Source organism: Emydura macquarii, unplaced genomic scaffold, assembly GCF_026122565.2.
Source record: "Emydura macquarii macquarii isolate MOO-44397 ecotype Brisbane River unplaced genomic scaffold, CSIRO-AGI_Emac_v2 contig_3390, whole genome shotgun sequence".
NCBI classification, from domain to species: Eukaryota; Metazoa; Chordata; order Testudines; family Chelidae; genus Emydura; species Emydura macquarii.
The window spans coordinates 100,341-242,702 of record NW_027133527.1 but is presented as its reverse complement, the minus strand read 5'-3'; the positions used below and the strand labels follow the sequence as shown (position 1 = coordinate 242,702).

The following is a 142,362-nucleotide window of genomic DNA, read 5'->3' as shown; positions in this document are numbered from 1 at the left end:
GCCCATAATAACAAACCGCTGAGGAAAGGAGAGAGCAGTCTGGTCTCGCTGAGTAAGCAGCTTAGCAGAGTTCATTTGTGCCTCAGTTTTGGCTCAAGGGCAAACAAAGCATCATCATACTATACAATGTGTCCTCTCTGGGGAGCATGCCCTGCCCTGGCAGGGAGATGGACTCACACATCCAATAGGTCCTTTCTATCTCTAACAGAAGTCTTGGACCCATTGGTGCTGCATAGTCACCGTGTAACTACCCTGCACGCACTGATACAATGCACAAGGAATTACAAAAATCGTCGACCAGTGGGCGATGCCCGTGAGTGCAGGAGACAGAACTTTCCCAGGAGTCGCTAGACCATGAAACTCAACCCTGCAAGAGATAAGAATGACGTCAGGCCTCACTGAGCTTACAGCTAAATGTAAAACTTGTTTCCCTGACTTGGCTTTCACTCAGTAATTTCAACACACACACAAAGAAACGAACTAAAATCTATGAAATAGCTACTTCTACCGACAGGAAAAGATGAAGGAGAGAAAGGGTGGCATCGTTTTATTTTGTAATTCTTGCAAGGTGTTCATCTATAACAGTGAAGGGGTGTCACATAAGGACCTAGATGGATAGATAACAAGGCGATCACAATGTGGATCAGAGTCTGAGTGATGGCGGGGAACTTGGTACAAGAAACACATGGTGCAACCCAGAATTTGTGTTTTAACAGTCAAATGGAACTTGAACTTTAAAAGTGTCACGTTCTGCTCAAAATCTAGAACCTGCTATTTCCGAGTGCGACACAGTGTGAGATTCCCCTGATTAAAAAAATTGGCATGCTCTCCATCAGATTGCAGAAGTTAATTAGCAAAGATGGGCTGGAACCAAACCTTAGATCCAAGCACACGAACGTCAGGAAAGTTTGGATCCAGGGCTACATCCAGCTCCACCGTTTGCTGCTCAGGCTCATCTCTGGAAATTAAAGGATTTTATGCCTGGACAGACAGAGAGGATTAGATGGAGAAATGAGATGTAAATAGTTATCTTCATGTTTGCCTGGCTAGGCTGCTTTGCCCTCTCTTGTAAAGCACATTGGCTGAAAAAACCCTAGCATTAGAGATGGTCAAATTGTTTGTTACCAACACCATGCCAAAGCACAGCCCCTCCCACTGGTTTCCAAACCAATTGCGATCTTTGAATATTTTTGCTGTTCATAATGTTCGCTGAATAATCTGGATAGTTTATGATTATTTTTTGTATTGCAGTAGCATTTAGAAACCCCAGCTGAGATCAGAGCCCCGTTGTTCTAAACATTGTGCGTATGTATAAGGAGGCAGACTCAACCCAAAGAGCTTATTATTTCAGCTAGAGAGGGGAAGGGACTTGTCCAAGGTCAGATGGTACATCATCATCAGCAGGAGCAGCAGCACCAGGACTAGAACCTAGCTCACCTGACTGCTAAGTCAAGGCCCTAGCCACTAGGTCACACTGCCTCCCACAAACTATTCATCTCAGCTATACACCAAAGCAGCCTTTTTGTCAGATGAGCAGCTACATGGAGCGTCTGACAGCTAAAGAGAATGGCTTGTTCTCACCCAGGGACTCTGAAACAGATGCTGTAGCCTGGGGGTGCTTTGCAGAGTTTTGTGGATCCATTAACAGCCTGGATCGAGAGGGTTAAACAGGACAAGATGTTTGTTACATCTTTTATTGAGGTGATGGGCCAGATTTTCTGGGCCAGAAGAGCTGTGCTCTCTGCATAAACATAGCGGTGAGGAGTAGAGGGATGTTCCTGTCATCTTTGTAATTCCTATATCCTGTGGCTAGCTCGGACCAGTTCCTGATATTAGAGCACCCCAAAGACTGCTCTAACTTATTCCCAGTACCCCATGACTCCAGGAGCCATTCCAGCAGCCAGTGATTGTCAGCATACAGGGATGCTCCAGCTCTATCCCCCTTTCTCATGTCGTGTCCTTCAGGGTTGCCAACCTTGCATTTTAGTTTTTACTGACAAGAAGATCTAAAGTTGATTTTTTTTTACTGACATGGTAAAATTTTTCCTGACATCACTAAAAATACCATAAACAATACAATAATATCGCAAAAGTGTGTACTCGCTCATGATATTCTGCACACAGGGATTTGGAATTATGCAATTGTTTTAGCTGCAGTTAATTGATCAATAGGGTTCTTTGGACGTGTGCAATAAGAGAAAGCAAGACATTGATAAAGTCATGATCAGTGTAGTTTTATGATACAAGAAGTGATTCTGAACGACGACAATCAGTGTCAAAATACAATATGTTTTATTTCTACCCAATTTTACGGACATTTACGTTTATTTACAGATTTACTGTCAGTGTTAAAATTGTACATTTGTTTACAGCCTGTCCATAAACTTATGGACGGTTGGCAACCCTGTGACCTTCATGCCAGAAACTGCAATGAGAGTAGCACAAAGCCGTTAGGCTAGCACTTTGCCATGTCAGGATTCCCTTAGGGTAGCCAGCTAAGATGGCTTTGCAGCTGTCTTGGGTTGCCAAAAAAGCACAGAACAACTAGAAGAGTGGCCACAATTTGTCCCGGTAACTACTTCTACAATACTACCTTAGTTTCAAGTATCTGGGCACATAATATTGTATCTGCTCCTTGACTGGTTGACCAAAGCATTTAAAACAAACAAATAACAAATCATCCACATCAGGCGCATTTTTGCTAAAATTTGCAAAACACTGCGGTTTGGCAAGCATTTTTGTGAATAAGCAACTGTTGTCAGAAAGCTTACAACTAGTGACTGAAATGAGCAGCAATTTAATCTCTGAACACATTCACCAATCCATTGCTTTAAAAAATGGTTTGCTATTACCCCAATATCATGAACTGCCATGTAAGAGTTTGAGTTACCATATAAATAAACGCTATAAAATGTGCTGGAAAAAATATACATCTGCATATATGGTAAGGATCTTCAGAGGCACGTTACTAGGCAGGTAGGTATTAGCTAGTGAATTTCAGAAGGATTAGGGTACCTACCCACTCACTACATCTCAGCCTCATATAGATTTGTGTGTGTGTACATTGTATGTGGCGTGTCTATATTGTTGCTCCCTGTCCCTGAGCTGTTAGCCATTATTCACGGCCTTGCAGGGTTGTTTCTGTTAGGATGAAAAATCAGTTCTGTGACTCAGGTGTACTTTTGGTTTATGATTTTGTTTATTTACAAAGAATATACACAAAGTCCTATTTCCCTGAACACAGTCGAAACAAATGAGAGCTGCAGTAATTTCCTTGCTCAGAAATCCCCCCATGTGCCACTCCAGCGAACTCTGTTCCCCAGGAGGTGCTTCCTTTCAGGGTCACAGTCACATCATTCCTCTTGGCTTGCTCTCTCTCTCTGAGAGGTACTGCCTAAAACCAACCACGTAGTCCCTGAATGTGCAACAAGGGAAACCCCTCAATCCACACAGTTTAGTCTGATTTATGAGGAGAGGCTGAGGGAACTAGGCTTGTTTAGTCTGCAGAAGAGAAGAATGAGGGGAGATTTGATAGCAGCCTTTAACTACCTGAAAGGGGCTTCCAGGGATGATGGAGCTAGGCTGTTCTCAGTGGTGGCAGATGACAGAACGAGGAGCAACGGTCTCAAACTGCAGCGGGGGAGATCTAGGTTGGACATTAGGAAAACGTTTTTCACTAGGAGGATGGTAAAGCACTGGAATGGGTTACCTAGAGAGGTGGTGGAATCTCCATCTTTAGAGGTTTTTAAACTGCGTCTTGACAAAACCCTCGCTGGGATGATTTAGCCGAGGTTAGTCCTGCTTTGAGCAGGGGGTTGGACTAGATGACCTCCTGAGGTCCCTTCCAACTCTGTGATTCTATGACTCCTCTTACGGCCTAGTCTATGGGCCGTAGCCTCTGCTGGTTTTACTCTAGAGGGCTTGAGCAGCTCCCATGGAGCCTGAGAAAGTGTTTGGTGCACCCATGGGCTTTAAAAAGTCTATGGTTGTCTTTGAACCCTGCTGGCAGATATTAGCACCTTTTCCCACAAATATACAGTGTGTGTGTGATGAGATTATATATCTTTTATTATTGTGTTGTTGTTTAACATTTATATTGTGATAGCACCCAGATGCCCCTGTCCATTGGGATCCCATTATGTTAAGCACATGAAAATACACGGCCCCACCCCTGAAGCATGTGCCATCTAGGAAAACAAGTGATCTAGATAATGAGACTTTTTCATATTTCCACTTTTTGGACTCATTTTGCTCCCTCCAGAAGTTGTCAGTCCCTTTTGTTACACTAAAACAGCGCTGAGAGAGACTGCTCTGCTCACTCGTCCCCACCTTCCCAACACAAGCCCACCCTGTCCTCTTGCATGATGCTTCCATCAGAAATGCATGCTGGAATCAGTCCAAAGAGGAAAGTGGGTAGCAGGTTGAATTCCACTGAGGGGAAAGGGGATTGTAAAACCAGCAGATTTTGTGTCTTTTTTCCTCCCAGCATGGGGGGCAAAGGAGGAAGGAAGTTGTATTTAAAGTGTAGGACACACAAGGCTGAACTTCTTGAACCTGGAGTGCCATATGTGTGCGTAGGAGCTGGGACAGGAGCACACAGATGCAGAGAAGCGGGCAAAGAATCAGAGGCACATGATCTTTTTAAAGTGAGCACAATGTGTACATATGTAGGCATATGTGGGTGTTTTTGCAGATGGCAGCACTATGGGGGGTTAGGATTACAGTTTGCATTTGTAACTTTCAGTGGAAAAATCTTTCCCTGTTGCCTGGTAAGAAGGAAAACCAGGTATTTTAGAGTTTTTATAGTACAGTAATTTGGTTTGTGCAAAACATGTTATTGTTACTGCAGAGCATGGGGTCTTGAACTAGGGGTCACAAACAGGTATCGGGGGGGGGGGGGTCACACCCACCATTCCCTTCCCATGTTTCCAAATGGGAGGCAATTTTAGCTAGAGGGAAGAGGGGGTCCCAGCATGGAAAATCTTGAGCACCATTGCTGTAGAATTGCCAAGGTCTGAAGTTGCCCACCCATGGAGGGCATCTAACTCAGTGGGTTTGGCCAGCCACATTGGTCAGTGACACATTGGTCATTGGCAGTGTTGCTTTGTAATGATGTGCTAAACTGTCAGGATGCAGCCTAATTATCAGCTAGGGAGGAGAATGAGGACCAAATCATATTACCAAGTCCTGCAGCTGGATCATTATGAGGTTATAGGTCAAAAGCGTGGAGTGGGGCCGGCCACGGCTTACAGGAATTCACACAGCAGGCAAACACAATGGCTCCAACACACACAAACAATGCTCAGAACACAGCCTGGGATTTTGTTCCTGGGACTCCCACGTGTTAGCACAGGACATATGGTCTTGATCGTTGCTTAGGAGAGAGCTGGGGCCGAGGGGATGACTTGCTGTAGATAGGGGAGATGGGGAGGGGCAGTGGGCAGGTTGCCAACACTGTGTTTCAAAAATAAGGGACCGTTTTTTTAGTGCCCACATCCCACCTCTCCTCCGTATTTTATTATAGTTATTTTTATTAATAAGCACTACTCACCTACTTCACCAGGAGTATTCTTGCTGCTTTCTGCAGCACTCAGTAACTCCCGATCTTGTTCTACAGAGATGGAAAAAGTAAAGGATGTTGCTTGTAATAAGGGACTGTTGGCAACCCTAGTTTACTGGCATTAGGGAGATCATCTGTCAGACGCCATTACTTCCTCTGTCTCTTTACCAATTCCATGATGATTTCTAGAGCGATGTATGATCATCAGGGAAGAGGCTAAAAAATAACCCTCTTTATCTGTTCTGAAAACCCTGGAAGGCTGTTAAGTGTTGGCAGGTGAAGGCCAGTCAGTACAAGTTGGCTCTGTCTGCAAGCTCAGGGGATGAAATTAAAGATGGACCAAAACTGGAGCTTCAATTTCAAGCCCCTGAATAGCTCGGGACGGCGGAGAGGCGGACGGCAGACGTGAATCCCCAATTCTGATTCTGAACCCACCCTATGATTTTTGGTTCTGGGTCAGATCCAAGACCAAAAGGGGCCATTTCCTAGCCCAAATCTCCTGGGAAAAGCCAGACTGGCACCATTTTGGTTTGAAATGCCATTGGAGCAGCTCATGAAATTTCATCACCCTCTCACTTGAACCTGACCGCCAGCCCTGATTCAACCTCAAACTCATACGCCAGCCTTGCCATGCAGCTCGGGATCTGAACGCCGCCTCCTTGGCTCGGCTCGGCTCTCTGTAGAATCTGGATGTTCACCCACCAGTTTGAAGTGTTTGCCTTTGGGGTCCTTGCCAAATAGCAGCTTCCCACTTATGTGGCTTTTCCAGACCTCTCTGTCCCCCCGCATTGTGATGTTCAGCAATCACTCCCCGCCAAGGAGTCCGACAGAGGTCTGTTTCTTTCCGTGTCTGAGTTTGAACTGGTCACCACTGCTTAGCATGAGTCTCTGAGTAACATAACAACTCGTTTTCACCAGAGCCTCTTAAGGGTACAGTTCCCCACATACATGATGGCTGCCACACAAATATATGGAGCAACAATTCTCCTCATACCCAGACCCGCCGATCAGCACCTGCACCAAATTCATGGCTAGTGTGAAGGGAAACAACTCCATTTAAATCATGGGAGTTACATCAGGGCTCAGACTGGCACCGAAAGCAGCATGCATTCAGACAGAGACACAGACACGTGCAAAAGCCAGTATCCCAATACACAGACAGACAGGTCACCACTCCTGCATACGGACAGACGGAGGGAAGAGTACACGTGCCAACACCCATCTCTTCTTTTAGAACTGTGCCAGGTTGTTTGTAGCCTTACCTGGCCTTTCTGCATGTGAACAGGTTCATTAAGGGCCTTGAAGATGGCTGTAACGGGGTAGTCTGCCCCTTAAGGGCAGTGTTGCCTACTGGTCAGTGCACCCCACCATGGCTCTTCAAGAGTTGAAAGTCCGATTATAGATACAAGGACTGGGAGATATTGGGATAGAGGAAGCAGCACCCGGGAGTGAGAAGGATTTAGGAGGAAACCCTGTTTACTTTAAGGGTCCAGGACCAAAACTCTTGCAAAGAGGACAGGGCAAGACTCCCCCCTCTCCCCACCAATTGAGGATGAGCAGAGAAAAGGGGACCAACGTAAGTGCTGCCCCTAGATGCCTGCAGACAGTGAAGGGGGTAAGGAAACTCCTGTGTTCGAAAGGAGCAGACATGGAGGAAAAGTTCGCCAAATCCTCTGAGCCTGTGGGCTAAATGGAGCCAGATGAGGGATAATAATTGCTTCAGTTACCCCGCTCCAGGAGAAGGGCTGGGACTCCTGCCATAAGCAGAAGATGAATGGCAACCCAGCGGAGAGGTGGGGACTCTAATGGATAGACGGTAATTGCTCGAGTGACCTCACTCCAGAAAGAGGGTGGGGCTCCTGCCATAAGGAGAGACGTAAAGACTGAGAGAGAAGTGTGAGGGAACTGGGAACAGAGCTTAGAGGGCAGGCGTCAGAGGAACCCTGAAAGCCAGAAGTACCATTTTTTTATTTGGGACTTTTTGTTATGACCCATTTCTTAGTAGATTTTGTAATAAACAAGCCCTAAGGAGGGTATTATTGAGTCAAGCATCAAAAGTGCCACAAGAGAAGGTAAACTGAGGCAGGGAGAATGTGCAGTATCACACTTACTCAGCTGGGGGTGCTACTGGGCAGGCACATCCTATGCTGCATCCCCAACCCTAGCTGAAGTCAATGGGAAATCAAGTCTGCAAACTAGGCCCTAGGAGGCCAGGCAAGCTGGGGCACCGCTCTTTGAATTTCTCTCCACGGCACTACCAGAGCAGCCTGAGAGCTGTTCCCCATCCCCCTTGCAAAGGAAGAGCTGGAAGTCAGGAGAGTCGGCGTTGTTTCGTGGCTCTGCCCTAGGTTTGCTGTATCCTGTGGGCAGATTTCTTCATGTCCTGCCTCCCAGGGGAATGGTGATTTTAATTCCCCAGTTATGCTCTTGGACAGACCATGGCTCTCCACATCTACCAGCCTCCTAGGGGCATTATGAGGCTTAATTAATGTTTGTAAGGAGCACAGAGATCCTCGGGTGGAAGGCATTAGACAGAGAAGCAGATGGTTCCACTATTATTTCCCCCAGGACACGTAGGACCCCAGTTTAAATCCCTCCTAGGGCCATGCTTTCCCTGCAGACCACAAAGCTGGCAAACCCTGCTGAACGGCACTGGTGAAAAGGGGGAGTTTAAGGGCCAGGTCCAAAGCCTCTTGGACATGATGGAAAGATTCTCATTGACTTCAGTGAGCTTTGGATCAGGCCCTTAATGCCCATCTCTCTCCTTGCCTTGCAACTGATGAACACTGCCTCAGTTTCCCCAGTACCACTTTCCATGAAAATCTGTGACCGGCCCTGTGCCAACAGCTTCTTCCTGCCCCACCTTCAGCTGGGAGAGGGAGTGCTGACACCTTCTTGCAGCCTTCCCTGAACCCAGCTTGGGACTTGTCTACACTGCAGGTGTGCTAGAGCCAGGAGGTTCACCAGCACTAGCCACGTAGCAGAGACAGCACTTGACTTCATCCCACTCATGGGGCTAGCGCCTTGGACAGCCCAAGGTTTTATCAAGGGCACAGTTAGGTCCCATCCATACTACAAAATGTTCTCCAGGTTGTAAACAGGTCAGGGGCCTGCTCTGCTTAAGCAGATCCTCTGATTTGCTCTGTTTGTAACATAGATGGGGCCTAGGAGTCGGGACATGCCCCCTTACTGAGTGTTTAAGCCTCTAAGCGCTTCAGTTATGCCTGCTTTAGCAAAGAGCTGAGAATTCCCGAGAGGAGGGTTTCCCTGACAACTCCTTCCACTGACAGGTGTCTGAATATTCACAGCCTGTCTTCTCCAGGGGATTCCCCTATTTCAGTCTCCAGCAAGCTGTTAGTTGTAGCTTTGTGTCATGGTGACTTCTTTTTTAATGTGAGAGCTGCAGGGGACGTGGACCGTAGTGTAACTCATGGAAAGTCGGGGGGTCAGGGGGAGGAGCCGATGAGTCACACTTCAGATGTCCTGCTGCTGTTTTAGAACCCAACATCTGGCACACCAGGGGTTAAGAGCTTGTGACCAGGAAGGGTAACTCGAGGGAAGAATCTTCATCTTTGTATGTGTTGAGCTTTCAGTGACTGGTCACAAGGCCATTAGCTGAGGTCTGTCCATCAGCTTGGTGGTGTAGGATGCTCTTAGCCCACAGTTTAGGGGCTGTGCAATTATATGCCCCATTGGGAATGAAGACAAGGGATGTCTTGGTGCACCCTCTTTGACGTATCATTCATTGCTAAACAGATACAGGGAGCACTGAATAGTGCATGGTACTTTAGGGAACAATGCATGACTGGTCCCTGCCTCTAAGATGTTACAATCATGCCATTACGCCATGCATATTCCGTGGGGTTCCACTTACCATTGGTGCAGTTTAATGCCTGACCACATGGGGTTAGGATTTCACAACAAGAAGTATTTGTCCTCCCGGCAAGTGCTCTGGTTCCATCTCCTGCCAAGAGATTTTTCTAGGACCCCTCCAAGTCTAATGCCAAAATGCCCGTATCTCTGTGGATTCTATTTCTGACCATGCTCACCCACTGCACCCAAAGTCTAAAATCTGGTTTTAAACCTCTCGCCTCTCTACCCTGCACAAAGTGAGAGACAGGTCTACATGCTGCTCAGTGTCTGATCTTCATTCTTGGATGACAGTGAGTAAAACCGCAGAGGCAGAGGGGGGAGGAACATGGGAAATTGGCTCTGCACTTTCTTTGATTCTGAGAGACAATAGTCTCTTTGTTTTGGAGTCCAGAGTTGTGGGCATGCGGTTTTTTGTAGCTTGCTCTCTGGGAAGCGGGGCCAGGATAAGACAGGCATGAAGGAGGGCAGTAGGAAACCCTTTGGCAGCAGTTAACAACCTGTGCATATTAATTTTGGCAAAGGCGGCCATTCTCTCATTTAAGACTGACAGCTCCACAAAACTCAGCTCACTGTCTGCCAGAAGCAGCCACTGGAGAGAAAAAGGGGAGCTCTCTTGTTCAGTTGCCGATGGCTACCATCTGTAATGGGCTGCAGCACGGGAGGAAACAGATTCTTCATGGTGACTTTACTAACTCCCTTGCCTGAGACAAGGAGTGCGCATCACACTGAGCTCCTTCCAGATGCTCCTGCTGGGGCCTGCGTGCTTTCTTCTTCCTTGTGGGAACAGAAGCTACTGCAGGGAATCGCGTGAGAGCCCATCCCACTACTCCACTCCCAGCCTCTGTCAGCAGGAGTCACTGGATGGATAGCGTAGGAGCAGTTTTGAGGGGGGGAGCTCACAGTTACTCCAGCCCCAGATTCCCTGGGCAGGAGCAGCCGTGGGGATCTTGATGTAACTTTCTACTGAGTTGTCTGACAATTTCCCTGTCTAGTTCCTTTCTCCTTTACAAGACACCATCTAACTGGGTGTCGCTGGCAGATTGTTCCGGCGCTGCCGTTTGGAGGACCTGTGCAGGGAAGAGGGTGGAGTCCCTGACATGAAGGTATATCCATTGCCCCATTCTAGAGTCCTAGGGCAGAAGACGTCCCTCGCCAAGAACAAATGAAAGCAGTTCCTTGCATCATCTCCCAAAGTTGGCCTCCATCATGGAAGCATGGGGTGAGCAGCTGGCCTATCTCCTCACCCGTGCAGCTCCCCTAAAGGTGTCTAGCCTTTCCCTTTCTTGTGTCTCCATTAGGTTGGGCGTCATGCTTTCTGATAAATATATCAGCTGGTGTCTTATTGAATATTTTAAAAGGGGGTTAGCAGATTGTTCAAGCCTTCAGATGTATCTTCTGTTCCTTTGTCTGTATCCATGGATGGATGGATGGAATTGTGTGTCTATACTGCTGTAACCCATCTGCCAGGCAGAGTCGGCAAGAACAAGGGCCAGGTTCAATAGCTAGGGGTTCTTTTTCAACAATACAACACAGAACTGGTTCGAGCCCCACCCAGTAACCTGGGAAAATTACACACCACCTCCCAGGTGCCTCTAAAAGGCCATCCTGCCCCTCTCTCAAGCACAGAGTCAGAGTGCAGAAAAGAAGCTTTGAATAAAAAGAAGGAAAATAACTCAGCAATCACTTGGAAAAACGCTGCCAACAGGATTCATAAGCATAAAACCATGAGCAAAACACCCTCCTCTCTCCTGCCCCCCCCCCCACCCCAGAGTATGCTAGGCAGTGTCTTTTGCCTTGGGTTTTTAAATCCAACAACCAAAAGTTCCTTTAACGTGCTTCTCCCTTCACCGCACCCCCGTCACGGTTGTTGTCCTTGGTCAGTGAAGACTCCGAGTTCAAATGATGGGAGAAGGCACTTGGGATGGGGGAAGGCACCTTGCTCTCTCCTCTGTCTGGGTGCTTGCTTTGGTGTCACCTGCTCTGCTGGCTGCTCCCCACCCTGCACCCTCTAGGATGTCCTGAGGGCCTGCCACTTACCACAGCTCTCCGTGATTTCAGCTGTGAGTGGGTGAGCCTCACTGCTAGTGCAGGCTGGGCAGTCTCTTGCATCAGTGACACTGTCTCAAAGCAGGGCTAATGCTTAGACCTGGTTATCAGTGATTTCAGCTCTATTGGTCTGCAACAAAAGATGCTCAATTGAGTCTGAATCAGCTCTGTTATTACCCAGTGGAGAAAGGCAGAGTCAAATTGTTTCTGGGACCGTTAGGCAGAGCTCACATCACCAGCACCTGCACAAGCACCTGTCCCCACCCTCTCTCATCACTACTAGGCTTTGGCACCCTTACCCCTGCTTAGCAAGTTTTAAAATTGCTAAGGTCTTTGGATTTTGCTTTTTATATAGTAAAGTCTTTAAAAAAATCCTCTAGTATTACGGTTTGGAATGTGACCACTTGCATGTGGCCTAATGTGATCATCAGGTATGTCAGAAAACTGCATTGCTAATGTTGCAATTTTGGGTTTGTTTGCAAATAAAATGAATCCAGAATTAGGTAAAGTGTGACTTTTTTAACGCAGATTAACTATTCCTGATTAACTCCATGTGTGGATGCTCTGGTTTTGGAATAAGAGCACCTTATTCCGATTCAACTTAATCTATTAAACTAATTTGCCATAAGGCACTCTTATTCTGGAATTAGAGCATGTACACATGGAGTTAATCAGGAACAGCTATTCTGGAATAACTGCCTGTGTAGACAAGCCATTAGACTTGGCAGAGTTCATGTGAAGTGTCACGAGCCCAGAGCCAAAGGATTAGGGAAAGTTAATTTGGGGACCTCAGCAGGCAGATATTGTCTCTTTAAACACCAGGAAAACTGGTCAGTTCTTTAATAGTGTAAATATATTTTCTATCTATATCCCTGCGTATTTGTGCAACCCGTTTCAGAGAACTCAGAGCAAACAAAGGGCAACGTATATTCGCTTCCGAAATGAGCCAGTCCCACAGCCAAGAGCCTTGTCTTTGAGAGTGAATGCTAACCTGGCCCACAGCTCCCAGCAGGCAGAACTTTTCCTCTTCTTGATATTTACTTATGCTGAAAAACTCCAAGAGCCGTTTGCCCACAGGCAGTTCATCTCATCAGCCATTTGTTCAGGGCTCATGCTGAGAAATATGTAGCAGAGCCTCTCTGGGTTCTTGGCTGATCTGAGCTCCCATCAAGTAATTAAGTGTTATTAAAGTCTCAGGTGCCCTCTTCTAACGGGACTGTCTGAAGACAAGTATTTAATCCAGACAGCAGCTCGGGTGTAAGGGTCTGCTGGCTATATTTTGACTGGAGTTGGCAATGCTCCAGTACTGTAGGAAATAGTAGAGGGAGGGTGTAGTGCGGCGCTCAGAGAGTTGAGGCTCATTCAGCTAAAATTGTCAGACTTGAGGGAAGTTGTTGTGGGAGAGGTAGAGACACAGTGAAATCAGGCTTAGACAATGGATTTTGCCCCATTTGGCAGCAGGGTCCATGAGGAAAAGACTGGAGCGGAGAGGGCACTGTAAGCTCTTTGGGGGCAGGGACCATCTCTTTCTTGTGTACAGCACCTGGCACAATACGGTTGGGTGTGGTCCATGACCGAGGTTGCTCGATGCTACTGCATTGCAACTAATGATGATGGCATGAAAGGCAAGAGATGGAGGTGACAGGCTGCTGGGTGGCCTCTCTTTTATTTTGTTTTCACCGGGGGAGCGACATTGGAAGATAAAGTACACGAGTATCTGCTGGCCCCTAGCGGTGGAAAGCCCACGGCGGGGGAGGCTGCATTGGTGCAGAGTATCAGCAACCTCCCCTGTACTAGGTCACCCGCAGGTATCCAGGGCAGACCAAAATGTGGTTGGTGCTGGCTGGGGTCCAGCCGTGACTACTGTGGCTGAGAGAAGCACCCATCTATCGCAGCCCCTTTGCATCCCGGTGGAAATTAAAGGTGCTCCCCCAGGGAGCCATACCATCATTTGCCCTGCCCTGGGGAACAGCAGGCCCGTCCATCACAGGGGCATGTGCATTATCAGCAAGTGCCCTTTGCAGGATCAAGCTCTCAGTACAAAGAGGAGCTGGATCAGAAGATAGGGTTTGTGAGCACTATGTAGCCTGAGCAGGACACAGTACACTGGGAACAGCCTATTCTCACTTGAACAGGCATATTCAGGTGCTGCATGTTCTGATCATCTAGATACCACTAATTGCACTTGGTCATACGGTGCTTCGCTTCATCCGATCAATGCACCCAGCCCATCTGCTGCTAGGAAGTACATTCCGAATGCCCCATGGAGCATGCACCAGAAGGCATTTGGGGAGTGGGTGCTTGGGAAGCTGCGATTTACTGCTGCAGAGCCCGGGATACATCGTCTCTGTTCCTTGGCGCTTCTGGCAGGGAAGCTGCAGGCATGGGTTTGCGTGGGGTCTGTAAGAGGAGATGGACCTTCCTGATTTGTTGGGGCTGAGGAGAGAGACAGTGTGGGGTTTGGGAGTGAGGGAGAACAACCCAGGAGACCTAGGGACCCTGACAGCACATGGTTGCTTTGAAACTGCAGTGAAACCAAACTGGCCCTGGATCAAAACGGATGAATCCCCAGGACTTGAAAGCTCAGTCTGTCGGCACTCCAGTGTGCATCAACATATGGCCAGAGCAAATGGGGAATCATTTACATGCTCCAAACTCCAGCCTTCCAGCTTGCTAACTTTAAACTGTGAAGAAGCTCACTGTGGGTCAGATGTTCAAAGGCACAATTTTGTGCATGCTCAGCTCCCAGAGAGCTTTGAAAAGCTGCCTGTCTCCTCGATTCTCCTTCGAACACAGCCTTGAAAAAGGGCTGTGAAAATGTACCAGCCCATTGTCTCTCCCTTCCCAGGATGCTAATGGGGTCTTATTTATAGCGTAGGTTTGCCTGGAGCATTGCCGACAAATCCTTGGCCCAAAGAGTTCAGTCTGCAATCTTATTTCAATTTACCATGGAAAGGGTAATGAAGGGAGTGAGAGGGGATGAGAGTGGTAAAATCTAATTATAAGTCAAAAATGGTTATCCCAGGCAAGTGAACGTGTAGAATTTTATAAGGCTACATAATCCTCCTCTAGGAAACACTAGTTGGCTGCAATGCCCATCATCTGAAAGTGAGTCGTTCCGCATTGGCCCTTGGTTTCTGGGTCCAAGGTGACACATGGTATGAGATACTCCTACACAGGGGCAGTTGTGAGTGCCCTTCCCAAGGCAGAGTTCCTCAAGCCCGGGCCTGTACTGTGACTATAAACGAGGGAGCTGGTTGATGTTGCCTGTCCATGTGGAACTGGACTGAGACTACCAGCTCAGCGTCTGAAAGCAACCTGGACGCTTGAGCTAACAGCCCTGCATTTCCACATGAGTGGGCTGGAACGTGTTCAGCAGAGGCTCCGTGCTTGGTCTGACAGAGCCTATGGCTCCAGGCTGCTTTGGAAGAGGCGGGTTGAGTTCAAACGGTTTTTAATCGGAGAGAGAGCCATGCTCCTCATCACTGCTTTGTAGGCCTGTTTGCATTTCTGGTTTTGCACAGAGGGCTGCAAGACATGAGTTCTCCATTTAAAGTAAAAATCATTAAACTCCTTTGTCCTCCCCCACCCCTCCCAAACTGCCCTCGTCGGAGAGGGAGGACAGTCAGTCACTACGGACAGGAAAAACGATCTGAAATCTCTCTGCCCCACTTAGGCCTGGTCTACACTACAGACTTTTGTTGACCAAAGTCAGCGGGTTGTGCCAAAGCGGTGGTGGTGCACACACTACAATCCCCCACCCCCTACTCCCGACCCAACTCCCCTGATTTTGTGACAAAATAAAACCACCTTGCCGAGAGGCGTAGGGCTTTTTGCACCACATTTTTAGTGACAAAGGGTCAGTGTAGACACCGCACTTGGTTATGTCATGGTGAACGGCCTCCAGGAGGTTTTTACACAATGCCCATCCTGACCGCTCCGGCCCTCAGTTTGAACTCCACTGCCCTGCAGCCATCCGCCCCTCCCTCTTTGAAGTCCCGGGAATTTTTGAAATTCCACTTCCTGCTTGGTCTGTGTGGAGAGCTCACATCTCATCTTCCCAGCTGGCCATGGCAGCGCCACACACCAAATGTTCTCCTGCTTGGAGCGTCTGGATCTGATCAGCATTTGGGGAGAGATGGCTGTGCACTTCCCAGCTCCGCTCCAGCTGAAGGAACTTGGATACCTATGATCAGATTTCTCGTCCCCCCCTTGCAGCCAATACAGAACTGTGCCCTCCCCAAACTCCACCCACACATTCCTACCAAACTCCTGGCCCATCTTGGTACCCTGTTCACTCCAGCCCTTCAGACCATTTTTAATCTGCCAGACGCATATTCAACGGTCATTCAGCACCTGCTCAACCTGTTATTGAAGCGCTCCCTGCTGCAATCCATGTTGCCTATATAAGGCTTCGAGAGCCATGGCAATAAGTGTGGGTCTCCCAGGATCACTATGGGCATTTCAACATCCCCTGTTGGCATCTTTTGGTCTGGAAAGAAAGTCCCTGCTTGCAGCTTTCTGTACAGGCCAGTGTTCCTGAAGATGCGTGCATCATGCACCTTCCCTGACCAACTTGCATTGATGTCAGTGAAACGCCCATGGTGATCTACAAGCACCTGCAGTACCATAGAGAAGTACCCCTTTCTACTGATATTCTCTGTTGCAAGATGGTCCAAGGCCAAAATTGGGATATGCCTGCCATCTATTGCCCTAAGGGAATCCCATGGCTGCAAAGCCATCCACTATTTCACGCACATTTCCAAGACTCACAGTCCTTCGTAGCAGAATATCATTAATGGTCCTGCACACTTGCAATAACACAGCACCAGTGATGGACTTCCCGACTCCAAACTGATTAGCGACAGACCGGTAGCAGTCTGGAGTTGCCAGCTTCCACATGGTAATCGCCACGCACTTCTCCACCAAGAGGGTAACTCTCATTCTGGTGTCCTTGCGCCGCAGACTAGGGGCTAGCTCTGCATAGAGTTCCAGGAAGGTGGCTTTGTGCATTCAGAAGTTCTGCAGCCATTGCTCATCATCCCAGACCTGCATAATGATGCGATCCGACCACTCAGTGCTTGTTTCACACACCCAAAAGCGGCGGTGCACCATGTGCAGATGCTCCGTGAATGCAAACAGTAATCCGGCGTTGTTTGTGCGCATGGCACACAGCAGGTCAGGCGCCTGTTCGGATTGGGAGCTCAGGACATACTGCATGAGCAGCCGCGATGCGTTCAGAGCACTGACAACAACAGTGGAGGGCAGTGCAGGATCCAACCTTTCAGATAGAGATGGTGGGTGCACAGGAAACTGGGGCCATTGAAAAATGCCACAAAACGCGGTTGGAAATCCATGGAATGACGGGACAGAAAGCACTGCATCATGGGACGTTGAGCCCGCACCCATGATGCACTGAGATCCTCTCCGCCTTCCCGCAACTCCTAGCGGCGCAAGGTGATGAGTTGCACAGTGGGACAGCTGCCCATAGTGCACTGCTCTCACTGTCAATGCTAGAGCACCAACTGTGGACGCGCTTCGGCGACACAATGAATGCCGTGCGAACAGGCACAAGCATTGCAATTATAGCGCTTTTTGATCAGCGCTGTAACTTGCGTCAACAACAGTCTCTAGTGTAGACAAGGCCTCTAGGCTATGTCTACACTTAAAATGTTACAGCAGCACAGCTGCAGCACTTCAGTGGAGACGCGCACTACGGTGTCGGGAGGGGTTCTCCCATCGCTGTAGTTAATCCGCCTCCCTGAGAGGGGGTAGTTAGTTAATAGGAGAATTTTCAGTTGACCTAGCGCTGTCTACACCGGGGGTTAGGTCGGTATAGCTATGTCTCTCTGGGGTGTGTATATTCACCCTATGCCAATGTAAGTTTTCAGTCTAGACCCGCCCCTAGAGATCCCACAGACTGAACTGAGGGTTGATCTACACTGGGAACTTACATCAGCACAACTACATCTCTCGGTTGTGCAAAATCCAGACCCCTAAGAGGTGTAGCCATGCTGACCTAACCTATGGTGTAGACAGCACTAGGTTGACAAAGAATTCTTCCCTCAATATAGCTTCCACCTCTACGCTGATGGGAGAACCCCTCCTGGTGGTGTAGATAATGTCTACCCTGAAGTGCTACAGCGGCACAACTGAAGAGTGGCTGCTGAGCTGCTGTAGTGGTTTAAGTGTAGACACACCCTAAGGGAGGAGGAAACAAAGAGGGGGAGGCAAGAAGGAAAAGAGAGACAGAGAAGTAGAAGAGATGAGAGAAAGGGAAATAAATACTTAAAACCATAACCCGCAGGGGAGGAAGGCTGCAAAATTAAGCCATTGGCCTATTGCGAAGTTACTTCTGATCTCTTGGGAGCCACTCAGACAATATAGTCAGGGTGCCTGTATAAGAACCTAGATAGATTGACCAGAGCTGGATTTCCAGCTGGGCCCTAAACTTGTGAGATCCCAGATCCCACTCCCGGGCCTTTGAGCCATCCAATCCCCTGGCCTAGTTACATTACTATTGGTGTGTGTGTGTGAGTGAGGCTATCCGTACAAGCTGGAATTCAGTTCTGCCATTCCCAGACATTTACTTCCCCACTCCAGCTGGAAAGGCACACTCCCCCGGTCCCAAGGGGCTGTGGGAATCAGCTTGACACGTGCCCCCAAGGTCAGTCTCGCTTTTATTATTATTAATAATAACGATTGTTAGAGTCAGCATGGGCAAGAGACAAAGAAAGATTTGGGGTTTTTTTTTTTTAAATGTCCTTGTGCGTGTTTCCATGGAAACCATGACATCACTGCAGAACCTTGCATGTCTGGGCCATGCAGAAAGGATTTTAAAAGAAAGAAAGGAAGAAAGAAGAGTACCCAGATGGGGTTTCAGTGGAGCTCTGTACAGTTACCTAGCAACAGTACAGTAAAATAATGTCCTGTTGTTGGAGAGAGATTGTTCCAGGATGTTGGGAAGGAATGCGAACAAAATCTGGGCTCAGGCAGGGAATTAACAGAGCCAAAGCTCTCTTTGTTTGTTGGGGCCTGGCTTGCGGGGGGGGGGGTGTGTGTGTGGAAGGCAGGTTATTAAAGCCTATTAGTGAGACTAGCAATCAGGGCCAGGGAAGCTGAGTAGTAAATGCACCCACGTCTGTCCCACAAATGTAGCCCTGACAGAAAAGAACACGCCTAGGTCTCGGTGACAGGTTAGATCCAGATGGGTCAGCTCAGCATTGGTTTATTTTTGTATAAACCAGGTCTAACCATGGCAGCGAGGCCAGGCTGTGAGCCAGCTGTGTCATACTCTGGGCTTTCTTGCCTGTGTGTGAAGGGGATCTTCTTCCTTTGGGTTTGTTCAGCACCTAGGAACTAGAATCATAGGGTTAGAAGAGACCACCAGGGTCATCTAGTCTAGCTGTCTGCCAAAATGCAGGGGGGCTTTTCAATCCCTACCACTGTGCAAATAGAGAATAATAATAACAGGACATGGGCCTGCACTGGGTGATGCAGAACTGAGCCGTGCCAGGAGGAACATTGTCCCTCAGCTCCCAGGCAAGCCAGGGGAACGCATCAGCTGCTACACCCCTGATGCAGATGCAGTGTGCACTCCTCTCCATGGCTGGCCTGCTCTGCTAGCCAGTGGAGGGGGAAAGCGTAGACGGTGGCTCCACCCCCTTCCCACCTGAGAGCGTCTACAGGGGCACCGCTGGGGTGCTGTTCTTGCACTCAAGTCAGTGTGTGTTCCTATGGAGACTTGTCCCAGCAAAGATAAATCCTGCTACCAGGTGACGCTAATAAAGTTAGATTCCTTTGGCCCAGTGGTAGGGGCTCACGTGCTGGTTTTGAATGCTGAAGGTTCAGCGCCTGCTGATGACCATGATATCCCTGCCATGTTACATCTCGGTGCTGCAAGGTCCTAACAGATGCTACACTGGAGTGCAGCCATGCCTCAGTGCTGGAGGTTCTTGGATGCTGTGTTGAAACGTAGCAGCAATGAGAATCGGGTCCCTGTGCATAGTATCCTTGGGTCTGACACTACCCTAGCAGGATACGAGGAACTCCCATTGGCTTCAATAGGGTTTACTCAGACACAGCTAGGGAAGAATAGGTGCCTTGGTTGCTGTGCTGTTGGTCTCTGCATGCTGACCTGTCATACGGTCATGTCTCTCTGCTGGAGATTCCCAGATTCGGTGCTGTAATATTGTAGAGATAATACAATTCTGTCTCAACATCTAATAAGCATTGCTGCAAAGGATGAACAGCTGTTTCTTCCCCAAAAAGCTCTTAAAACTGTACTGAATTTGCCAGGGAAGAGTAGCCATCTAGCTCACCTAAACCCCAATAGGATGCTTTGTTCAAGGTGTACTTAGCCAGTCAAATTCCGCTCTCAGTTTCATGTATGCAGTCCCCATTGACCTTATGGGCAGTGCCACAGGTGTAACAGTAAAGTTGGACCCTTCTACTTCTTGTTTTCTTTAAACATATTTTCTATGGACTATGATCATTCTAAATAGGGTATTGCCCTGACGTGGTGTAATGTCCCAGAGTCATGTCATGAATGAAGGACACAACTTTGACACCAGACAGACACCATTAGCACTTGAACATTTATTCTGAAGATGATAGTAACACCAAGTGCTCCACTCTTTAGCTCAATCCCTTTGATCAGGGCATATGGTCTTTATTAGGCCATGCCCAGGTATGAACCCTTCATTCTGTCCAACATTCATGATCTTGTGTATGTTTTTCACTATGGATACGCATCTAATTTGTCTACTCTTATACATTGCTGTTCAGCATGATACGTCTAGCAACTGACAAGCCCTGATGCTGTTTTTTTATCTGGGTTTAGATCTGGCAAAGTAAATCGCTATGTTTCTTCAAACAGCGAGAGCAATCCGATCCTTCAGATCCAGAGAGAGCAAATCAAAACGAAAGTCTCTGTGAGAGCATAGTGTGTGTCTGCCCTCTGCAACAGTCTTCACGGAGATGGGCTGCTCGTCTCTTCAGGCGGTCGAGTCCTTAGAAACACACAGAGGTAGAGCACAGAAAACAAAAGCATCATAGTGCTAAATGAATAGAGAGGAATGCAAAGCGTGACATTTTCCCTCTTATTCAGGGATCCACACAGACTTGCACCACAACACAAAACCAGAGACGCAAACCTGTAAAATGATAGTGTGAGGGCAAGCGAGGCATTGGGATGCTTCCTCGCTTGGCCAAACATGGACACAGGTCCTATGATGATCAGTTTCCTTCACCCCTTCTTTTGCCTGCCACCATTATGCCCCCCCAGCCGCTTTTTCTTTTCCATCCATGTGCCATTAATGGGGGGGTGCCACCCCCTGCAACAGGCAGAATTGAGAGAGGGCAATGCAGCTGGCTTCCCCACCTGCCTTTAGGGGACAGGCCTCATGTAAAGGCTGCCAACTCAAGGCAGAGCGTCAACGTGTGAGGCTAAATTTGCTTCTCCCACAGATTCATCGCCCTGGCATCAATGGAACAGCACTGGGATAGCTGAGAGAATTATATGGCGCATGTTGTTCAAGCTTAGAGAGGCAGAATGGCCTGTGTTTAGAGCATGGGAATGGGACTCAGGTGATCAGCGCTATAATCTTGTCTCTGTGGTTGATTTGCTATGAGTCATCTACCACCTAACATCATTGCTTGGTGCCTCAGTTTCTCCAAGTGAAAAATAAGGGTCATTACACCAAGCCTATCCCAGTGGAGTGCTGTCAGGCTTAGCTGTCCCATGGTTATTCAGTGCTTTAGACCCTTGGATGGAAGGTGCTATAGACAGGAAAAGGATGATTATTTCAGCTCCCCCTTCCTCCAACCAAGTTTCCGTATCACCGTCTTTGTGTCAGTCCCTGGCCTCCCCTGAGCCGTGGTGAGAGTGCTGGGCAAAGTGGTGGTTTTGAGAAGTGGATCTATGGCCTTGCTGTTCGGATCCTTTTGCCCTATCATTTGTGCCTGGCTGAGTGCGCCCTGTGCCTACCGCTGAAAGCTGGGCAGTGCCTAGACTGGCCTGTGGAAGGAGCTAGCACACAGAAATAGGTCCTGGCCCAGTGAATCTAAGTGCGACCCAAAGATTTGGAACACTGTCTGGTTGATCTGGGCAAGCAGTTTTCTCTCTCTCTTCCCCTGGCCACGTCACTCCAATCCTGGGCTCGGACAGTTGGCAGTATAGGGGCCCACATGTCGCTTTGGTGCCTCATTAATTCATTCTTTCAGCGCTCGACCCTCCTCCCTGACAGAGCTGGGTGACGATTCATAAAATAACAAGTGCATCTTCTCAGGGGTTTGTGTGTGAATATTTGAGCTGTGGTCAGTTTCCCAAGGTGGCAAGATATCACTAGGGTAGGGGAAAGCCAGCTGCTGTCAACAGAGCCAGAGGAATTCTGGGGGACACCTCTTTTGATCTCTCTTTAGGAGCACCAGCACATGCCATTTCTCTACCTCTTAGTGTCAGAATGCTCTGGAGTGGCGTTTTGCTTGCTGAGTTTGAGTCTGGCATAGCAGCAGCCTGTTTGCACAGGATCCTCCCATGCATGGCATCTCAGAGGCACTTGTAGTCATGGGAAATGAGTGCATCTCAGAGGTGACCACCCAAGAAACTACTTGCCTGACACACTAAAGATTCCTATGCCAGCCCTGGGGGGTGGGGGAGTGCACATTGTGGCAGAGACCGAAGCTCAGGGGTGATCTTGCAACTCTTGCTTCTCTGGCCAATGGGGGCTGTTGCAAAGTGACCGCGTAGGGTGAAGGGTGCAAGATGAGTAGAAAGGTGAGTGCAGCTGTGTGTGAGCAGAAAGGGTGCAGCCATCAGCCTCTGCAGACACTGCTGGGACCAGACCAGGACTTAGGATGATAATGGACAATACTGAGTTTAGTTAGCCTGGCAGATGTACTCAGGGGCCACGGTGGGGTCAGAGGGTACAGGGACGTACACGTCAGATGATGGCACTCAGCCTAGGACTGTGCACTAATGCCACACTGCAGAACTCATCACAGAGCATGGGCAAAGCAGCCTCTCTGCTGGTTTTGTGGGGCGCTGGAATTGGAGCACCAACACTTCCACCCCTTGCTCCCAGGGCTGGAATTCGGTTACCTGGCGGGTACCAATGTGTAGCACCCACCAGAGGACAGTCCCAAGCGTAACAAAGCCGACGTGATCAATAAATGCATTTGTGACCCTGCCCCAGGGCTCCGCCCTCTGACCCGGCTTCTCTCCCTGTTTCTCATTCAAGGTTTATGAATCACAGGGTCCCATCCAACCGGAGATACCAGCCAACGGAGTATGAGCATGCAGCTAACTGTGCCACCCACGCCGTGAGTCACCTTCACGTTGCTTTGGGGTGGGGAGGCATGGCTGGCGGGAAAGGGGAAGTGTATGGGTCTCAGCTCCCATTGTGTTCCCGGAAAGGGGCTCGCTCCTCTCCCTGTTCCCTTACAAGTGAGTTCAGGGGCCATCACAGGTTGAATGTAAATTACATGTAGGGTTACACCTTCCTAACTGGAGCCTAAGGCCTGGGATGTGCCCAGCTGACACCTTGAGTCTGCATACCCAGTCGCCGCACACAGCCAGGAGCTGGTTTGCATGAGCTCGCTGTGTCTTCTTTGGTCTCTGGTGGCTTTTCGGTCAGAGTCCGGGCTCACTGTAAGTGGTTCTTACCTGACACAGATCATCTTGGGTGTCAGTCTGTGTGAAAGTGATCATGAAACGATTGATTTCCTGACTCCAAGGAAAGGAAGGAGTGAGAGCAGCTGAGTAAGGACAATGGACATCAAAAAAGCAGACTTTAAGGCTGAGGTGTTTAATGCCCATTTTGCTTCAGTTTTCACTACAAGGTTAATGGTGTCCAGATACTCAATACAATTAATATTAACAAGAGGGAAGGAACTCAAGCCAAAACAGGCAAAGAACAGGTTAAAGAATATTTAGATAAGTTAGATGTATTCAAGTCGGCAGGGCCTGATTATTTTCATCCTAGGAACTAAGGAACTGGTTGATGCAATCTCAGAACCATTCACAATTATCTTTGAGAACTCATGGAGGAGGGCTGAGCTCCCAGAGGACTGGGGAAGGGCAAACATAGCATCTCTCTTTAAAAAGGGGAACAAAGACAAACCCGAGAATTATAGACCAGTCAAGATACTGGAACAAATTATTAACCAATCAATTTGTAAGCACTTAGAGGATACTTGGATTATAAGGAATAGCCAGCATGGATTTGTCAAGAATAAATCATGCCAAACCAACCTAATTTCCTTCTTTGACAGGGTTACTGGCCTGGTGGATGGGGGGGAAGCTGTAGACATAATAGATCTTGATTTTGGTAAGGGTTTTGTGACAGTCCCACATGACATTCTCATAAGCAAACTAGGGAAATGTGGATCTAGATGAATTTTCTATAAGGTGGGCGCACAGCTGGTTGAAAGGCCATTCTCAAAGCATAGTTACCAATGGTTCACTGTCAAACTGGGAGATCATATCTAGTGGGGTAAGTTGTGGGTCTGGTATTCTTCAATATTTTCATTAATGACTTGGATAATAGAGTAGAGAGTATGCTTATAAAGTCTGCAGGTGACACCAAGCTGGGAGGGGTTGCAAGCACTTAGGAAGACACTATTAGAATTCAAAAGGACCTTGACAAACTGGTCTGAATTTGCTAAGATGAAATTTAATTAAATTTAGTGCAAAGTACTTCATTTAGAAAGGAAAACTCAAATGCACAATCACAAAATGGGCAATAACTTGTTGCCAGATGGCAAGTGGCTAGACGGTAGTACGCTGAGGGGTTATAGTGGATCACAAATTGAAGATGAGTCAACAAGGTGATGCGGTTGCAAAAAAGGCTAATATCATTCTGGGGTGTATTAACAGTAATCTTGTATGTAAGACACAGGAGGTAACTGTCTGCTCTACTTGGCACTGGTGAGGCCTCTGCTGGAGTACTGTGTCCAATTCTGGGCACCACGCTTCAGGAAATAGGTGGACAAATTGGAGAGAGTCCAGAGGAGAGCAACAAAAATGAGAAAAGGTTTAAAAACCTCTGAGGAAAGGTTAAAGAAACTGGGCATGTTTAGTCTTGAGAAAAGAAGACTGAGGCGGGAGCTGAGAACCATCTTCAAATATGTTAAGGGATGTTAGAAACAGGATGGTAATCAATTGTTCTCCAAGTCCACTGAAGAAGTAATGGGTTTAATCTGCAGCAAAGGGGAATTAGGTTCGATATTAGGAAGAACTTTCTAACTCTCCGGGTAGTTAAGCTCTGGAAGAGGCTTCCAAGGGTGGTTGTGGAATCTCCATCGTTGGAAGTTTTTAAGAACAGGTTGGAAAAACATCTGTCAGGGATGGTCTAGGTTCACTTGGTCCTGCCTCAGCGCAGGGATCCGGACTCAATGACTTCTCAAGGTCCCTTCCAGCCCTACACTTCTAGGGTTTTATGATCTTGCAAGCTGTTCGAACAAGGGGACGGCAATCAGGAGCTGTGGCTCCTGACACAGTAGGGGATCTGAGACACTTGCATAACTGGGCTTTACACATCCCTCCCTGTATCAAAGTAGACTGGAACAGGATTGGGGGGCGGGAATCTCATCCCACCAGCCAAGGAGGAGGGGAAGCTGTGGGGCAGACCCACTCCCCTGACCCCCTGCCACTTACTTTGACCTCTGCCTGCATCATTTTTTTTCCCCCTCCTCCACCCATTTTACTTCATGCAATGAAGTTATTTGGTTAGCAAAATCGACGTGGTTTGCTAAGAACTGCTCGCCCTGCACACCCCTACGGTCTCCGTGAAAATGGAACATTCCTTTTTCACAGCAGGAGATGGCCGTTGTGGCAAGATAAGAGGGCCTGGCATTGTTGGGGAATGGAAGGATCTGATTGGCTGAGAGTGAGGTAAGTACGGCAATACCGTGTGGCAGGGCGTGGCCTCTCGTGCGAGGCTGTCTCACCTCGGGCGCCTGGGGGAGGAGCAAGGCTTCGCATCCCCCCCAGCCCCCGAGGGATGGGGTGTGACCGTATAAGCCCCAGCCGGGAGACTGAGTGTCTTAATTTTTCAAAAGCCTGGAAGGATATTTTTAAGCCACGCCTGCTTCATGGGCCCGACCCCACAGCCCGGAGTCAAGAAAATCTCCCACGGGCCGTGGGAGAATTCTGGATGGGCTCGGGTCAGGCAGGGCGGGGCTCAGCTGCAGCGTCTGATCTTAGGAAGGGTTTCCCAGCAAACATCCTCGTGAAAAAGCCTTGGTCTTTTCGGGAATGCTTCCCCGAGAGTTCCCGCATTTAGCAGAGGAGAGCTCGACCCCAAGTCCATTGAGGCCACTGGGGAGACTTCTCGTTGGCTTTCATGACCACTGGATCAGAGCCTTAAATAAGGTGCAGAAAAGAGCCTACAGATTGCAGGTGGCAGCAGAATAAGAGACCTAAAGACACCTGTTCCCAGTACCTTCCCCCAGGTACTCTCTGGGGGGGGGCTCTCTCAGGAGTTAAATGAGAGACAGAGCCTTGCTGGAGGCATTTTCCATTCGAATGGCTTGCTGTGTGCTGTGTCCTGCAGACAGTACATTCAGTAGCAACTGGCAGATGCTAAACATAGGAAGAACTCCTTGAGAGTGAGCGCTATAGAATCAGCGCTCCAAGAGACGGGGTGGAAGCTGCATGGCGTGGGATTGTTAAAACTATACTGGGCACAGCACCAAGAAATTTAAGGAACTGCCCTCCATCGGTGGGGCCATGGGGGGGGGTGACCTGAGCAGCTTTCTGTGATTGAGTAACAGAGTCAGATGCTGAACGTCTGGGTTTTTAGCCACTAACTAGGCCACGCTCTGTCCCTTGGAAGCCGTATGTAAACAGCTCAGGGCAGCTTTGGGCCCTTGGCAGGTATATCAATCGGTCTCGTTCTATTAAAGCATTGTGAGAAATGCTTTCTTAGTCAGCAGTTAGGCCCATGGATACCAGCCAAGTGACGACTCCGGCTGTGGAGGAGTTATGGTGCGGTTATAATGTGATAATGCCATGGCTAGGAGCCAATCAGATTGCTTCATTTTTCCAACCCCCCTTTTTGAAGGCCCGAGATGACACCTGAGAAGCTCATGCATTCTGCATGGCCTGGGGTGACCTGGTTATTGTGCGGTTCCCCATTAAGCTAAGGTACAGACCGTTCAGCAGTTTTGCCTAAGCAAATTCTGTTATCTATCCCCCATCCCCAACCCCAGGGGGTAAATCGGGCAGGCAGCCCCTTGTCTCAGATTTACAACAGGATCCCCTGCTTCCTGCTTGGTGGGAATGAGAAAAATGACAGAAATAAAAGGAATGAAGGGAAATCTGTGATCTCTAATTAAGCACTTCAGAGTAGAGAGAGGGGGCACCAGGAGGGGGCTGTCTCTGACATGTAATGCCCAGAGACCCTTCTGCCCCACATTGGCATAGGCTGTGTCTGTGCCTCTCATCCCCAGACTCCCCTCTGCCCCCCACTGGAAGGGCTGTCTCTGATCTTTATCCCTCTATGCCTCCTCTGTCCCATATGGGGAGCGGGCCTGCCTGCGCAACCACACAAGTTTCCTGTGCCCCACTCTTGGAAGGGGCCCTGCTGACAGTAGCTCAGGGATTCCGTGGTGGTGGCGTTGGGGACTGGTGTACCTGTCATGGCGAGGGGGGGGTCTGAAATCACGTAGCTAATACAAAGCTGTGTCTGTCTCAGCCTCTGCCCCTCAGCTGGACTGGACAGATTCATCTGTAGATGAAGAGCCACCTGCAAGGAAATCAGGGACAATAGTTATTCCATAGAATGGTTATTCTCTAAATGCCCTTCTCTAAATGAATGAGCCAGAGATGGCCAATGGAGTTCTTCTCCCTTCCAGTTCTGGATCATCCCCAGCGTCTTGGGCAGCTCCATTCTCTATGTCCTCTCAGACGACCAGTGGGAGACCATCTCCGCCTGGATCTATGGGTTTGGCTTGTCTGGCCTCTTCACTGTCTCCACCGTCTTTCACACCATCTCCTGGAAGAAGAGACACCTCCGGTAACAAAGCCATTTGTCACTACAGGCCCCCTTCTCTGGGAGCAAATAAAGAAGGGTTTTGGGGGCAGAGATGCAAACAGCCAGGTGACTTTAGACCTCCAAGGGCAGGACAAAAAGCTAAAATGACCACCACTCCCACCTCAGTATTTTTCTGATCACTTTGTGTGGGCTTCTACCTCCCCATTAATCACGCCAGCACCTGTGCTCCCTCTCCTCCCCACACTCTCTTACTGAACACACACTCATTAGGGCTGATTGAAAATGGTCCCCTCACTCTGTTTATTGGCTCTGCTACTCGCTAGCTAGTGTGGATGCGAGCCGCTGCACTCAGCGGGACAATTGGGAAATTGGGTTTTCAGTATTTTACACAAAGTATCTTCTTTCTATGGAAAATTTTCCTAACCCCCAAGACCGAAATATTTGGGCCAAAAAACAAAACATTTGAATTCAGACATGCTGCTATGGTGTCTCGTGGGAGTTGCAGTTTGGTTGCCTGATGTTCCTATTCTCCACTATGGGCTGTGCTCCCCAACTGGACTCCATCTCCCATCATGCACTGTGGCTAATGGTTCCCATGATATACTGCCTATTCTCCGAGAGGAGACACCATGGTGCATCATGGGAGATGTAGTCTGACTAGAGGGCCTGACCTATAGAGAAGGATGGGAACATGAAGCACCCAAACTACAACCCCCATGTCTCATCGCAGCAGAATTTCTAAATCAAAACATTTTGATTTTTGGACAAAATATTCCTGTTTCTGGCTAACAGGGATACTGCAGATCAGGATCAAGGTGCAGTAGTGCAGAGAGGCAGAAGCAGCTCGCACAGCACCATACGGTATCCCTAGTGCCCGTCAGTGCTATCAAGTCCTACATCTTTAAGAATCATTATGTTCATCTCATTGATCAGTATGTTGCATCTTAGCATTTATTTAGTTTCCCAAGTAAATCCATTTGCTCCACACTGGCTGTAGGGTGACCAGACAGCAAGTGTGAAAAATTGGGATTGAGCTGGGGGGTAATAGCCACCTATATATGAAAAAGCCCCAATATTGGTACTGTCCCTATAATATTGGGACATCTGGTATAACTCCCTGCATCTGTTTGTCTGTCCCCTCTCTAGATCGGTGGAGCACTGCCTGCACATGTTTGACAGGATGGTGATCTACTTCTTCATAGCAGCATCCTATGCCCCCTGGTGAGTTCAGTGTGTAAGAGCAGGCCGATCGCCACTGGGATGCGGGAGAAGGAATTCAGAAAACAGCCTCACACTTTACATCCAGATTAAAAAACATTTTTTAAATTAAAAATCCATCTTGAAACCAAAGCCACAAGACCCACTTCTGCTTTCTAGCACTGGCTAAACTCTGTCTGAAGTCCATGGCTGTACATGCTCAACTCCTCAAAAAACCAGGCCACTGTGATTTAGATTCCCAGGGTTGGAGTGAGGGAGCTAAATGGACTCCCAGATTGGAAAATTCTAGCCCTTTTACCTCGCCCAAGGCAGTGCAAGCGATTGGCCCAGAACTCAGAAATACCTGGCGTCTCAGCATCGCCAGCCCAAAAATCATGAATCAGGACCCGAAGAATCCTGAGATTTTAAAAAATAAATACATTTGAGGTCTCTCTATTTTTTGTATTTTTTGTATTTGCCTTTTGATTGCTGAGCCTTTATTATGGTTTCAAGCTTCCTCCACAACCAGAGGGCCAATAACTTATCTTTTAAACGAAAGCTGAGATTCTCACAAAATCGCATGGCGTCAGGAGCTGGGGCTTTAAAAGGACACTAAAGACTATAGATGCAGGAATAAAATCACGAGAGTTGGCAACAATGTGTGATGGTCCCACGCTCAGACTTGCTTTCCTAGGCCGCAGTATTTTCCACCCGCTGCTCCCACCGACCCCCAGGAGTGGCCATCAGTCTTAGAATCACTCAGAACTCTGCCACGGGAAGTCTGGGTACATGTGCTTCACACACCCACCTCCGGCACCAGCAGCAGACCATCACAGAGCGATTTTACCCAGAATGAGGTGAAGGAAGCTGCTCCTTCAGCTGCATGAGTGATTATTCCAAAATCGGGCATCATATTTATCCTTAAACAGGCTTTATTTGTAAGACACTCTGGAAGGGCTCTGGCTCTCCGAGGCCTCAGCTGCCTTCCACAATGTTAGAAATACAAGGATGTACAGCAGTGCCCTGGGGTTTCAGCAGTGTGAGCTTCCTGTGTATTTCAATTTCCTTCCCTTTTTGGAGTCTTTCTCTCCTCCCGCATCCACAAGTGACTGCCTCTCAGCACAGATTTCAAACCCACTTCTTCCTCTTGCGGTTCTGGTTGGGTTCCTCGTGGCCAGTTGCTGTTCTTCTCTGCTTTGTGATGGTTCTTTCACATCTCACCCATCTTTCTATGGGGTTTTTTTTCAGGCTGAACCTACGGGAGTTGGGTCCCTGGGCCTCTCACATGCGCTGGATCATCTGGATCATGGCGTCTATCGGAACCATCTATGTTTTCTTCTTCCATGAGCGGTGAGCTTGTCTAGCCACTACCAGTCTATGTTTGTCTGTCATTCAAGGGGACTTCAGAGTCTCCCCTTCTTCCCATTTTCAATGTGAGTAGGCAGCAAGGAGGGGGCAAGTGTGTCATAAAGCAGTACCCTGTGCATTCCCCTCCCCCCAGCCCCTCTCCACACGCCCCTTGGGCCCAGTCACCATATGTCAGGGTTTGGCTTTTTATCAACAATGGAACCTGCGCGAACTGTGTGCTGCAGTTGCACAATTTGTCCACGTGGTGGCAGCAAAGAGTCACATGCGCCTTACAAAAAAGCCGGGGACATTTTCTGACGGCGCTATACATAACCCCAGGCCCAGCATCAGGACCCTGGCAGGGCCCTCCGACACCGTCAGCACAAAGTGCCAGGAAGAGAATGGCTGTGTGACACTCAGAATATTCCTGAGCCTTTGCGTTGCTGCCGGGCTTCCATCCACCCATCTCCATGCACTCTATAAACCTGCATGAACTCAGCCCCGCAACTCTCCAGGAGGTAGCCCTTCAACGCCATGGTGGTGGAGGCTGTAGAGCATCCCACACCAGACACAGCTGCATTTTGGGTGGTGGTTTTACAGACGGGGTGACTGTGACCCAGAAGAGTTAAGTGACCTGGTTAAGGTCACACAGTGAATCAGTGACAGGGAGTGATTTAGCACCCGTGTATCCTGGCTCCCAGACCTGTGTGTTAATCACAAAATCATTCTTCTTCTCTGTCATAGAGAGCGCAGGCCTTGGGCTCCTGGAGGTAGGGGTGGGCAAGGCACAGTCTTCCCCTGAAATAACCATTATCCAGCTACATACCTGTACTATTATCCAGTGTCTGCTTCCCCCTATGGAATATACTTTCTATATGTAGCATTTGATGATGTGTAGGGTAAAATTCTAGGTGCTGATCCCTCACCTGACTTTCATGGGACTTCGCAGGAGTGCAGGGGTTTGCTCGCATGGGGTCAGTTCAGGATCGGGGCCCTGCTTTGTGAGATCTTTGGGGCTGAGAGTGGGCCTTCTTCTATGTTATTCAGCTAGCACACAGTGGGCGGTACCATAAAACAAAAATGGTGTATCTTGGTCTATACAAATACATAGAAGCTGTCAGGACACTCCCACGAGCATGTACTCTGCTCAGGCAGACACGCCTGTGACAATGATCCAATGCATCGGCTCAGTTGTCTGGGGGCTATGAGGGAAAAGCCTCTCATTGGGGGACAAACAGTGAGCAATAGGCAATGGGGCTCAGTCTCATTTAATCTGACCTCCGATCGTGACAGGGGCCTGGGATCCTCCTTGAGCGCTCAGATCGAATACCCAGACTGGCTAGAAGGTGATTTCGGCCAGGGGAGGGGAGAGATGAGTGGGAAAGGGGAATACAGGACTGGGGGAAAAAGGTGATATGGGAAAATGCCAGTTCACCCTCGCTAGAATGCCTAGGGGAGACCTGCAGGGAACCCCTGGCTTGTGAACACATCCCTGAGGGATTTCTTCTTCAGATCCCTCTTCAAAACACAGCTTGGAGGACCAAGGCTGCTGTCTGTTTGGATGGCCAGCACTGTGGGGCAGGGGATGTGTCTCGCCTGGGTCTGTAAAACGCAGTGGACATGTGTGGTATGATAGATACTGATTGCGCTGATAATGTTGCCTCCTCCCCAGACCAGGGAAGTTGTGGTTTTAAAGCATGAGATTAAACCATTCCCCAGACGCCCTGCCTCCAATGAGCCTGTCTTCCTCCTTCACAGGTACAAGCTGGTGGAGCTGGTGTGTTATGTTATCATGGGTGTCTTCCCTGCCCTGGTGATCCTTTCTATGGTAAGTTCCTTGGCCCAGGAGATATGGGGGGCTCAATGCGCCGGCTTCTGCCCTCTGAAGAGCAAATCAGGCCTGGGCCACAGCTGGAATGGCTTGTCTAGCGTTACGCCCTGCTGTTAAATGTCTGCGTGTTTCAGCCCAGGGGTTGGTGGATGAAGAGAACCTGGTGTATTGCATATAGTGTCTCAAACCTGCCTGGCTCCCTCAGAGCGGCCCTTGGCTATCCCAGGACACATTTTGAGGGCCCAGCTGCGGAACTAGGTTCCCTAGTCTGGGCTCATAGTTTAGGCTCCTTGGGGTTGAGTGGTGCCATATAAATATGAACTGCTGGGCCAAATCCCTGCTGGCTGAAGTGGGAGTGACACTGCTTTCCCTCTCACGCCAGCCATTGCTGCCGCTAGTTGGCCTCAGGCGTGTCCTAAAGAAAGGGCCCTGCGGGAGGATCAGTGCAGCATCCCCCCACCACTGACCTTTCTCTCTCCTTGTGCTTGCCAACAGCCCAACCGAGACGGCCTTGTGGAGCTGATGGCTGGCGGGCTTTTTTACTGCCTGGGCACCGTGTTCTTCAAGAGTGATGGGCGCATCCCCTTTGCCCACGCCATTTGGCACCTCTTTGTGGCAACCGGAGCTGGCATCCATTACTATGCCATTTGGAGGTACCTCTATCAGCCTGACGCCCTGGAGGCCAAGACGTTCCGATAGGCGCCTTACGGACACACGGCATGCCAATCAGCGCTCGGAGCGAGATTTCCCAAGGAGCTTTGCTGTGATTTCCGGCCACAAAGCCATTCCCAGGGCCCGCTCCCCTGATGGGAGGGAGTCTCTGGGGTCCGTCTCCAGCCAATGTCATGCAGACGGAAGAGCCTGAAAGGTTTATTTTAAACTGATTTTAACCTTGTACACTGTTTGGTTTTTAGGCAGAGGTTTGGTAACGAAATGAACAATGAATGGGTTTGTTGGTGGGGCGGCCCAGGCTGACCAGGGCAATGATGAGCTTTGCGCTAAGACTTTCTTTGCATGGTCCCAAACAACCTGGAAACCTGCAAAGTCCTCTTCCAGGAGCCAAGCCATGCCATGCTGGCTACTGGAGCCCCTGGCTGCTTTCAAGGAGAAGGCTACTCTTAGATAGATGCCGTTAGCCCCATGAGGGACATGGGAGGCTGCTGATGCATGAAGGTGGATAGGAGAAATGGACATTTAACACCTGTGAACAGCACCAGGATAAGAGCATACTGTACCAGGTTTGTTTCCCACCCTAACGAGCCACCACGAGTGGATAGTTTAAGGGGACAACTTCTTAAATGAGGCTTCTTGATTCTGCCCAGAAAGCAGAGCAGTCAGGAGATGTCAGAGCTTACAAGAGTCAACCATGTCTGTCATCTGATGGGGCTCCTTTTTAGGGGTTTTTCTTAAAGGGCTAGCTCCCCACCCCCTCCGCCCATGCTATACAATTAACCTCGGGTAAAGCTGGCTGTTGTAGCAATGTGAACCTGAGCTTGATTTAACCAGGGGCAGATAAGATCCCTGTTCCACTTTTCCCCAATGCACATCATTACAAGGGCAGAGGAGGGGTTGGAAAAGTGGTTCTGGGTTTGGCCAGTCTCCAGCTGTAGGATAAAATCTTAGTCTGGGGTCTGATTGGGATGCCAAGTGTGGAGGTGGGATGTGAAGGGAGTCGGGCAGACCTGCCTCCCCGTAGGATGAGTTACCCCTCATGGGACCAAGTTCAGCATAGGGACAGGGGCTGAATTCCCTTTTTTCAATACAGCTGCCAGAGAATGAGCAGATCAGGCCGTTCCTAATTTTCCGTAGGGATAGTTGTTTCCATGTATGTTTTAAATCTCTACCCTGTAGGGAGGGGAGATTTCGCAGACTGTGTCCCCGACGATCCTTGTGCACAAATATTTCGCCGTATCCCGAGGAAACTGCTCCCATTCTAGGTCTTCCATCACTCTGGTCTCCATTCAGAGATTTCAGTGGGTACGTCTGTGCAGCAAAGAAAGACCTGGGCCAGCAAGTCTCAGAGCCCAGCTGACGGACTGCTTGCACAGCAGGGCTAAAAATGGCAGTCTAGACAGCCAGGCTCAGGCTGGAGCCTGGGCTCTGAGACTCTCCCCCTATGCAGGATTTCAGAGCCCAGAGTCCAGGTCCAGTTCAAACACCTACATTCCTTCTCCATGGCTGGCTGCCCTCTCATCTGGTGCCACAACAGCCCCTGGTGGGCGAAAGACGTAATTGCAGCACCGCCCCGGCAGAATCTATTGCTATGCATGGAAAAAAAATCTGCAGGGGACTTGAATTCTGCGCTTATGTTTCTTTTGTTAAAAAAGGGGGGGCATGACCCTCCAACTTTTAAAAGTGTGGGAGGGCATGGCTCCCTAGCCCCCACCTCGGTTCTGGTGCCAGTGCCATCGGGTTTAGTTTTTGCCCTAGTTTCCAGGCCTTGGTTACAGAAGGTAGATAGTGAAAAGCTCTCCTAACAGAGCGAGGGCAGCCCTGGAATCCTGCACTTTCTCCCCATGATTTTGGGTTTGTTTTAAGTGTTTAATCAGGTCACTGAAAATTCATGAAATCCCCTGTCCCCAAATGCTGCTGAATGCTAACATCTTAGACAATTTATGTAACAAGTCCAACAAGCCATCGCCCATGCTAGCCTCAGAGTGACACCTGCGGCTCTGGAATGGAGATGGCTATTCCAGCAGCGCATCTGCCCTCAGCAGTCTGCACTCCAAAACGCTCTGCAATCCAAAGACCAGCTGAACTGATAAGCTTCTAGCTGGAGCCATCACTTTTATCTGCTGGGTTCTCCGCAGCTGCAATACCTCAACTGGCCACATGTGGGTGAGGGGGCAGCTCTGAGTTGGGACCCCAGCGCTTGAGATGGACCCCGCCAGGGTTCGCTCGCAAACGATCTGATGGATAAAAGCACTTTGTGATGGAAAAGCACAGGGTCAACAAAGCCTTACATATGACTGAAACTTGAATCTATTCCAGGACTCCCTCGAGTCCCTGAGCACTGGAAAACCTTGCGGCAAAGCCGGTATTAAGCGTACAAATCTATACATTCCTTGTAGACGGGCGTGCAGAGCCTCGGCAGCCATTTTGTAGATGATGCACTTTGCTTTCCTCCCCATCCTCAGACCCAGCTGTGGTTCAAAAGCGAGATCCCCATTCAAAGTGTTTCCCACTTGTGTGTGCCTTTGCCCAGCAGAGGGAAGAGGGTGAATCTGGCTCAAATTCTCCATCTGGCTGGATCACGATTCACTCGATATCAGTTTTTCTCTAACTAAAGAGAGCAAACCTACTAGAATGATCTAGAAAATGTGGATCAGGATTCAGGAGCTGTGTGCCTTTCTCCTTGTGCTACACGCACTCTGTAGACTCCAGGCTACACTGGGGTTAGCTCCGCTCTCTGGATGGTTGTCAGCAGCCTAGATTTGTAGCTATTCTTAGGAGAATCTTTATCACTCCAAAACCCATGTGTAATGGACTCTTCCATTTAGTGAGCAGCGTGGGCGTTGAGAGAGGAGATGGATCATAATGATGCTATAATTCTGTAAATGCCTAATAGGTGTAGATGATTGAGCAGGATAATACCAAAGAAGTTGTTCTATGTCATGGTGGGAAACTCTTTTGTATGGCTAGAGCTCCACTCATTGCTAAATCTTGGTGCCAGCCCCTTTAAAACACACACATGGTAGTGGGAATGGATGTCAGGGAAGGGGGCAGTCTGGAGGCAGCTGTCAACCAAGAAAGAGGGGCCTATTGGGGCTAAGGATCTCCCTCGGAGTGAGCATTAATACTCTTCAGAGACGATTGGATGCCTTTGTATCTGCACTGGGTTCGGATGAGCTGGCCAGATTCTTTACCCGGTTCTTTGGACAACCCTGAGCGCACTGGAGGTACATTCTGTTTCCTGTTTCTCTCTGGTCAGTGTTTGCAGATTGCTGCTGCTTGTGCGGCGTCCCAGTAGGGTTCCAACCCGCAGTCGTTAACTTGAGTCTCAGCAGGCACAAAAGAACGATCCTCGGTGGGAGATATCAGAGCTTTTATGGTTCAAATGCTATCGACCACCATTATCTCCAGCAACTGTGCAGTGGGTTTTTGAATAAATTGCCATCGACTTGGATTGGGTTTTTTAATTCAGGATCATTAGGAATTGAAAGTTGTTTTCCTCCTGTATTCTGGCTTCCTGAATTGATGTGGGTGAGTGAGATTATGGCCTTGATCTACACATGCAAAAAGGTAATTGCCCATGTCAATATCTGAATGCAGTTGCACCCTTGTTCTGGGACAGGTGAGTGAGCTTCTGCTTTATAAAATGGATATGATCTCACTTTCCTTGATCTGTTGCTGGGAAGCTCTGAAGTGGAAATAATCTCTCCATCTGGAAAGAAAAGGTCAGGATGAAAGTCATCTATTGATTTTTAATTATTAATATTGAGGATGGCATTGAGCTGGTGCTGTCTGCAGATTTCACACCATCATTCCACAGCTCCCTGCCTGCTGACCTCACAGCTGAATTTCCAAACCCCCTAGCACTGGCTCCACATGGGAGTCTGGCATGGGTGGCAGATTTCCATCTCTGACTATTAACTCCTTGGGCGACTCTTCGCTGTTCCCTTCTGAAGGGAGACATTGAGCGAAATTAATCGCTAATGTATCGCCATTGACTTGAGATACATACGCCAGGGATGGGCTTGGCCCAGTAACTCGATAACAGAGTTGAATACCATAGACCTCTGATGTGAAATGCTCAGCCTCCGCATCTGTTTTTAAGCATGCAGAGAGAGCACTCTGGATCTCTGTGGGTTTGTCTACAGCGCGGCTAGGAGAGGCACCCCCAACCCAGGTAGATTCACTTGCACTAGCTCTGCTGGAGCTAAAAATAGCAATGTGGATGTTGCAGCACAGTCAGTGGCTTAGGCTCAGAGTCTGAACCTGCCTGACCTCTAGGTCCAAGCTCAGGCAGCTAATCTGAGCCACCCTCTGTGCTGCGACAGCCACACTGCTATTTTTGGCCCTCTTGAAATGCTGGCTGTAGTCTCACTTGTAAGTTTCTGATTCAAGAGGTTTATGCTTTGATAAGGAAAATATGCAAGTGGCTTTGCTAGATTAAACACATCCCGATGAGGAGCTGCCCTGCTTGTATTCACAGTCCATTGCTTTGGGCACCAGTGCCCTCTTTCCCATGTTGCTTTGGTGAGTGCACACATATCTGTGCGCGTGGTTTTCCTCCGTCATGTGTACAGCCCCTTCACTTTTACCAGCTGCCTGGACTCTGCAGGTGCAGAAGCTCAATCCTCGTTGCATGTCCAGAGAGGGAAAGCCCGTCTTCCAAGATGTTCGTGTGAGACCTACGAGGCTGCCCAGTCCCTCTCCGCTTGCGGGTAGGGAGGTCATGGAGCAATCGGGCTGGGTGGAGTTGGAGTCAGGCAGGTGCAGGGGAGGCAGTGAGCATGTGACTCATCCACTGTCAGCCAGCAGGGGGGAGCTGAGGGAGTCCCTTGGGCAGCAGCTGCAGCTCAGGTTCTCCCCCAGGGAGGTTGGATGAGGATGCAGAGGGCAGGGGATGGTATTAGGGGAGGGAATGGGTACCACTTACAGCATCTTCATAGCCACAGACAGATTTCAACAGCCCAAGAAACCTGAGAGAATCAAGTGCCTTATCCGCTGTGCGGGAGAGACCACCCCAGGTAAACAGTGATGCCAATCCTGCTCCCAGTTGTCCTGTTCTAATTCCATGGAAATCACTGGGGAAAATGAGAGCAGAATTTGCCCCCTCACTGTCAAGCAGCTATTCCACTGCCAAACTCCCAAGTGTTTAGGAACTGACGGGAACCCCAGACAGAGAAATTGTTTTCATCGTGCATCACCCCCAGGGAGTTGGAGAGGCACCTGGGTGGGCGGGGGTGTCACAGGACCATCTCACTGGAGAAAGGGAAGGTTTCCAGTGGTGACGAGGTGGGAGGTATAGCTCCAGTTATTATCCCCTCTGCCTGAACTCTTCTTGGGGGTTTTCTGCTGCAACACTCCATGTGCAACACCCCACTTCTCGAGAACTGAGATCTAAATGTCAAATAGCCTCACTAGAAGAGAGGGGCCCAATCCAGAGCCCCAGCCCCAGACTCTGGGTGGGTTGAAATGCCCTGGGTTGAGCCCCTCTTGGCTCAGAAGGGTGTTTGAAATAGGAATCTGTAAGGTTGTTTCCTCCCCACACCTTTCTGTACCCCTTCCTCTCCTCCCATGGTTCTTAACCTGTGGCTGCTCTTAATCTTTACCAACCAGTAAGAAAAATAAAGCTGTGTGAAGTGGACAGATGGCTACTTGGGGCCATTTCGTGATTCTGATAGGAGATGTGCCCTGAACATAGAACTGAGAGGTAGGACCTCCTACGTTCTATTCCCACCTCTGCCACTGACTTGCTGGGTGACCTTGGGAAAGTCACTTAACCTTTCTGTGCCTCGATTTCCCCATCTGTAAAATGGGGATAATGATACTGACTGACCTACCTCATGGGGCTGATGTGAGGATGAACTGATGTTTGTAAAGTGCTTTGAAGTTGTCTAGTGCTTTATAAGTGCTAGGTATTTGATTCTGAAGGAGACCCACTTCACCTTGAAACAGATGGCAGTTTAGCAGATCTTGACTTGAGTCTCAGAGTCACATCGGTGAGAGGTGTGTATTACAGTTCCAGCCTACAGCTACTCTCCTCCTTCTCTTTCACTAACTCAATGTCACAGGGAAAGAGTTCGATAGGACAGATGTGCATGCTAGAGAACTCCAAGCCTGATTTCCTCTGCTGGGCAAATATCCCACAGTAACAAAGGCCACAGAGTGACCAATGAGCCACCATAATTTGCAACTGACCTAGAAGAGGCAGTAAATAAACAAAGGAAAAGATGACCACAGTTGGGGGCAGAAACTGAGCAATGGTTCTGCTCCTTTAGTAACTGCTATCTTTATTTTTGCATTTCTGGTCTTAATCATCGCACTGTTTATAACAAGCGTGCTCAGAAATCCAAGGTCCAAACAGGTGTGTCAGCACTTCCTCCTGCCTAGCCCCCCACCTCTATGCAAAACACTCCGCTTTATCTCCTTGTCCTGGTGGAGATTCATCCCAAAAGGAGGTGGGTAGGCGGGGAGATCGACCCACCTGGCTTTGCTGTCTTCTCACAGCTGTCTCGCAGGGGTCCCTCATTTCCAGAACCCTATCTTCCTCTGTCCCACACAGGCCTGGTGTCTTCACACTTTGGTTATTGTAAGTTAATGACACCAGGAACGCTGAATCATGGGACCAAGGGCTCAGAAAATTAGGCTATAGAAACTAATCTCATGCTGTTTAAAGATCCCTGCACTATCACATTTCATTTGTCCCACATTGTATCCCAGATCTTGGGCTGCAGCACGTCGGGAGTTCTGATTATAATACACCAGAACAGACCCAGTCTCTGCCACCCCTTTACATTTTGGGGTGGACTTCCCCACAAAACAAACCTTTATGGGTTAGAGTGGCTTAGAGACAAAAAACTATTTGATTTGGAGGCGGTCTTTCTAGCCCTTCTATGCTCATTTTCATTAAGAACACTTTACCCAGAGCTCCTGCTTAAAGCCAGTCAAGGTAGAGATTTTCAAAGGCAGAAATGAGAATCATTTGCCCAGTTCCCATGGCCTATCAGTGGGAGGTGGAAGCCTAACTCCCATTTGTGCTTCTGAATATCCGTCCTGGCTTCAGATCTCATTCACACAACCCAGGATTTGCTAAGCAGGAGGCTCCATTACCGTCACGTTCCAGATCTTCTTGTGCTTTATAATTCCTTCTATTGTATAACCAGGGATTATCTGATTGTCATAACCTTTGATACTAACTTTTAATGACTTGTAACATTTAGGATGTCTGTGAATGAGATGTTCAGAGTGATTTTTTTTAGTGTCTTGTATTTTATGCCACCCACTCTTGTGAAATCAGTATTTTATATTTAACACAGTATTTAATAAAAAAAATGTAATTATAATGCTAAAGAATATCGTTTCTTGTGGAGTAGGATTTAAATAAAGACTCAAGATACCTCATTTGTACCTGCTTTTTCTCCAGGGTGTTTGTTAAGTCAAAATGAGCTTCTTGGAGGATCTTAAACAAAACAACAATAACAAACCCCACATCCACCAATTTGATATCCAACTCTCCCAGAATGGGATCATCAAGAAATGAGAGGAGATTTGACCAGCCAAGATGTAACATAGGCAGCCCAATGCACCATTGTTACTGAGCTGACATGGTCATTTTCTTTTTCTGTACACAACTAATTGTAGGATACAGCCCAAAGCAAATAAAGACTAGCCAGAGTGATAGGCAGTGGGAGATACTTAAGAGCTGATCCTACAATGAGCTGCACATGGGGAACTTCAGTTACAGTGAAACTCCATCTGTGGTGAATGGAACAAGAATACCAAATTGTCTCAGTGCATGCATGGCATTTCCATTTATAGTCAATGATGGCTTAGAGCAAAACAATTCAATACATGGGGAGGGGAATGGCTTCACTATGAGGGTCTGATGGGGGCAGAGACTCTACGTGGTGTCTGGGAAACAAGGGGTTAATTTAATGTCAGCTTCTCCCGTGGAAGAAGGACGATAAATTGGTGAAGGGAGGGAACTCTGGTGAGAGGAAGAATGCTTGGGTGACACACCAAGGTTATGAGTCTGGACTGATCGCCAAGATGGGCTATTTCCCCGGAGGAAAAGAATGTGATGGTTGTGCATATCTTTTCTGCTGATTTTTTTAGCCCCTTTTTAGTTTGGGTAGGAAAAATATGAAGTATGTAAAAAAATTAGTACAAAGTAGTCACTAAATGTATATAGTGTCTATATAGTCCAGTGGTTTACAGAGGCTTCCACCTACAACTTTTCAGTGTGCAGCTTTTCCATCAGAAGCTCTGGGTGAAGGGTTTTTAGGCCCTTGGGTGAATCCAGGAGAGGGTCCCCTTAAGGAAAGGAAGAAAGTCAGCACTGTGGCTTCATTTCCAAACACCTTGTTGCCGTCTCCTAGCCTGTTATTTTTAGTCCTCCTCCTTTCACTTGTGTTAAATGTAGTGGCTGGAACTCACAGAGGCTGGTGATGTGATGAAAGCAGGAAACCTAGTGTGATCTGTAAAGGGCTCCTCCGAGCCTGTAAGTAATGATCATACTGTATGGGATTCAAAACAGGAGACACAAGACCCTCACTGGCTTCGGTGAGAGCAGGATCCGGTGCCTAGTTTCTAAGTGCACCTACAACTTCTTTTTGTGAGTCAATACACAGATCAGCCTCGTGCTGTGAGCGGATTCTGATAATGAGCACAAGCCCCTGGGAATTATATACCAATTACACTCCTCAGCCACCCTGGCTTCTCACTTCTCCAGCCTTGCATACTTGCTACCTGAAAATGCTATCAGCGGGCAGCAGAGTTTACACTGGCGTAACTCCTCAGTGACTCTTTTGACTTCATTTGCATTATATTTGATTTACACCACAGTAACTGAGATTGAAATCTGGCCCTACCCACCAAAAATTCATTGAGTTCTTCTCCCGCTGCGTACAGACTGCTTCCCCCTGCGGGAATGCTTGGGCTATGCAGTTTGATCTGTTACATGCACACCCACCCCTCATCTCCCATGCAGCAATGCTGGGACACGTGTGGCTGTTTACGTAGAGAGGTGTGTGGGCAATCTCTAGTGATATGTGTGGTAAGGATGCGTTGTAATAACTGAGTATATTTCCTTACCAGCTTTAGTTTTAAACTGTATGGTCATCAGTTTGTGCAAGTGGACTCAATTGCTGGGTCCCATATGCTTGCAAGCCTGCTGGGTCTGGGTAGTTTCATCACTGTTTTTAGCTCTGGAACACGAGGTATGCTCCCAGGTCTACCCCTCTTGTCTTCCACCCTTCCTTGGGAGTTTGGACACTACCTCCTTAGACCCCAAAACCAGGTCTGAGACCTTCTGAGTCCCCCAGTCACTTACATGCACTCCCTTAGCGCTCCACATAGGCTGTGGGGACACATGCAATTCCTTCAGAGAAACCTTGGCAGGCAAGCAAAGAAGACAGGCTTAACCACAGTGACTTTGCCTTTAAAAGCACCCAAGTCGCAGATAATTGAAAATAACCAAAGTCCTGAGAGACATCCTCCCCTAGGCAGAGCTCACCCCTTCAGTGAGTCCATGGTTCTTCAGCACTTCAGGCTGGGCAGAATCTCTCCTGTAATGCCTTCTTCTGTGTGACAGTGGTCTGGCCCCTTTGCACAGAGCAGGGCCTTGCTCTAGAAACAGAGCCCCAGCTCTGTGCCATGTGTTCAAACTCCCAGTCTAACCAGTCATGCTTGTTCCTCTCCCTGGCAGGCTCCTGTGTAGAAAGGCCATTGTTCCATGAAGAGGGGCCATTAATTGATGGCCTTAGATTGCAGTCTTGATGGCTCCCAGCAATAGTCAAAAGAATGGCCATACTGGGTCAAGCCAATGGTCCATCTAGCCCCATATCCTGTCTTCTGACAGTAGCCAACGCCAGATGCTTCAAAAGGAATGAACAGAACAGGGCAATTTTGAGTGAACCATCCCATTGTCCAGTCCCAGCTTCTGGCATTTGAAGGTTTAGGGACAGCTGGAGTATGGGCTCATGTCTCAGATCATCTTGACTAATCGTCATTGATGGACCTATCCTCCATGAACTTATTTAATTCTTTATTTGAACTTATACTTTTGGCTTTCGCAACATCCCACAGCAACAAATTCCACAGGTTGTCTGTGTACTGTGTGAAGAAGTACTTCCTTATGTTTGTTTTAAAGCTGCTGTCTAATAATTTCATCAGGTGACCCCTAGTTCTTGTGTTATATAAAAACGTAAATAATAATTTCCTTTTCACTTTCTCCATATCTTTTTGCACTTCTGGTCTTAATCATCACATTGCCTATAACAAGCATGCTCCAAGGTCCAAACAGCTGTGTCAGTACTTCCTCCTATGTAGCCCCTCATGCAAAACACTCCATTTTATCGCCTTGTCCTGGTGGAGATACCTCCTGAAAGGAGATGGGTAAATCTACCCACCTGGCTTTGCTCTTCTCACAGCTGTCTGACAGGTGCCCCTCATTTCCAGAACCCTATCTCCCTCTGTCCTGTCCAGGCCTGGTCTCCTCACACTTTGGTTATTGTAAATTAATGACACCAGGAATGTTGAATCATGGGACCAAGGGCACAGAAAATTAGGCTATAGAAACTAATCTTATGCTCTTTAACGATTCCTGCACTATCATATCCCGTTTGTCCCACATTGTATCCCAGATCTTGGGCTGTAATACACTTGAAGAGAGAGAGAGAATCTCTGCCACCCCTTTACATTTTGGGCTAGAGTGGCTTAGAGACAGAAAAGTATTTGATTTGGAGGGAGTCTTTCTGTCCTTCCCCTCCCATCTTCATTAAGACCACTTTATCCAGAGCTCTTGCTCAGAACCAAATCAAGGGGGAGATTTTCAAAGGCAGAAATGAGTCATTTGGTTTAAGAATGGGTTATTGCTTTAGTTAGATACATTGATTCCTTATTGACTTAGGTTAACAATCTGAAATAGGCCACTTTTAAACCAAACAGAGAGTATCTAAACTGAGCTTTGTACTAGTTTAATGAAATCTATTTAACCAAATCAGTTCAGCTAAAGCAGTGCAATATACCCAAGGCCTTATTTCCCCTCCCACCCTTTGTCTGTCTTTATTTAGACTGTGAACTAGCTGGGGCAGGGACCTCTCTTGCTATGTGAGGTGTTTGCTCAGCACAATGGAGCCTGATCTTAATTTGAGCCCTAGGAGTACATAATACAAATGGGAGGGAAGTGGCCTCTCATATAAACAACTGATAAGCCATTTAGAAGGGCCAAGCTGAGGACAATAATGTTTATGTCTTGTACAGCTCTGAGCACGTTTTCATCAGTCGACAAATAACTCACACAAATATTTCCTCTGTGGTGGTGCCTGCCATCCAAGGATCTCCAAGCACTTGATAGTCAGTGGTGTAGCGTGAACTCTTTGAGGCAGGGTCACCTTTTTATCATGTGTTTGTTTGGCACCTAAGTGGGGCCCTGATCCAGGTGCACGTCTCCCACACCAACCCATGAAGCAAGTAAGGGACCCACCACTGCCATGCGGCCACCTCTGGAGGGGGAAGGTGGCAGCTGCTCAGCAGACACGGGCAGGGCAGAGGCTCACGAGGACAGGACAGGACAGGACAGTCCCAGGACTGCTGGCTGCCCGTTTTGCACCTTCCCCAGGCATGTCTCTGACAGAGGGGCCGGTCCGACTTCCGGGCCACGCGCAGGGGCGTGGGCGGCTGCCCGCCGAGCTCGCCTCGCCGCCCTCGAGCCGGTGCGGGCAGCCGCGCTGCGGGGCCCCAAGGTGGCGCCCTGGAGCTGCCGGAGCCGCCTCGCCGCCTCCTCCTCCTCCTCCCCAGTCCCCCTACAGCCCTCTGCGCCCCGGCGGGCGGGCGGGATGTGCGTGCTCCGGGCTCGGCCGGCGCCGGCTCCTGTCCTCTGCAGCCCGGCTGGCCGGGGCGGGGAGCCGCGGCGGCGGCGGCGGCGAGGAGACGCCTGGAGAGGCCCCGGGCGGAGCCCCTCGACCAGGGACTGTGAGTAACGACCCGGGCGGGGGGCGCGGAGTCGGCGGGGGCAGGGCGCAGCCTGGGGCAGGCTGAGCGAGGCGGGCACTAAAATGGCTTCAAGTTGAGGGGACAAGAGCCGGGGGGTTGTGTGTTTGTTGTGTGAGGGGGTTGTGTGAGGGAGGCAGGAGCGCGCCCTAGGGCTGGGGGTAAGCAAACAGTGAGAGACTGACACACACACACACACACACCCTTGAGAGACCCACACACAGCAGGTGTCAGGCGTTGAGAGAGCCCCACACACCAGCGAGCACCCAGCCGCAGAGTGGGAGACCATGAGACGCCCTGGCTCTGCGACGGACAGACAGACAGACACCGTGTGAACGAGAGGAGCACCGCACCGAGCTATACACCCTCCCCGGGAAGGGACGCCGCAGACCCACACGGGCCACGGCGTCGAGTGCACCGAGACCGGACCCAGAAGCGCCGCTCGCCCTGGAACAATTCTTTTCCGCCCCTTAGAAAGTGAAGCCGGAGAGGGAGAGTTGAGGCTTGTCTGGTTGCCATTGGAGACCAAACCTGCCTTGATGCCTTGCAAATAACACCAGGCTGTGAAGAAGTGAACGCGATGGTCTGATGGGGGATCCTGTTGCTTTTTCACTCCCTTCCTCACCAGACAACCCCTTTCACCCATGTTCAGGCTGTCATCCATCCCACAACGTCTGGCTTTTAGCAGGAAAATGTTTGCAAGGTACTTGCCTGCAGGAGAGCCATGTCTTTTGGAGCTTAAGTAACTTCAGTAAATCACAAAGAAAATGCTGGAGAGTTGCTCAGGGATTGGCTATTTCCAGGGCTGTACAGGATTAATTAATTTTTCCAGTGATAATTAAGAACTCCTAATTAGACAGCCCACTGAGATTCAGGTGCTTGAAAGACAGCAGAAAGCAAACACACACTTTACCATACAGTTCTTGCATACAGTACACACCTCAGAGGATTGTCATTTGTACATGGGCATTACTGCAGGGCCAGTGCATACATGGGACTGAGCAAAACTTATTTTAAAAAGATTCATGTTAAGACCCCTATTGACTTCAGTAGAACATGCTCTGCAACTTGTAGGATCAGGCCTCCGACCCTTATTATCTATTCAAGTAGTGCCATAGCTGTAAATGTCTCTTGACAAACTGGTAGGAAGACATGGCTCCTGTAAGCTCTCTGGGGCAAAGACCATCTTTTTGTTCTGTGTTTTTACAGCACTTAGCACAATGAGGCACTGGCTCATGCCTGGGATTCCTAGGTGCTGCTGCCATACAAATTAATAATAATAATGCTTTGGGGAGTTTAACGCCCACTCTAACTTTGGTTGAAGTCCGCAGCAAGACTCCCTGTTCACTTCATTGGGAGTTGGATCAGGCCCTACATTTAACAGATACAACACGATTGATTAACTGTCAGTCTCTAAATGACAGTCTTGATAGTAAAGCCCTGGAGAGGGGAGGGGCTGCTTTCATCTACAGAGGCATTTCCAGAGGTGTCTGTGCAGTTTCCGTGCAATAAATATGAAGTCTTTCAGTTAGGAACTGGCAGCTGAGAGTCTCAAACCTATGAGTCCTCTTGTTTTCTCTTCAAATCTTTATCATTGTATTAAATGTTCCTTTATTCTGAATAAGCAGAAGAAATTTCCATCTAAGAGCTGATTGGAGAAACAACTGACTAGTCCAACCTTCCTCATTTGATTCCGCTTTCCATTTGCCACCATAGGCTCAAAATCCCTCACGCTACAGGAAGTTAATCACAGAGTCAGTTTGAGGGGTGATTTTTATTTTCTTCAATTTCACTCCCATCCCTGTTACACAGGGTGAAGGACAGGCAAGGGCCAACTCACCAAAGCAAATGGTCTGCATTAGCTCACTTTACGTTTAAAAGCAGGGCTTAGATCTGCAGAGGGTAAGGATTTAATAGTCAAGGGGTGTAAGTCTAAATCTCTGGGTTCACAATCTTCTTGTTTCTTTTGCCTTTGGAGTTATAATTTGTTCCACATTGTAGTGCTGGAGTCAGCCCTCCCTCCGCCTACAGTGTCTGTGCTGCTCTTGTTTCTATTATACTGAGGCTGCGACTCTGACTGGTTTCCATTTAGAAAAGGAAATTCTTCAAATAGGAATCTGAGATAAATAGCCTTACGGACTGTATTTCTTGGATAATGAAATCTGAAATAAGCAGCACACATGCATGTGCACATATGCATGCACAGCCACCTTCACAATGTTGTGTATAACCTGAATGCTCTGAGATAAGCCCTGGGGAAATTTAAGAAGACTGGAAGAGGGCTAATGTTGTGCTAATTTTCTAAAAGGGCAAGTGGGATGACCCCGGTAACTGTAGGCCTGACATCAATCCCAGGCAAAATAATGGAAAAGCTGATATGGGTTGCAATTGATAAAGAATTACATGATAGAAATATAATGAATGCCCATCAACTTGGTTTCATGGAAAATAGAACTTGTCAAACAAACCTTTATTCTTTGAGGAGATTACAAGTTTGGTTGATACAGGTAGCTGCATGGATGTAATATACTTGGACTTCTGTAAGGCAATTGACTTAGTATTGCACAAGATTCTGAGTAACAAATTAGCACTATATAGCATCAATAAAGCACACATTAAGTGGATTAAGAACTGGCTGACAGATTTTGAAAAGTAGTTGTCAGCAGGGGGTGATCATTGAATTGAGGTGTTTCTAGGAGGGTTTTGCAGGAATTGATAGTAGGCCTGATGATCAATGATCTGGAAGTAAATATAAAATCACAGCTGATGAAATTTGCGGATGACACAAAGATTTCCAGAGTGGTCAATAGTGATGACAGCATAGGCATACAGAATAAGCTGGATTGCTCAGTAAACTGGGCCCATTCAAGTAAAATATGTTTTAGTACAGCCAAATGCAAAGTTATACATGTAGGAATAAGGAAGCCAGGCCACGCCTGCAGAATGGGAGACTTTATTCTGTTAGGCAGTGACTCTGACAAGGAGTTAAGGGTCTTTGGAATGTGAGCTCTCAGTGCAGTTCTGTGGCGCACATGGTTAATGTGATTCTTGGCTGTATAAATGGGAGCAGTGATTAGGAGTCAGGAGGTGGTTTTACTTCTGTACACAGCCTTGGTGAGACCAGTACTGGAATACTGTATACGGTTCTGGTGTTACATTTTTAAAAGGATGTTGAAAAATTGGGGAGAATGCAGAAAAAAAGCCACAAAAATTATTTGGGCGCTGGAGAAAATGCTTTACAGTGAGAGACTGAAAGAGCTCAATCCGGTCAGTTTATCAAAAAGATGACTGAGAGGTGACCTGATGATAGTATACGTGTACCTTCATGGGGAGAAAATTTCTGGACAGTAAAGAGTTCTTTATTTGAATAGAAAAAGGTATAACAAGAGCCAATGACTGGAAGCTGAAGCTAGACAAATTCAAATTGGAAATAAGGCACACATTTTTAACAGCAGGGGATGATAAAACATTGGAATAAACTACCAAGGGAAGTCATGGATTCTTTATCTCTGATGTCTTCAGATTGAGAATGGCTGCATTTCTGGAAGATGTGCTTTAGCCAAACATGAGTTATTGGGAGTCACTGGGTGAAATCTAATAGCTTGTGAGATACAAGAGGTCTGACTAGATGATTTAATGGTCCCCTCTGGCCTTAAACTGTGAATTTATGACAAAGATTATTTCTAGGTGCTGACTACCTCTTTCTTAGGCCAGGTCTACACTACAGATTTGTAGCGGTATAAGTACGTTGCTCGGGTGTGAAAAATCCACACCCTTGAGCGATGTAGTTATGCCAATCTAACTCCCAGCATAGATAGTGCTGTGTGAGTGGGAGAGCTTATCCTCTCACGGAGGTGGATTAACTGCACTGATGGGAGAAGCTCTCTTGTCGGCATAGGAGTGTCTTCAGTTAAGCATGACAGCGGCGGAGTAGCACCGCCGATGCAGTGGTTTAAGTGTAGACCTGCCCTAAGACTCGTTGACCAGGTCTGTAGCTGCTGCTGCAACACATGTCTTTTAAATTCCATTTTGCAGTTTGTCACATTTTGACAAATATGGGAAAGCAGAGGAAGGGGATGAATGCGTGGGCTGCTCTCATAGAACCTCTTCTTAATATAGAAAGATAGAGCAAAATATAGCAAGCTGAGGAGGGAAATCTTTGAGAGTATACAAAATATGTAGTGATTCCCCAGGGGAAGTAGTTATTCCAGGGGCTACTTGCTTTTCTCTGGGCAGGGTAGCACCTTTGATGGACTACTAGGCTCACCTGTGAGCTATACTCACAGGCATATGTGACTCTCTCTACGTGTTGTGCCTGGCATGTTTTTTCATAGGCTCAAAAAGGAAGAGATGGAGGAAATGTGCTCCCTCCTGATATCCTTCTTCCCAAGGCACTGTGAATATCATCTACTGCACCCTCTGGGTGTCTTGTCCCAACTTTGTCACCTTATGATATTGGAGTAGTGCTATTGGGATTTGAGTGAGCTGCTAGACCTGGTTGTAGTGGTCTGTGATCCCAAGAGGGGTGTATGATCCCTTGTAATTACTATATCTAAGAATGTGTCCACAGATCTGTTTCTCTCAGGTATTGCTAAGGCACCTGTCATCACAGTATCTAAGTAACAGTCATCAACTAAAGATAGCAGTGAGCTTGCCCAAAGAGAGCTCTGTGCTCTCCATCTCTCATTCCCTTTTTCTCACCTTCCTTTCCTCCCTTTTTTATAGTGTTTCCTTCTTTTCTTCTTGTCTTTCCTTTTTCTCCCCTTCCTTGTCCTTTGTGCACTGGCCTTAGGGTAGACTCTAATACCTGGACAAGGCTTGATTAGAGAAGTTGGTCTTACATTTAGACTTGAACATGATCGGGCTCTGTCTCGGTGAGGAGATCACACTGCCAAGAAAGGCCTGGTATCAGACTCTCAGCCAGTCTGGCTGCAGCGCCCTTGTGGAGTGTCATTGCATTGGTGGGTCATAGTTGGACAGGCAAGTGTACAGCCACATCGGTCGCCAGCTCACCATCTACACATCAACTCATGAGTAGAGCGCTACCAAATTCACCGTCCATTTTGGTTAATTTCATGACCATAGGATTTTAAAAATCATCCGTTTCTTGGTTTCATCTATTTACATCTGAAATTTCCCCGTGTTATAACCCTGGTGGTCCTGCCCCAAAAGAGAGTTATGAGGGGTTGCAAGGCTATTGTAGGAGGGTCGCGGTGCTACCCTTACTTCTGCACTGCTGCTGAAGAAGGTGCTGCCTTCAGAGCTGGGCAGCTGCAGCCGCTCCATGGGAAGTGATCCCTCCCCCGGTGGCTGGGGAGTGATGGGGGCAGGAAGTGAGGTGGAGGTGTGGAGCTTTGTGAAACCAGGGGAGGTTTCCGGAGGTGAGTCTGACTGGCCCCTGGAACAGCCCCTGCAGGAGAAGAGGAAGTCCTGTCCTTCCCCAGTCCCGCCTGGACTAGCAGCTGGAGTCTGGTGCATGGTAGGAATCCTGGTTGGGACGCCCCCAGGCTTGCCCCACCCCAATAGGTTTCACGGGAAGACCAGATTTCACGGCCCATGACATGTTTTTCACAGCTGTGAATTTGGTAGGATCGTACTCATGGGCCACCTTCATTTATAGATTTAGCCCATGGAGACTTACAGGTACCAGCGTGCCATTCTGTGGTACTTGGATCAAGAAGGAGAAGGGTATCTGGATATTAAATATGAGCGCGCCTGTGAGTACTGTAGAGCTCCATGGACTGTATTCTAGCCCTGCTCTAAGACAAAAGAACAGCTCGACTATGGGATGTTGTTATACACACAAGCCACTGATATATTTCAGTAGAACAGTCGTGTGGCTCTAACACAAACATAAGTCCTCACATCACATCGAGTCTAGAGGACATAATTGAATGGCTCTTGCAGATCTTTGTACCTGGGGTGAAAGCAAAATGATGTTCTCTATTTTCCTGTCCTGTTTCAGAAGTAGGAGGAACAAGTTTCTCTGCACATGAATAATGCAGGAGAAGCTGCAGGGTTTGCTATGAAGAGGAGAATAAGTGACCGAAAGAAAGATGTGAAAAAAAATGGCAAGGTAAGTAAAGGTCTTTAAATAGGCATCAGGAGACACTTAGCTGGAACATTCAGGACAGGTTGCTAATGTTTAAAGTTACTATGTGCTGATACAGTGGGGGAGTATGGATTCCACTTGGTCATAGGAAACTGTCCATATGACTTCCTTAGGTACTAACAGGAGCTGCCCAGCTGATTTCACCTTGCATGGGATGTTGAAACTGTACCCCAGCAAGCTTAAATAACGATTAGATTTTGGGCTGTTTTATTTACAGTACCATTGTTCTGCTAATGATAAATTGCAGTGCAGTGCTCAGATGGGAGGACATGTGTTGGCCACATGAACATCAAATTAATTTGTTATGATCATTGCCATAACAGTGCAGAATAAATAGTGTCATGGCAAGATGAATAGCCATTGTTGGTGTGGCCGTTCTGTGTGTTCCATGACATGCGAAGAGACGCCGAGATACTTGATACAGATTGCTCCGAGAGGAAAAAAACAAACTGCTGGATGATTCCTTTATAGTTTTCAACAGTAAATGCCAAAGAAAATCTTGCTTTCTCTTTTTGCATATGGCAAATGTTTGGAATGTCTGGAGCTGCCTATTTCAGCTGCAAGCTTTTTGTCCTCAAACCATGCATATTTTGTAATAGCATAATAGGGGAAATGTACTGTAAACACCAAGGAAGAGATTTTTGGGGTTTAGGTGCATGAGGGATTTAGGTGCACAAGTCCCAGTGACTTTCAATAAGACTTGTGTGTTTAAATTGCTTAGGTGGTTTTGAACATTTGACTAATGACTAGGTAGACCTGGAGTTACTTTGTCACAGGTTTCTTATAAGATGCCCATGACTGTGGTCCCATAAGCATAGGGGTCTGGAAAGAGCATGTTTGATTATCACTGTGTTGTCCCTTAGGCTCTCAAATGGAAATAAGACCACATCTTCTGCATTTTGCAAAAAGCCATGTATGTTTAGAGCCTGATTTTCAGATGGGCTGAACACCCGTCACTCCATCTAAAGTCAATAAAAGCTTTGAGTTCTCAGCACATTGCAAACTGGAGTCCTTACTGCACTACATGCACAATAGTGAAATGACCATGCTTAGAGCCCCTTGGTATGGATGAAACACATCTTGCCTAGCATTTACTCTGAAGTGTTTGGCCTCTGGAAATTAGAGAAACTGAGTTTGCATAGGGCGTTCTGCAGAAAGAACAGGAGAGTTGCTGTGTTATAAACAATATAGTTACAATTCAGATGGGCATTTTAAGAAATACATATGGTTTTAGCTGCCTACGCTTGGGGCTTGAAGGAATGATTTCTGCAGTTGGAAGTGTTATGAAGTTGTATAAGTGCTGTAGCTAGTTTTGCACCGATGAGATTAGATGGGGAAAATATTCAGCTATCTGGATGTTTAAATGATTCTTACATAAAAGTTTTTTCTCTCTCCCTCACCTGTCATTGGAGTCTTTCGGGAAGGCTCGTATGGCTAGCCTACACTAGAAAGTTAGGTCTACCTAGCTACGTCACTCAGCGTTGGGAAAAAATTCACACCCATCAGAGATGTAGTTAAACTGACCTAAGCCCCACTGTTGGAAGTACCAGGTCGACAGAAGAATTCTTCTTTGAGAGGTGGATTTAGAGTGGTGCAGCTGTAGCATTTCAAGTGTAGACATACACAGAGCTGTATCAGTTTTTCTTCTGTCCATTTCCAGAGTCCCTTTGTCACGCTCCAACAACCTATCGCTAATGAGGACTGATTGGGCTTTCCTAGGTAGAGCTAGGCAGGAAACAATTTTCCCATTCCACAAGGGTTTTTGAGATTTAAACTTTTTTTTTTCTATCCCAAAACAGGATGAAAAGACAAAATCTCAATTTTTTGTGAACCGATAATCCAAAAAGAAATTGCAGTTGGGTCACAAAAATGTTGTGTGTGTTTTTGACCATTTTAAAAAATGTTCAACCTTTTTTTTGGTATAAATTAACTAAAATTTCAAAATGAAAGATCATTTCAAATAGATAAATGAAACTTTTTAAAAAAATGTCCAGTGGGATTTGTTGACAATTTTGAAACTTTTTTCAAAAAATGTTTAAATTGGGAGATTTGTTGTAACCACCCCTTTCCTGCAAACAGTTTCTGTTTCAATGTATCAACACTTCCCAATGAAAAACATTTGTGTTGGAAAATTGCTGACAGTCTTTGGTCCTGAGGACTTGTGAAAGTTGGTCCTTAAATCAGCCAGTTAGGGTCACTTTTGAGTGATCTGAAATTTACCCTCCTTAGGACTTGAGCCCATCACTACAGCAATGCTCCTGAAAAATGTTATTCTCTAGTGAATGCCATACTCTGTTTTTAAATCGGAGCTGACGGTCACATTCTAAATCCAGGGAAGAAGAAGAATGGTCTTGTGGACTATAACGATTTAACATTTCTATGGTACTACATGACAATTCATGAGTTCTGGGTTCTAATCCCACCTCTACCACAGACTTCCTGTGTGGCCTTAGGCAAGAATCCCTGTACCTCAGTTTCCCCATTTGTGAGATGGAGGAAAATATTATTTCCCTACCTCAAAGGGATGTCGGAAGAATAAATTCATTAATATTTGAGGCGCTTAGATGCTAGGATTAGCCCAATAGATGAGCTAATACAAGCCATAAAATACAGCAAACAGAGCCTTATGATCTATTTTTCAAGCTAAATACTGCATTCATATTAACTAACAAGACACAAAATACTGGCCTTGGATCTGGGCAAGTCACCTCTCTGCCTTGGTGCAGGAAGGGAAAGGGAAAGTTTTTCTCTCTGTTTCTTGCTTTGTTTCTTTCTGAGCCCCTGGGTCACGAATCACTGCAAATGTAAATGCTATTACAGATTCAGGGGAAACTGGCTGACTCGGGATTGGAAATAAGATATTACCCCGGAGAGGAAAGCGTTGTTCAGTGCTCCCAGTCTGCAGTTTATGAATCACTAGTTCTGCATTAGAGCCATTGACCTTTCACAAGTCATTTAATCATTCTGGGCCTCAGTTGCCTCATCCACCCCACCCCAAGCAGGGATGTGTGGGGGGGGGGCCAAGTCGCCTGTGAGTTAATGGGGAAAGGCACCTGCCTCTCTTCCTGCTTTTGTCCTGGTTGTACAAATGGTTCTTGTAAGGGCAGGTTAGTGATCTGAGAGGTTCATGGAAGGTGATAAGGGAGGACAGGGCATGATGAGGGGCATCAGTAAGGTTGTATGGGAGCAAAGACAGGAGGTCACACTGTGAGGCACGAGCTGGGTGGGAGCCATGTGTGCGTGCAGACTGAATGGGAGAAGACAGAGAGATTCTATCTTGGAGTAGTTCCCATCACTCATAAAAAGCAATACGGTTGCTTCTAAGTTAGAAGATGACCTCTTCCATTAGCAACAGGGGCGCTTTCCCAGCCTGGTCTGGAAGGTGGTTTGGAATCATTCCATTGCTGACATAGGATCTTTCTGATAACGTTAGCGCTCTTCTTGGATATTGTGAAAGACCTGAGAGAAATAGTGTCGTCTATGGGAGGCGAAGTGGCCCTGTTGATAGGGCACGTATCTCAATCAGTCTCATCCCTGTTCTGCTGCTAATTTACTGTATGAAGTTAGGTAAGTCCCTTGGCCTCTCTATGCCTCAGTTATAATATCAGTCAAAGAGGGATAAGGATGCCTCCCCATCTTTGTAAAGTGCTGGAGATCTGTGGAGGAGTTGTGTCCTATAGGTGCTAACTATTGTCAATGGCGATGACTGATGTCTGCCTCCGAGGGATGTTGGGAGGCTTACGAGATCTTTGAATGGAAGTCACTACAAGAGTGCAAAGCAGCAGCGCTAATCACCGATACAGAACCTTTCCCCCCTACTCCCACCTACCCCCTCCCCCCCCAGGCTGTCATTTCGCCTCTAGCCCAGGATAGTAGTAACAACCTTGCTTAGGGACTCTCTGGTGTCTGCTCAGTGTCTGAAGCAAAAAGAGCTACATGGGCTCAGGCCAAGGGTCAACATTAAACACATGTGGCCATCACACCTGGCTCTGCTTGACAATGCTGTTGACAGGCTCAGCAGAGGCCATGGACCAAATGGGGGATGTAGACGGAGGTGGTACCTCCCTCTTAGGTGTGATGCCCAGTAGTAGAGTGGGGGAAGCTTGCCCAGATGCTGTCTGTGCTGTACCTGTTTTGGGATAAAGAGAAGCCTGCAGTTGCCAGGGCTTTCAGCCCCACACTTTTCTCCAGCAGTCATGTCACACACGGTTACTTCAGAGTGTGGGTCAAGTTGTGGAACAAATGCTCCCTCCTTGCTTGGCCTGGTTACATTTGCTTTTGGCATCATTAAGCTATTCAGCTACGAGGTGGTGTTGGGACTTTTACTGAAATCTCTTAAAGCTAGGGAAGCATGTGTCCGGCCATAACTCACATACCAACAGCTGCAATTGTGTATCCATTCACTCATCAGGATTATCTATGTCTTGGTAGGAATGATCCTGTTATAAATCAGCTGTTGGTTTAAAGTTGATGACTTGTATAACAATATGTACCCAGATTTTTATACAACAGTCTGTGTGAATGGGTGAGATGTTCTTGGAGGGGAAAAATTCACATCATTGGCCTACCAGAGACTGATCCTGATTTGTCCTCCTACTGTAGGGTGATTCATAAAGTTAGGATCAGCACCTTAGGATATTTCCAGCTGTGCTTAGCCTTGATGTAGATGCATAAGATGCTTTTCTCTTGCCAGCTGTCCCTTGCCAGATCTCACTCAAGTCCTAATGTGAGTTTAAAAATAAATCTTTTTATTTAAAATCAGAGCTGCAAAACTGAAATGTAGACAAGCCCAGAAAGTCTGTGCCAAATTCCCCCACTAACTGGCCAGAGCGGGCATCAGCAAAGAATTTTTCCTGTGGGTTATCACCCACTTTGCCACACATCACCGTGTCCTGGTTTGGTAATGCAGGCAGCCCTTGTTTGGCAATGCTGCGGAATGGCTGATACAACCGTGATTTCATTTGTCCGGTGGCCGCATGTGGATGCGGGGTCAGGGATGTTACAGAATGATGCACTTTGGAATGTCCTTAGGGAACCAGGAAGTGCCGGAAGATTTGGTGTGGGTGGAGGAGAGTGAAGTATTTAGGAAGGTTAATGACAACTTGCTTTTTTCCAGTGCCTGCTGCCTCTTGGTTAGCAGAGGTATTCAACAGAGAGCTCCAGGTTTGACTTAATTTGCATCTGAGCTTTGCATTTCACCTTTGCAAGTTGAATTGATTCATGACTTGTAAGTGAACGGGGCTCCTGATGTCTTGGCCACTCACCAGGAAAGGTCTCTGTGATGCTTCTCAGGGCACGCAGGGCTGTGAGTCACGGTATTGCCACCTGTCTCCAGCACAAGGGAGTCTTGCCTGTGCCAGCTGGGTGTTAGCTTCCTAACACAACCAGCCTGTCAGCCACTCAACCACTGTCCTCTGGGCTATTCCTGCCCTGCCTTTGTGCTGCAGGTTGACAATAGATTCACCCTAATCACCAACTCCCTTCATAGTGTCCCCCTGCGGTATTCAGCCCCTGATCTCTGGATACCCACAGAAATCCCACATCCCAGAGGAACAGTGTTCCTCAGTTTTATCAGTCTACTGCTCCTGTAACACACTATAGATTCAAATAGAAACAAGTGTGAGTGATGAAAACAAATGGTTACAAACTAGGACCTACGCTTATTAATAGTTACTTTCTCTGTCTAATTAAGTAGATTCTCACTGCAAAGTTCAGTCTCCTGCAAGATTTCCTAGCCGCAAGGAGCTACTCCGTGCTCCTCAATGAATACATCCAGAGTGTCTTTCTCCACCCTGAGATACTGCATCAGTCTTTTGTCTTTATTCACAGACAGGGTGATCCCCTCTCTGTCTTGTTGTCCCTTTTCCCCTCAGGATGGTTTTGATGTTTATAGTTTGTCTTTTAGGGTTTTCCATTGACTTTTATTTGGTGGTGCAACAGTGAACAATTGCGCAATACATTGTGATTGGCTAACAAGGGAGGGGTGACAACTCCCTCCCGCTTGAAAGGGCCATCACTGAGACATGTAGTTCCCCGGTGACTCGGTTTCACTCCAAGATCATAAGGGCAAAATTTTCAGTATAGTTGCATTATTCTTTAAATATCATGCATATACATCTTGCAATGATTACGAGTATCGATAAGTTAAAAGCTTTCAGTAGAGACCACACATACTACCCTTTATGGATAAATACCATGAGAGCAGTGTATTAGGTGAAGTGAATTTGTCAGGTCCGAGACAGGAGTTGGTTGTAAAGAACAGTAAGCCCTTGCCAGTTGGCACCAATAGATCTCTGTGTCTCAATCTCCTCTTGTGTTCTTAGTGTAACAAAACTGCTTGGGTCTGCTTTTCTCTTACTCTCAGAACATTTGCAGGGAACCACGCTCCTGGTTAGCCAGGAGAAATACCCATGGATCTATAAACTGAGGGTGCTTAGTATAGTGCCAGATCAAATTCCTAGGGACAAATTCATCTCTGGGGTAATTCCACTGATCTCAGAGCTGATGGATAAATTTGGTTCCTGCTGTCCTGTGTCACACATGTAAACTTGCAGCACCATTCCTGCACTTTTCTTGCCATTCCAGAGATGATGGCACATCCCCTCTGGGCCACAGTCCAGGCTTGAGATCTTGGAGCCAGTCCTGCCCCAGTTTGTTTGAAGGTTTCTGCTCATGTCCTTGCTATTATCTCCGTTTCCCTTCAGGGCTTTAAAATGCTGATTTGCCTTTTTGTTTCTGTTCACGCTGCAGCTGTGTCCCATGACGACCTCACACACTATGTTCTATGGATCCTCATCCACCATGTCCCCACCTTCCAAAAACAAGCTCAAGCGTCAGAGCCGGATATTCTCTCAGGTCTTGTACCGGACACTGAGCTACAAGGACCGCAGCTCGGTGTCAGCTTTCCCCGTCACAAGCAGCGACGACCCAGCTGAACTTTCCACTCAGGTGTCGGCCCCTGGGGTCCTGAAGATATTTGGGGGCAACATCTGCGCGGGCACCAACTACAAGAGCGTCCTTGCCACGGGGAGTTCAAGTGCGCAGGAGCTAGTGAAGGAGGCACTGGAGCGCTATGGGCTGAGCAAGGTGGACGCTGGCCACTACGTGCTGTGTGATGTCATCGGGATGTTCGGCGGCTCTGAGAAGCAGTGGCAAACAGAAGGTTTGCGGGTCCTCGGTGATAACGAGAAGCCCCTTCTGATCCAGGACCTGTGGAAGCCCAGGGAAGGGTTCTCTCGGCGTTTGGAGCTACGGAAGAGATCAGAGGTGGAGGAGCTGGCTGCGAGGGATATAGACACGATCACAGCAGGTAAGAGACTAGTGGTGAGCTACATATATATAAATGCTGAACTGAGCCAGAGCCCTGGGGTGAGCTCTCGGATCTTAATTTTGAGGAGTTGTGCCAGACTAGTGGTGGTGATGTAGTTTGTAGGGGGTGTGACTCATCCATGCCCAGGGCAGCCACCTGAAAATGCCAAGGTCAGGGCAGGCTGCAAAAGGAGAGCAGATTCTCCCAGCACTGGTGGGTAACACTGAAATTAGACTCCCCCACCAGTCACACACACAGCTTCTGATCCCTCACACTGGTTATCAAGAAGCTACAACAAGAAATATACAGCCCCCTTTATTGCATTTCAGTCACTAGGTCCAGTAAAGAGATAAGTTATTACAACTGTGTGCTCTTAACCAAAAAGTTCTCCTGACTCCAAAGGGTCAGCCATAGTACCAGATCAATATGAGTTTGGATCTTACCCAAAATACCACGCTGTCAGCCAATCCTTTAGTAACTAAAACTAAAGGTTTATTATAAAAGGAAAGAAACAAACAAGGTGAAAGGTGTTAAAACAATCAGATATGTACAAATGAATTGAAAATCCATATATATCAGGTTTTCAGTAAAATTGTGGCATTTGCAGGTTTGTATAGTCCCTCTGATGTTCATCCAGTATCTGTATGGGTCTCAGTCCTTTGTTTCACAGCTTCAGTTGCAGATGAGTTGGGCCAGAGGTAGGAAGCCGGAATGAAGACTGAAGACAATATGGATGTGGTGCAGGTGTCTTTTTATAGTGGATTGCCATGTGTCTTGTTTCAAACACAAACCCTCAGCACATGGCATTGGCGGCATGGAAAAGCCTCAGAGAGTATCCCTTGTCCACAGGTCATGTTCTTACATGTCCTGGTGACTCATCAGATGTAGCCCTGTCTTCTCTCCCTGAGCTCATTGTACCTGTGAGTTTCCTTGATGGGCCACTAAACTGGCTTCTTGCTGCTGTCATCCTGTCTGGGGTGTCACCCAGAAACAAAGCACAAATTGAAATACAGATATATTAGACATATCCATAACTTCCAATACAAATATGGCACATACACACAAATAATATCATCATACTTAACAAATTATAACCTTTCTAATGGTAGCTGACAGGGCATATCTCATATGAATTATTATAATTTTGAAATATTGGTGTAAAATAATATCATAAATGGTCCCCCTAAACCAGACAGGGTCATGTGATTACTGAATCTCATATTTTAGACATTGGGAATGCAGATCCTTAGCTGATGTAAACAGACATAGCGCTGTTGTCCTCAGCTGGTGTAAATGGGCATGGTTGCATTAACATTAATCCTTTCCACATCAGTGGAGCTATGCCAATTTACAGCCACCGAAGATCTGGCCCTGGGAGCGTTGTAGATCTTTCCTGAGCTGACAATAGTTTGTTTGTTGTAATGTGATATTGAGTCTGCCCAGAAACAGGTGAAAGGTCACAATCTGGTGTACCCTGGGCTTTGTCAAAGGGCCGTACAGAGGTGCCAGTTCTGGTGCCCATGCACCTGAGGATCCAGAAGGCCTGATAGGAAGAGGAATCAGTGAATTTCCACTGTCCAAGAGGGCAGGATGTCAGTTTTAGGAATTCCACACCTTCCATGTGACCCGGAGCTGTGTTCCATAGCCTTCCCCTGCAATACCATGCAAGGGGAGTTCTGATGGTGAGACGTGACTGTGGATCCACAGCTAAGGGGAGCCAATGTAGGCACAGCTGCCACAGAGCCAGCTGCACCCTGGAGGCTCCAGTAACATCCATAGGAGCGTGGGGGGATCCTGTCCTATGCTGAGGATTCTCTTGGACTTGGAACGGGTCTTAGGTTTCGACCCAGAGGAGCTGAACTCATTAGGAAAAACTTTCTAACTTTAAGGATAGTTAAACACTGGAATAGAGGTTGTGGAGTCCCCATTTTGGAGGCTTTTAAGAACAGGTTAAGCAAACTCCTGTCAGGGATGGTCTAGGTATATTTAATCCTGCCTCAGCATGAGGGTCTGGACTAGATGACCTCTTGAGGTTCCTTCCAGCCCTGTGTTTCTATTATATGATATGCTTAATCTCACCTTCAACTTCTGTGTCAGCATTTTAGACTGTGCTCATTTTCTGTCCCTCCGATCACTGTTAAATTACATTATGATGCCATCCGGGAGCCTGCAGATTGTTTTGCTATTGGCGGAGTTCCCTGCCTCCCCTCTCTCCCACTCCCAAATAGCAATTATCTTTATCAGGGGAAAAATCTGTACCTGCAAGTTGAGCACTTAGCTGATTTCATTACAGTTCCAGCAGGACTTATCCAGTGGCGGGAGACCTTTAGCGAATTTTAGGAGCAATCAAATGAAAGAGATAATGAGAAAAAAGCAATGTGGGCCAAAACATACTCTGTGTTACTGCACATGGTTCTCTGGGGCCCATGGGTGGAAAGTGGAGATGAATTGTGAATCACTGGGTTTGTAAAAGACTCAAGTGAAATGTAATGAGGCTCTGCTTTCCCTTCCTAAATTAACACCTCTTGCTGGGGGAGAGGGTGCTTAAAATCAAACTCATAATACATTGGATCACTGCAGTATCGAGCACCTGACCCCACATCATCAGATATTGCTTGGACTAGGAAACACTGGATGGTTCTAATGCTTGGTTGGTATCTTCTCTGTCTGCAGTTCTCACAGCTGCTTTTGCAGAGGAGATATGATATTATTTCCTGTTATTGTCATTGATAGCCCAGCAGGACATTATGTTACAGGGAGAGGTGCCAAGAAGAGGGTTAATGGTGTGTCCAAATGCAGTCTTAGTATTGTGGGGCTGAGCGTACACTGATGCAAACTAACTGAACTGAGTGTGGTGGCAGAGATGTAGTTGGAAGCAGAATTGGGCTTGGTATGTCCTGGTAGCTCTTCATTGTACATATGTGTACAGTGACAGCCTGGTCTGGGTACCGAAGCAAGGGTCTGATGGACTTTAAGGCTTGGTGTTAAGTGAGTGTTATATCCTGGCCCATTTTTATTTAAAAGAAATAAAGTCGTGGATATCAGAAGAGGGGCAGTTGTACCAGAGAATTGTGATGAATCCTGTTAGCCAGGTGGCAAAGTCCATCCCTCTTCATAAGCAATCCTGCACAGGTGCCATGGAGGTGGGGACCAGATGATATAAATACCTAGCTATATTTCCGCCACTTTAATAGTCCCAGTGGAATACTACAAACAATAGCAAAAACTATAACCGCTAACAGAGAAGGAATTAACAGCGTGCTGCATCCACTGCTGAAGGGGATTGGGATGCTTTCCATTGTGTTTTAATGAAAGTTGGATCAGGCCCAAACTGAAAGAGTAAAGGAAATCTAGAGGGAAGCAGGAGGTGATTCACTGCACCGTGAGGTGCAGGACTTTTAGGACAGGTCGCTCGGCTTCAGTATAGTCCTGGGAAGGCTTCCATGTTTCAGGAAACCTGTAAGTGTTGTGTGGTGCTATAAATGCAGCCCTTTCCTAGCAGCCAAATCCACCATGGCAGGAGTCCATTCTCTCTGCATAGATAGAGGCCAGTCTTTCCAGAACCTCAGGATGCTTCTTTGGCACTCATTAAGCAAGTCTTAATCCATTTTATCTCCCCTTTTAGAAGTAAACAGAATAAGTGAGCTGGGAAACCATGCACATACAAAAGGGAGAATACATGGCTGCCAATATGTGTCCTCAGGATGCAGCTCATTTACTTTCAGCTTTGCTCCAGGAACCATTTGCCTGTCTGCAAGAGCAAACCATATGGATGGGAGATTTGAGGTGTCTTGCAAGACAGCCTTACATAGTTGTTGCACAACTGGGCTCACATGGGCGGACACCTGCCCCTACAGAGAGCCCCATGAAAGTCAGTGGGGCTTCACATGGATTGCAGGGGTCTGCTCCAATTGCAAAACTGGGACCCCGATTGGTTCTTTTAAGCTTTCATGCTGTCCAGTACAGCCAATGCCTGGCTTTGATGCAGTTTAGCTATAGAAATGCTTCCCTTAGAGGCCTTGCAGTTGGAATTCAGTACAGTGCTCTAGGATGGCACCTATTCCTATGTTAGCCTGGCTGTAAGAACCATTGTGTGTTAAAATTCTCAGCTTTGAAGAGTGACTGTAAAGGTGGGAGCTCCTCGCTCCCATTTGAATCATACGTAGTGTCTCATGAGATCGTTCCTGCCGCGTGGCTTATGCTTCTGGCTCAATTTTTCACAGCTTGTGGAATGCAAAGGGATAAAAGGGGATTGCTCCTGCCACATGCTTGTCACAGATCTCAGTATTTACTCAGGGACAAGTGGGATGAACCAGAAATATCCAGACTTGGACCTCTGCAAGCAGGTCTTGGTCTGAGATCTTTGCCACTCATGAGCAGAAGGAGGTTTCATAGAGCTTATGAAGGTGAAGAGACTGAGGTCAAAGGATGGACTGTTCAAACTATGAAAAACATTTTCTTTTTAATGAAGAAAGGAAAAGATACAAATAAAAAGCTCAGGCATTGATTATTGAAGGAAAGGTGGGTTTGTGGTTACTGCAGTGGACTGGGACTCAGGAGATCTGAGTTCAAATCCCAGCTCTTCTACAGATTACCTATGTGACCTGGGCAGATTCCTGAATCTTACTGTGCCTCAGTTCACTGTCAATAAAATGGAGACAGTAGTATTTTCTTTCTCCAACTTCTAAACCTATCTAGACCGCAGGCTATTCAAGGCAGAAATCATCTCTTAGGGCTTGTCTACACAGAGGGGCAATGTGCTACAGCAGTTTGGTTTCTAAAGCTCAGTAATGTGTTGTGCATTAATTGGGCCTGCTGGTGCATATTAAAAGTTCCAGGGTGCACTATTTCCTATTATGCATGTGTGTGCAGTACCTAGCTCACTGGGGTCCTGATCTCAGTTGTGGCCTCTTGAGCTATTGTAATATAATAATTGATGTTAAGGACGTTTGTTACTCAGCATTCCAAGGCCTTTTGCCACTGCTTGTAGGAAGCATCAATTTCAGTACTGTGAACTTCAATACTGTGACCTGTGAATTTGACAGTCCAGCAGTCAGTACCAATGTCTGTTCAAGAATATTATTCTCCCCCATGTCCCAGCCCACACACACTTTCTTGGTTTGATGTCAGTAATTTCAAGCCTCGTGTAAGAGGCATCTGATTACCAGTGGAACCTGTTTGTAACTATCAGCCTGTTAAAAGCTCAGTAGGTAAAAACTCTAATATGTTTATGGGGGGTTTTCCAAAGCATCTGATGGAGTTAGGTTCACAAATCTCATTGAAAGTCAACAGGACTTGTGCTCCTAAATCATTTAGATGCTTTTAAAAATCCCACCCTTTGTTCTGTCTTTATTTACTCTTTGGTCAGGAAATCTTTCCCCTCCTAGGCATCAAATCTGAATATTGGACCTACCCTTTCAGCCTCTGCTTTCTCCCCTAATATATATTTTCTCAACCCATCCTCCATAGCTGCAGGTGATTGAATCTGCTATCAAGCATCTCCAGGGCTTTGGGCTGTCTCTCTAAATAGACCCTGTCAACTTGCTATACTATCAATGGAAACATAACCTGTTCTTTTTCTCCTGAGATCCTGGGAAGATAATTTTCCCCCCTTAAATCCTGAAGATTGCAAACATCTGCAGGAAATTAAGTCTAAATAAACTCAATTCCTGTGTATTTTATTTCTTTAAGAGACGAAGGAAAAATGCTTTTAGCCTCTATGTGCAACTTCGGCTTGGTAACTTACTGGGGGATGGATCCCTGCCCACAGAAATCAATCTCTTGCCATTGACTTCAGTGGAAACAGGATCTGATCCGTAATGGATCTCTGAATGAAAGTTGGGGACAGTGGCACTCAGCTGAGGATATAGTCCTGGGGGGGAAGTATTTTGTTACATTGAAACAATGTTTTGGTTTGGAGTTTTTAAACCTTTTTAAAATAAAATCAATGTAAAAATTGACACAAACTGGTGTTTTTGAATAAAAAAAATCAAAACATTTTGGAAATGTCAAAATGAACCATTTTGACTTTTTCAGGTTTTTTTTTTTTTTTTTTTTTTGGCTGAAACAATTTGGCAAATTTGTCACAAATTCACAGAATGTTTCAGTGGACCTAAACCTGCATTTTTCTTTAAAAGAAAAAAAAACCAACCTCTTCACTCTAATCATAATGCATACACACAAGGGTATTGAGTTGAGGTTGCACATGCAACTTTAATCATAAAGTCATAGCAATGAAGGGCTGGAAGTGATCTTGAGAGGTTGCTAGTCCATCTCCCGCTGAGGCAGCACCAAGCATACCTAGAGCATCCCTGAGAGGTATTTGTCTATCGCTGGAAAACCTACAGTGATGGGGATTCCACAATCTTCCTTGGTAACCTATTCCAGTACTCAGCTGTCCTTATAGGTAGAAAGTTCCAGTGGGGTAGCCATGTTAGTCTGTTAGTCTTGCATCTGATGAAGTGGGTTTCTGTCCACGAAAGCTTATGACCAAATAAATGTGTTAGTCTTTAAGGTGCCACAGAACTCTCGCTGTTTTACAGTTAGAAAGTTTTTCCTAATACCTAATCTAAATATCCTTGGCTGCAGATAAGCTGATTACTTCTTGTCTTGCATTCAGCAGACCTGGAGAACAATTGATCCCCCTTGTTTCTACTGCCCTTAACTTAATTTGAAGACGGAGGTAGACACCCAGCATAGAAAATTACAGCCCAAATGGTTAAAGTTCGGCAAATTATAAACAATGGAATATGGGGGCTTGTACTGGGAAATGTTGGGCAACCTAAAATGGTAGATGGCACTAGCAGCTCCACCTATAACCATAAGTAGTAATTTATAGAAAGCCTAATAAATCCCACATAGATGCAGTCAGCTATCACATATTCTCTGGCAGTCCCTTTTCAGGTAACTAACAAACCTACCCCCAGCGTAATGCTGGCATTATTGGTGGTGATGGTGTACAATAAAAAACAAAGATGCCCTGTGAATTCCAAGATTCATTAGACTAATTGGGACAGTGGTTCAACGTTTGACCAATGGAAGCAGGTGGTGCAGGTATAAAAAGTTTATCTTCAGACTTCTGAAAGGTTATTATAAATTATAGGAGAAAGAAGAAAAAACCTTGCATTATAACAAACCCTTGGTGGTGAAAAACTGATGGTGGCTTAAAAAAATAATTCAGCTAAGGTGCAACCTAGACACAGTTTCCTCATGTTTTCCTCAGCAAAGCTGTGAGCTCCTGCAGGCAATGCAGATAGTTCATGAACCGTGGTCCTGTTTTGTTTCTGGAGTTGGAGAGCATGCACGCACACTGTCTGCCTAGCCATGGCATTCCTTAGGCTACGGCTACACTGACGCCGGCAAATTCGCCGCCGTCAGATCGATTTCTCTGGATCGACTGAGCGGTCAGTGCAGACCCGCTCAGTCGATCCAGAAATCGATGTACTAAGACCAGCTACACAAGTAGCGCAGCGCAGTGAAGGTGGAGCTCAGAAGAGAAGCTCAGCAGTCGATGGGAGTTAGTTACTTCCAGTTGATAAGAAGTTATCGGAGTTGATGATATGTGCAAGGCTGGAAATAAGCCCATTATTCTTTCAATGTACAGATATTGCTTTAGATGTCTTGAAGCTCCCAGGCAGGAATAGAGGAAGGAAGATCTCAGTTTTACCTTCAAGCAATTTTCATAGTTGATCCATCTTGGGAAAGAAAACCACATCAAATCTATTAAGTTCAACTAGACTGCAGGCTGCTAAATTTTGATTGTCTTAGCAGATGCACTTTCACCTTCCTAACCTTTCGTTCTTGTAATGCTGATGGTTATGTCAGCTGGGACCACAACAGAGTCCTGTAACTGCAGTGATAGTGGCTAACCTGTAAATAGTGTTTCCCAACCATAGAGCGCAAAGTACTCCAGGATGGGCGAGTTCACTGCCATCACCTCCATTTCACAGATGGGAAAATGGCAGCATAGAGGGGTAAAGTGACTTGTCCAAGATCACACTGTAGAGCTGAGCATGTGGAATCCTACTCCCCCAGCCTTCCCCACTGGCCTATGTGGCACCTATCTATACAAGGGGGTGCTGCAGACACTAGAACACCGACTGTAAATGTTGCTATAGATGAGGATCTCTCTGCTTTTCAGAGGCCTGGACCTTTGCGTTTCCGAATGGCTTCAGTTGAAATGGACAACTGGAGACTTAGGCCAGATCCTGTGCGATGACTGTGAGCAAGCAGGGGAATGGCATGTTCCACGGAAGGGAATATTGATTTCTGGGGTGGAGGTTCAGGGAGGGAATGTTCCCAAGGGAAATGGGGAAGGAGCTGGATTAAATCGCTCAGGTCATTGTCACGAGTCTAAAGGCACTTTGGTTTGTTTTATTTTCATTACATGGTCTCCAGGTTCTTCTCTTTCCCAAATCCAGGGTTAATTCCCTTCTGAGCTTCCTTTAGGATGGAGGCAGGGCTGGGACTAGTCAAATCTTTCCCAGGAGGCTGGTATTGAGGAACAATGTCACATCAAGAGCCCAGTGTTAAAATAAAGACAATACTTACCCGCATGTGTCCTGTGGTCGGTGTGGGAAAGGCCTGTCAGACAGCTTGCCTTTTATCAAGGGCAGGGAAAGGAGAGAGGAAATGGAAGCTCCACCCATTTGTGGGAAGCAGTTAAAATAGACGGGCTGGTGGTACCTGAGGTATCTCAAGGCGCTGTATAAGGCATCATGTTGAGGGCTTGGATAGGCAAACGTGATAGTTAGAGTGCGCAGCCCGATAGCTCATCTGTTAGAAGCTGCTTTTGCTTTATTGCCAGAGGGAGCATTGGTCAAAATGCCTGAGTTCTCCCCTCCAGGCCCCGCAAGGGAGCCGTGGTGAAAGTGGCTGTGCTTCGCTTTGTGGAATGAAATCTCCCAGGTCTGTGTCCCAAGCTCAAGGCTGGGCTGTTTGTTGCTGTGTTTCCCCCATTGCTCCCCCCTTTTCCATAGCTACCAGTTACTTCTTTTCCCAAAGCCCCAGGTTACTGCTGCTCCACTTCAGGAGAGAGGGGGCGAGGGAGTCCTGGAACTTGTTCCATATCTCCTCAGGAGGCAGTGTTTGGCTGTGCCCAGTGTTCCCAGCGTCGAGATAAACTCTGGGGTTATTAATGTATAGGCTGTGGGGGTGGCAGAGCATTACATGGAAGTTGTTTGTAATGTTGCTTGGCTTACGTGACAGATGCAAGAAAGTGAAAGAGAGAAGGGGAACAAATTGCAAGCCATTCACAAGGCTGAAGCCTTGGGAATTAGCGATGGGCTCATCTTGCTGCTGCTTTGGAGACCTGGGCTTGAGGCTGGAAGATCCAGGAGTTGCCTTCGGTCTCCATCAAGGGAGGGAGCTGCTGTTTTATTTGCTCATGCCCCCTTACTAGCCGTTGCACAACAGTGTTGAATTCTTGGAAGAAACTCCTCCCCCTTGGCATCAAGAACTGTGCTGTGATGAGATGTCTTGGTAGCAGGGGCTAGTATTTAAAGTCAAGATACTAAAGGAGAAAGAGAGCGTTAGAACAAAGAGGTGTTCTCTTCTTGACCGCCCACCTGAACTGGCCCTAATTCTTTGAGTCACTAGAAATCTCCCATGACGTGGGACAAATGGGCTAGTGATACAGCAGGTGGTGGCTGTGTCTGAGGGACTTCCGCTGAGGTCCAGCTCATCCGTTTCCCTGCCCTGAGGATAGATAATGGGCATCCTTTCACACACTGAAAATGCAGTGGAACCAACCAGATGGTTGAGATGTAGCGACGAGTGTCTGGAATCCACCAGATCTTCTATACAATGGCACAATTTGCTGATTATCCTGCAGGCAGGCCCTGTTTAATTGGCCCAAGCAGACCTCTTGAATTGTGTTCACAGCTATTTTTTGTGTTTCTTCTCTCACTCCAGATGTCTCTAACCCACAACTTGCCATGTGGCTCCATCTCAGACACCTGCAGTCTGGGACTCTCCTGCGAAGGATCTGGAGGATGGGGCTGGGTTGGAAGTCTGGGTAGGAGGGGAGTTTTAGTTCAACTTGTTCTCCTACCTTCAAGTCACCAAGCAGTGGCCAGGAGGAGTGGGTGAGCTCATTTAAACCTGCTACTGATATAAGGCCAAATTTTCTGTTGGTGTAAATTGGCACAGCTCCAATGAAGTCGGGGGCGCCACACCAATTTATGCCAGCAGAGGGTTTGGCCCATAACATGAGCCCTAATGGTAAGTGAGCAAGCCGCTTCTGTAACATCACTCGTTCAGAAAACAAGGAACTCCAGTGTGGGATCTGAGAGCAGGTTTCCTGCTTGCTAGTAACACAGGCTGTCCAGCTTCCTGAGCCATCCTTCCCAGTTACTAACATTGCATCATGTTCCAGATCCGCTAAGATGTGTCTTGAGATCTAACAAGAGCCAGGCAGCAGTAGCAGCCCCACACCTATCCCCTAGCCACCCTAGTGCCCCCCTCACCACCCAGGCTTGTTCGGCTGCTCTACCGGTCCTGTGCATGACATTTCACATTTGCATGAGAAAGGATTCAGTAAGCTTGTGTTTCCCTTGATTACCCTAAATATACACGAGGGAGGCAGGAACCTGGGACAACATTTGTAGTTGTGACTCAAAAAAAATTGCTTCTATATCAGTGATGGACCAAGATGCTCCTCCCGTTCCCCCTGCTTATGACTGTCTTCTTCCCCAAAGTCCTGGCCACTGTCATCCTTCCTAAATGCTATTGGGGCACTGTCCTTAACTGAGCACACTCTTCTCTGCATGCCCATCATAAGAGGCTGGAACCATCATACCATGGCACTAGGATGTTCCATGCCTGTTATTTTTAGTGGGAACTTTTGCAGCAAGCTTGCATGACACTATGGTGGCAGAGCCATGGTGCTGGAAGCTGACTTTGACCCCTGTCCTCTGGCTGGTGCCTGGCAGCATTCAGCGTGTCAAAAAAATGTGTGTTGTGACGTTGGCTTGCTGCATGAATGCCCCCTGCTGATTCATCTGTGACATTAGATTTGAAGCAACTGCGTGTGTTAGCCCTCCTTTGCCCAAGGATGCAAACCACACCACGCTCTCTTGTCTCCTGGAAGGAGCAGGCTTATGGAGTAGAGAGGAAAGCTGGGTCCCAGAATGAAGGGATTTAAGTCCTCCAGACCCCCGTAAGGGATGGTCTGTAGTGCAGAGACATGCAGCAAAGCAAACCCGTGCTGAGATGCATTCAAGGTGTAGGTGATCGATAAATTGTTGGGCCAGTCTTTAAGGGATGGGAGGATGGGGCAAAACATCTGCTGCCCTTGGTCACGCAGTGCTGTGTCACAGTGTATATAGACACAAGCGAGCCAGCCACACACTCCTTCCAAGGGTAGATGGAAGTGCCCCCTCTGCTGAGCTATTAGTGTGTGCAGTAGGCTCTGGTTCCATCTGTGACCTTGCAGATGGCTTAAGAGTTTTATCTATTTGGTTATCCATTATCCTAATTAGTTTATTAGCTGCTTCCCACTGTGGGGGAAGGGGTTGTTCACCATTCAAGCCACTAATTAGTGCCCAGATTTTAAAGCTCAGTTTTACAGCTTGCATAAGGTCTTATTTTGACTTTAGCGCCCAGGACTTCTGTCTTCTACCACAGGGGTGCCCAGTCTTTCCTCTGCCGCGGCACACCTGGAGCTCCAGGGGCTTCTCTCCACCCCCAGCCGGAGGCTGCAGGAGGGGAGCAGAGGAGCCAACCCATTGTTCACACAGGAGGGGAGGAGAGGGAGATTGAACTCTGGTTGGTTGCTCCGCCCCTGGAGGAGGTGCAGCAATGAGGAAGGCAGCCAATCAGAAGGTGGCTCCCTCCTCCCTGGTTCTCACATGTACTACTTCAAAAAATTCCATGGTACACCAGTTGGGAAACACTGATCTATCGCTCCTTTGCTAGCGACCAGCCCTAACGGCAGCTGACTCAGCATCTGGGAGCTGACTAACTGACAAGGGTTCAGGGAGCACAGCCCTGGGTGCACTGCAGGAAAGGGGCATAGCGAGAACTGGAAACAGCTGGTGGGAAATGGATTCACATTGCTGTGTTTGTCTGTTTACACATATTTGCCTTCTTGCCAACCAGCTCCAGTCTTCAAACCTTTCCTGAGGGTTTAGCTCCTGCCGACTTTACTCAGTTTTGCTGCCTAAATAACACACACACATCTTGGGTGATTTAGGGATAAGCCTATTATATTTAAAGAGATGATGTCAAGTTGTTTTTAGGCTCAAGCTTGATTTACCATAACATGTTATTACTGAGGAAGAATTCCAGCAGGATTCTAAATATCTTTAAAAATATATATATATATATTTGCTGCATCTGCTGAAAACATCTGAGTGCCCCCTGCTGTCTCGGCGGTCTAACAGGCACTGCTTCCACAACTGTTGAACTGTGTGACGACAAAGTTGACAAAGCTTATTTGGAAAGGGCACCTTTATTCCAGAACAAGCGTGTCCATGGGTGAAGTGATTCCAGAATAGCTGCTCCTGAATAACTGCATGTATAGATAAGCCCTTAAAAATAATAAAATTATCAGCTAAATCCCCTGATTGGCAACAGAGCTGAACCCCTTACAAAACAGAGCAGGTAACTCCCCACAGATCTATCCCCCATTCTCTGTGACAGCTCACTCATTGCCGTGCAGAGTGCCTGGAAGACCAATGGCCTGGGGCAAAGCTTGATTCAAAGATGAAGGCTCTGCTGCCAGCATCCTTTCTCTTTTATGTCAAGGCTGATCCAGCTGGAGTGTCTCTGCTGATTGCAGCTGTGGCTATTTAGCCAGAGGAGTGAAGTGGTCTTTCAGGCCACAAGGCCCCAGGCCCATTAGGGCTTTGCTGGTCAAGATTAACTTTTAAATTCAGTTTGGAAAGCAATAGGCAGCCAGTGCATATCATGGAGCACAGGTGTCAAGTGGTACCATTGGGAAGTGCAACATAATAAGTGGTTGCCACATTCTACAGCAGCTTTGGCTTCTGGACTGATGTAAAGTACAGACCCACGCAGAGCTCATTGCAGTAATCTAGGCGTGAGGTGGCACAGCGTAAGGGCTGCTTCCATATGAAATAGTCTCAGTCTCCTGGCCAGGTACGGACAGTTCAAAAGCATTCCTGCCAGCAGGGGATCCAGCATAGATCCCACGTTGCAACTGGGGTCTCAAAGGGCAGATACCCTCTAGGCTCCACAATTAATGGTGAAGAGATGAGTCTCGTCTCCGGAAAGGATAGCTGAAAAGGCAAATTGTACAGACGTTTGTTGACTATGCCCTTTGAATAATTTGCCATCACTAAATTAATGGAATACATCGTCTGTGTGGTGCACAGAGGAGAAATGTACACACAGCTCCCGTTAGCAGGGAACGAGCTATTTCCTGCTCTGATTATTAGATTTCATATTTGTATTGCTAACCCTACTGTACCATGCAAGCATGCAACACAAAGGCAGCCTTTCCTACAAAGAGTTTACAATCAAAGCATAGCCCAAGAGATAGCAGGTTGGGACAACAAACGGGGGGAGCAAAAGGCAGTGATGAAACAAGTTATGAGCAGTGTGATAAGCAGCGGTCAGCACTGTGCACCAGATGCCTAATCCTCCCCTTAACTGACCAATGACATGGTGACAACTCTCTCTTTGCCTATTGAAAAGGACAAGCAGAAGCAATATGTGGTGGGTCCTAGCAAGTTAGTATGAACCTCCTCCTCCCAATGGTTCACAGTATTGTCCATGTGCGGGCTGGGGTTTTCATGCTCTAAACACTGCTCTCACAAACCAGGGACGACTCCTGATCTGTCCTCCCAGCTCTGAGGCCGACTCCTTCTGGGACTGTTTGATTTCAGTGAGGCTGTAGCTGCCCAGGCTGCTTGCAGAGGTACTTGCATGTGGTTTTGGGAGTCTAGCATTCAGCCCCCATGTTGGAAAATGAGGGACTTGATTCTCAAAGGTGCGGTGCATCTGTGGCTCCTTATTGACTTACAAAGGCGATGGGGTGCTCTGCAAACTTAACTTCCCTGGCCCTGATTTTCAAGCCTGGTCTACACTAAAAAGTAAGACCAACCCTATGTTGCTCAAGCCTGTGAAAAATTTCACACCCTGAGCACCATAGTGAGGTCAACCTAATCCCTGGGGTAGATGTGGCTAGGTTGATGGAAGAATTCTGTCAACGTAGCTACCGCCTCTTGGAGAGTTGAATTGACAACATCAATGGAAAACCCCTGCCATTGATGTAGAGAGCAGCTGTGCTACAGCGGCACAGCTGTAGTGTAGACGTGGCCTCAGAAGGGACCAAGCACCTGCTACTCCAGTTGAAGTCAGAGGGAGCCTCAAGGGCTCAGCACCCCTGAAAATCAGCCCGTGGATGTGCCAGTTTCCCAGGCTATAAAAGGGAATGATACTTGTGTACCGCACCACAGCATTTTGAGAGAGAATAAATCAGTGCAGTATTGCCAGCTCCAAACGTTCAAAACTCCAGAATTGGGCTTCAAAAAACCCATCAGATTTTTTTTTTAATGTAATCCATGTTGGGTTCTTTTCCTTTCCTTCTGGTCTCTAAGTCATTAGGGCACACTCAAGTTATGCTTTCAAGCTTTTCTCTGCAACCACGAGCGCTAGAAACTCACTTTTTTTAAAGGAAAGCTGAGGTTCTCTGGAAATCATTTGGGTCTAGGAGCTGGGGCTTTAAATAAAACCTCAGCTGTCTCAATAACATTGCAAGTGTTGGCCATGCTGAGTGTCTGTGGAGCACTCTGAAGATGAAAAGTACGACAGAAGGTTCCACAGGGTTGTTAGTCCAGTTCATGATTCTTTGCACTGTCCAAAAACCCTAGTGCACAGATATCTAACCAAATCTCCCATCTCCTGAGAATCTGTGTTTTCATGTGGTCTATAAAAGCAAACTGCCAGGAACTTCCCTGAGCCTGGTGCCCTCAAAATGCTTGTCATACCAAGGGAGTGGGGGAACAGTACCAGAGGGTTAGAAAAATAACCCAGTTATAGAAGGACTTTGTTGCGTTCAGGAAAAAAGCTGTGTTTATCTTTCCCTGATGGCTCAGGAGTTAGACCAGAGCCTGTGACAGGGGCTCGATCTAAAGTAAAACAGCTTTTTCCTAGTTGATTTTGCTACACAAAGTAAATACAGAAGCTTCCTTTCCTTTAGATAAGAAAACTCTGAACATTCATTTCTCTGGTGGGGGGGACGAATCATTTAGGCAGACAGACTGTAATCTCTCCCAGGGTCCCCTTTCCACAGCCTGACCCCACAAGAGCAACTCCTAGTTAGACAGAAAAGGAACAATTCGTTTTCTCCCACCAGAACCAAGCCTGCCAGCTTGTATCCCTAGGGAGAAGAAAAAGCCAGACAAAGGGTGGTCCTGCACTGCCCAGGTGCTGAGTGTTGCATGTATGCGAGCAACGTAAAAAGTGCAGAATAGGATAGGGTATGCAGGGAAACAAAGCCTATGTGAATGAGAGCGCTGCCATCAAGCAACTCCTGGCCAGTAGCTTGGATAAGGTCTAAGATGGGGGCCTGCAGAGCTAATTATCTCATGTGGGGCAGGGATGTCCTGTAGGGACTAATGCAGGAAAGGAAGCTGGGGGTTAAATTATCATTGGAGATGTAATGTCTCCCCTTCTGCTTGTGGACTAGAAAACCTTTGTTTCTGCCTCAGGGTGGGCTAAAAGTTGGGATTCCAGATACTTCTCAACCACATCTGTGTACACATGCAAGGAGAAGCCTCCCATGATGTTGCATACATCAGAGAGATGCAGTCAAGTGTTTTTTTAATGTTTTGTTTGTTCCTTTTCTCTCCCTCTGTCTAAGGAGCTAGGCCTTCTGGGTGGGGGTGTCCTGGGACTGGGGAAGATGGATTCTAGTTCAGGCTTTGTCACAAGCTTCTTGGGTAAGCACATCACCTCTCTGTGCTTGCATTTCCTCCTCTGTAAACTGGGGATGATGCTTTCTGTGCAGGGGAGTCCTGTTTATAAAGCGCTTTGCGATCCTCAGATGGAAGGTACCATGGAAACTCCAAGTATTGTCTGCATCCTAACACCGTACATTGATGGGTGACACCCCTGCCCTCTGCTGGATAGAGTATTGGTCTTATGTGTTATAATGTCCTCTTGTGCCTGCAACCTGTACAAGATAAAATCCCTAATACTGCTGCACAGGGTTGAATGTTTCATAGGTTCTCACCAGCTCCTTATTCTACCTTCTTAGAAGCTGAAAAATAGAAGTCTTTGCTCAACTCTTTTTCTTTTTTCACTGCCCGCCTCCTGTATTCCTAATGCAGGTTGGCATTAACACAGCCTTTCTTAAGTGCTTCCTTTTTTGTGCAGCAGTCTTGGAGGCCTGGCTGATGCCAGCAGAGCTCTGAAACTAGAGTTTGTTAGTGAAGTGTCTGCTGTAGATCCATGAAAGCATGAAATATTGGTTTTGTGCAGGTCCTAAGGCAAAGGCATCCACAGTTTGCCCAACTGAGCAGCTGCAGTGGCCAGCTGCCAGAAACCCAAGGGTCGCACATCCCGTACAGCATAGTGCAGATTGCAGTTGTTATAGACTTTAAGGTCAGAAGGGACCGTCATGATCATCTAGTCTGACCTCCTGCACAACGCAGCCACAGAACCTCACCCCCGACTCCTGTAATAGACCCCTAACCTCTTTAAGTTACTGAAGTCCTCAAATCATGGTTTAAAGACGTCAAGTTACAGAGAGTCCACCATATATACTTGTTTAAATCTGCACGTGGCCTGTGCCCCACATTACAGAGGAAGGCGAAAAACCCCTACGGTCTCTACCAATCTGACTCCGGGGAAAGTTCCTTCCTGACCCCAAATAGGTGATCAGTTAGACCCTGAGCATGTGGGCAAGACCCACCAGGCAGATACCTGGGAAAGAATTCTCTGTAGTTAACTCAGAGCCCTCCCCATCTAGTGTCCCATCACCGGCCATTGGAGATATTTGCTACTAGCAGTCGCAGATCAGCTACATGCCATTGTAGGCAGTCTCATCACACCATCCCCTCCTGAAACTTATCAAGCTCAGTCTTGAAGCCAATTAGGCTTTTTGCCCCCGCTGCTCCCCTGCTGTTCCAGAACTTCACTCCTCTGATGGTTGGAAACCGTCTAATTTCAAGCCTAAACTTGTTGATGGCCAGTTTATATCCATTTGTTCTTGTGTTTACATTGGCGCTTAACTTAAATATCTCCTCTCCCTCCCTGGCATTTATCCCTCTGATGTATTTAGAGAGAGCAATCATAGCTCCCCTCCGCCTTGTTTTGGTTAAGCTAAACAAACCAAGCTTCTTGAGTCTCCTCTCGTAAGGCAGGTTTTCCATTCCTCGGATCATCCTCGTAGCTTTTCTCTGCACTCGCTCCAGTAAGGAAGCATGGCCTGTGGAGGCTACATCCCAACATGCACTGCTCCATCTTGATCTGAGCTGGCTGTGGGCCATGTTTCAGAACTCTCTAGGCTGTGCAGCCATCCTGTCCTAATCCTAAGGCATGTAAACCGTAGGGCTTATTCCTCCTCCCCTCCCAATCTATTTCATTTTCCCAGCAAAGGAAAGGAGCAATAGACTCAAAACAAACAAACAAAAAATGAAAAATGTACTTCGGAACCCAGGGACAGTTCCTCGCCAAATAAGGGAAGGTGGCATTTTGGGTTTAACCTCAGTCGTGTCCCTTGAAGCAGCCGACTGCCCAGCTCGCCTCTCCAGTTCAGAGAGCCGCTCTCTTGTGAACAGAGGAATACATGGTGCCTTCCTGTGTGAGCTGGAGTTTGACCGAGTGTCTGCTGGAGAGAGCCTGCTGTGTTCTGCAGATGGCTGGAGGGTGGCTCAACAGCCCATAGAAAACTGCTGGAGCAATCCAGAAGATGGGGATTCTTGCTCTTTGTTTTAACAACTCTGCAGTTACTTTTAAAGAGTTGTTAATTCAGAAACAGAATTTTTGAGACCCTTTTATTCTCCTCCCACGTTAATCAACGAATGAGTGTGCTGCTGACCTGCCTGCTCCCAGGGGACCCTACATGAAAGGTATGAGGGTTCCAGACAGCATTCACAACTTCTCCTCTTTTTCTTTTCCAGAACTTGCACCCAATCAGAGATGTTTCCAGCGTAGGAAGGTACTCTGGCATGCTGGCTTGTTTCTGCAGTGGGGAATCCAGTTGGGACTGAGCAGAATGGGTTTGGGTTTGGCCGTTTGGTCCTATTTATATGCTAGCGCTAGCCCCCATTTGTCTTTCTGACAGCTTTCCCGAATTGATGCTTGTGAGAACTTAATTAAAGCTCTGCTCTGCAGCAGGCAGGCAGGCAGGCAGGCTCCTCACCGCAGTCTGCAGGTTCTGGCAGTCACCACTCATCCCCCACTCACAGCCAGGTGCACTGAGCCAATGGTGCAGGGTGCAGGACCCTCAGTGGACCCTGCCTGCTGGTTGCATGGTAAGGAATGAAGCCCCAGGGCTGTCGCTCTGCATTCTGCCCTTCGTTTGTTTTTGAACAATGTATTTTCCATTCTGTGGGGCTCGAGCCAGTTGGTAGAAAGATGCTGCAGATTTGAGATGGATCCTGGCTGCTCCCAAGTAAGATGGAGGGGGGCTTTTGTTTCCTGGATGGAATGGGGAAGGTAGGGGGTGGGCAGTTACTATCATTGATTAGCAGGGTGAAACTGGCATGAAACTTGTTTGTATTTGCTTCCAAGAGCTAGTGTCTAGCCCTTTAAAGGCTGTCAGTTCTATGTTCCAGCTGCATTGCGTAGGAAAGCATGGGGATTAGTGGTGGGAGCTAGGCTCATTTGTTTTTGGGGGAAACCATTGGTTTCCCCTCCTGGTTCCTGAATGTGGTGGTGAGTTTCCAGGGGCTTTAAGCCACATTTTGCTAATTCTCTGCTGGCCAATGCTGTGAGAAGAAGCTGGAGTTTTCATCTCCAGACAGAATATGACTAAGGGTCCTTTCTTAAGAAGCTTCTCTACTGTTCCGGTCTTGCAAGTGATACATCTATTTATGGTGGTTTCAGTATACTGGCCCAGTGGCTTGGAGGTGGCAAGTGATACAGTCCAGTGCAGCCCCAGTTCTAGGTGACTGTAGGATATTCATTGCCCTGTGATTCTGGGGCAGATCACAGCGGGTTGTAGGCAGGACCAGGGGAGCAGAGGTGTGATGTAAAGGCAGTGTGTGATGCCTGGGAATGTGACTTTGCTGTGCTAGGCTCTCTGGTGGCTCCATCTGTGGCAGCAGCTGACTAGAAGGCATGTGTATGGGCAGTAGGGAAGGACTGTCCAGAGATAAAATGGTGGCCCAGGAATTAATAGACAGAGATCTCAAAGGCCCTTGTTTGGCAGGATGAAGCCAGGCCTAGGGAGTGAGAGCCGTGTTCAGAGAGCCCATACTTTGGTATCTGGGGCATGACTGGCTTGGACCTTGGGCCAACCCTCACTTCTGTTATTCCCCAAGCAGGAATGGGCCAGGGCAGAAAGACAGGGAAGCTATTTGCATGCCTCAGCACTGAACACTGCTCTTGTCCTTAGGTATAAACGCCCAGGCTCGGAAGCTGCAGAGGAACCGTGCGAAGGGCACCATGACCCTGCTGACGGGATGCAAGCGCCACGCCACGCCCCCAGCCCTCCGACGCAGCGTCAGTGAGACCAGCCTGAATCAGGTGGGCTCGCCAGACGAGCTCAAGAGACATTACTCCACGCTGCCTGAGACCATGCGCGGCCTGGAGAGCTCGAGGGACAAACAGCAGGTCCCCCCGGCGGAGCGGAATGGCAGCGACCTGCGGTACTCCCTCTGCCAGTCCCCTCACCTCTTACTCCTGCAGGGCTACAGCTACAAGCATGTAAGCACTCAGCCTTCGGCTCTGGGAGGCTTTCCTTACTCTAACAGTCCGTGTGCTCCCTTTACAGCTCATGCCATCAGCTCCTGAGAGTCCCAGCAGGTCCTCCAGGGCTAGTGGGGCGATGTGGGTTTTCAGGCCCTGAGATGCTTTGTTGCATGGCATTTGCTACTCTCCTGGAGTCCAGAGACATGCTCGGAGAGTGGGCTGCTACAGCTGCCCTCCCCGCTCAAGGGGAGGAGTATTCTGGCACAGAGATGCTGAGGGAAAGAACTAGCTTTCTGCTAGTAACCCCTAGAGCCACTCAGGCAGTTGGGGCTTGTCCCTGCCTGGGGTTTTAAGAGGGAGTAGAGTTTCCTCCCTCTCTCTTGACTGTGCTGCAAGGGCTCCTGCTTGTTTGAAGCATTGTCCTCGGCTCCTCTTAAAGTTGCGTCTCTTTGGAGCCATGGAGACACTGTGATTTAGAGCAGACAGGGACAGACAGGTGTGAGAGTCAGCTGCTCAGGTAGGCCAAATCCTGTTTGCATCAGAGTCCAGGAATAAGGGTGGAGTGGGCACAGGCAGCCTGAAATTAAGGTCTATCCAGAGCATACTGGGTTTGCCCGTTGGGAATGGCCCATAAAGCACTATGGTAAATGCAGTGCAAAGCCACTGCACTGTATGGCGTGCCATAAATCCCTTCGGGCCTTGGCAAAGGCACTCATGCACTTGCCAGGGGCGACCATGGAACTTTCCCTGCAGAATTTAAGCTTTCATGATTTAAAGAAAAAGAAAAAGAAGCCTTCATGTGTGTGAAGAAAACCGTTGGCCCACACAGTGCCGTCTAGCTGAGTCTGCAGCCAGGCAGCCTGCAACGGCAGAGCTCCAAGCCGCCTTCGTTCGCCTCCATGGGATGTTAATTCTGGTGCTGCTCTGTTACAGTCTGTGCCAGTTTAACCCCCCTCGAAGGTGATACATAGATGGAGCACATGGGAGATCTCAACCCCTCCTCAAACCCAGCAGGCACTTTGAGTACTGGCAGCAAGTAGGACTCATCTGCCGGCTACTGACCTACTAGCTGATCTGTCAAGAGCTGAATGCCAGGGTATGCGTAGATCTCATGTTCTGGTGGTAACACAGATCTTACAGTCCTTGCCAGCTGGTATTGTGCTATCTCTGCTTATTGTATAGTGTACTGCCATCCCTTAGAACAAGAAGTGTCATTATCCTCATTTTACAGGTATGGAAACTGAGGCACTGAGCAGTTAAATGAGCTGTCCCATGTCGCACAGCAAGTCAGTGGAAAAGTCAGGAACAGAGTCTTGGTGTTCTGGCTCCCTGTCCCCTGCTCTGACCACTGGATCCCACTGTCAGTGCAATTCTGTCCTCACTTACACATGAAAGTCAGTGACAGATTCACTTGTGTAACCGGGTGGACTTAGGTCCTGGGTGATTTCAGCTTTGCGGCTGCCCTGTTTTGTAGCCTGAGAAGGGAATTGAAAGTGGAAGATGGGAAAGAGCAAAGTGCCAACAGAGAGCAAATGAAACTCACTGATCTTGACCTTGGAGAGAGTGACACTTCATTCACATCTCAGAATTCCAGTTCCAGAGTGACGCTGCACTTTCATAGAGCAGTGACTGGTGATACATGAACTCATCTGAGTAAACGTGGGAGCCTGCTGATGGCCAGAGCCATCCTGAGGGTTGACCAACTTTATCTCGAGGGTTGATGTACATGAGCGCATGCTCTGTTATTCATGTAGAAGTGGTAGGGGCAAGGAAATTGAATGTCCCTTAGCATTTGCAAACTAGCAGATGATCCCAGGTATATTGGGACAGTTCAGCATATCTCCAGCTGTTTGCTCATTCTGCACCCATATACCCAAAAGGCACTGTTAATCTTTTATGTTAATTATTGGCACTCGTCATATTGGAGTAGCTATCCAATTTCAGAGGAATTATATGACCTTCCTCCAGAGCTGTAGTTAAGTGGGGTGGATGCCAGTTGCACATTTACTAGTGTAATGGTACCAAATGTGTGAGCAGGTACATGTATTGCTGTGATAGTCACAGTGTAGTTACTTAGCAACTGTGGTGTAATTTGAGCCATTGCAGGCTAATTGCTCCAAGTTCCTCTCTTGTAGCATGCCTCTTCTGCTGCATGAGTCACTGCTACACAAACAGGTACTAACTAATTTGAGGAAAGCACTGCAGTGTTTGGGAAAAAAAATAGCACTGCAGTGCAAAGATGTATGCCGTGGGCACCCAGGGAACTGCAAGAGGCCGCCGGCACTGATGAGTCAAGATACCCGAGAGCAAAAGCTATTTTAATGGCTTTACATCCTGTCAGATCAAGTCACTAGTGCAGCTGCTCATGGCTTGTGCCTGCTTTGCTACCTGTTTTTATGCTTGCGTTATAGGATAGCTTGGTTTACCTGCTGAACCGCGAGCAGCACACAGTGGGCCAGAGGACTCAGTCTAGCAAGCCCAGCATCAGCCTCTTCGCCCCGGACATCCTGCCTCTTCATTGCACCATCAGGAGGCTCAAGCTGTCGAGCCGCTCCCGACACCGTGCGGAGGAGAAGCTGATCCTTGAGCCCATCCCGGGGGCCAATGTGTCCATCAACTTCTCTGAAGTGGTAAGGACGATCGTGCTGCACCATGGAGACCTCCTGTCCCTGGGGCTTTACTACCTGCTTCTCTACAAGGACCCCATGAGGGCCCAGCCGCTGCCTGCGCAGACACTGATGCGGCTGAAATCTTTGCCTCCAGCCTCGGACTCGGAGGCCTTCTTGACCTGTAGGGTGTGTGGCAGCCAGCTCCAGGAGAGCAGCACCTCCTCCAAGAAGCAGGGGCCCTCACCCACCCCCGGCCACAAATCAGCCAGGAAGACGCTGCAGCTGGAGTTCGAGAAAGCTGCCGAGGACGTGCTGGTGAGAAGGATCATGACCCTCATCGAGCCTGGGGGTGACGATCACAAGCTGACGCCAGCCTTCCTGCTGTGCCTCTGCATCCAGCACTCCGCCACCAGCTTTGAGCCGGGCGAGTTTGGCCAGCTGCTGCTCAAGTCAGCCAAAATGATTCAGAGGACAGTGTGGGTCAGTGTGTGAGCTTTCCTAAGGGAGACGGGGGAGGGGGAAGGGCGGGTATTGCCCGGGATACTGCAGGTACTGATGGGTCACAGAAGAATGCCTCCTGTGAACTCAACGCCTAGGGTGAGGCACCCAAACTTTGCCCATCCAAGGGCCACATTGGCAGCTCCCGGGGCCCAAGGACTGCACCTGGCCTCTGTAAAATGGAGCAAATCGCCACCACCTTTCCCTTTCACACAGCAGTGCAGCCCATGGACACCAGTCCCAGCATGTGATGCTCCATCTAGGCACTTGCGCAGGCTACGCTTCTGGATTAAAAGAGGGTGGCAGCCCTGAGTCACACTGCAGAGCCTCATGGCCCATGTCTAATTCTTAGAGCTGTGCAGGCCTTGGAGTATCCCGGCAGGATCTATCGCTGAGTAGCCCAAGCTGTCCATCAATCCGAGGTCTTGTCCCCTCCCTCGCCACAGTGGTTTGAGAGATCCCAGGGGCATGGGCTGAAGGGGCTGCAAGGGCAGTTAGTTTGGTATTTATTGCTGTGCTGAGAAGATGCAAGAAAAGGGCAAACCCCTGTTAAAGGTTTGATGGGTTAGCTCTAACAACAGTAGGAGGGGTGGCCCTTCCTTTCACAGCCATTGCCAACGGCCTTGGGAGCACAGACTGGCAGCTGAGTGGAAGGGTTTGGGGCTGCTGCTGCCAGACGGCAGAGGTCTGGTTTTGTAGCTCGCTGCAGGCCAGAGTCATTGTGTTAGCTGTATGCCTGGTCACTGGGCGGGAATGCCAGCTGCTGTGCATCACCACACTCCCTGTTGCTGCTTAGCTGCCATGGAGGAAATGGAATTGCTTTATCTGAGTGGAATCAGAATTTGTACGTTTCCTCCCTGTTAGAGATCACCTCATTCTCCTGCAGTGCATGGTGCCTTTCTGGCCTACTTTACACCAGACTTATTTTTCTCACCGTGGCTACCCAGATAATGCTGCAGGCAGCCACCCGCATTTTAAGCCTGTGTAGGCCTGCTCTGAGCAGGTTTAGGAAAACACAGTAATAAGAGTGACAGTGGCTTGTCTGGCAGTCGCATTGTGGCAAATACGGGCGCAGCTGCATCTGTGGCAGCAGTGGTGGGGAACTTCAGGGGGAAGGCTTCATATAGATAAAACCTTAGCGCTGTGCAGCAGTGCAGAACTGAAATAACTGTAGTTTTGGTGGGCATAGTCAGACACACACAGGAATCCCAGTGGGCAACTTACCCTGAAATAAGTACCTGCATATTGTACAGTATAACGAACAATCAAGATATGCCTAGCTAATTATATTCTAGCAAATTGCAGAGTTCCAGTCTCCCTCGTTTCCCCCTTCTTTTTTGTGCACTTGCAACATATATTGTAATTATATTAGTAAATCAAGCGTGCTTGTCACCATAGCATCTGTGTGCCATTTCCTTCCGTTTCACTGTCTGTGCAGAACAGCTACCATTGCTAGAAGGTGCAGTAGATTTGGAGCAGGTCTACAATAGGCATTTTAGATACAATGTTTGGCATGAGAAAAAAAATCACTGTAACCAAAGTTTTGTTCTGCCTTCCAATAAAACACAGAATAGCCAGCCCATTCAATGTCCCTGACAAAACTATCCCAAATTCTTGGTGCAGATAGTAGGTTCACACACACACACACACAGAGAAAACTTTCTCTCTCTGCATTTTGGTTTTCTCATACTCACTTGTTTTCTCTCCTCCCGCCCCCATCATCCTAGGAGAAAACGAAAGAGCTGGCCGAGAAGCAGTCCCAGCAGTAAGTGTCACCCGTCTCTACTGTCTCTGCCTCCCTCCTGCTTCCTCTTATGAACAGAGAAAGAGCTGCGCCTCCAGGGAGAGAAATTTCCCTTTGGAATGACCAAGAGGGAAGTTCTGCAAAGAGTTCTAGGCTAATGCAGCGTTGTTTCACTCCCAGAGCTGGGCGACATTTTTCACACACAACCATTTATTTCTTTTTTGGGCGAAAAAGGAAAATTCAGTGACATGGAAACATTTTGTGGCTTTGTGTCAATTTTGGCGAATTGTTGGTTTAGAAAAACAAACAAAACAATTTGAGAAAACTCAAATGTTTTGATTGTTCTGGTTTGCAATGACTTTTTGTTTCAAAACTTCCTTTTATTTTTAGAGGGAATCAAAAAGGTTTCAAAATGCTCAAAATAGAAATGAAAATGTTATTTTGTCTCAATGACATTTTTTTTACTTCACTAAAAATTTTCATTTTTCAGTCCAACATGAAACCATTATTTTTGGAGTGACTTTTTGAAATTGCCGATGAACCGAAAGAATCCGGTATTCACACGGCTGAAGCAAGGACAGAAAGCTTAGCCCATCTCCTGCTGTCCAGGCCCTTTATAAGAGTATGTGGAAGGCATTGCTTTACTCTGGCCAAGTAATGGCTAGCAGAGGTGTCTGCTGGCCTCGCACATGGAAAAAACCCAAATGCACAAATGGTGCAAAGAGCAATGAAAGACTACGTTTTTAAACCAGTGCTATGTAAAGGGCCTGATCCTGAGAGGAGCTGAGCGCTTTCAACTCCCGTTGACTCAGCGCCTTTCGTCTCAGGGTCAAAGGGCTAAAATAAACATCTGATCCAAAACTTTGCCTGTCAAGAGCATTTTTGCAGACAGTCTTTTTCAATTGCAATGCTGCTTTAGTGCGTGTGGGCTCACCAGATCGGGGGTGGAGGGCTCTGGGAAAGACTTTCGGGAGTGATTGATGATTTGTAGATGCTTAACGTAAGGCACTTTAAAAAGGAGCTGGTTTTTAGAGGGCAGGTGCTTACCACTTTTTGAAGATCAGGTGTCTCAAGCAAGGCACCTGACATCCCCAGCCACTTCAGAGAATCTTGCCCAGTCTCGGTGTCACTGTGGGAGTGCAGTCTGCTCCAGGTTTTATTTTTAACCCATCACTTTTCTCCTGATCTGTTTTCCTGTTCCCCAAGTCCCTGTATCCCACTGCGAGCTGCCACTGCATGACCAAGGAGTCACATGATCTCCTTTAACGCTGTTGTTAATTACTAAGAGTCTGAGGAGCGCTCAGCACCTTCAACTCCAATTGAAGTCAATGGGAGCTGAGTTTGCTCAGCATTTCTCAGGAGGTGCTCGGTGCCTGACTTTAAATCAACAGATAGGAGGTTCTCAGGATGTTCACCAAATCACTGAGATCCGGCATTTGGTCCCTGGGGAGCTGGGATGTGGCGTTTCCACTGGGCGGGGGGCGGGGGGAGGAGGGGCAAGAATCCCATTGCTGATTTGCAGTGCAGGTCCCTCTTGCAGTAGCAGCATAGTTTCACAGCACATCCATAACCCCCAGGGGAACCCACCTGCTGGGTTTCTTTTGGGTTTGCTTTTTAAGACCATAACTTTTGTGCCGGCAATAGTCTGTGATTGTGCTCATTCTGAAACCTCTGAGTATGTCAGGGAAAGGTGCGTTGATGCAGTCACAAGAGAGTACACCATAATGCAGTATTGTCTGTGTTGCCGGTGTATCAATTACTGCATTGTTCATTCCCACGGGGACTATCCTGCATCGCCATCATCTGAGAGAGGCACTAGGTCCCATAGCCAGGGGCCTAGTGTGCACACAGAGACTGCAACCAGCTTTGCCTTGCCTAGAGTCTGAAATTTTCCTCTTGCCCTCTCTGTCTCCTCAGTCAGGAACCTGGATCCCTGTCCCGCTTCACAGTCACAGACCTGGTCCCGGACCTGCAGCACATTCTCTTCTGGATGTCCAACTCCATCGAGCTCCTGTACTTTGTCCAGCAGAAATCCCCCATCTACATCCAGAGCCTGGAGGAGGAGCTGGATGTCAAGGGTAGGACTCATGCTCCTTTATACTGATACACTTCCTGGGTACAAAACTTCCCCTGCTGTATGCCCACTGTGTGACATGTCAGGCAAAGGGGGCAGTGGAGCACCAAGCTGAGTTGTTGGAGTTTTACTCATTGCTACTACAGCAAGGTACCTCAATCCTGACTTCAGAGACCTCCATGTTGTCTCTTTATCCCAGATGCGCCCTTCGGTCAGTATTGGGGTTTGTGGAAGTTAAGGGAGCTTCACCCACAGTGCCCATGACCCCCATTAATTCTCCAAGACCTCTCCTGAGCAGGTTCTTGAATGATATACTGTGGTGCCTTTTGCGGCATGTCCACTGGAGATTGATCCCAGGCAGCTGTAGCATGGGAAGCTAAAATGTCCTGCTGGGCTTTGCTCACTCTGCTACCCAGTAATCAACCCTGAGTGCAGAATTGCTCACCTGTGAAACTGCAGGTGCAAAAGTAAAAAAAGGAGGCTGGATTGAAGTCAGTCTTAAAATAAGGGGTTTTGTGTGGCTCAGGCTAGTGTGGTTCATAGCACAGGAGAACTCCTTTTAAACAGACATAAGCAAGTGTCTTTCCGAACTGGCTCAAAAACAAAGTCCACCCATTGTGTAAAGTCAAAACTCACCTCCTTCCTGGGATTTGGATTTATTAATAAAATAACAAAGCTCAGATCAAACTTTCCTCCAGGCTTAGCTTCTCCTAGAGTTCCTCCCTCAAGATTGCTCAGCTCACACCCTAGATCCTCTCTCATTGAAGGACTACTCCCATCTCCCTTATATATTCATGGGGTATCAAGCCACCTGCCTTGGAGTCCAGAGAACCACTTAGTCCTACTGTTTCAGTCACCTTGTCAGGAGGGCTTGTACAACAATGTGCTCTTGCATATAGCCTTTTGAAGCCATGAATTGACATGATTTTGGGGCATGGATCCAATTGCAACCAAGGGGTCACCATGACTACTGACACCAAGAATGCACTGGTATTTATGTGTTGATACTCATAGACTCTAAGGTCAGAAGGGACTAGTCTGACCTCCTGCACAACGCAGGCCACAGAACCTCACCCTCCACTCCTGTAACAGACCCCTAATCTATGACTGAGTTATTAAAGTCCTCAAATCATGGTTTAAAGCCTTTAAGGTACAGAGACTCCACCAGCAAGTGAGCCGTGCCCCATGCTACAGAGGAAGGTGAAAACCCCCCAGAGCCTTTGCCAATCTGCCAGGGGGGAAAATTCTTTCCTGACCCCAAATATGGCGATCAGCTAAACCTTGAGCATGTGGGCAAGACTCACCAGCCAGTCACCCATGAAAGAATTCTCTGTAATAACTCAGAACCCAGCCCATGTAACATCCCATCTCAGCCCATTGGCATATCTACCACCAGTAGTCAAAGATCAGTTAATTGCCAAACGAGGCTGTCCCATCATACCACCCCCTCCATAAATTTACCAAGCTCAGTTTTGAAGCCAGCTAGGTTTTTTGCCCCCACTGCTCTCCTGGGAAGGCTATTCCAGAATTTCACTCCTCTGATGGTTAGAAACCTTCGTCTAATTTCAAGTCTAAACTTCCTGATGGCCAATTATATCCATTGGTTCCTGTGTCCACATTGGTGCTGAACTTAAATAACTCCTCTCCTTCTCTGGTATTTATCCCTCTGGTGTATTTATAGAGAGCAATCGTATCTCCCCTCAACCTTCCTTTGGTTAGGCTAAACAAGCCAAGCTCTTTGAGTCTCCTCTCATAAGGCAGGTTTTCCATTCCGCGCATCATCCTAGTCGCTCTTCTCTGCACCTGTTCCAGTTTGAATTCATCTTTCTTAAACGTGTGGGTAACAAGATCCCCTCCCTGAGCCCTTAGTCCTGGCTACTGTGATAGGAGGAAAGGGATGCAACATGGGTAAGGAGGAGGCTCTGAGAGGGTTCTGCAGGCAGCCCAGTCCTCCAGGCACCAGTCAGAAAACCCTGCCTGACTGCCGTCCCTTGCTCCACGTTCTGCAGCCTCACCTCTCACTCCACCCTGTGAAGTGAATCCATTATATCGCAGCCCAGACTGGCTCTCTGGTTAGCAGTGTTGCTCAGTATTATCAGTGCCTCTGGAAACACCACTAGCTCTCAGTGCGGCTAAGTACTCCAGTACCCTTGGGAGGGAAATAATCCCCCTTATCAAATGAGTGGTGACAGCTTGCAGGCATAGGGAGTCTAATATCGTAGGGGGATTAGCCAGGCTTCACTCTCAGTATGGCCTCGTTTCTTTTTCTCATTCCTCTTGGAGGGAGAGGGAGCAAAGCGCTCAGGAGCCAAGCAAGCTCAGTGCTGGATGCTCTCCATGTCCTATGCTATCTTGGTTCCCATGCTGATACAAGATATACAGACCAAAGTGGGGTGAGAGGGTGGGACAGCGGGTGCATTCTTAACCAGTGAGAGCTCTAAAAAAATGTGCTGCTTGTAGGCTAAAAATACTGCAGCCCTCACAAAGTGCAGGGTGAGCATTCTGGGAAAGTGAAATGATAAAGTCTGTGAGTCCAGGATGATGTCAAGGGTGAGAGCTCTAAAAAAATGTGCTGCTTGTAGGCTAAAAATACTGCAGCCCTCACAAAGTGCAGGGCGCACATGAGCAGCTGGTGGGAAAGTGAAATGATAAAGTCTGTGAGTTCGAGTTCACTTCACCCACTGCAGGGCCCAGGATGATGTCAAGGGTGGATCCTGAAACTAAGTGGGTCTTTATCTTTTCTTTTAATCTCTTTCTGGGTTTTCTTGGAGCCTCCTGGATTCCCCACCTTTGTCCAAGGATGCCTGCCCCTGCTCTTCCTTGCTGTTTGGATGAGGGCTTCACAATTGTCCCAAGTTGTTTTCTTTATATTTCTTACCATTTTTGAGTCTGTGTTAATTTAAAGGGTGATTTGTCAAAAGCACTCAGTGTCGGCTCAGCTCTGCTCCCCATTGCTGTCAGCAGCAAAGCTCCCACTGTCTGTGGTGAGAACAGCGCTAGACTAATGCAGATTGTTTTTGAAAATCCCACCATTGCTCTCCCTCCTCCTTTATTATTGGCCCTTTTTTGTCTCTAATGCCCCCCACGTGCGCAGACACACACGCAGAACACAGGCCATGTGCGCAGACACTGTCCCCGGATAGATTTGTAAAAGTCTCATTCTCCGTTTTTGCAGCCCTTATCAGTTGTTGGCCATTCCTGTGTCTCTTTTCTTCTTTGCTCACCACTCCACTTTTCCACTACGGTACAGTTGTTGTCATTTTGTCTCCTTCTCTTTGAACAACAAGTTACGAAATCACGCTAGAACTGCAGTCTTTTTCTTCTTAATGATGGTGTTTTTTAGGATTACCTAGCTGCTTTCTGCATTGCTGGGTTTTAATACTTTCTTCGACTGGACCTTACTCACCAGGGGTGAGATGGCGGCTCCACTGAAACCAATGGCAAAACTCCCTTTGACTTCAGGGGGCCTAGGATTTCACTCCTAGAATTTTCAGTCCTTCTGTTCTATAGCACCAGCATCTACCTCACCTGCTCTGTAGTGTCGATCTTCTCCTCCCTTTGCTTGCATTTAGTAGCTGAAGGGTCTCTGAGATGAACACCTGCCTGTGTTCCTCTCTCATATCACTGGGGGGATTCTGGTTCATCCGTCTTCCATGGCAGGTTGCATTTGCTCCCTCATGGGCGGTAATCGGTGGGAACAGCTAGATTTGGTTTGCTGTCTAGAGAGAGGGTTCTTTAAATAGGTCTGTTCTCTTAGTGGGAATGGTCTCTGGGAGAGTGAAGTCAGTCCATGGCATGTGCCAGAGTGAAGGCAGCATTCTGGGTTTGTGAGGTGAGTGCCATTTGCTTAAAATTTCTGGGAATTATAAGGGAGAAAGATTTACCCCCAGCCCAGTCTAGGCCTTAATTCAGCAAAACACTTAAGCAAGTGCTTAAATCCAGCACTATTCAGCAAAGCACTTAGGTGCATGCTTAACTTTCAGCATGTTCTTAAGCCCCATTGTTGTCAATGGAACTTATGCATGCAGCTAAATGGAAGCAGGTGTTTCAGTGAATTGGGCTGGATGACTGAATTGGGGCCATCCTGAACTGACGTGCTGACGCTCTGTAGGGGTTGCAGAGGTGCTACGGGAGGGTGGTGGGGTTTGGGTGTGGGAGGGGGCAGCGGAGAGTGTCCTATAAATACATCTGATGCCTGAGTAGGTTTTGGTGAATCAGGAGGGGAAGAAATAACATAAACGAGAGGGTGAGGGAAAGGTTAAAATCAGGATTTTGGCCTCTCGACATCCCGCAGGAAATATCTGTGGGAAGATTTTTCAAAATAAAAATGTCATGTCCTGAGAACACGCTAAATACTTTTGATTTTCGAAGTCTAGCCGGTACCCTGGAGCACGCTGAAGCCAAAGGCTGGCCAGCGAACAGCCCCTTTAAAAGGAGGTGTTTTTTCTAAACCTTTTCCCTTCCCATTCATTTCTATCTGTCGGTCTGTCTAGAACAGCAGCCTGGACCTCCCTGTCCTTCCCACATTGCTCAATGGGGAGAGAGTTTTGTGAGAGGTGGGGGGGATTCCAGGTCTGGAGAAGGATGAGAAACCCTGTTCTGACCCCATCATTCTACATGTGAGGGTGTTTCTCCTGGCACGTATTTTTAAAGCGCTTATTGAAATTAGAAATTGCTTTTCCACTCTGAAATAGTCAGAGAAAACCTCTCTACACCTAAGAAATGCAGGTGTTTAGACCTTGCTGTCTGAGCAATTCTGTCCTATAATTAGAGCAGATTGAATAGTAAAACAAAAACAAAACCCAACCACCCTGATTTGGGTATGTTTTCATGAATAAAAGCCCCATGTTAAGCTCAGTGCTTTGTGGAGCCATATCATCCATGCGTATCTGCGTGACCTGGTATTCATAAAGCTGTGTGCCAAACCCAGAAGCTTCATGAATCTTAGCACTAATTAATATTTGCCTGAAAACTTATGCCAGAAAGTTTGTACCCCTTTTTCATTACTTTCCTGATCTGATTTAGATGACCAGTCGGGCAACACAAATAATGTATACAGAGAGGTCAAAGCAAACAGTTTGTGAACCAGCCCACAGGCTGAAAATTATTTGTTGAAACTACTCAGTGAATATTTACAAATAGATTCACAGTAATCAGCACCAGTGCCTAAATGGATTGCTAGCCAAACAAGGGGCTGGCTTCCTATTGAATACTATTCCAGACAAACAGCATGATCAGCTTTGACTACAGCTGAGCAACTTGAGGGCTGCTTGGGTGGCAGTCTCTCAGGACCGAATGTATTATTGGGGGCTTCCTTAAACAGATCACGCAGCACTGAGCACTTTCAGGACCTTATGGAATCCGTAGTCTGCACATGGGCCAAGGAAGAGCTAACCAGTCTCCATACCTCTCTCTGCAGTCACCTCCACCTCCCTGCATATGATCAGGAATGTTTATAACATGGACTGGCTATGTTTGTCTTTGCTGCTGTAGCATCTCCTTATTTTCTGGTTTGAAATCCTGCACAAGCAAATTCTCTAGAGCTCTGACTTTCATTTGAGATTGCCTGAGACAATTGAGCCCCAAGGTTTTCTTGTGCACAGGCAATGTTGTTTTTCATGTCAGATTTGAAGAGCTTATGATGGCCATGTTTTAAAATGATTACATTGGCTTTTCACTTCAGAAACTTGGGTTTGCATCAACCTTGGGTCACAAGTGAAATGAGTTTGGATGGCCTCAGACTACTCTGGAGTGGGTATTTGCCAATCTTTATAGAGTCCAGTGTGATTAGCAGTTTCGGTTCCAAATAGATCAGGATTAGAATAGCAGATCAGGACTCAAGTGCTTTGACAGAGCAGTGCGGGGCCCTGCTATTGGAATAGCAAGTGGGGCTATAGACCAGGATTCAGGTGCATTAAGCAGAGCTGTGCGTGGAAGTTTACAAAGTTCCTGCCTTCATTGTACATGGGATGATCCAGTCCTATTAGCCCTTCGCTTTCCTGAGCCTTAAAAATTCACCAACTTACCTCCCTAAACTGCCCCAAAACTGTGTGTGACTGAAAAGTCCTTCACTAACCATCTGCAAAATGGGACTTGGGGACTGTTCAGGTGGATGATGTCATGGAATTTTCCTCTTTCTGACTCCACATCAGAAGAACCTGGGGGTGGGGCTAGTTTGGCAAAGTTATCGAGACCGTCTCTTCTGTTCCAAACGCAAAATTTTCTGACAAGCTGTTTGGAAAGCGCTTCATCCAGCTGCACAAATATTCAACATATGGGGCTGGCGGGGCTGTGAATCTTGTCTAAAATCAAAGCATGTCTAGAAGAAGAATGTTAGTCTGTATGGGAAATATTCCCCCCTCCCAACCTCTCCTCACCCAGAAATACAACATATATGTGTTTAACAGCCACTGCTATGGCAACCCCGTGTTTATTACATCTGGATTTCTGTACACACTCCCTGCTCACAGTGCACCAAGGGAAGTGAGGTGCAGTTTCAGGTCCTTAAGGGAGAGCCAGGAAAAGACACCAGCTGAATGCAGGGTTGGAGTTTTTGACTTCTGACATGGCATCTGGTAATGGCTCCCCAGCCACTGTGGGAAGGGAAGGCACCAGTCTGAATGTGTATTGTCTCCAGTGCATTGGCCTTTGGAGAATGACTATGGGGCCTGGTGATCCTGGCCATGAGGATACAAGGAGAGAAGAAAAGGGAGAACCAGCTGAGTTCTCCTGTACTGGACTGAATTTAGCGGGTTAGAGTCATGACTCTGGAGAGTGATGCCATAAGTTCATCCTCAGGATAAACAGGACTGGTTCAGCCTGGGCAATGGAAGTGCAAGCTTCCCTGCCAGTGGGTCTGCACCCGGATCTGGAGAGGACCACCTTAAGGGACAGGAGCTCTGTCTTCTCATGTGTTCATCCTTAGGCCTTTTGCAGTGACTGCCAGCCATGGTGACAATGTCAGTGTGCTTTTTGTGATGTGGATATTTGTCCGCTACAACGAGCGCACCCTATTCACCCTACCAAATGACCCTAGACAGGAATGGCGTCTCTTTCTGAAACTCTGTCTTCAAAGAGCCATCTTGAGCTGTCTAGCTTCTTAAAGTCAAGTCAGATCAGTGCGCATTCAGCTTTAATTTCACTAGTGCAATGGGGACATCAAGTGGCAGGTAAAGTAGTGCAAGTAGGGTGACCAACTGTCCCGCAAATCGCGAGGCAGTCCCGCAGTTGGATCCTTTGTCCCGCATCCCGCAACGATGACACAATGTCCTGCAAAATACAGAGGGGCCCGGCTGGGCTGCTCTGCTCCTCGTGGGAGTAAGAGTTGTGTGGGAGGGCTCTGCTCCGCGTTGGGCTTGGGAGGCTTGGGGGGGCTCGGGGCTGGTGGGTGAGTGAGCGCAGGAGGGCACAGAAGGGGCAGGGCCAGGTGGGAAGGGGCCTTGGGTGGAAGGGGCAGGGACCGGCCACAGAGCAGGGTTGTTTACCTTGCTAGCAAGCTAGCTATATCGATAACTAGCGGCTAGCTACTGAATGCAGAATTCAGCTAAATGTGCTGTTTTAGCTGTCTATAGCTTCCTGAAATGGGCTGTTTTGCTGTGGAGTGAAATTCATGCTCTGGGTTACATTAAAGGGATTTATTTATTTTAATTTCGCCACGTCCCACAAATGAAATCCTGCTGTCCTGAAATTGGACTCATGTCAGTTGGTCACTGTGGAAATTGTCCATACTTGTGAATGGCCCACGGATGCATCTGCCACCTGATTTTTTCCTTTTGAGAGTGACCGTAAGAAATAACTGAGGTATCTGTTCTCCTCCATGCTAGCTGCTCTCCAGGTCCTTGAAATTGTCCTCACTGTTGGGAGCCTTTGCAAGACAGCGGTGTAAGTTATGCCTCCCAGGAGGGACCTGTTACCGCTACAACACTGTTACTCAAGAGTTCTGTGCCTTTTACAGTGCTTTCCATCCAGGATCCTCCTGCATTTTACCAACATTGATAAAATAGGGCTCACGCTCTTCCTGTGAGATCAGAGAGGATAACTGTCCATCCCCCTTTTACAGACCAAGGTGCGGAGGCACAAAGAAGCTGTGATTTGCCCAAGGGCACACAATGAGTCAGTGGAAGAGCTAGAAATAGAATCCAAAAAGCCCAGCTCCCAATCTCACGCTGTAACCGCTAAATATGCGTCCTGCGCAGTAACAAACCCGTGACAGTTCAGCATGTGTCAGTGGAATTACAGGACACACAACATCACAAGCTGACTCTCAGAGAGACTATTCTTCTACTAATATAACAGACCCGGTAGCCCAGTTTGGAGCCCTTTGCCCTGACATGTTGCATTGCTGTCTTTGTTCTTTAGGTTCTAAGGAGTCTCTGTTCTCTTCAACCATCACAACCAGCGAGGAAGCCATGACGGTCCTAGAGGAAGTGATCATGTATACTTTCCAGCAGTGTGTCTACTACATCTCCAAGGTATGTGCACCCGGCCCCCCCAATGCACAGTCTAATCTCGAGGGCAAGCGCCAAGGGAGAAGAGCTTTGTGCTGATGGTGCCTCACTAGAAATCTAAGGGGGCTGAGGGAAGGGAAAAGGAACCCTCCCAACTGAGCAGCTGTGCCTTAAATCGTCATCCCTCTCCAACCTGTCCTGGTACAGCAGGTTCTTCTTTCTACTGAACTCTAAAAGATGTAATGGTTCCTTCAAGCCTCCTCCGGAGGAGGAGCGTACTAAGAAATGCTGGTCTTTAGGATGCGGTCCAAGGAATGACAGGCTCCAGAGGATTTGACTTTTCCTAACTTTCCTTAGTCACTGAAGAGTGAATCTTGAGGTCAGAAATGATCAGACAGGTGGGTTTTTTTTAAAACCTGTAGATGTTTTTGGATGGTCTGTCACTCGCACAAGTTAGTTAGGGGTTGTGTTTTCTAATACAGCAGCACCTAGAGGATAACTCAGCCAGGATCCAGGTCCCATTGGGCAAGGCCTGGCACAAACATGCAGTCAGAGAGAGACTTTGCCCCAAAGAACTTGCAGTCTAAATAGATTAGACAGACACAGAGCAGTAGACTGGGACTCAGGGCCCTGGGTTAAATTCCCAGCTCAGCCATAGGCTTGCTGCCTGACCTTAGGTGAGTTATTTGATGTACTCAGTAAAATGAGGAGTGTATCTTCCTACCTGTCTGGTGGAATGTGCGGATACAATCCATTAAGGACTGCGAGCTGCTCGGATGCTATGACTAATATACGCCCCCATTTACCACAATACATGAATGCCTCATGATCTTTAAAGGTACTACACTGTATAAGAATCGAGATAGCAAACGGTGTGTTTTTAGTACAATCACCCTAGCAGGTGATTTGCAGTGGGGGAGAGCTACATGTGGGCTACCTTGGACTGATCACAGTGAATTTCTGGCAGGGGGTCAGACTGAGAGGTCCCCATTGAAGGATGAATAGTAACGCTGTCTCCTAGCTAGGCATTCGCTCATTACAGTGTCCCCATTCATGAATGCCTTAGCAAAGGCTGCACGGTCACTTTCATAACCAACCCTTGTTCTCCCTCACTCGTTCCTGTAACTTTTGGAGACATTTTCCTTTGGGCTGAAATGATGGTCACAGCCTGAGGAGAGTGTTGAATTACGATGAAACCTTTCTCTGCATGTCTATGGACTTGGAAACAATGGCCCAGGACACAGGAAGCCAGGAGGAAATGTGTGGGCCACAGATCAGGAGAAAGAGTTGTTGGGATAGCTCGTCCAACCCTCCTCAGCTCGTTTGTGATTTACTGTACGGGAACAGCCCGGGGTATAATGAATTGATTCTTGTACATGATGGAAATACTCCTTCTGGACTCACTCAGGCAGGCCCCGTGGGTGAAACTTTATTGCAAGTGCTCATTAAGGAGCACGGAACAGTGTGTGCAGTGTGGGCACATAGAAAGGCTGCCTGTGTCTGCAGGGCGGAGACTTGTTTCCACTGAAACAGAAGTTAAACTTGCCCAATGACGCTGCCTTTCCGCCAGGTCCCCCTGCCAGGTCTGGTGATTACAGACTTGGCCTCCCACTGGACTATTTTTCTTCTTGATTCTATTTGTAGCTCTTTTTTCCCCTTTGTGGAAAGAGTGTTCCACTATTCCAGCAGTCTCTCCCTCTCTCTGATTGCTTGATGCTTATCCTCTCTCCTTTGCGTATCTAGCAAAAGCTCTGCTTAGACTCTGCTTTTCAACTGCCCTCATTTGCATAAAGGAAAGAGGCTCCAGCTGGACGCTGCTTTTGTCATCTGCCTTTTTTTCGTAGCATGTGTATGAGGTCTCCACTTCCCGCATGTGGTGCACTGAACTGGCATAGCCCCTTCACTTAATATCTCCAGTAGTTTGTATCTGACGTTCCGTTTGTTCACCAAAACAGACTGAGCCAGCTGGCCACCGTGGATGCCTCGTTATATTATTGCTTAGGGATGGGGCTGAGCAGGGTTGCAGGTAGCAAGAGATTAGTCCATGAGGGGGCAAGAAATATGCTCTTCCATGTTTGAGAACAGCAGGGTTTGAGCTGGTTATGGGACCATGGAAATGAGAGATTCTGAAGACCTGTTTAGGACACCATCTGGCCAGTGCAGAATTGCTTCCCACAGTAAATCTCCAGTGCTTTGAATCTGGACTTGTGTATTTCTTGTTTCCTCCCTGTCCAGTCTCTGTATGTATCTCTACCTGCCCTCCTGGAGTGTAACCCCTTTCAGAGTGAGGGCCAGGAAGGTTGGTGGACATCACCCCAGTTGCCTGAAGAAATACGCAGAGTCGTGTTGATCTACCAGGCTACACTGGACCTGCTCCACCAGTATGAAGTGCACCCCGAAATAGCCTCCCAGATGTTTGCCTACCTCTTCTTCTTCTCCAACACTCTGCTCTTCAACCAGCTCATGGACAAAGGTGAGTGGCCTTGGGACCAGGGAGTGAGACCTTTGTGGGAGGAGCAGGTGATCTCAGAGGCTGGCCTTGTCTGCTTTGAAGACCTCCTTGTGTTTATTCATTCACAGAAGGAAACAGACCTAAAATGCCCCAGTATTGCAGCCAGCCAGGCTATGAGATGAAGATCGGCCAAAGGTGGAGGGGGGAGATATTACAGCATCTGTTTAGATGTTTTAGGATGTCAGGGGCTTGGATGCACCTGGAATCTTCCTGCATCCAGCAAAGGAGTCTTGCTGCACTCTTACCTAAATTCGTGTTAGGCTATTGAGCACGTGCATAATTCATTAGTATGGTCCCACTGCCAGGAAGAGGCCCCCAGACTGACAGCAAAGCAACCAACGTGCTTCCTAAGGATGCCTTAGAACTTGACTTAAGCCACTGCGTCCTTTGTTTCACTGGTGTCATCAGAGAGGTGGTTAGGAATAAGTGTCACCTTCAATCATTCAGAGCCCTGCTTAAGTGCCGAGAGAGAGAGAGAGCGTGTGTCTGCGTATGTGAGAGTGAGAGAGAGAGAGTGGGGAGGGCAGGACACTGCCGGCTTAGTAGCAACGAAACCTATGGCAGCTAGAGTTCGGCTGGGGTTCATTTATGCCCACAGATGAGGATAAACCAAGCTAGAGTCCAGCCACTGAGGTCTTCGTGACTTCCCTTCCTCGACTCTGCTGGACTCCCTAGATCGCAGCCTGTGCTCTCTGCTCTCTAGGGTATAGTTGGCTCAGATGACAGCTTAGCTCAGGTTTTGGCTTCTGCTCCCTTAGCTTGACTCTACCTTTACATTCGCTTGCTGGCCTGAGTCTGCTGCCTTTATCGACAATGCTCCGTTAACCCCTTATTAATGCCTTGGATGGTCACTGCATTACCATTATTCATAGGGCCGTGTTCAGCCTCTCTTAGCTCCCCCCACAATGAACGGGCCGCCCTCTAATCACTCGGGCTGGGGTTGATAAAAGATCTGCCATTTTGGTGCTGAGCGGAGGCCAGGGCACAGTGGAGTTTGTTAGTGGAGTTTGTTCCCCAGCACTGCCTGGTTGCCGAGTGTAGTAAAACATGGCATCCGGCTTCTTAATTGAGGAGAAAATGGGCTTGTTAATTCATCCTCATTACCACAGAATTCCAATTGAACTACAAAGCATGTGATACCTGTACAAACCCTAGCAGAACCTCATTCCCGCCAGCTGTTACAGCTAACACCATAAGAGTTGATAGGCGCTGGATGCTTAAAGATTTCACCTAATTTTCCCACTCAGCCCTGTCAGACTTCTGTCCCTCTTCTTGCATGGCTCTGCACCCCTTGCAGACAGAGCCTCTGTTGTGACAAGCAGGCTGCTCCAGCGCTGCTCCCTCCGCCATGTTTGATGGTCCACTAAGCAAGAACAAAAAGGGGAAGGGAAACTGTGTATTCCAGTGGGGGCTTTCCTAGTAGCTGTCCATCTCTTTACAGTCCCAGGGAGCGTGTTATTGAGCCACAGTCATGGTGGCCTTTAGATTTAGAGCTTTGTTGTTGTTTCAAAGGTAAGGCTAATGTGATCCTGGGATGCATAAACTGGGAAATCTTGAGCAGAGGTAGGGAAGTTATTTTACTTCTGAATTTGGCACTGGTGTGACCACTACTAGACTGTTGTGTCCAGTTTGTGTGCCCACAATTCAAGAAGGATGCTGATAAATTGGAGAGGGTTCAGAGAAAAGCCACTAGAATGATCGAAGGATTAGAAAACCTGCCTTATAGTGATAGACTCAAAGAGCGTGATCGATTTAGCTTAACAAACAGAAGGTTAAGAGGTGACTTGATCACAGTCTGTAATTATCTGCCCTGGGAACAAATATTTAATAACAGGCTCTTCAGTTTAGCAGGGAAAGGTCTCACACGATCCTACGGCAAATTCTGACTAGAAATAAGGCGTACATTTTTGACAGTGAGGATAATTAACCATTGGAACAGTTTACCGAGGGTTGTGATGGATTCTTCATCACTGACAATTTATGAATCCAGACTGGATGTTTTTCTAAAAGATCAGCTCTAGGAGTTATTCTGGGGGAAGTCCTGTGGCCTGTGCTACACAGGAGGTCAGACGAGATGGTCACAATGGTCCCTTCTGGCCTGTGAATTTGTTTATGTCCTTGCTGCGCCTGTGCCCATTAGTCAGGCGATCATGGCACAGAGTTCCTGCGCTATAGACGGTTTGCAGAGGGATCTGTCGGGTAACGGACAGAACCTTTAAAGGGAGAACATCGAATTGTTAGCCCCAAGCCTGAGGTTTGTCTGCCAGAGTTACGTTTCCCATGCATCATTTGGCATCGCTGGAAGAGCAGTTAGTTTTGTGCCCACGCAGAGGGGTGGCGTGCCACTGCAGTGTAGGGCTCAGGGTCCAGTGGAGTGACAGAGAATTAGGACCGTTGGTGAGGCTAAATTATTTGTAGGTCCAACAAACTAGAGCCCTTGGCTATAGCATGGCTCCTTTCTGGTTTGATCAGCATGGGCCCATCCTGCTCCCAGTGAAGGGCATGGCAAAGTGGCTCTGGACCCTATGGTACAGGATCAGGCCCTACCCCTACAGCAGAGATGGGCTCAAGACCCAGATCAAACTTTCTCTCAGCCTGCAGGGCTCAAAGCAGGTGTCTGGGCAGAGTTGCAAGGTGAGGCTCACATTCTAGCTCACAGTTCGGGGTGTGGGTGGTGGGCTCAGCCGCTCCATTTCATGCCCTCCTAGTATGGAGGGAAGTGAGTGCTGGAGCAGCCCAGCCCTGCTGGAGCACAGTCTTCTGTTCTTCTTATTTCTTCCTTTTAACCAGAGCTCCATCTCGCTCCCCTCCCCTGCTTCCATGGGTGGAGGCTTGGCTCGCTGCCTGTCAAGGACACATTAGCTCTCTGATGTTTGTCTCCGGAGTCAATTTCCTGCACGTGGGAGCTGATCAGAGCAGATTAGAGGGTGAAAACCTGCCAGTCAAAGCGGGTGAATCGGTTTCGGGATGCGGAGGCGTGTGGTGTTGGAACCCTCCTGGTGGACAGTACCAGAGCATTGGGATAGTCTCATGGGGGCTCTGCAGAGGCTCTGGGGCCAGGGAAGGTGGAGGCTGCAGGTTAAGAGAAGTTTGTCTACATGATAGCTTGAAAAAAGGGTTCCTTCCCTTCACCACAGCACCGGGCTTTGCTCACAGGAGACTTGTGCAAGGGAACGTTTATCGGAGATGTGCTCTGTGCAGCTAGCACCTGGCATGCTGCAGGATCAGCCGCTTCAGAAACTGTACATGCGCAGCACAACTGAAATGCAGCCACCTCTGGGGAGAAGGCTGGCAGCTAACCTCCAAATAGCCCCCTGGCTACCACCAGGGCATTTTGGCTAAGGACACCTAGGAAGGATGCCCTGGGGTCGCTCGTGTTCACAGAGAGCAGACGGACTCTCACTTCTTGTGGCCAACATTTTGCTGTGCCCAGCACGTGCTGGCGGCTGTCAGAGCAGGGCGAGCATGTGCCCCTAGGCAAGGTCCAGTATGCAGGCTTTGGCTGGAGCGAGCTGCTTTCTCCCAACCAAGTGACTGGGCTGTCTCACTTCTCCTTGGTTGAGCCTGATGGAGGGCTGGACAGAGCAATCTTTGATCCAGGCAGCCAACTGCCTACATGCTTTATCCATTCCAGGGAGTGGGGTTGGCATCCGTCTCTGGAACCCTGTTGCTGACTGTATTGCCTGAGCAGCGCCGCTGGCAACGGGGCCGGGTACCTGTTGCAAGTCAGGTTAAAGCACCTGTGTTAAAGTTAAAGGTTAAAGTGTGGCTATTCATTCTGTCGTCCTCCCCCGCCTTGTCCACAGGCTCCAACTTGGGCTACTTCCACTGGTCGAAAGGAGTGAAGATCCGCGCCGGCCTGCGGCTCCTCCTGGAGTGGGTGCAGAGTGTGGGCTTCGGGCACCTGGCCGAGCAGTTCTTCAGCAAGCTCTCCAGTGTGGCTCACCTGCTGGCCATGCCGAGCTCGCAGCTGGCACAGGTGAGACGTGCGTGGGCTTCCTGGCCCAGGGTATGGATGGCCTGTGAGGCTCGGATCTTCAAAGGTATCTAGGCGCCTAACTCCCACTGAATCCAGTTGGATATCTTTGGGGGCCTGTGTCCTGTAAGTGGCAGGAGACCACCCCGTACCCCAAGCCTGCTCTCCCCACACTAACTGAGGCGTCATCTCCCCAAGGCAGGGAGCCAAGAGAAGCAGTCTCTTTCATGTGCAGCTTCCTTTTTCCTGTTAGAAGCCTCCTGGGACATCCCGCACTGGGAGATCCCTGGGGTTGGAAGTGGCAGGCAGGGTTCCCTCCAGAAATTGCACTGGATCCGACGTGCCAGCAACAGACGCCCAAAATCTCTGAGACTCCGATCCCTTTTGTGTGCTGGGTGAATTTGAGCCTTCTCGTGGAATGTGATGTCTCTGGGCCAGGGTTTCAAACGCTGCCTCCTGACCTGTGCCTCTGGGTGACACCTTTGCTTGAAGCTCCAAGCAGAAAACTGCTCAATTGCCCCAGATGTGCCCTGGCCTACAGGCTCTGCGTGCAGAACTGGGACAGCCGGCTTGAAATATGGGAACTGAGGGGCCGATTCGGGGGAATTTATTTGCCCAGAAATTCAGGGCTATTTCCCAGGAAGTGGGACACCTAATTTCAAAGCCAACATCTGCCCTTCATTTTGGTCAGAAGCAGCAGCGTGAGGCTGACTGATGGGAGCAGGCACCGTTTCAAGCTTTTTGTGTCTTACGTCCTGTCCTTGGCTTCAGTAAGCAGCTCACGTATCAGAAGTAGCAGCTGGAGCAAACCATGCAAGCCCTGCTTCTGTGCTACCGCTGAGCCTTCACTCCTGGGCGCTCTCGTCCCCCTGGCGTGTTGCTGGCTTGTTGAGGAGCCATGCTAAGCTCATTCTCTGTTGATAAGACTGCTTCGCTCCCCGCCGTCTTTCCTGTGGCCATCCTGAGGCCTTCACCCCAGCTCTCTCTTTCTGTGCTCAGATGACCTGGCCATTGCTGAGAGCTGAATTCCCAGCCCTGAGCCCTGCACAGCTCCATCATGTCCTGACTCAGTACCAGGCAGCGTCCGACGTGGGCTGTGTCGCGGCCTGGCTGCCCTGGCCGGAGGACAGCCCTGCAGCCTTCAGGACAGGTGAATGCAAAGCACTAGTGCAGTTGGCTGGGGGCTGCGTTGCACTGCTAGGGACGTGATCTAGGCCGACAGTAGCGCTTCTGTTATTGTCCTGTAACCCCTGCTCTGCTGAAGGGCAGTGAAACCTGCACTAGGATCCCATCCCAATAAGCCCCTCTGTCAGAAGTGAGCACTTTTCTCCGACCTGCCAGTACAGGTTGGTTATCCCCCCCTCTCCCAGGAGGCTGAGTTTTGCTGGTCCCTCGAGTGTTTTCATTGGACTTACAACCTCCTCTGCTTCACGGGGTCCCTGCACGACTACGGTAACTCGGCCCTCGCATGGCAGCCCCAAAGAACTACAGGCCTGTAATGTGAGGGTCTCCTTGAAATACCCAGCAGCAAAGGGAATTCAGGCTGAAGGCAGGGCCTGGTGTGGTAGGGGCGAGAGAGCATATCCCATGCGTGCTGCTCTGCCGAGACACGCAGCATAAACTGGGGCTGGAGTGTCAGCCTGAGCTTGGAATGTTCTAACGCCGGTTTGAGCCACGCCCATGCACTCCTGTGTGTGATGGGCTGTGGGGGGCTAGCCTCACCGTCGTCCCTGACAGATGGTGTGATGCAGGGGACACCTGACGGTGAGTGTTGGCTGTACCCTGTGCCATCAACAGCATTATCTATGGTATTTATATGCCTTGCCCCCATTACCATAGATCTGAGCACCTCACAGTCATTAACATTTCACCCTCCTTGTGCAGGCAGGGAGCCGAGGTGCAGAGTGACTCTAACTCACACAGGGGCAAGCGGTGGAGCAAGGAATTGACCCTAGCTCTCTGAAGTCCCAGGCTGGCATCCTAACCTCTAGACCATCCTTCCTCCAGTAGCATGTGCCCGGATATACTGGGCTGTAACATGGGAGGGCCTAACATCTGGGCAGACTCAGCACTTCCCCCTCCCCTTTCGCCCAGAATCATGATCCTGACTAAGAGACAAACAGGACACAGTGAAGTGGGTGGAAGCCAATCAAGGAGTGCAAGAGACTGGATTACAGCTCTTCTAGCAACAGCTGTGGGCCTTAGAGACAAGCAATAGAGGGGATTGGCACCAGAGCGGTGGATCTGAGAAGCTGCAAAGCCCTATTCTAAATGACGCAGGGAGGGGTAAAGGTGCTTCGCAGCCCCTTCCAGGGTTTGGAAGAAGCAAGAGGCCTGACCCAGGTGAGCTAAGCAGAGCGAAAGCACTACCGAGCGCCCTCTGCCCCCTTCTCACTGGCACATGGAGGGAAGTTGTGCGGGGTGGTGACCTATGTGAGGCTGGGATTCGTCCCCCTGCAGATACTTGGCTTTAGAAGAGCCAAAAGCCAGCGGGACCCAGGGAAAAGCAATGGCTCCGTGGGTCGGGGAGTAGGGCTGCAGCTCAGGTGAGTCATGTGCCAGCACCAACTTCCCTCTGGGTTTTGCAGACGAAGTGCTGGAGTCCTTCGATAACCACCCGCCCATCGTCCTGCCGAGTGGAGGATTTAAGGTGGACTTGGAGGTGGAGACGCTGGATGATAACATGTACCGGCATCTCCTGTACATCCGTCACTTCCTGTGGAGTCTGCGCAGCAAAAGCCCTCACGCCAGTGACTTGCCGGAGTCGGAGCCCTTGAAGGTAGCAGTCGCCGCCCCAGGGAAAGCATCTTCCCCGCTCGCCCTCTCATAGGGATGTCACTGCTCCCCGCCACCCTGCACAGATCTACGATGATCTCGCTTTCACCTCCATGTCCCCAGCTCTAACTGCCAGACAACACTGCCCCAGCTGCTCCCGCCACTTCACTCCTGTTAGCCAGGAGCTACTGACGAATTCACACGTTTCGTATTCTCAGCCCATCACTCCTCACTGTAACTGAGCTGGGAAAAAAACGACCCAGGTCCCTCTCTAGATTGCCTGGGCAGCGGCTGACATTGCCACATCCTCTGCATCTCCCTGGGACTCGTTCCTCCAGTCCATTTAGCTGAGACTTTTTATGGCAAGCGGCCCGGTTTTTATAGGGTTGAGGAGGTGGCAGGAGGAGCTTGTATCCAGGAGCGTTAGGCACGATGCGACCACGAGGGGGAGGTACAGTGAAATACAGAGGAGATGCAGCCAGAAGATGCAGCAGCCGATCAGCCCGGTGATTTGTCTCTCCCATTCCTCCCTTTTCTGTAGAAAGTGACAATGGAGGGTTCTTTGATCCCCTGCAGAATTTTACAGGTTCCTCCAATCCCCCACTGCTAGGGTGACCATACATCCCATTTTGGCCGGGACAGTCGCCTTTTTAAGCCCTGTCCCAGACATCCCGACTTTTTTGGGGCAAAAGTGGGCATTGGTCCCGTTTGCTCTTGCCAACTGATTGGCAAGCGGTAACTGCAACCCCGCATGGCAGGGCTTGGGAGAGCAGCAATGCCAGGCAGCGCCGCGTGGGGGGGGCGGGTGGAGGGCTAGGGCAGGTGAAGAGGAGTAGGGAGGGAGACCCTCTCTTCCCAGGACGAGCCCAGGAGGAAGTCTGTATTAATGTGTGGCTGGGATATTCTAACCATTGTGCCAGCCAGACCCGTGCTGGAACCCAGACCCCAAGGGCTGTGTGTCTCTGGCTTTGCACCAGCCTAAGGCGTTTACTGAGTTGTCGCTGCCTGTGGGACGCAGGGGTGGGAAGCCTTAGCGAGCTGCTATCTCCAGTGACAGCCCCCGAAAGCTGCTGTGTGGGATTAGCGGGCAACTAATCCCTTCGCCTGGGGAGGAGCCGAGAAAGGACACGCTTGTTCCAACAATCTTGTTAGCGAGGAGGGGGCGGGAGAGGCCAGTTTGCAAGGCAGCCTTTCCCTGTCTCTTCCCCACACCTCCCCGCTTGTCTCACTCCCTTTCTTTCTGCCGAGAGCGCTGCTGGTCTGGGTCGAAGAGGGGAGTGTGGGGCGGCTCTGGGCTCCTGATCATGCCCCTCCCCCTTCCGAGGGGTGTCAGCAGGGGTTCCACACACAGACATTTGTGGTGTTACAGTTAATTAGCTAATGTGTGTAACGTGCTGGGGAGCTGAAAAGTGCCAGTCCGGGCTACGTGTTATGGCCACCCACTGCCCTGCCAATCTCCCTGGGAGGGAGCAGTTCTCAGGCGTGGAGTGGCACCAAAAGGGGGAGCCCAGGCCACGTGAGCAGGAAACGGGGAGCCGCGTCTGGCAGCACTGTGGTCCCCGCCTCAGACAGGAGACGGCCTTCGCTAGGGGCAGCTGTGCTGGTAGCATTGCACGGGGTGAAGATGCCGACAAACATGGAGAGCAGGCGCCATCAGATGCAGGCTGGGAGCTGGAAAAGGAGAGGGATCCCCCCTGTACACATGGGATCCCTCCCGTCTGTGCTGGGACATGGGGGGAATCTAAGGCGTGTCTACACGGGGAGATGTACCGTTATACCACTCTAATGCCCTGAGGGGAAACTTTCTGGAGTAAGAGTCCCTTTTTCCCGTTTAGCTAATACTGCTTTGGCAGTTAGACCAGTATAACTCTAGCGTTCTAACCGTGCCGGTAAATGTCCCCGTGTAGATAATCCCTAAAGCCTAATCCCTACAGTTTTGGGACCCACTGATGTATGGAGAAGACTCCAGGGGCAAACCTGCAGCCATCTGTACAGCTGCGGGGGCAGGGCACCGAGCTGAGCTGTTGCCTCCTGCACTGCGGTGCTACCTCAGAATGGCTGCATTTATCTACACGCAGGGAGTCTGTGGTCTCTGTCCAGCTCCAACCTTGCCTCCTTCCCTGGCTCTGGACAAGTCACTTCCCCGCTCTGGCCTTTGTTTCCTGGGCTGACAGGCCCACCGAAGTGCCAAATACTCGAGTTACTGAAGTGGAGCTGCTAGGTCACGCCCACCCTCCCAGCGGAGGGCAGATACCAAGGAGATGGGAACCTAGCTAGCTAAAGATGCCAGGCTAACTCAGTATTTTCCTCCCTTTAAAGAAAGAAGTGCCCACCAGCCAAAACGTCCTCGGGGTGACCGAGAACGCGCACGCCTTGCTGGCCCCGGGGAATTCCTCTGGCCGGTTGGATTACAGGCCCTGCGGAAGCTGCGCTGAGGCAGAGACAGATGGGAGCCCTCCACTCCCCCCGGACATGAGCAGCTCCTCCAAGGACTGTTATACCGGTGAGGCACAGCTCCAAGAAAAACTCAAGCATCTGCAGCTGCAAAGCACCCTGGAGAAAAACCATCTCTCCAAGGCCAGCGTGTTGTCAGTGGATCCCTCCTGCTTACTGACCCCTCCCAATACGCCTCTGAACTTTGACCCTGGAAGCCTGGAATCCCCTCAGAGCACCAGCTGTGGGAAAGCCGTCCAGGACCCCAGGAGGGATGGACTCAATGGCACCAAAGCCACAACCCCTGAAGGTACGGAGAATCTCTCCTGCCCTCAGATCCCCAGAGCTGGAGTGTCAGCACAGCCCTCCTCTGCCATTGTCCTATCAAGGCTATCTTGCAATGTCAATTTCCCCTAGGAACTGCTTCCTATAGGGAACTGCAGTCAGCAAGTAGGGCTTCCAGGGGCACCGGCAGGGGTCAGACAAGTATGGCAGCCAGGAGGATAGAGCATAATTGAGCACCACTGGGCTGCCGTGGCCTGGCCTTTCTACTTCTTGTCACAGGGAAAAGCTTCCTGGCCTAACTAACCCAGCAGTAAGGCTGTGATTTTGTTATGCTAATGTTTAGTTAATTTCATGGCAGAGGCATATGGAAAAAACCCTGTAGTCACAGAAGGGTTGGAGCCCAGGGGCGGGAGGGGTTGAAGAGTGAGCCCACACCAGCACCTACTGTCCCGGGGGGCTGGGCTCAGCTCCCTGCTTCGGGCATTGCAACCCTGTGCGGTAGGTCTCACCACCAATCAGGTTTGGCTCATGCACCCCTCTGTTGATGAAGGGGCGGGTGGTTAAACCAGAGTGGTACTGTGACCACAGGAGCCAGGTCGCAATCCCTGGAGTGGGGCACAGAGGAGCCGCGGCTGCAGGGGTCATGGACTTCATGAAACTTCACAGTTACCGCAAGCACCATGACTTCTGCGCTGCAACTGTAGCCTTAACCATCAGGTGAGCAAAGACCTACGTGCCCTGACCCCAGCCGAGGTCACCTTAACCATTATATCCTTCCAAGCTAGCTCCATCGAGTTCCATCCATTGTCCTGGGGGAGACCAAGCTACCCAAAGGCCTGGCTGTTCGGTGGGGGCATTGAAAAGCCTGTGATGCTTTCTGTAGGAGTAGGTTTCCTTGGACAAAGCACCCCTCTTCCTTCGTCCCTGCCCTTTGCTGCTGTCAGCCAATGAGCTGCCGCACGACAGCCTGCAGGTGGCTGGACGCTGGTGGCGCTGGATGTGTACAGACAGTGAAATGCCATCTGGATCCTTTGGGTTCAGTGCAGAAGGAAGATGATTTCATTACCTTGCTCCCAGGAGCTAGCAGAGGCCTCATGCTTCCATTTCAGATCTCTTTGTAGGGATTCGTCGGTTGCTTGGCATCTAAATCCCACCGGATTTAGATCTCCCGGAAAAAGGAGCAGTTAATTGGTTTGAATGTGAGAACCAGTGTCCAGTAACTAGAACTGAACGGTGGCAGGAAGGTGTTTGCGAGACACCTGGGCATCGCGGGGCCACTCCTGAAAGAGCAGGTAGTTGAAAATCCCACATTTTGCACATGTAGCCACCTGTGTTTCTCTTGGCCAATGGCTGGGTGATTATGCGCCTGGGGTTATTTTTAAAATCCAATCCCTTCTCCTCCAGCTGGGAGCCAGGAAAGGAAAGAAAAGGACAGCAAATGGAACCCAGATGTCAGCACGACTCTGTGCTAGAGCCCAGCACCAAGCGGAGCTGGGCTGATTCCGTCAGCTGACTGTAGCCATGTGAGACAGCAACACTCCAGGAGTGTTTTATAAGGTCACTATGGAGGCCAGGCGGGGAAACCAGACTCTCCTGGCTGACTGGGCTTGTCCGTATTCATGAACGCAGAGTTGAGTCGTGGCCAGCTTCAGTCTTCGTTAGCTTCACGTACCAAGCAGGAGCCCAAGCCAAAATGTTCCAGTTCTGCAAAATCCAACATCCTGGAGGAACTGAATGGCCTTTGCTTGTTCTCGTGTCACCATTTATTGTGGGATTTGTCCTGCCCGTGGCTCTGAGAAACACTTGCCTGTTAACCGGTGACTCCCCGCAGAGCTGCGTAGGGTCAGATTTTCAAAAAGGCATCAACCCAAAGTGCCATTTTGTGTCCTCAGGATTTTGGTATCCCAGTTTCTGTACGTGCAAACATGCAGTGCTTATCCAAGAATCACTGTGAGGGCAACACTGGAGAGGCCCCTTTGGGCTTTTAAGGACAACAGGTTGTGGCGCTCTCCAGACGGATGGGGGAAGGGGGCAGAGTGCTTTTATCAGTCATCCGGCATCTCGCAGGCACATCGATGTTATTTCCCAATGGCTGGCATTCTAGACCGCTATTTAATGGATGAGGATACCCTGTAGCCACTGGTCTCTCCTCTCTGGGCCGAGTCCCTCATCGGGAAGCATTTTCTGCCATTGTCACTAGCAGGCCCCTCCCTGAGTAAAGTGTCATTACATGGGCAGGTTGGCCAAGCCCACATGAGAAGCGACTCCCACCCCTGCCCTTCAAAAGTGCTGCTGCAATGCACCACAGGAAGCCTTGCTGATACACTGCTTATTTCAGCTTTAATTTCTGGTGGGGCAGGAAATGGGGAGGCTTCGTGCAGAGACGAGTAGGCTGTGCTCAGTGAATACTGGAGGAGTATTTGTCTGTCCCCTGAAACACCATCTCTTTGACCCCAGGACATTCTCCAACGCCCTATGACTATCCCACGCCAGCTTCCTCCAGCCGCAGCTCAGCCACAGATGATTTCTGCTACGTCTTTGTGGTGGAGTTGGAGAAAGGGCCCATTGGGCTGGGGATGGGACTGATTGATGGCTTGGTGAGTACGCACCGCCGTAGGAGACAGGGTTGATGCCTCTCAACATATTTGGAAATGGGCTTTTGCAGTAGGAAAAGCATTATGCAAAGATGAAAAGTGACCTGTAATGCTAACGCCGGGTGTATTCCCTATAGCTAGCCCAGGCTTCTTTTCCTGTCAAAGTGGTTTGCTTGGATTAATCTCTGGGGTGAGTCCAAGTGCTGTGACTACTTAGGTTATTCTGATGGCTCCCAACAAGGTCCTGTAAGGAGTCAGATTTCAGATACTGCTAGCTCAGACCTCGCTGTAATGCTTACAGCAAAACTGCCCCAAGGCCGGTGGAGACTAGGTATGTCCAAAGCTATTCCTAGAGTCCATTGTGGAAGAAGGTTGCAAGACTTAGATGCCGGACTCTAATCAAGGCCTTTCCTGCCCTTGTCACAAGCGACAGATGAATGGCAAAGAAATCTGGAGTGATGCCAGCCAGGTGGGGGACACCCCCCAGGGACTCATTGAGTAGGAGCGAAATGGTTTGTTACGTCCTGCATTTATGGGGCACGCTTAGAAATTCTGTGGGAGGCCGACGCTGAACTTCCCTCCTCTCATGGACGAGTGGGTTGCAGTCTGGTTAGTGCAGTGGATGGCTGGAACGGGGGCCTTTCTCAACAGGGCGTTAGTCAGTAGAAAATAAGGCCTTTATTGATTATGATTCTCCCGTAATTAAAACGAACAATGGAAGAGTAGCCAGCAGTCCCTGCTGTCCACCTGGATGTACAGACAGGGCTGCCCTCCTCCTGTTTGGTGGTGGAGAGAGCTCCTGTAGCCCAGCGCTGCAGACACCCAGCACACTACTAGGAACTGCCAGCAGTTCCACAGGCAGAATTACAGCCAGCTCCTTTTTTCCCTAGCTCTGCAGCAGCCTGGGCCTGGCAGGCAGAGCAGCTTGGCCTGTTGGTACTGCAGGATTCTTGGAGCAGCTTGTGGGAGTCCCACTGAGTGTACAAAAGAACTGGGGCCCGGGTTTGACATCTTCTCAGTCTGTAGCAATGCATAAGGTGGGGGAAGTCAGGGTGGAAGTCACTGATCCTGGTTTCCCTCTGGAGGTGGGACCTAAGCTTCTATTTCCTGCGCACACAAATAGCTTTAGCCCTTTTATGAAGTCATCTGCAAGTGCCCCACCCTTGCTACTGTAGATTCAGCTCTACCAGCATTAACAATGTTGAGCGCCTGTCCATAGCTGGGGCAGTGGCTGCTACCGGTGTTTAAAACCAAAAACCAACTCGCATAGTCGGGTAACTTTTCAAAGGCCCATTTTCAAAAGTGACTTTGGGCGCTTAGGGCTCATTTCCAGTCCGTGGCCCAGTTGGCCGCCTCAATCAACTTAAAAATGGGACTGTGGCACTTCAGTCACTTTAGCTGCTTTTGAAATTGCACCCAGTGGCTTGTAATTCTGCGCTGAGCAGGCGTTTAAAACACCTGGAGCAACTAGTAACCAATGGACACTCAGGCTTCCAACATTGCCAGCCCAGTGGTGCTGCCCTGCCGGTATCACTCTTGGGAGTTAGACTCCGAGCCGCTGCCATTCCTTTGCCTCATGTCTGCCTGGACTGACTGTTGGTAATTGTTGACAGCACACCCCTCTGAACTCGCCTGGCATCTACATCAGGACCCTTATCCAGGACAGTCCTGCAGCCTCGGATGGCAGACTCTCCATAGGCGACCGCATCCTTGCTGTCAATGGCACCAGTCTGATTGGAGCAGATTACCAGAGGTAAAACAAACAGGGGGAAGAGGGGGCGGGCTATGAAAGCAGGGATGGATGTTGCAAAACAGCAGGCATGGTCCTACTGGAGCCTTGGCCCAGTACTCACCAGCACAAGGGAAAACCATCGCTATAACCTTCTCTAGCAGCAGTTTCATTGGAGAGCAGCTACACCTACCGCCTCCTAGTGCCACTTGCTTCTGCTGAGGCCATGGAGAGTAGCCGTGTACTCAGTAAACACAATGAAGTGTTCTGTACCACAGGGAATGCAGCAGCGCGGCCACGTAGGTAGCAAAATGGACCCTAACTGCCAAGGAGCTAGAGGGTGTGAGGGGGGGCTGCAGGGAGGTATGGGAGATGAGGACCAGTAATGGTAAAGCCCCCCCAGCCAAGGAGGAAACCTCAAGAGCAAGTACGCAGTGCAGAGGACGGTCGTGCCGCAGCTGCACCGGGAAAGCATGGCTCTGGGGGGGGCCTTGTGTCTGGCCTCGCACTTGCTGTGCCATGCGATCCAGCTGCCAAAGGGCGAGTGGGGGATGGAGCGGAGGGCTAGCCTCTGACAGGGCGGCCAGCCGAAGCAGTGTCCCAGTAACAGCTGACGGTGTGTAACGCCAGCCAGCTGCTGCTCTGTGGAGAGCGAGTGGGGACGTGGCATTAACCTCGCTGGTCCTGTTGTCTGCTCTCTCCAGTGCAGTGGAGCTCATCCGCTCAGGAGGGAGGAAGCTGCGGTTTCTGCTTGCCAAGACTGACATGGAAATAGCCAAAAAAATCAGCTCCAGCTCCTCCTCCTAACGCTCGTGTTGCAAGGGCCGGTCTGCAGCCAAAGCTGTTCTCAAGGCCACCGACACCAAGGCTGGTGGGATGGGCAGAGACCGGCCCGGGAACATGACGGAGCCAGTATGACCTCGCACCCTTCCAGGACTGGAGAACTGCTCGGCATTTGCTTGTCAGAGGACGGGTTTGCTGTTCTGCTCCACCCTGAGACAGGGCCACTCTGCTGAGCAAGAAGCGAGGTTTTTTTGGGGGGGGGTCACATCCAAACAGCTCTCCACTCACAGAAGTAGCATTTTACAGCTGCTGTCCTCCCACCCCCCCAGCATGGGGTTTGCCTAGCCCACTCCTTAACGGCCTGCCCCACGCGCTGCTCGGCAGCGGCTAGGTCTCATTTCACGGGCTCGTGGCCTCAAACGGGGTTAGGCGCAAGCTGTTCCTGTCCTCTACGCCCACAGCGGGGTTCCCAGGCTGCTAGCTGAGCATGGCTGCCTTGGAGTGGAGTGCCCCAGTGGCTGATGTTAGCTAGAGCCGGCACGTAGCAGCGTGTGAACACCTAGTGATTAAAGACACGTGAACGTAGGCCAGAGGTGGGAGGAAATAATTACAAACCCCCGTAGCTGCTTTGCGAGGAGCAAATTGAGGTTCGTAGTGGGCTGGGCTCTGAAAGGTGGCAGCAGAATGTCACCCCCTCCCCCCAACCTTCCAAGTTGGGGGTCTAGCGGTGGGGCAGGTGCGGGGGTGGTTTAAGTACTAAGATAAATGGCAGAACTGTCTGGGTTCAGGAAAGGACGTGGGGCTTTACAGAAGCTAGACGGCCCCGTTGTGACTTCTACAAGGACAGGATTTAGCGCTTGAAGCTCCTGCGTGGGGCTGTCAGGGTGGAAATGATGGAGACTGTCCCGTTCACATCCTCACGGGCCAGGACTGGAGTGCCTTGCTGCTGTTGGGATAGGAGCAGCACCTCCGGATCCACCAGGGATGGACAGTGGCTACGGCAGAGAGAAAGCAGCAGGAGAGCAATTGCACAGCAACCACTGAACGTCTTGGCAAGGTGTTGCTGGGTCTTTCTCCTTCCCTCATCACCATCCCAACCCAGCGGGCTGGCCTCTCCCCTGCTCTAGCACAGGATCCAGTGTTAAACCTTCTCTGTGTAACTGAAGCATCAACAGCTTTCAGTAACCTGAGCCTGGATGAGAGACGGTTACTGTGTGAAGCCCACAGCTGGTCACTGGCCAAGGTGAATGAATGTGACTGCCCGCTTTGGTGAAGTAGTCAAAGGGGTAGAGCCTGCACTCATAGCTCTGCATAATGCAGACGGGGCTGCTCGGCTATGGGCTCTTTGTGCAGCTTTAGCATATGCAATGTCAAGCCCAGGCTATTAGCTGGACCGGGCGGGGGGGGAGGTAATCTCTTTTATTGGACCAAGTGCTGCTTTTGGGCTACACACGCAGGGCCGGGCACGGTGCACAGGCTGTCGCAGCAAAACACACACTTGAACAGCCAGCTTAGCGTAAGTAGCTCCCCCTATTCTAAGGGACCTTTCAAGGTGAAGGGACCTATTAACACCGCTGTAGGCATAGGATTAAAAACCGAGGGGGGCTAGAGGTTCCAGATCGTTGTAATAAGCCATAACTCCTTTGCCGGCAGCATGCAGGTCATCAGTCAAACGTCTCCCACCTATAACTAGGGTCTTGTTGCTGAAGGCACTTCAGTGCGGCCTCTACTTGTGCAGCTGGACGTGACCATAAGTGGAAATGGCAGCAGTTAGATGGCCAGTAGCCAGCTTGCAGGCCCCCAGCAGCTATTTGAATTTAAACACGAGCAGGTCCAGCTGGCTGTAGTTGCGTATGGATGCTGCCTCGGAGGTAGTTTGTAGCCCTGGCTGTAACATACAGGCAGAGCTGGGGCGTTGCCTGAATCCGTCTCCCATCCACCACCCCCCTTCGGGGGGGCTAGCCCATCTTCTGCACCCTGAGCTTGCTGAGAAGGGCCTGCTACTGACATGCTGATGATGATAAACTATGTCTGGCTTTGAAACAAACATTCCCTTTTTGGACAGGCTGTCACCGCTTTCACTGCTTAGTCCCAGAGCCCACCCAAGGCACACGGCTCACTCCTGCCAACAGCACGTCTGTTGTACACAGCAGAGCAAGGCAACTGCTCACCCCTGTGGTGACATTTTTAATTGCAAGTATATGGCTTAGCAGCTGTTCTAGCTGAACTGGGGGTGTGGTTTTAGCAACCTGTGCAGGAGACAAGCCTGCCCTCTCACTCCTGCACTTTGAAGCCAGTGGAAAAACTTTAAGGTGGAAGTAGTGGGTTAGCTCACCTGCCATGCTACAGGGTTTTGTGCAGCCTCAGGGGCAAGGAATCTAAACCCCGATTGCAAGCGCTCCAGGATTCCAGAATTCAAACCCTCTGCACCACAAAAAGCTAATGCCAGGCTGCCGTTCTGCAGCATGCTCAGAACAGCTGGGCTAGGCCACTGCCACAGTAGGGACGGGAGTCCCCCCTTTAATTGTGACAGATGCTGGATCCTCAGGAAGGCAGCACGAGGCTCTTGCTGCTGTATTAAAGGTCAAAAGAACTGTGAACATTAGCTTGATCTTCATGGAGCCCCCTGCTTTGTTGATCCCCGTTCCATGCCCCTGACAGTTGAGGGCTGCAGAGATAGGCACAGAGCTGTCCTGGAGCCCCCAGGGGATTGTGTAGACCCCCTTGCCCCAGCCACGCTTGCCCCAGTCCAGAGAACAAGAGAGTTTGCAGCATGATGATGCAGCCCCAGCTATAGCTTGTTTCAGCAGTACCAGGGCAGGCCACGCACATCTTGTTCTCCTTTTGCGCCAGCTTTGCAGGCGGCCCCCCTTTACCTCCATAAGAATAGCGTAACTTGCCCCTCAGGAAAATGGGGCCAGCCCCCAAGCAACCAGCCCCCAGCTGTATTTCACTAATACCATAGTTAGCACTGTGTACTCTGCTAAATGTTCCTATTGACTGAATGCAGTCATGGGCCCCTGGAGGGCACATGCTCTCTGCCAGTGGCATTGTCACTTCCCTCCTCTGTAATACTGTAAATCTCTACAATGTATATCGTTCTAATGCAGACATGGAGCAAAGATCAGTGCCCACCTGTTACAGGGCTGCTGTGTTCAAGGAGTTGTCTGAAAAATAAACTGGATTCAATAAAAGCTCCCGACGCTCCATTCTGGGGGCAGTGGTTTGGAGTCTGTTCTGGCCTTGCCAGGTTCAATTTCACTTCAGAACAAAAGGAGCAAGGGCAGGGCAGAGCCATGTTTAACTAAATCATTCCCACAAGCTGCCTACGCCATTGTACCCTCACGCCCTTTCCTGGCTTCTTGCTCTAAGCACCTGTTACAGGCACAGAGAGCAAGAGGGAAGAACAGAGCTGTTTGGGGCGTCGCAAAGAAGGAAGAAAGTCGGAGGAGAAGGAAAAGACAAGTAATAGCTGACTGGTAGGACAGGGCAAGTGCCCCTCAAGGGACTTGCTTTGGAGACGGCTCTCTGGATTTTCAGAAGCCTCCAGCCCAGAACTCCTTTGGTTGCTGCCATGATCTGCAAAGGGGAGCTGTTGGGGCCCTCCAGTGGACCCCCCTCAGGCAGGCTGGGCCGTTGGCTTGTCTATTTGGGGTGCACATTGAGTGCGTGTGCTGCTCCTGTCTTGGGGGGGAGGTCCCTGCCCTGCCCTGGCAGGCCAGGACTGAGTCCCACCGGAGGAACACTGAGAGGAGTCAGTGGAAACACTTCCTGCTGCAGGGGCCAAGAGCAGAACAGCCACCCAAGAGAGGAGAGTCACATGGTCAGGATCGAAGAGAAAAACCAGCTGCTCTGGTTAGCCTCTTTTCGTCATTTATTCCCCATTTTCAGGAAGGCTCCGCTTGGAGCAGAGCCTCATCTCTCCTCCTTCCCCCACTCTGTAAAGCAGAGTCAGTAGCAGCAGGTTTGTCATAACACAGGCCGGAGCCAGCCACGTCTCCTCAGCCAGAGCTACGCCGTGTACACTCCAAAATGCCATCACCTCACCCTGGCATGAAGCCAGTCCCCCTTTCTAAAAGCCGGCTGGTCGTCTTCATGGCGAGAGGCAGGGACACATTGGTGTCTCGGTGAAACCGTGGGCTGGCAACCTCCGCCGATGGCGTCAGCACAAACTGAGCCACACTGGGCATTTTCAACAGGTTCATCAGCTCAGTGGCACGGGTCAGGATCGCCTCACTGTCTTCCTCACTGTACACTGAGGCTATGGCAGGGCTCTGAACAAATGCCCTCATCTTGGACAGGAACAGGGACATCCTGCAGGAGGGAAGGATACAGCCGTGAGCCAGCAGGAGCTTCAAGAAAACAGCTGTAGAGTCATAAAGCTCCTGCCTCAAAACCTCTTCCCTCACTCCCTAGAGTCTACAGGTGGGCCACATCCTCCCGTCACTGACACCTGCTGGGTAAAGCTTTAGACTGAGGGAGCTTCCTCAATGTTGCCACGACTCCCTACAGTGCCTCATGCTGGGAATGGCTGGGATTACACACTGCCCACAGTACACTAGTCTCCCTAGCCAGTACCCAGACACATGTACAAGTGAGTGCCTCACTTCAATCTGGGCTCCCCGCAATCGCACTGCTCTATGGCTGTCAGTTTGCCTGCTCTTTCAGTCCCCAGGTTCTTCAAGCTTTCCATTAAGGCAACTGGCCAGCAGGAATAACAGCAACAAACATTTTCTTGGTAACCTGGCTGAGCTGCATGCATAACCTTGCTGCCGTTTCACACCTGGGGATCAAATCTTGGCTGCGTGATGCCAGTTTGGTCAGCGTTGCCATGAGAACCGTGATGACACGTGGCGAGTACGTGGGGATGCTGGCCGAGGGCCGGAGCGGCACGATTTCAAACAGCATGGCCTCCAGGGCTTCAAAGAACTTGTTGATCTGCTCCACGGTGCACCTTTTGTCGTATGACACAGACAAGTACTCTCCAATAGCCCACACCTGCAGCAAGACAGGCAGAGACGTCTACAGACACTACGGAGAACAGTCTTTCTAAGGAAGTGACAGGTGAGATTAAGTTTGCACTGAAGGGAGTCCCCCAGTAGCCTGCAGAGGGGGTTACAATGGGGGATCCTGGCAGGCAGGCTCCTCCTTACCACGTAGGTGAAGATATCCTCTTTGTTCCGGATGTTGCTGACGGTTCCTGAAAACTCCAGAAGCTCCTTGGACAGTTCCACTATCAGGGAGGGGTGCAGTTTACACAGAAGCACCAGCTGAGAGCTCAGCACTCTGCCGGGGAGAAGGGAGATAGCGATGGCACCCCCAAAGCACTATTCACCCACAGGTCTGAAAGCGATTGACAAAGGAGGAGAGGCATTTTGCAGCTGGGTAAAGCTTTAGACTGGGGCAGCTGGGGCAGGCACAACGAGATTCCGTATTTCTGTTACAGCAGCACCCAGAGGCTCAATCAACATCAAGGCTCTGTTGCACGAGACAATGTCCAGACAGACTTCAGTTTAGTGACCTGCCCAGCAATACAGACAGAGGGACGTTTTCCCAATACAGTTACACAGAATCTCTCCCTAGCAGGAGTCCCATCCCCAGAGTTTGGGCTCAACTGACTGCCTGGCACCCACCAAGATCGGAGCAAGCTGTTCACCATATTAGGTAACCCCCAGTGGCCCATGTGTGAAGGCTGAACCCGGCCCCCGGCAGGAGTCTGCACAGTGCCTACCAGCCAGTGCACGTGTACGAATGGCAGACAAGCACCTCAGGGCGGGACAGTGGCTGTAGATGTGCTGTGATGGGGGTGTGCATGACACCAACGCCTGGACTGCAATGCCCAGGGGCTCCCACCATCCCCAGGGCCGGGAGCTCCCTGCAGCTGTTTGCCCAGAGGGTTCAGCCCCAACTCTCTGGTTTCCAAGTGCCTGTGACCCCCAGCGTTTTCTTGACCAACGAGAGGGAGCATGCCGAGCACAGGGCACCATGTCACTGTGCCCTCAGAAGAGAGGCCCCACAGGGATCGTGCCAAGACTGGTCCCCAGCTGCCCTTGGAAAGCCAGACTGGGGCTGGGCTGGAGGCTCTGTGCTGTGTAACCCTCCTCCTGCAATTCTACCCACTCTCTCCCCTTCTCAGAGCAGCCCATACTCACCTGTGCACGTCGACCTTAAATGCCGGGATCTCGTAGAGCTGCTCGCTCCGCTCGAGCACCACCACCACCAGCTGGTTTATCAAGGGGCCATCTGCAAACTGGAGATGCAAAACATTTTCTTCAGCGACGCCTGCCAAACCCAGAGGGGATGGACTGGGGCAGGGACGCATGGAGGAGCCTGGTAGGCTGATCTGAGAACAAGCCTTATGCTTGTTCTGCTCCTGCCCACACTTGGAGAGGCCTCACTGGTCAGCAGCTGCTGCTGGGAGCAGCACGAGAAGGATTTCAAACAATGTTGTGCTACTGCAGTAAGGGCCCTTTTCCATCTCCCTACCAGAGACGAAGCAACAGCCTGCCCAGCCCACAGCATATTCCTAGAGGTTCCCTCCCTACAGAAACAGACCCCACCTCTGCCCCGCCATCCCAGGAATTCCCATTACAGTTTTATAAACCCACTCTGGGAATTCAGGGTCCTGGGTATTTTCACCCCCTCATTAAGGCCCAGAGCAAAGGGAAGAGTGCACCCTCTCAAAGTAAGCCAGAACCCAACCCGGAGGGAGTTTAACCCTTCTATTCCCATGGATATTCTTCACATGACGAAGGAAACATCAGAGACAGCAACACAGACAAACCCAGCTCCCCACTTAGCTGTCTGCAGGGAGCCCCACCTCTGCCACCACACCAAAGAAGAGCTGCAGTAAGACAGGGACGATGTCCGCAGACTGCACAACCCGTGGACAGCTGGCCATGGATGCTAGCAGCTGGCGAAGAGGTGCCAACCTGTTGGCAACAGACCCCATTATCACCATCAAAGCAGCTTCCCTGAAGGATCCCAGCTTCCCACCCCTTCCCTTTTCCCCACCACAGCGTCCCCTATCTCCCCTCCTCTGCACATGCAGCTGAACCAAACACTGACTGCAGCCTCGTACCGCTCAGGGGAGTCTCTGGGGGCAGCCTCGACGCGGAGGAGATATTGAAACATGCTTCTGTAGAGCGGGTGGCGGAAGGCCTCCAGACAGCTGGCTGGCTTTGCAGCAGGATCCCAGGCGGCTCTCTCAGAGATGGGAGCGGAGCCAGATCTAGTGACAGGCACACATAACACAAAACTGAAGCTATGGGAACGCAGCAGCAAATTGGCTGGGTCACAGTTAGGGGAATGTCCAGGCTGAAGGGCCCCAATATCTAATCAACCCCCAAAAAAGTTTTTAAATGAAACCAGAAAGTCCCAAACAGTTAAATAGTTCTCGTGCCTTCAAAACAAGGACAGCAACAGGGTTAAAATGCAGGCACCTGGGTACAAGGAACGCTGGGTGACAGGCGGCAGCTCAGGCACACCGCGCTATCCCTCAGCAGCTAGGCACTGCCGTAGCTCAGCGTGCTGCTTTCCTAGCTCTCTCCAGCTGGCTCACCAGTCTGCCCTGCCAGAGGCACTTTCCAAATGAGCGACTCCATGCCCAGCAATCCCAGTGCTCCACAATGACCGAACCCCCACTGCCAGCAAGTGCAAGTCTCCTTTCTAAGCCTCCCAGGGAGTGCTCCGACACTCAGGGGATCCCCAGGGCTAAGAAGAAGGGCATGTGTGTGGTAGCGAGTCCCAGTTCCCTCTCTGCAGGAAGCCAGTCATGCCTGTGTTCCCCAGAGTTCCCTTCCATTCTCACATGAGCCTCCTAGGAGAGAGTCTGAACTTCACGTCTGCTCGGGAAGCCAACTAGGGCAACAGGGTGGGAACATAAGCAGGCCTGTCAGAATTAGTTTTTTATTTGATCATCATCGAGATGGATAATATCAATGTTTATTTTTAACCGTCTTTAAAATTGTTATCCATTCAAATTTTCACAGTGGCAGGAAATTATTGGGGGGGGGGGTCAGATAATAATTACTTAATGACAGATGTTGGAGACTCAAAGCCTTATAACCGTTAAAACACAAAAAATATCAAGTAAATATCCTTAAATCAAACGCTAATCAAGCAGCATTTTTCTTACCTTGTCTAAATTTCGACCACCATTGATGGAATTTTTTCCCCCAATCAGTTTGTGTGTACGGTGAAATCAACATTTATTAATAAAAATCGAATCCTTCCAAGCTGAAATATAAGACTAGCTAACCCAGACCACCAAGTTCTGGCATCCTTTCTCTGGCAGTGGCCAATACTGCATGCTTCAGAGGAACGGACACCTAACAATTGTTCAGAGGTGGACATGGGGGAAGGGAGGGAATTCCTTCCTGACCCCCAAAGACAGTCAGCCTATGCTCAGAAGCATGAGACCCGACTATCCCTATCTTTGCACATGCAGCGGACTACAAACACTATTGGTCAGATGCTTTCGCAGCCCCATATAAATCTAGCTACGGTAGCTGCCATCTGAACTGATGCTGTGGTGGGTGTTCTTTAGGCATGGGGCAGCCATTGCAAGCAGTTAGTTCTGGCACAGGAGGGTAGGGCAGGACACTGCCCGGTGTCAACACCCTGCTAAAGAGAGAGGAGGGGAAGATGCTGTCACCTCAACTGGATGTCCAGAGCAGCCGCCAAACATGGCAGGTCAAGCAGCAAGTGAAGGATCTCAATGGCTGTGTCTGCACTAAGCAGAGCTGGCAGAAGGTCCATGAACTCAGAGATCAAGGCTGGACTATTCCATGCAAGGAGCTGCAGAGAAAAACAGACTGCTAGCAGTAGGGCTGCTATTCTTCCTCTCTAACCTGACTGGATTCTCCCACCTCAGAGAAGGCAAAGCATGTGCAGTTCTGGGGCTGTTCAGTGCTCAGAACCCACAGCCAGAGCTAAACATTTAGAAGCTGATGATCCAAATCTCTCACAAAGCAGCACAGGGCGTTTCACAGCCTGGAGTATTTGCTTTGAAAGATGCTGAGGCTGGCCCAGCATTGAGATGGATTTACCTCACAGCCTCCAGAAAGGGGGTCTGCAAGGATGACACACAAGCGTCCAGAGGCCACCTGCACAGGTTGATCTCAGAACTAGCAACTTCGAGTCTCTAAGCCTTAATGAGGGAGAATTAACCCTCCACTTCAACCATGCCCTGCTGCCCTGGGTGTCATCATACGCCGATGAAGAACTCAAAGGTTGCTGTGGACAAACTAGGAACTGCTCATCCCACAAGACAGTTGTTCTCTTGGGACAGAGCCCATTGACACCCTCTCTGCTACAGTTTGGTTGCAAAGCCCTTACTCCCCTGCCCATCCCCAACTGCTGTATTACAAACCCAGATGGCTCCAGTATCAGAGATGCTATCCCAGCCTTTCATGAACTAATCCCCCACCACGCACATGCTTTTACACTCTGCTGATGAGTCCTTCCACACCTCAGCCTGTCTGCAGACGTGGACGGTCACCCCCTTGAGCATTAGGGGCAAGGACCCATGTGCACAGAGAGCAGTGCTTGAACCAGTCCCAACCCCCGTACCTTGAAGAGGTTTGGGAAGCTCTGTCTGAAGATGCTGAGGTTCTCCGTGAAGAATCGGACATTGTCCCTGCAGAACTGGATAAACTCAAAGGCCAGCATTGGGCTGTGGAAGAGCTGAGTAGGAATCCTGGTGAACAAGTGCTTGTAAACTGCCTCCGAATCCACTGCTGCTGTCTCACCTGCGAGGGAAGGTACCCGCAGGAGTTCAGCCCACCCAATGGCTGTTCTTCAAGGGCTGGAGATTTCACAGAATGGCTAATGACTGGCTAATTTTTGTTTTGTAACATCAAGACCAAGAGCAATAGGAGAGGCAGAGCAGCTCCTGGATCTCCAGCACTGGGCTGCCCAGCTCAGAGCACATTCAGAGCCAGACAAGCAACGCCTGCTCCTGGAGAGACCCAGAGAAAGAATGCAGGCTCAGCCATTAGTGTTAGATGTAGTGCAGTGTTAGATACATTAGCCTAGCACATGGTCAAAGCTAGTGTGTAGTAGGAAGCCATGGAAAGGAAGAGTATTTTAGTGCCTACTGATTCAATCCTTCCTCTCAAACAGAAGCCTGAGTGAGCACACTGGTACCACACACCACAGAGACTCCCAAAGCTTACAGCGCGTGTGTGGGTGTGGGTGTGGCAGCTTACTGTGGTTCACGAAGAACTGAGCAATGGGCAGCAGTGCCCTGGCATAAGCAAGATCCCCACTGATTCTGCCATGCAAGATCTTCAGGCAGGAGAGTGTCCGGTACACATAGGAGGAGTCCTGCCTGCAGATAATATCCATGATAGTGACAGCCTCAATGAGACACTGCATGAGAAAGAACAGCAAGATCAGAACTGTCCAAACAACTCCTCCCCCCGCCCTTCACCCCTGCTCCTTTTGTACTTACAGCTTTTTGCAGGTCCGCATCTGGTTTCTTCAGTGCCCCTAATAGATAAACAAATCAATCTCAGTCCCCTGGTCCACACTGGGTCTCTGTCATTGCTAGACTGGGCAATGTTGCCTAGGTTAAGCAATGCTGATACTGGCCTGGGCTCTACTGGGAAGGGCTTTAATACTGTCAAGTCCAGGATTGGATCAGTGGAAGCTCTCCCTTCAGTCTGCAAAACTAAAGTGATGAACTGAGCCCTCTTGGACCTTCCCAAAACACAACACATCCTTACTGAACACACAGCAACCCTCTACATGAGGTGTGGAAAAGACAGCCCAGAATTAAAGATGGTGGGGAAGAACCATGGACCTCTCCCCATCCTAACTCTCACAGTTCTCTGCAGTTATAGTCAAAAGAACCACACCCCAGTGTCTAGTTTCCAAAACCCCTCTCTGCAAATCAACAGCAGGCGGTGGAACAGGGAGTCTGGCAATAGAAACCTGCTGATGTTTGAGAGCTAGCCAGCTCCATCCTCTGTCCCCAGGTTCTCTCTCTAGGGAGACTCAGCTCACACCCTTTTCTCCATTTCCCAAGGCACTAGAGGAATTTAGAGTCCTGTATATTGACACCACAACTCACGCCGGTTGCTTTGCTCGATAAGCCGTTGGCAGTATTCAAAAGCCTTCTCTCTCAGACGCTCTTTTGGGGGAAGCAGGCGACTGGAAGTGGAGGTAGCAGAAACCATGGACATGATAGACCCATCTACCTCTGATCTGTCATCTGCAGAGAAGAGATCACCGCAGATCATGCGCTGCATGGTACTGTTCGAGAGGTTCAATGATCAAGGCACTGCAAACTACCCAGCCCACCATGGTGGAAGAGAGGGTGTGATGGAATACACCCCATGTATTCACACCCTGCATACTATTATAATAATCTTTGAACAAAGCACGTCTTGTAGGATATCATTTGAAAATTCATAATTTGCTGATCAGTATTGCCCTGGTAAAATATGTGTGGCAATGATGTTTGTGAAGTTATAAGATTCCCCTGTATGATATTAACGTATGTTCCAAACCCTACAGCTCTACCCAGTCAGAAGTCAGGTCTGCCCTAAATGAAGGAATGTGTGCTTGTCTTAATTTGCTTTTAAGCAGTAAGCGGAGTCATCAAGCAGAGAGGGAAAACAAAGGACGTTCAAACAGGTGCATTTCTGATTTCTGTACTCACTTAATCTCTCTCTGTCGTTAATAAACTTGTTTTACTGTTTTATCTAATCCAATGTGTTCAAACTGAAGCATCTGGTAGCTCCATTTTGGATAACAAGGTGTGTGTATATTATTCCCCTAATGGATTTGTACTGGCCAGGAGAGGGCTGGGCAGTACAGGACACACATTTCTGGGAGGCTCCAGGACTGGGGGTGTGTGTTGGGGTAACCCTGCAGCATAACCAAGGCTGGTAAGAGCCAAGGTGTGGCTAGCTGGCTGCGACATATGGCAGACATAGTGGAGCGTGATTTACATACTGGAGACTGTTTGTGAGCAGTCTAGACTGGAGGTTACAGCAGCAAGGCATTGTAAAGGACAGCCAAGATTACAGGGCAGGGGTGGCACAGCTATTCATGGGTCTAGATTGTACCCTGGAGCATCACAGAGGGGAAGTGGCACCTGATTCCAGTCCCAAGGGGAATATGCTGTTGGAGCATGGGAGCACTGACAGCACCAAAGGGGATGCTATCTCCCTGCCAGCCCTTCATTTCCTTTTCAGCCTGGAGGAATTTTCCTGAAACTTTAGGGCCTACTTAAACACTTCCTTCGGTCACATCAGACCGTGGTCATTCAGCAGGCTTGCCGTGACATTTTCTTCACAACAGTTCGAGCCTGGGCATGCAACATCCCCTGCTATTGAATGCAGGGACCTCCATGCACAGCCAGTGCTGCTCAGTTCCAACCCACAGCCCTCTGTTGGGCCAACTCAGGCATCATCTGGGGAGACAGAGCCAAACATACCGAGCCAAAGGGTGGTTTCATAGTGAAGCCACCAAATGCCCTTTCAGGTCTACCTCAGAAAACACATTCCACTTGGGATGGAATACACCACCTGGCCCCAGCGGCTAGGAACATACCCAGCCAGTACCTGAATTGGGGCTGCTTGCCCCATCGCTCCCGTAGCACAGCAGCCATTTGCGCAGCATGGAAAAGGCCTGCATGTTGAGCCACTGGTCCTCTGTGTAATACTGACCAATTGAGAGCACTGTGAAGAAGTCTGTGGCAACTGCACCATCCACCTCTGTGATAGGGCCAGGCTGGGAGATAGAAGATAAACTGGGTGAAGCGGTGGGACTTCCTAAGGCAGAGATTGTTGGGGAGAGGGGAAGTGGAGTTCACCAAACACATGGACTGAGTCAGGGAACATGTTTCTATGTTTACATGAATGTAGAAGATGGAGCCCTCCAGAACAACCCCAGGCCCAGGATGGGAAGGTACAGGTCTTTTTCTCTGGGAGGGGCCTTCAAAGCCCTTTTATTTCCCGTCTCCCTCAAAAGCCAAATTTCAGCAACCTTCCATTTCAAGATAAATGGCCCTCAACACATGTCCATGTGGTCACCGAAATCGGCAAGGTGCTCTCATTCACCTATCCCAGGGCTAAGCCTTGTGTCTCTGGACTCCCAGTAGCCTAAGAGTTTGAAATCCAAACTTAGATCCCTGGTGTCCCTGACCACTGCACCCACTGACTGTCAAGCTGGCTAAGAACACAGCACTTCTACGTCACTTTTCCTAAAACTGACCTGAGCTCAGGAGCCTTTAAGGGTGGGGCAGTGACATGACTGATATTCAGGTCCTTTGTGAGGGTCTCTGGAATTCACCACTCACCTGCCTTGCCCTGGGATTGGAGAAGAAGCCTCCAGAGGGCTGTGCAACTCCTTGCTGAACACTTGCATATCTCAGCCAGTCGACCATCCTTTTATTAACCAGATTGGTCTGATCTACAGGCAGAAAACAATGTAGGTCAGGTTTAGACTCATTGTAGGAAGGGGCCACTGCAGCAAGCTAGCCATTAAAAACTGCTTCCAAACTGGTACACTTTAAACCTCGCCCAAAACTGCCAGCAGAGCTCTAGTCCAGCTCTTAACAGCTCTCAGAGCAAAGGCATTTCCTCACAGTCAAACTCTCTAGCTGATTTTCATTCCCCTTTGTTCTTCGACTTTTATACAAGCTCAGAGACAAGCATCTTTTGTATTCCATCCACAGCTCTGTACATGATTCCCACACCCTGGCCTTCCCCCCTCCCTACTTTGTTCAATACTACATTTAATCGCATCAATTTTCTGCACAATTCTTCAGATCTAAGTCAGAAAGTGAGCATAGGCACCTGGGATTTGTAATACAGATCAGTCCAATGGTACATTTATTCCCAAATCCTATCGCCAAGAGCAGCTAGTATCAGATGGATAGTATCAGAAGGTGAGATGTAATGGACAATAATGGAATAACCTGTCTGTGGGGGGTGTTTTCCCTCTAATTCAGGGAGTTAGTGATTACTCTGAGCCCTGTAGCATGAGAACGTGTATCCCCTCTACGGGTTTATGCTATTGAATGTAGCAGAAGCAGCCCAGGCAAGTGGTGCTGCTTGCTCGGTAAGGGCAAATATTCCAATCCAGCAGCCTCCTTCAAGCCTCCCCCAGCCTCTGTCCAAAGAACGCAACTCTCCAAGCAAACTCCTGAACATGGTCTCAGCACCGTGCAGCATCTCCTTTTCATAACAGTATTCCATCGAGCCCCTCACCACCGGAGTGCTCTCCCAAAACCTGCTCATCTGGTGATCACTTCCCCACAAAATTTCATCACCCCCAGCTCTCAAATTCTCCACCACACCAAATCTCACTTCTGCTGGGAAGCCTATTAAAAATGGACTGTTCTTCTGTACTCACTAAACAGCATACAGAAACGGGGGAGCCACATAAGCCTTTCCACCCCCACCCCTTTGGATTAGCTTCACTTTTCCTCGGGTAGCGGTGCCATTTATAATGGCAATGTGCAGGTATCCCAAACCATACTCATGGTTTAAGCCTTCAAAGCTCTTCTTTACCACCACGCTGTGTGACTGTGATCTGCTCATTCTCTCGGACGCTCTTGCATTTACCTTCAGTTAGGCTTGCGGGCGAGAGACAGATGATCTTTGAGAGCAGAGGAAGAAGGTGCCGTGAACTCTGACCCTCAGGCAGTCGCCCTTCAAGGACTTTTACAACACGCTGCCCCACAGCTAACACCTCAGCCTTTTTATTTCCCTGAACATAAAACAAATATTAATACAAGATGACCATCTTCAACTGAGCTCTTAATGATTGCAGCCTTACAAATCATTAGATGAGAGCATCTCTGCTCTGGTGCTGAGTGCATAGGACACGCAATCTAGTCTACCTTAGTCCACGGATCAATTCGAAAGGCTGAAGCCACAGTTCCCAATGGAGAAAACATTATTTGGTGGAGCAACAAGTTTGTGGACAGCCACAATTTGAAGTTGAATTTAATTGTCAGAAGTGGCTCTGGTGGACACCCCCTAAAATACAATGCTACATTCAACCAGAGTGGATGGCGAGGCAAACAATAGCGCTAACAACTCCATATAATCACTAGTGGTGAATTTGCCAATTTGATTGTTAAATGCAAGGCTTGTGGCTTTGAGTCAGATTGATGAAACCTGTTCCAGCCTGCCTAGTTAGCTGGTACTATAAGGAGAATAAAACTCTCTCTCAGTCTGGAAGATGTTGCTGTGGGTTTGATACATAATCGGAATGAAATGTCAAGGGAGATGAGTCTCCCATAAAGTTTACCCCTCTTTTGGGATGAAGTGCAGATACCAAACCTTTTGAGAGGCTGCCCTAGTGGCATCAAATGGTTTTCATCCCCCTCCAAAGTCATCATGCCAGCAGAAACTGAAACCCATTCAAGTATCAGAGTCTGACAGTCTCCCCCCGCTGGCTGCCTCAGGCTCTTGCTCTAAAGGATGCAGATCAACATCAACCTGTGGCATCACATCATCCACTAGTGATCAGACGTGTGCCCTACTCAGTAAAAAGCAAGCGATTCGGTGGTGACCTGCACAACCTTCTAGAGGTGAGGCAGTTGCATTTGGATACCCTGCTCCAAGACTAATAATCCTGTTAACATACACACACCCCTGTACCCATGGACAGATGGATCAAAGAAACACATTAAAGAAAAGACTTACAATTTAGGGATGCCTACAGGCAAGGAAAAGGGTAAGAGGATACCTCCTCTGTCCTGGGGCACCAAGTTATGACACAAAGGGAACTGAAGGAAACATTTCATCATGCTGCTGACATGCATTTCCAGGAGTCCGGCCAGCTTTCTAGAGAGAAGCCTTAACGAATTATGATCAGTGGCAGATTTTCAGCTTCTAACAAGTTTACATGCCACTTAGAGGATCTGCCCTTCACCTGCTAGAAATGTCCAATTTCAAAAATTACATCTGCCAGTCCACTCCCCCAACAAAGGGAAGAGCAAGAGACAGAGAAGCCAGGGAAGAAAGTTGCTGCAGCTGCTTCTCTCTGAGGCAACAACAAGGCCACAAGCTCTGGAAAGCTAGAGGTCTCAAGCACAGACTGACAGAGCTGAAATGACAGGCAGCCAAATGGAATGAGTGACTCACTTCCCACATCCACCTCACCTCCTTGCAGTTAGAGAAAGAAACCCATCTAAAATAGACATTGACAGGCAAGAATGAAAGACAGGAGGCCCTTTTTGTAAGGGCACTGCTGAATGGTTCCTGCTTTCATTACATCAAGTGGGACACTGCTCATTAGTGCCACCTGCGGTAATGAGTTGCAGTAGCAGCACTAAATCTGCCAACTCAAAGCCTCAGCAACATCAAATATAGCAAAAACTGTCTTACGGCTCTGTTTCTAATTCAAGGTAGATACACAGATGAGAAATCTATTTTAGATTTTGGGATCATTCCATTTTAATTATGCAGCTGCTTGCTGGGGAAGAATGGGTGCTTTATAAATAAGTTATGTTCCTGAGTAAAGGTAAATTAGAGCCCTGCATCACAACCCGAACTCAAACACCAATGAAAACAGCCCCACCCTCTTGGGCTTGGTCATCTCTGATTACCTCCTCCTACCCGGGAGTCGGTGTGGCAGCAGTTGTGTGCCATGTTACTACCAGCCATCACCACCCCACTGCGCTCTGTACACGCTGCAGAACCAGGGTACTGAGAAGGTGCAGCACCTCTCACTCTGCAGCACACAGAGCAGCAAGGATGGCCAGCAGGAACAGGGCATGCAGCTGCTACCGACTACTCCACCACCACGAGCAGGAGAGATGGATAATGGGCTCAGGGAGCCACCATCAAGCCAAGCCCCTAGGCCGAGGCAGTGGCAGCGCTAACACAGGTTTCGGGAAAGTCTAGGTTCAGGTCGGTTCAATTCTGACAATGAATGAATACTCTGAGGTCAGGCTGGGATTAGCTGTGCTTGGTTCAGGCTTTAAAATTAGGCCCACCATTCTGAAACTAAATCCTTCAGTGTAAGAAGTTTTAAACTGGTTCTCAACAAATATTTAGGTTTAAAAAGCCATCTTAACAGTAGCAAAAAAGAAAGGATTTCTCAGTTAAAAGTCTCAGCTTATTGCCCACACTTCAGCTCATATAGGCAGCATTCTGAACATGGGTGGTGTTATGCTATTTTCTTCTTTCTGTATGGCACCATCTGGATTTTTATATATTTTATTATATTATTTATATATTTTGCTGTTCACATTTGAGCATGAAAAACCAGCACTATAAAGAGGTTAGAAGTCACAATACATTCACTTTTGAATCCTTCCCTTTGTAGACATGAGCAGCAGCAAACTGAACTCTATTACAGGAGCTTGCACTGAAAGGTACCATCCCGCTCCCTGGGTCACAGAACCCATTGCTCCCATCCCCTTATGCTATGCACACCTTGATTTTAAATAGCTCATTATCAAATCTTGAACACACAGAAAACTTTGCCATTTGATACCAAATAAAGCATAAAAACTGTTCTCCTTAATTTACATGAATTTCCTTCTGTTCTTATCTATACATATGTAAGTAACTTTCACTTCCCTTAAGTTAAGAGCAGGGGTGATGAAGTCAGAAAGCAAACATGTATTGACTAAACACAGCACAGTTCATCTACCTGAGCCAAGAGGATGGAGGACACTAGACTCAAGAGCTTTGCATCCTGGATTTCATCACAGGATAGGGTCAGATAATTGCAGGGTGACATCTCTCTCAGGATGGAAGCACACAGAGCCTGAACCTGCTCAGGACACCTGGGCAAACACAGCACCGTCTGCAACAACTCTACAAATTTGCCATCCAACCTACAAAAAAAACAAACAAACAAACCAAAAAACCCAAAACAACAGTCATTCAGGCATCACTGAAAGAAAACAAGAGGATAAAGATGTTTACTTCCTATTTGACAGTCTTGATATGGTGTCTTCTTTGAGGCTGGCCCTGAGTAATCTCTTTTTAGTCAACCTCTTCAGTCCGGGCATCTCTGGATTTCACGCCTTTAAGAAGGCCTGATCCAATTTTTAATGAAGCCTGTGGGAATTTTTTCACTTACTTTAACAGGAGCTGGACAGGGTTCCTACTTTGCAAGGGGAAAGAGAGGGGGAAGTGGATTTCAACACCTGCAACTAGCACAGTGTTTTCAGTAAAGGGAATTCTTTGCAGTCACCCAGCCTTCATTTCTGATCTGTCAGGAACAGAATGCTTTGTATCTCCTGAGTACTCAAGAAGCACAAGCTTCAATTTCAACGTTTTATATTTTAAGAGAAACACAGCTGCTGGGATTAGTACACTGAAGATGATGCTAGGAATATATTTTCTGTTACAGAAACAGAAGATAAAAATTTTAAAAAAAACCCAAAAAACCAAAAATTCTATTTTTGCAGGATTTACTTTTCAGGATTAAGGTGCAGAAATATAGGTGTTATATAATAGACAGCAACAGATTTAAAAGAATATAGCACTCGCCCCTGGATACAGTGACATATTGGTAGATATGTTAAAATACAAAAAAGCTATTAACTATTTTGGTCCCTGCAAATGCAATGCAAAAAGGAAGTAGGGCAGATCTCTAGTAATACTGATCTATAGAACACTGAAACACATTCTTGACAGTACCCTGTAACAGTGACTACCTAACAAGGCTTAACAAGTCCTCTCACTCACTTCCGGCCGTATTTTGTGACTGAAACAATAAGGAAAAGTCTCTGCAAACAGTCAATGGTCTCGTTTCCCAAGTCATGATTCTGGAGAAGGCTTGTGATTCGGGAACTGAATTTCCTCAGTTCTTCATCCTGGATCTCCCTAGCGAAGAAGAGCAACAGAGGAATTAGGAAGCTCTAAACCAGTAAAATCCCATGGTCTAAAACACACAGAACAGGAGAAAGGGAGCGCTGAAGCTATCAATCCAACTACAAACAGGTCTACATTCCAGTGCTCTGCAAACCTCAAAACCAAAATATTGGTATCAAACCTATGTCTCGGATTTAAACTGTCTGAAATGTTTGTTCCTTTAAAACCTCTTCCTTTATTTTTGTGCTATGCAGTTTCTATTAGCTTTCCAAGTTCAAGAAGCCAATTTCTGAGCCTCTTCTCAAATGGCAAGTGTCTCTAAAGAAAGGAAATAAATAGCTACTTCTTCAAAGCTATGGGTGCTAAACTGGCAATTTAAGTGGAAAAAAGCTTTAATAGCACCTCAAAACATGCCATTCATCCCTTCATTTCCCAGAATGAAAACAAAGTCAAAGCTAGGGAAACCCAGGGAAGTCTGCAATTATCCTCTGAATGTATCATCCCACTGGAATCCCAGAAGTCACCAGTTCTCTGAAAGCGCAGTAGCATCCCTGTGAGCATTTTAGTAGCATCCTTGTGAGCAAGGCTTAAGCAGGGTTTCTAAGAAGGCTGAATCTGGAATATGGGCCCATCTATTCTTGAAGTCATTGTTTTCAGCTGCAGTTCAGCTGCAACTGCTCCTACTGCCTATTGTCAGCAGTGGGGAAGCCTCTTCGCGGAGACCAGTTCCAAGAAACAGCCTCCTGTCTGAAGTGTCCTCTTCTGGCTGCGATAGCTTGGACAACTCACTTCACACTCCCGCCTCAGCCCTTCTCCCTGGGCAGTGGGGAGAACAACATTCCCCTTCCCACTGGGTTTATAGGATGTTAGTGTCTGATGACCCCTCAGAGTGGCAGCACAAAGTGCTGGGAACGCTCACAGCCTCGAGAATTAAGGCCTGGTCTATACTAGAGTTTTGTTGACAAAAGTCATCTTTTGGTGACAAAACAGTGATGGTGTACACATTACAATGCTCCCCACACTGACAAAACTTCCCTGTTTTGGTGGCAAAATAAAACCACCTTGATGAGAGGCATAGAGCTTTTTGCAGCAAAGTTAGAGCGACAAAGCATCAGTGTAGAATGATGCTGCGTGCTGTAACTGGGCTCCAGGAGCTATCCCACAATGCCCCTGACTGCTCTGCTCACTGTTTTGAACTCTGCTGCACTGCCCTTCATTCCAGCTACATAGACAAGCGCCCCTCCCCTTTCAAAGCCCCAGAAAGTTTTGAAATTGCTCAGCATGGAGAGCTCACACAGCTACTGCCCAGCTGAGCATGCTGGCTCCCAGTAGCAAACGCAATCCTTCCTGGACCACAGGGGAGAGGGTGGATCATTCTCTTGGATCTGTGGGGAGACGAGGCTGTGGGAGAACTCTGATGGACTCAATCCTGCTCTCCTATGGCAGGCACACAGGCAGCACGGGCTGCTGCTGGGGAAGGAGAAGGGAGAGACTCCTGATGTGCTGTGCAGAACCAAGGAGAGAGGTGGGGGCTGATGTCACAGTGTCTTCCTCCCCCGCTGGTGTACACGTCTCTGCTGAGTTGGGGTGGAGGGACGGGACACAAGCTATGTGTGCATCAGCTTCTGCCTCAGGATTGGTTGCGTCTGGCTGCTGTCTGAACTTAAAGAAAAAGTGTGCGGACACACTCACTGTCCCCGAACACAGTCTCTCTCTCTCTCACACACACACACACAGTCATGCAACCCCCACCTCACACACTTCTGTGAGCTTCCTGTGTTTGTGTTCAACAGTGTCAGTTTGGCAGACAGGACAGTTGAAAAGCGACTGTCAATCTAGCTGGATGCCCATGGAGCGATGGGATTTAGAAAGCAGCATGTGATGCTGCTGGGCCAGCCCCACGAGATATGACAACCCCTTTCCAAAGCACCCCCTGCTACCCACGGCGCCCGGCTCCCTATGTCCATGCAAGAGCTAGTGGTGTGAATGCACTCCACTGACACAATACAGCAAGGACACGCAACAGCGGTTTAATGACAGAACTTGTGTCGACAAAACTCCCTAGTGTAGACAAGGCCTATGCTGCTCAGTGCACCAGCCGAGGCACAACAACCCCCTGCCCGCCCACAGCGACCACTGCCTTGAGTAGAACCGGGCACCCGTCCAGGCTCAGGCAACCTGCTGCCCCTGGCCCCCCGGGGCATGCAACCCGGGGAACCCAGGCGTCCGGCTGCCCCTCTTCCCTCAGCCACACCCACGGGGCCGCACCCCCGGCTGAGGGAGAGTCTGGTTAAGCCCGCCGCACCTGGCCTGCCGCAGGAAGCTCTCCGTCCCCGCCGTGAACATCCTGCCGCCGCGCCGCGCCCCGGCTAGTCAATGGGCACAGGCGACACAGGCCCTCGGGCCAGCGGAGGAACCAACGTCCCCGCTTCCCCCGGCCACTTCCGGCCGGCGCGTCCGTGCCAGATGGGGGCTCGTGCTGGACGCGGCTCCCCCGCACGCAGAGTTCCGGGAGTTGCCGCTCCCCGTCCCTGGGGTGGCGCGCGCGCGTGTGTGCGTCGCGCGCGCGCGTGTGTGCGTCCCTCGCGCACTGACGGATTACTCCGCAACGTTCGTAAAACATCGCAGTACACGGTATCCTTCCGCCGCGCGGTGGGCGGGCGCCAGCGAGAGGTAAGAGAAATAGTCCCCCCGCCCCAATAGGGGCGGCGACGGAATGACGTGATTGAAGGCCAGGCTCAAGGGTCGTACTCGTAGCCTTTCCCCCCCCCCCCCCAAACCACGCTCCTTCTCGCGGGAGTGGCCGCGGCTTGCGCAAGCCGCCGCGCCGGAGCCCGCTCCCGTGCTCCCTCAGGTTGCTAGGTAACCCGTGCATCCCGTGCGGAGCGAGCAACCGCCTTAGGCTGCGCAGGGGCCCGACCTTGGGACCTAGTCCCCCCCTCCCCCCTTGGGACGCGGGCTGCACGCGGGGCCTGTGGAGGACCCAACAGTGTCAGCGTCGCGCCTGCGGCAGAGGCGGGTGACGCGCGCGCGCCGGCCAGAAACCAGGAGTCATCGCCCCTCCCCCCGTCTCCTCAGGGGCTGAGACCCTCCGCCTCATGACACGACACAGCTCGGCAGAACCGGGCCCTGCCCTGCAGCCATTATATCCCAGGGTGACAGTGCGGTTCACTGCGCTCAGTCGGCCTGGGCGTGCCAGCAGGCATGGGGGGGGGGGGGGGAGTGTTTTAAGAGAAAGGCCGTCAGGACAGCTCCCCCCCTTCAGCAGTTCAGGCCCCCGTTGGGTCACCTGGGAACAGGCCCAGCACAAGCAGGGCCCCGAGGCAGCCTCCACTGAGCCTAAGAGCCAGGCAGCCTGTCACACAGACCGGCACCGCCCTGGCCGGAGCAAGCTTCAGGAGGGTGGTTGTAGAGCAGAGATGGTACAGGGTTGTTTTTGGATAACAAGACCTTGGCCCAGGCTTATGGCCTTCTCTAAGAGCCCTGTGAAAATAAGGTTTTTAAAAAGCCCAGCGACAAAAACAGCTACGCCGCAGGCTGTCTGCATCGGTTCCAAAAGGTTAAAAGACCTTAACATTTCCTTATTAGAAGCCTCCCTTTTCCTGACTGCTAATAAACCTGATTCTTTGATTGCCATACTCGCCCTCAGCAGGAAGGGATACAACCATGGAAAGTTTGCTGGTTCTTTGACTTTTGGGGGTGGAATGCCTTGAGCCACTCATTGCTATAAAGTTCCTCAAAGAGCTTTACCACTAACAGTTTCCATTAGCCGCCTCTATGGCAGCCCCTGATGCCTTTGGAACCAGAAACTTCCATCCCGGGAGATATTGACAGTCATTGTAGAGCATAAATCAGATGTGCAGAGGGCCCAGAGACTAAAGGTTAACCTTTTCCCAAATGTTGTTGGCCTTTGTTATAATTATGCACTGGGGAGAGCTTGTCCAATACCCTTTGAAATGGGTCCAACAGCGCTGCTGTGTGTATTTAAAAAGGAAGAGGGTAAAGGAGGCATCTAGCTCACTACAGCCCTTATTTGCTAAGTGTTTTTCCTAATGGGGGCAAGAATTCTAACAGCTGAAAGAACCAGTCACACTATAGATAGGTGGCAGGAGAACCCAGTTGAAGGTCCATTGAAGTCTTCATGGCATTCACATTAAATTGTGAAACTGAAAGCCAGTAACTGAGTTAACCAAAACAAGAAATTAAAATAGGGAGGGTGAGCTGAAATAAGGTGTCAAAAGGAAGAACACAGAATAAGAACTATCTAGCCTTAAGTGGGAGGACTTGGAAATGGTTTCAGTCCCCTCTTAAGCTTCGCAATATGTCGTCTCATCATTTACAGCAGCCGTTGAAATGGTTTAGCACAGAACTGGTGAAGATCACAATGGGTAAGTGAAAACTTCATCCTGAGTCTACTGCCAGAGTTTGAGGGATGATGGTCTAATCCACAGAGAAAAGATTGTAGATCTTGATACAGAAAAAAGAGGCAGGTTATTTATTATGAGCAATATGACAATGAGCTAATGTTTTCCAAATGTAACTTCCAAATACCAGAGTTGAATTGATGGATCACAACTAGGATTTTTCTGAATCCTGAAGATGTAGAAACATGCACCTAATGTTCTGCGCACAGTACAAGGGTGGGGATGTAGAGAGAGAAATATTTAGGTCCTGTCATCGCCCCAAGCATGCTGCCTAGTTATAGCCATGCATGAGACAGAGTGCCCAGAGGACATGCACATAAAGTGATAGCAATAGCACAGAGCAGCAGAGCCCTCTAGGATATCCTACAGCAGGGAGAGCTGGAAGGAAGGCCCAGTCAACCTCTCTGCTTCCACAGACATAGCTAGGTAATTCTGACCACACTGAAAAATAACGGTTACAAAGGACAAACATGCCAGCCTAGGCCTCTGCTAGCAGTGAAACACTTATCTGCCACAGTTACTAACTGTGCATTAATCGTGTACAAACAGACACTGTTTAGAGCTAGCCACACCACAACTGATTACACAAGCCTCAACACAAGCAGTTCATACCAAGAAAATGGTGAATTCCACGCCACAGGCTGCTGAGGAAATCTTCACCAATACTATACAGGCAGTGAGAGATTATCTTTTAGCCACTCAAAAGGAGTAAGCAATTTCAGGGCACCTTCTCTTTAATATATAATTTTATTTCTGGTTATAGAAACAAATGCTAAGAGGAGAAGCAATACTCCCCAACCACATACATCAATTTAAGATAATAGATAACAAGTTAAAATAAATGAAAAAAATAGTAGAAATTTAAAACTTTGTTATAGCTTTAAAATATTAATGTTCTGATACATTAGAAATCACATTCAGATCTCAAATTACTTTAAAAAAGTATGGCTCCTTATAAAAAATACTGTATCCCATTTGACATGAAAATGCAGATCCCACGCTTGGATGTTGTATTCCCACACCTTCCCCTCCGCTGGTGAAAGCAGCCATCTCTCCACCATCCCAATTTGTATTCCCCACTATTTTAAGTTTACCATACTCTCTAGATGCAGACCAAGTGTTTCACACATGGCAACACCTGCAACACACCCAAGAGAGAAGCTGAAATTCACATCCAATGTCCTAGACCTAACTTTTCCATATGAGAGATACAATCTGCTTTTTAAAGCACTTATTAACAAACAGGTCATGAAAAATACTTTCTATGTCAGAAAGTATTCTGTAAAAAGAGTTATGGCAGGAGATGTCTTGTCTGGGCAAAAGCAGAAACCAAAATGAAAACATAGCTACATCCCACCAACACCATTCCCCCAACTAAGTGCCAAACTGCAATGAGGAGGGGGCAAGATTCTTCTCTACATACCTTTGTATAAGGGACAATGATCAAGGTTCTGTCCATCTCAACCCATGGAGATATTTTGGGGCCTACTTTCTGTTATACACATCACCCTCCCCCCTAAAAAACTGAACAGGAATAAATTCACAGAGTCTAGGTTAGAGATCTAAGAGTTTTCTGATAGATCTTTAAAATATGAACAGGTTTTACTGCCTTCTTAAGGGTTATTTGGTGTTTCTTACAGTTACTGCTAAGATTAATTAAGATCTGGTTTTCAGCATGTGTAATACAATTTCTTGATCCTCCTCAAATGGCTCAATGCTCTGGAAACTGCAGAAATTAGGTACACATCCTTTTCTTAAGCATGCAGTCTGGAGAACTCTAGGCTTATCAGGATAAAGTGAGACAGAGAAGTGGAAGGAACTTGCATTTTTCTACTTCACTGGTTTTCAACCTGTGGTCCGCAGACCCCTGAGGGTCTGCAGGCTGTGTCTAAGGGGTCCACGAAAGGTTGTCCTTACGATAGAACAGTGGTTTTCAACCTGTGGTCTGAAGACTATGTCTAAGATTTCCAAAGGAGTCCACACCTCCGTTCAAAAAAAATTTTTTTTTAAAGGGGTCCACAAGTGAAAAAAGGTTGAAAACCACTGTTCTGCTTGATCTAAATCCTGTTCTTCCCCCCAGCCTGCTAGAAAATACCCCGAACACTGCATCTGGTTTTTAATGATGGTTCTGCTTTTGACAGTTTTCAATGAAGCCAAGTGGGCTGCAAGAAGTTACATGACTTATCTTAAGTCATATGAATAAGTAGTTCAAGTTCACACTAAACACAGAATGTTGATTCCCAGGGGCCTTTGCTGTAACCTTTAGGCCATGTCTGGAGAGGATATGAAGCAATAACCATAATATGGAGAGGGTCAAGTTTGGATTTCACAGTGGCTTTTCTCATTTGGGGAGGAAGAAAAGCTTCAGTTTCAGCACTATGGCTACTCCTTTTTGAACACCTTCAGCCCAAATGACCCTCCCAAGAAAATTAATCACCAGATCCTGATACCAGCAGAAACCTAGAAGCTTGTAGTTTCGGTCCTCACAAAAATGCCATGAAATATTACTTTAGAGAGACCTCACAGAAGCAGCTTCTTTCTGGTTCCCTAGTGGTAAGAGTAACCTTTGGAAAGGCCAAAATGAGTCAAAATTTATACCAAGGGCAAGTCCAGTGATCTCAGTGGAGTTACACTAGGGATGAATTTGGTACATTCAGGTGAGAGAAAAATCAAGAGGAATTCTTGTTGCATATATATTTTATTAGATATATTTTGTCTAAGCCACCCTACCCCTTTCATGCCTGTGGGAGTTAGGAGCATCAAAGAATGAGATGGGCTGTACCACCTCTGAATACCATAGCAGCCAGCCACAAAGCAGCACTCCAGTTTATCTCCAGCTTATGTTTCCTTTTTGTTGCAGGTTTTGTGCAGAGATTCAGCTGCACGTTTGAGGAGTGGGAATCAAAGAGAAAGGAGGGATGGATAGAAAAAATATGCCAAGCACACCACAGTGTCTGATTAGCCTAACATCCTGAGTCATTGTCTTTGGGAAGGTAATAGCCTCTACTCCTCAAGATGCTAAAGTGACCAGAAGGTGGAACTTCCATTCCCGCACAGAATCCTAGGGGGATCCCAATTCTAAACCTTTTGGTAATTCAGTGGGAAAGCAGATGGGAAAACTGAACATGCTGCAGATAAACCTCACCCTTCTGCCAGCCTAACTAATTTCCTACTTATGGGGAGATGTTCCCATTATGTACAGGGCAGGAAGAGACTCTATAAGGATCTTCAGGCCTGGTTTTCTCAAACCACGGTTGGGAGACAGCTTGACACTCTTTCATTCTCTAATTCTCATTAGTGCCATTTTGGGACTCTTCCCTGCCAGCAGAACAGCTTGTGGTGATGCTGCTGCTACAGAGTTTCCTAGTATTGTGCCAGAAATGGGGCTCTTCCCAGTGAAAGAGCTGAGTCCTAAATTGGCCCTCCTGCCCCGTAAGAAGAATGAATCAGTGGGCTCAAGCCTATGCCTCTGCAGGCTGCTCCCCACTCTGTATTAAAATAGGGATATCATTCTCCTAGAATTAGTGCTTGCGGTTGGAATTTACTAATATATCTATGTAAAGTACCATTTACACCCTTAACAGAAGGGAATAGTCATGGACCATTTATATATACACACATTAATAAATATAAAATTTATACTTACATAGATCTAGATTAATACTCTGATAAAAGTATTTTTAAAAGGGTTGTTTCTTAGTTGTCATTCTCCTTGTGATGTGCCACTGGCTTACTCCACTTTGGAAGTTGGGGAGGGGGTTCAGCACAGGCTCTAGCTGATGAGCTATAACGGTGTGTAAACTCTACACGGTTCCACGGCTGTAAGGAGACAGCCAGCCATTCATTCTAATCATAGAATATTAGAGTTGGAAGGGACCTCAGGAGGTCATCTAGTCCAACCCCCTGCTCAAAGCAGGACTAACCTCAGCTATATCATCCCAATTCTGAACGGTCTCGTCCCGTGTAGCTACATTGAAGTAGCACTCACAAACAGGCTTTGTGTTTCTGTCGTCTTTTTAACTTAGACAAATAGTCAAATCTTTAAAAATGGTGTTCCTGGCAAGACCAATTGTTTCCCAAGTCTCCTACTCACCCCAAAATAAATGTTTACAGCCATATTACAATATCCTGAAAAAACAGAATTTGTAATGGAAAAAGCACCATCACAGCTGGATGTTTGCCACTACTAATGGTGCTAGATGCATATGATAAGCGCTCACGCACACACACTCTCTCTCTCTCTCAAATATAACCCATCTAGTGAAGAGAATGACTTTTGATCTAACCAAAACAAAGTAGTCATACAAGTATTAGACAGCTATGTATAAAAGGGGAACTCTTCCCTGTTAAGTCACAGCTACATTTTGGTCAGCATGAGGCCATGCAAATGGTTTAAGATCTTGTACGTTCACGGAAGTGTGCTTCTCATCCCTAGATCAGCAAATCTCACATTAGACCATCTTGTAGTGTAACAGATTTCCTGCAGCACAACACTTTTCAGCTGGCTCCAATGCATTCTACACAGTACAGCAATAGTGTATGCAAGAGACATAGCAGCTTTAAAGTAATTATTTTTACTCAGAAACAAAAGTCACACAACTGAACAAAGTCTTTCATCCAACCGCAGCCTGCAGAGACAAGTGTTGTGCACAATCTTACCACACACAGACCTTTAAACCTTGGCATGCAAATGAGCACTTGGGTCAGAACGTCATTGAAATTGAAGAAACAACTGTAAATAGAAGAAAAACAGTGGGGGAGGAGAAATGGGAGATGGCTCATGGCCTGGATGTCAACAAAGAGATTATTGCCGCATGTTCACTATCACAAAGCAAAAGATCAATATACTGTATTATAATGGCAGATCTACAAAGCTGGTCATGTCCCTTTTACACTCTGATTCTTAATGCCCAACTCCAGTTTATTAGCAGCAGGATTAAGAAACCCAAGAGAATTCAGTTAAATAAAAAAGGCTCCTAGTATTAAAAAAAAAAAAAAAAAAAAATCTAATGTAAAGCTGCATGTAGAACTGAAACTACCGTTTGATTAAACAAGCCAAGGCATGGCTTAAGCATTTCTAATGCTGGCCAAGGTCCCCAACACTGTTTCATGCTCATCAAGGCATAAGCCAGAACAGTTCAGCAGAGAGGGATAAGGTGGAGTTCACCTGCATAGTGGGCACTGTCAGAAGCTTTACAATTCACTGTGCTGCAACTCACAACTACCCAGTTGTTCCTTGGGACACTGTGTATCAAAGAAAGATTCAGACAATCCCCCACATTAGGATTTAATCATTCAAAACATGGGGCTAAAGGAGGAGCTTCTAGTCACAAAGGAAAATATACAAAAAAAAAGTTAAAAAAAACAAGCTATTCATAATTTAATTCCTTGCTCTATATCTGCCATCCAACTTTCATGCATTTAGCTTTGGGAAAAAGTTTTTCTTCCTTTTTCCTCACATTCTAATATTCAGCTAAATGCTACAGTAGTACATCAGAGGTACTAAGGATCTCCTCAGAGGAAAAAACCTCCCAATTAACTCAGAGGTAAGGCTGTAACTCCAGCCTGAACACCTCCAGTTGTCTTAGTGAACAATGTTCCACATCACACTATGTGCCAGTTAAGGTCAGCAGCTCTCAGTTTGGAAAATTAAAGTCCCAACCTTCAATGATTTTTTAATATTGAAATAGTAAAATGAAGAAAAGGGATATGGAAGCTGACTCTGAATTGCAGTTGTTTCTTTAGGTCATTCCATACATGCACCAAGGAGTCAGATGTCTAACTGGGGTACATGCAAAATCAAATTAAACAGTTGCTACTCATATTCAGTAGTTTATTAGCTAATGTTAATAAACTCAGTCATTTACATAGTTGTTGATAACAAGTATAATTAATTATCACTAGGACCAACAACCAGGACATTTTCAATTAAAAATGAAAGCTGTTTACGGTATGGGCTATAGAAGCAAAGAAAAGGATCCAGCATTGCCTGTTTCTTCACCCCATAACATTTAACTCAGCTCTGTCTCTCTTGCTTTACAGAACAAGCTGCTACCAGCAGCAAATTTCTGAAAAACAACAAACTGAAAGATGGCAGAACTATATTGTAAGCTGGTCAACATAACCCCACTCCAAGCCCCCTCAGAGCTTGCAGATCCCAAATGTCTTATTCTTTAGTCTTCTCCCAGCCAGAGTTCAATGTAAGCGCTGTCTTCGCCAGGGGCTAAACATGCTGCCCCTGAAGCTCACTCAGTCTCTGCTGGCCTAGAAAAATAGAACTTGAGCTAGAGCCATGAACTTCGCTCCCACATATGGGCAGCGTGATGCACTGTCATTGAATCAGGCCAAACTGACACCACAGGGCCCCTGTATCAGATCAAATTCACCCCAAAATCGACATTTTGTAAAAATAAGCTTTTACAAAACCAAGATCAAGAGAAACATGAGTTTAAAATAATTCCAGTGGAATAAAACCAAGAACAATCCCTTGTAGTATTTGCAACCAGGCATCATACTAGTAGTACATGAGTGAAAGCACCTATAAACTGGCTATAAATCGAAGTAAAACTGATTCATCTCTCATCATTTTCCAAGATGAGAAAAACATAAAAAGGAAAAGAGTGAAAAGTGAACAGTTTGGGTTTTTTCCCATTTTAGATTATCCCAAGATGTGGTTTGTAGCAGGTAAAGAAACTTTAAAATAACATATGGTACAACCTTTATTATCCAAATATTGTAAGAGATGCTCAATTTCAGATAACTGAGGTTTTGGGAAAAATAATCAATGGGTTTTTCAATGCAACTAATAGATGAAGGGGGCTATGACCCTGTACTGGGAGTTTCAGATAATCAAAGTTAAATGTCCCTTTAGTTGAAGGCATTGCGCTGTGCTGTCTCCTTATCACAGCTATTTCCATAGTCATTTATAATGCTCAAGAGAGAAAGCCTGGGGAGTTAATACTAATACCCTGTGTGCAATGTGTGGTGTGGCTTAACTAGCATCTGGGAAGAAACAAGAAAAAAGGGGCTGACATGTAAACAGACTTTTTAAAAGTTTCAACAGAAAAATTCATTTAATTTTTTTTTTTTTTTTTTTTTTAAAGTTCCAACCTTACACAAAAATTAGTAGCTCCGATTTTCAAATAGGGGCACTTAAAAGGCAGATACAGTTTTTTGTATGATTCCTGGGGATTCTTTGGGGATACCATTTTCTTAGTTTCAAGTCAATCACTAAACACATGCAATATTATTCTGCAAAGGTAACCCAAGTATGGGAGGTTACATTCAAGTATGCCAGAATGTAGGAGCACCTTCACGTGGGCTGGGGGTGTATGAAATGGCCACTGGTAATTCAAAATTACCTTGGAGTTGCACTGAATTCCATCTCCAAGGATGCTTGCCCAAGCTAAGGGAAACCCCAGAAAACACTGTCTGAAAAGCAACAGAAATATGCTGTGAAAATGTTGAAGAATTCATGCGACTAGGCCTAGATCTGACACAGTCACTAGCAACAAATAGCCAAAAAGGAGGGAGGTTTTTAAAAGAAAAGAGAGAGCACCTGTTGTTTACAACACAGTATCAGTTGGGAGTGCACCAGGAAAATATTCTCACATGAAGTCACTTCCAACTAGAACAGATGGGTCAACAAGCCTCGAACTCAGATATGGAATCCGTTAATTTATCACCAAACATTGCCAGCCCAAGTTCTGCATTCCAATAACCAAGAAACAGCACAACTCATTTCCTCCATATTGGTTATAAACAATCAGCTGAGTGTGGACTACAATTAGCAACAGGAAGGGAAAAAGACAGCAAAAGAGAGGATCATCACTACAAGAATTTAGGTTCATTATCAATGCATATTTCATTTAGAAATTATAGCTATGAAGTTGCAAGCATGGAATGGTGCATAACTTTATTACTACTAACTGAACAGCAGAGACCATCATTATTTCCATCGCATCCCTATTTTTGTTATTGATTTCTTAAGTTTGTTTACAAACTGGATTTTAATAGGGGCTATTCCAATCCAATAGGGTTTCTTTTAATAAAGCTGGATATTTTCATAAGCTTAGTTTTTAATTGTATGTAAACATGACAGATTTATCTTACTCACACATTTAAGTTTCCCTTTTATTTATTTACTTACTTTTAAGGGTTGAAAAAGCATTTAAAGGGGAGGAAAACTTACTTCTGGCTTTGCAACAATCTTGCCTTGGCAGGAATGGATCATATAACAAACATACTAGGTTGTTTCAATCTCCAATATCTATAATTTGCCCTTTTTAAGTTGAAGTTGTGCAGAGGAATTTTCATTAGTAGCTGCAGTGTTTTAGCTGAGTGGCTTTCTAGAACCAGCAGCATGCTAAAGAACCACGCTGGAGGCCTGAAAGTAGGTATAAATACTCTATCAGCCATTCCAAATAAGAAAGGAGAACATTTTTCCATGGGCTCTACAGGATTTTGTGTAAGAAATACTATTGTTCCTAGTGTGGGTCCAACACTAGCCAAGCCCCAACTAAAAGGCTGGCAAAGGGGGGATGATTCACAAGTGGCATGGCTGCTTCCTACAATGGAAGGTGAATATGCCAGAATGGTGAGAGAAGAGGCAAAACACACAACTGGATAAACTAAAGGTTCTGCGGTTTTGCAAGTGGAACCAGTGAACATAAGTATATTCAATTATTTTCAACTACCAACTTGGCCAGCAGGTGTTCTCAACCACAAAGGAGAGACTAGGAAAATGTTACTCTACCCTGAATGCTGGAGGAGCAAATATGCACACTTTCAAAGGCATGCCTATAACCCAATAACTGATCTGTGGAAACATCAGCTGCTGCAACTCTGCCAGTCTCCATTGATTTCAATGAATCAGTGATTTACAGCAGCTTATGGTATGGTCCTATTTATGGACAATGT

The 142,362-nt window shown here is 48.3% G+C and overlaps 3 protein-coding genes across 3 annotated transcripts; 2 read left to right on the top strand and 1 right to left on the bottom strand.

Moving 5' to 3' along the window:
- Positions 1–20,160: 20,160 nt before the first annotated feature.
- MMD2 (monocyte to macrophage differentiation associated 2) lies at positions 20,161–32,730 on the top strand. Its single transcript, XM_067534192.1, has 7 exons — positions 20,161–20,168; positions 22,720–22,801; positions 27,338–27,498; positions 28,624–28,698; positions 29,923–30,024; positions 31,780–31,849; positions 32,348–32,730. Exons 1-7 carry the CDS (start codon positions 20,161–20,163, stop codon positions 32,549–32,551), a joined length of 702 nt encoding a protein of 233 aa, XP_067390293.1. The 3' UTR covers positions 32,552–32,730.
- An 11,361-nt stretch (positions 32,731–44,091) lies between these two features.
- On the top strand, positions 44,092–111,994 carry RADIL (Rap associating with DIL domain). Its single transcript, XM_067534323.1, has 16 exons — positions 44,092–44,494; positions 50,478–50,588; positions 57,375–57,933; positions 77,465–77,775; positions 80,172–80,849; positions 82,595–82,632; positions 84,529–84,689; positions 93,044–93,156; positions 95,368–95,605; positions 99,451–99,623; positions 100,620–100,770; positions 102,209–102,399; positions 104,715–105,138; positions 107,571–107,710; positions 109,321–109,460; positions 110,141–111,994. The coding sequence occupies exons 2-16, from the start codon at positions 50,505–50,507 to the stop codon at positions 110,241–110,243; spliced, it is 3,504 nt and encodes a 1,167-aa protein (XP_067390424.1). The 5' UTR covers positions 44,092–44,494; positions 50,478–50,504; the 3' UTR covers positions 110,244–111,994.
- Positions 111,995–113,031: 1,037 nt separating this feature from the next.
- Positions 113,032–131,482, bottom strand: AP5Z1 (adaptor related protein complex 5 subunit zeta 1). Its single transcript, XM_067534325.1, has 17 exons — positions 131,325–131,482; positions 128,894–129,031; positions 127,848–128,034; positions 124,802–124,946; positions 123,532–123,644; positions 122,795–122,963; positions 121,297–121,437; positions 120,676–120,713; positions 120,431–120,593; positions 119,793–119,971; positions 118,876–119,018; positions 117,301–117,450; positions 117,040–117,151; positions 116,372–116,469; positions 115,373–115,505; positions 115,003–115,217; positions 113,032–114,533 (listed from the first exon to the last, which is right to left on the bottom strand). Exons 1-17 carry the CDS (start codon positions 131,363–131,365, stop codon positions 114,263–114,265), a joined length of 2,436 nt encoding a protein of 811 aa, XP_067390426.1. The 5' UTR covers positions 131,366–131,482; the 3' UTR covers positions 113,032–114,262.
- Positions 131,483–142,362: the final 10,880 nt, after the last annotated feature.

What these genes read in the sequence shown, in the direction of transcription:
- MMD2 (XM_067534192.1), top strand. An exon ending in CTAACTGTGCCACCCACGCC is followed by an intron (nt 22,802 to 27,337) that starts GTGAGTCACCTT and finishes TCTCCCTTCCAG; the next exon opens with TTCTGGATCATCCCCAGCGT. An exon ending in CCCTGGTGATCCTTTCTATG is followed by an intron (nt 31,850 to 32,347) that starts GTAAGTTCCTTG and finishes GCTTGCCAACAG; the next exon opens with CCCAACCGAGACGGCCTTGT.
- RADIL (XM_067534323.1), top strand. Translation starts at nt 50,505, where the DNA reads ATGAATAATGCAGGAGAAGCTGCAGGGTTTGCTATGAAGAGGAGAATA. An exon ending in CGGAGTCGGAGCCCTTGAAG is followed by an intron (nt 102,400 to 104,714) that starts GTAGCAGTCGCC and finishes CTCCCTTTAAAG; the next exon opens with AAAGAAGTGCCCACCAGCCA. An exon ending in CAAAGCCACAACCCCTGAAG is followed by an intron (nt 105,139 to 107,570) that starts GTACGGAGAATC and finishes CTTTGACCCCAG; the next exon opens with GACATTCTCCAACGCCCTAT.
- AP5Z1 (XM_067534325.1), bottom strand. Translation starts at nt 131,365, where the DNA reads ATGTTCACGGCGGGGACGGAGAGCTTCCTGCGGCAGGCCAG. An exon ending in CCAATCCCAGGGCAAGGCAG is followed by an intron (nt 122,964 to 123,531) that starts GTGAGTGGTGAA and finishes TCTATCTCCCAG; the next exon opens with CCTGGCCCTATCACAGAGGT. An exon ending in TTTAAGGTCGACGTGCACAG is followed by an intron (nt 115,506 to 116,371) that starts GTGAGTATGGGC and finishes TCTCCCCGGCAG; the next exon opens with AGTGCTGAGCTCTCAGCTGG.